The following is a 144179-nucleotide window of genomic DNA, read 5'->3' on the forward strand; positions in this document are numbered from 1 at the left end:
ACGCGTACTGGAAGAAATCTACACTCTAAAAGCAGTTGCACCTATTGGGGTGTATATTTGTCCCACAAACAATAATCGTCATCTATCTTGCCCGCGTTTCCTTTCTTTAACGCTGCGAGCCCGGTACTTCCCAGTCACGAACGGCATGCGCGTTATCAGTGTGACGCAGCATTCTCGACAGGAAAGTAGCGAACGCCGAGTTTTCGAGAAAGGAAACGCAAGCAAGGCAGATGACGATTATTGTTGTGGGACAAATATACACCCCGAAGGGTGCAAACTGTTTTTAGAGTGTAGCCAGCGAGCACCACCACCTCTGCTACCATCAAACCATTCCGGCTGCACTGTCTCTCGGCGCAGTGGAGTAGCCGGGGGGGGGGGGGGGGGAGGGGTTGCTGATCGGGCTCGAAGTCTTTCCGGCCGGCGCGGCCTGCTCCCTTGTATGACTGGCTCGTCGCCTATGAGCAAAGGCGTGTTTATTTTACGTCATTTATTATTTATATCATACACTATCATCATAATGCACACGTTGCTAAGAAGCAAGCATTCCCATGGAACAACAGCCGCATAATGTAATGCCTGCACAAGGTGCCTACGAGTACATCACATGTGCGGATTTGCACTACGTGGAATTGGGATTTTTGTTCAGTTTACAACTGCACCTGGCATTACATAACCATAATAATCAAACCCAAAATCATGGCCTAAGATATTCTTGGAAACCACCGAGTGGGCGTATGCAATCTTAGGCCCCCTACTCTCCCCCCCCCCCCCCCCCCCTGGAAAAAAAATCCTAGCTACGCGTCCGTTTCGACGCTGTTGTTCTATGTGCCGCATGTGCGTTTGCGATAATTGTGTTACCGCATTTACCATGTCTACGGGCGCAGTCACTATGGGCGATGGGATACTCTCCAAGTGCCTACCTAGTAGACATGCCAGCTTCATCTGCTGCTGAAGTGCCCATAGGCTGGGGGCGCCTGTCTCTTTGGGACAGGTACCCCAGCCCAGCCAATCAGAACTTCAGCAGCAGACGAAATGAACGTGTCCACTAAGTTAACGCTTACGGAGTACGCGCCCCCTGTCATCGGCTGCACCAAATACAAAGTTCTAAAACGCGGTAAATGCCTTGAAGACTTTAATTCTACTAATCAGCAGTCGTTACGGCCCTCCGTTTCATCGTTGTACTCTTCTTCTCCCTCTTTGTCGCCTTCGCTATCTGCTAATGCAGTATCGCTACGTTAATATTGTTGCTCAATCTCTCCCGCCCCACGCCTCTTGTCGCACCATGCTTCGGCTAATAGTGTCTTTTTTTTCTTGTTATATTTTATCATACGAACGCAGGCTGGAACCATGGAACTGAAAAACGCAAAACGAGCAAGGACGTCTCCCGGCTCTTGCAGCCAGTGGCGCCAGATGTGGGCACTGAGAGACCACTTCGCGCGGGCACGCGAAGCAGAAGTTGAAGTAAAAGCAGAAGAGGGGGTGGGGGGTGGCAGCAGGTGGGCGGCTTGCCGTTGGCTGAGGAGATCGACCCTCCGACGTGGGGTATACAGTGCATTTTATTCTATGCGCCTTGTCCAGGAGCGAAAGAGAGGGCGGGGGGGGGGGGGGGGGGACGCACGAGATGGGTGCATGATTTTCGCCCTTTTTTTTGTGAGTTCCCGTAAACGGAGAAACCTGCGCGTGCGCGCAACGGGGAGTGCGGGCAATGCGTTTCCCGTGTCTTCTTTCGGGCCGGAAGCCGCGGCTTCCTCCCGAGTCGGGCCGACGCGACGGAGCTGTGCTCCGCTCCCGCGGAGTGACAGTGTACGCGTCACATCGCTGCTAGAATAGAGAGTACAGGGAAAAACAGGGAAGTGATTGAGACAGCAGGAGTCACTGAAGCGAAGGTAAATGGCACAATATAGTGATAGAGGTTTTAAATACACAAGTTAAGATCAAGATCAGATAGGCAAGAAGGCAATATACAGCGATAGATGTAGTAAAACCAGACTAAAAACAAGCAGGCACAGTGGCTAAATGTCCCCGCTCAGTTTCAAAGGGGATGCGAGTAAACTTGATCTTCATCATCATCATCAACAACGAGCTTTAGCTCGTTTGCATACGCATTACTCTACGGTATAATACCGGGTTGCGGTAAATGCAGATGGCGGTAGCGACGCCTTGCGACACTTCGTCCCACTACAACGCATGAAACGTGTTGGTGGTACATGGGTGTTCTCCTAGAAGCAGTATTAAACAAAAGCGAGTGATTCTGTCGCTGCCGACATTTTGCTCCTGCAGATAAGTAGAATATGATCAGTAAGTGCAATAATCTTTACGGAAATACCAGGTTGAAGGAAACGTAATGCTCCCATTCATTTCGGTTGGAAAATTGCGCCTTTCGAACGCCATTAGTCTCTAGCGAGTGGTTCGTCGGCCAGCTCGTTATATTAAAGAGAAAACAAGGGTAGGGATGCCAGGAAAGAAGGAACACGACGCTGTTGCCATCGTCAACGTGCCTGTTTGCTGTCCAAAATCATTTTTCCAAGGATTATCACTGATACGAGCGTTTCACCTCGGTAACTCTTTTAAAAAGTTAATTACGTTAAAGGGAACGCGATGTAAAGAGAAAGACAGAACATTGAAAATCGACGGAGGATCACCGCGTCGTTCTATTCGCTGTCCACTCACTGTGGTTGCTTAGTCGCTATTGTGTTGGGCTGCTAAGCACGAGGTAGCGGGATCAAAACCCGGCCACGGCGGCCGCATTTGATGGGGGCGAAAACGCCCGTGTACTTAGGTTTAAGTGCACGTTAAAGTACTCCAGGTGGTCCAAATAGCCGGAGTCCCCCACTACGGCTTGCCTCATAATCAGATCGTGGTTTTGGCACGTAAAACCCCATAATTTAATTTATTCGCTGTCCATGCCCGATACGTTCGGAGTGTAGGGTAAAGTGCAATGTAGTACATGAAACGCTCTCATTTTAAACGACCAATGCGATGGGCAATTAGACGTGGCTGCTATAGGACTACGACACGCGCAAAAGTGCAGAAACACGCTACAAATAGCGCGGAAAGCAGCCCGTCCATCACATTATCTGCCAGTGAACTACGACTCTCGAAAAGTGTGGGAGTCTTGTCACAGTAATCGCAAATACCTTTTTTTCATTCTTTGTAAGTACTGTTCGTCCCGCCCTCTCCCTCATATTAGCTTTGTTTTTCTCTTTCGGTTTTCCAAAGCCTTTATTGTCCTATGGTATTGTTTTTAAGTTTCCACCAGCAAGCCAACGCTCGTTGTCTTCCCTCTGTGTGTCGTTTTAACGATGTCGTCTAATTCTTGCTTTAACAGTTGGTGCCTCGCTCTCCCTATGTGGTAGTGGACGAGTTGATAAGGAGAAGATAACCAAGAAGAATTATTGCAGACCGGGCTTACGCAAAAAATTTTATAGATTGTCGATTTAGGCAGTACATAAGACTTCCACGCAAGCCCGGCGCGACTGCCGCTCCAGTGCTACCGCTCCTCTTTTTGCCCAGGAAAGGAGGCGCCTGAGGCATCGGTGCGTATGGTTTCGAAGCAGTCAGCTTCTGGGCTGCGACCCTCTGCGGAAAGAAAGCATTCCTTGGGGTAGCGGGGGCAGTAGGGGGTAGCGTAGGGCGTGGTGAGGGGGACGCCTGCTTAAAGGAACAGCACCGGCAGCCCGTTTCTATTCAGCCGCTGCGGCGGGGGGAAGGGCGCTCGACAGCGGACGCAGCTGTTCTCAGTTCGGGGGGCATGGGTCGCGGACCTGTTGGCTCGGCTCTGACTCCTTCCGAGGTGCCGCACTCACCTTGAAACCACGCTGACAACGCGCAGCAGACGACGCCGCAAAACTCGGCAGACGACATCGGCAGCGCCGCGTCAAACTAACCGCGTGTGCCCGCTTCTGGACTCATGCGGAGAGATGAGTTGGTGACAGCGCAATATGTATTGCTCCTAACAGAGGCAAAGGTAGGCGTATTTGTTTGACCTTTGTGTAGTTGTGCATGAGGACGTTATCTCTCTGTGGGAATTATTACATTATGCTCTTATCACGCGCTCTTGCAGCAACGATGTATTGCTCGATTTATTATCAGCGCCGTGCTTCGTTGCGATAGTGTCAGTCACAGAACGTCTGGCTCAAGTAACGGATGTCAGAGACAAGCGTCGACTGGCTGCCAGTGAAGTGGGGGCAACATAACCGGGAAGCACATTCAGCTACTCCCGAAGCTGGTCTACGTCCTGAGGGCTGAGCGAGCTGTGTTATGCGTGACAAACCCACTGATGGTGATACAGCGACATCACGTACCCGGATTTTGTGACAATTGGTGAAATGAAGATATGCGGCGCCACCCCTACATCTCCGGAAAGAGTTCTAAGGTTTCTTCGAAGTGAATCGAAGCTCCTGACTCGGCGAGAAAGTGATACTGTGCCGCAAAATGGCTGCATGAGCGCGTGGAAAAGTGAAAGCAACGAATGAACGTTGACCTCGGACCACAAACGGCGTTCGCGAAATTGTGTTCAAGCGGGCCAAGTGATCGCTCTCTTAGCTGCGCTCAGGAGACAATCAAAACATGCCGCGTTTTATGCGGGCCACTCAGCGCACCCGACTGCTGCTTGTCCTCATCGTTGCGTTCACCGTGCTCTTCATATGCGGGGTTGCCGAAGACAACGACCGACGCTCCGCGGTGCGGTCGACGTCGGCAACGCTCGTCGAGGGTGGTGGTGGTGGCGAGGCGAGCAGCGGCAACCACGCACTCTCCGTCGCAGCCGCTCCGGAGGAATTGCATCGGTCGCAGAGCGTCCGAGAAGTGGTGCACGGCGACTCTCGGTCTGCGTTGGTGCGCGGTGACTCGTCGGCTTCGGTAGCCGCTGTTGGTATGGTGCATCAGGAGAGTGTGGAACAGCGGCAGAGCGCCGCTGTCTGGCAGGGCCAGGCCGTCACCGTGGTCGGCCTACTGGGATTGACCGTTTTCGCGGTCATAGTAGCCGTCGTCGGACGGAAACTGTACCGATCTCGCAGGGAGCGACGCAATGGTGAGTTGATGCTGTCTATTCGCCGTCTTAGCGCTTCTTGTTTCGAGATTCACGATCCGTCCGCATTTGCCGGAGTTGATGTACAGCAGTACGGAGACATCGATTGCATTCCAGAAACCGGGTTATCTCAGGTCATGATGATTGCGGAAATGTATCGGTAAAGAAAAACCCGCACTGCTTATCGGAAGGATATCGTATCTCCCTTGTGTAGATATCTATAGTGCGATTAAAGGTAAGCGAACGAGCGGTCGATGTCGGCGACATTATCGGGACATTACGGTGTGGCACATCCGATATGCGTGAGAGGGTATCAGAAAAAACGGTATCATCTTTCGAAGAGAATTTGTTGAAACGAAGATGTTGTGCTGTGAAAAAAAAAAAGAAAGAAAGAGACGACAGCCACGCCGTAATTAAGTGACGCGAAATGAAGCTGGCACGAGGTCACGTGCTTGAGCAGATTGCATCTAGGCGCATCCCTCCGCTCTCGTTAGCGCGATCCACCGGGTGCCTGCTTACTTTTCGCCTTCCTCGTAAATAATCATGGTGCTGCCGGTGTGTCGAAGCGCGACCTGCTTGTCTCCGATCCTACGGTCATCCGCCCCACCTAGCTGCGCTGAAAAGTTCGCGCACTTACACGTTCTTAGTCACGTTCATGGTTTAGCGAGCGCGGAGGAGATACTTGTACGCAACTGAATATTTTAACAGCGGCGTCGGAAGCCTTTCGAATTCGTGTCATCGTCGCTACGAACGATGGAGCACTTCCCAACAACGACACTAACCCATTCGCCTTCTTGTTGATGGTAATCAGATGTTTATGTTGATTTACGTTAACGGTAAGCTCAGGTAGTTCGATAGTTCCTAGTCGACTGAAGGAAACACGAAAGCACGTCTGTCTCTAGCTCTTTTCATCTTCCGCCGTTCGCACCATAATACGCGCAAAATGATTCCTGAGCTTTCGCAGCGTGGTCAAACGAACTTGAGCTCGGCGTAAAATATTTAAGCGAAACCGCCTTACAAATTTCCAGCTGTTTCCTTCGATCACGGTCGACGATATAAATCACAGAAGAGACACAGTCCGAAGAGAGGCCAGCCTCGAGGCCGCCGTATCAAGGCTGTGAAAACGGTACTCGGTACATATTTCCTCAGCCGCAACAGCAGCGCTCCTTCGTAAATAAGTATACTGACATGAAGTTTTTGAATTCTATGTATTTTGCTTTTTTTTTCGCTAAGTCAAGGGCCAAGCGCTCTTCAAACGCTTCAGAAATTGTTGGCGAGCGTCAGAGCTACCTAAATAATTTACAATACAATCCTTGTTTCTGCGAATCTATTACAGTTTCGTCACATTTCGGCACCGAGTACTTGAATGCGTCATGACGTCAGGACGCTCTGGCTCGCTCCGCTCGGGGTAATCGCGATAAATCGGCAGAATAAGAAGAGCATAGACTCACTCTTCAATGTTTTGCTGGATACGTACTCACTCACGCGCCCTCTGAGCGATCACTGCGTCTGCCACACGCTACCTCGTCCTGATGAGATGCCCGCACCACTCTACTTTATTATTATTATTTACAAGTAACGCCATCACTACCTAGCCTTATCTCTGCGCGACGTAAACAGATTGTGCTCCTTATCGTGACGTCAAGACGATGTCGTTGGCACCACATTCAAGTCCGGCCATTTCGAAACCAATATAACCTACAGTATCAAATCGACTATCAACGTACGTCTTGCGGGAATTTCTCCTCCTGCAATGCCTGCCACGTGGAATCATTTCGTCGAGGAGTGTGCGGGATAGTGTCTGCATCTTACAAAAAACATGTGTCGCAATGCCTTTTAACTTCACGATTGGTGAGAAGTTAGGAGGCTGCCGATCGACCCCGTTGGGGCCGGCACATCTACAGGCTCTCTTTCTGGGAACCGCTCCGCGGCCTGGGGCAGCTCTGCTGCAGCTCCTTCGGCAAAGGGAGATCCGGTTTTGTTCGTTTTGACGTCGTGCCTTGCTGCCCGCGGCGGCGGCTCCGAGCGACCGCGTGCGTTCCTGCCAGCCGTGTGGGAACGGGCCCGACGGCATGGAGTGCGGCGGCCTGCTCGGTTTGAAGCGGGGAGGGGGACCTTCTGCTAAATGGGACGGCTGCACCCCGCTCGCTCCCCTGGAACAATAAACTCGCGTGTCGCGATAACGCCGCGGTCGTCCGCGGCACTGGCAGAGCGGCGGAATATATTGTCGCGAAAAGTGTGTAGCACGGGCCTCTTTGCTTACTTTCGGGGAATTTTGTGGGCTCCTCGACGCGGGGGCAACCTTTGTACCCCAAATAACCGCGACGGCGCCACGGGCAGGTACTGACCGCCCGGCCGCCGCGCCTGACGTCACACGTGCACCTGACGCGCCCTGTTCCCCCCGCTCGGCTGTCAAAAGCCGATTAGTTAGGGTCAGAGTGCTTTTGTGCACGGAGTGTTGACGCGACCATTTCTTGACCCCTTGAACTCTGCCGCTTATTGGGTGATGTCGGCTTGCCTGATTGGTCGGAGTAACGAAGTAACCCATTGGTGGAGAAGCCTGCGCCTCCCGCCGGTCCGCGGGTCCCTTGGATGCTGTGTAAACTTATTTAAGGGGTAGTTCGAGTAGTTTTTTGAGTGAGCAAGTAGACAGCAGCAGACGGCGCATCTTCACCAGGGGAGACCAGGCCGGTCAGGCAGGCCGACGACGACGACGGGTATGACATCGTTCTGTTTGTAAATATTTTATGCAGTGTTAACTTAAAGGAAATCTCAAGTGAATAAACCTAGCTGTTCAAATGCTACTCTCGTCGTCGTACCTTCGAATTCGGACAGACCCCTGCCAGAGCTCATCCCCATTCTTCTTCCGTCTCCCTGGTGAGTTGATTCGTCTGATAACTCACGGCTGCGTCACTTCGCTACAAAGTGGTGGAGTGTGCTGGGTACCGAAGTCCACGCTCTAATATCATGTACCGTGGCAACAAACCCGAAGAACCTAGCTCTAACAGCTCGACTATGACCGAACCCCCTACTGTCCTCGCTACCATGTCCACCCCTCAAGCGGAACCTTTCCTCGGACCGCCAGTATTTAAAGGCACACCAGAAGAGTCAATATCCGAGTGGCTGCTTTGCTACGAATACGTAGCCTCCCTGAACAACTGGGATGAAGGGACGAAAGTAACATTTTTATATTTGGCATTAGAGGGCAACGCAAGAAAGTGGCACACCACGCAAATTTTAACGGGTGCCCCTAATACATGGAAAGAGTGGACGACGCTCTTACAAACGTCTTTCACAAGTCGTCACTCAGTTGAGATCGCATATTTGCGGCTCCAAAACCGAACGCAGCTGCCATCAGAATCTCCCGATGATTATTACTATGACGTTGTGCAGCTGTGCGCCAGAGCCAATCCATCTATGACGGAAGAGGAGCGGATGCGGCACCTCGTGCGCGGATTGCGTCCGGACGTGCTGGAAAAAATTCTTATTGCAAACCCGGACAGCTGCTCTGCTTTCCTCGAAATTTTACGCCGAATTGATTGGGCAGCTTTTTTGATGGTGCGTGCGTCGCAACCAGAAGCGACCGGCACCTATTTCTCTGCCGGCCAGCAGTCGTGCTACCCATACACCTCGGCACCTGCCGCCGGAGTGACACCCGCTGGAGCAACAATGCAGCCGCCTCCGACATGTCTCGCCACCTGCGCTGCGGCAGAGCGTCACTGCACGCGAGAGGCCACCGACCGCGACAGGGACTTGAGGGCGATCGCGGCCTCTATGGCCTCATTATTCGACCGCCTGAAGGCTATTGAAGAAGATGTACGTCGCCCTGCAATGCCCTGCCCAGCGAGAAGTTCCTGTGACGACGACGAGCGACCACGCTGCCAGCTATGCGACCGCATCGGCCACATCGCACCCCAGTGCCGGCAACGGTTCCGCGAAAACGGACCCCAATGGAACGAGCAGCGCGGCGGTCGGGATGAGCAGCCTGGACGACCAAGCCAAGGGGACCCGCCCGGCCGACCATTTGGCAGTTTGGCGAAAAGTCAGCCCCTCGCATCGCCTTTCCGAGAGAATGGGACTGACGCAGAGCTACGGCAGCGCTCTAACTTTGAGCAGAGCAACTTCGGCTTGCTTTCCCGACTTCCCCATGATTCCGCACCAGCAAGCGAAGAAAATCCATTACCGTTGCTCGTGCTGGATCATGTGGACATCGGCGAAAGGCAGAGAGAGGATTCATGGATGCGAGAAGTAATACAGCACCTAGAGCAGCCGAGTACGCCCGTTGCAAGAAAAACGAAAAGAACGGCACGGAGCTTTCGCTTGATCGGCGGTGTGTTGTATAGAAGAGCGAAAGGCTTTCAAGACGGTCGCACGGCACTTGTTGTCCCAGGGTGTTTGAGGTCGGAGGTGTTACGGCACTGTCATGTCGATAGCTCGGCGGGCCACCTCGACGTCAGGCGCACCTGGGGGAAAGTTCGCCGCCGTTACTTCTGGCCCAAGATGTTTGGCCACGTCAACAAGTACGTCCTATCCTGCCCTGACTGTCAGAAACAGCCGCTCGCCCCCAAAAAGCCAGCCAGTATCGCCCCCTTCGTAAGCTCCAAAAATGAGCCTCTACTTCAGGTAGGCCAAGGAACTCAACGCGGAACCCAGAACGCCAAGAAAGTGGCCCACCGAATGGAGCCTCCGCAGATGTTGGTGAACCAAACCGGCAAAAAACGCGACGCTTTTAATGTTGCGCGGTTAGAACCGTGCAACGTCAGACAGTGCTCGGATAATGACGACGCAGACGACGAGTCTGTTGACGGACATCGAGAGGAAGTGTGTCATCCAAGTGATGCTGTGCGCGAGTGCGATATGAATGGTGGTGTGCGCGAGTGCGGTTCGCGTAGTGATCGAGGACGACAAGACAAAAACCCGTACGGGACTGAACTTTACTCCAACTGGAGTACATTTAACTGGAGGACATTTCGTAGGGAGGCTGAGCCTCGAACTATCACTGCTTACGGCACGGACACTGATGTGTATCACAGCGCAAGCGAATAATCTTCATTGTTAATTTTATTGTGTAGCGCGCGAATGAACTTTCATGTTTCTTGTCTTGTGCATTTTGTTTCCATTTTTGTTAAAACTTGTTTGTTGTTTGTTTTGTTTTATGTGATGTTAAATCTTCCTTACGGATATTTCAGTTTTTTATATATGAATCCCTAAATGTACGTCTTTAATTTGTTAATTTAGTTTTGTAGTAATGCTTTGTAACGAGTGGGACACTCTTTTTCGTAGGGGGGAGGTGTCGCGAAAAGTGTGTAGCACGGGCCTCTTTGCTTACTTTCGGGGAATTTTGTGGGCTCCTCGACGCGGGGGCAACCTTTGTACCCCAAATAACCGCGACGGCGCCACGGGCAGGTACTGACCGCCCGGCCGCCGCGCCTGACGTCACACGTGCACCTGACGCGCCCTGTTCCCCCCGCTCGGCTGTCAAAAGCCGATTAGTTAGGGTCAGAGTGCTTTTGTGCACGGAGTGTTGACGCGACCATTTCTTGACCCCTTGAACTCTGCCGCTTATTGGGTGATGTCGGCTTGCCTGATTGGTCGGAGTAACGAAGTAACCCATTGGTGGAGAAGCCTGCGCCTCCCGCCGGTCCGCGGGTACCTTGGATGCTGTGTAAACTTATTTAAGGGGTAGTTCGAGTAGTTTTTTGAGTGAGCAAGTAGACAGCAGCAGACGGCGCATCTTCACCAGGGGAGACCAGGCCGGTCAGGCAGGCCGACGACGACGACGGGTATGACATCGTTCTGTTTGTAAATATTTTATGCAGTGTTAACTTAAAGGAAATCTCAAGTGAATAAACCTAGCTGTTCAAATGCTACTCTCGTCGTCGTACCTTCGAATTCGGACAGACCCCTGCCAGAGCTCATCCCCATTCTTCTTCCGTCTCCCTGGTGAGTTGATTCGTCTGATAACTCACGGCTGCGTCACTTCGCTACAATATCCTTGGCTGGATAAACACGAGCACTGGCTGGGGCGCATTCTCCGAGGCTCGGTTGCTTTGCTCTCTCGCGCGGGGCTTTTTCCATTGGCGGGAGAGAACGACGCCGCCGCCGCCGGCCGGAGAGGCCGCACCGCTGCGCAAACTGCTCGACGGCACATTATTTTCCGGGTTCCGTAGAGAGTTTTAGTCTAGGGCACGCAAGCGGCTTGCGTACACAAGAACTAGGGGCGACGGTTCTGCGCATGCGCAGACCATGACGTAGGTGTCCGCGCATGCGCAGAACCGTCGCCCCTAGTTCTTGCGTACGCAAGCCGCTTGCGTCCCCGAAACTAAAACTCCCTAGTATTTCATTATTCAACCTCCCCCCCCCCCCCCACACACACACACACCACCACCACGTTTATTTCTTTCTTTTTGGGTTTTACCATTTTGGGTTTTGGGCATTTTGGGTTTTGGGTTTTAGCAAGCCCGTGAGGCGGCGTTGAGGCAGGGCCTTGACGTTCCTCCGTGGGAGACCTGAGCCCGGGTCGCGTTAAACCTTGCCGGACGTACAAGAAAGTTGTATCCATCCATCCATCCATTACCATTGAAGGACTCTGGTGGTTTTTACCTCTTTCCGATCCCCGTGCGGTATTTAATCAAAACACATACGAGAAAGTGCGTGTCTGCCTGTCGATTACAGGCGCGACGCGAGTTAGGTTCGCGCGGTTTTTCTCGCCGCCACAAGCGACATCGGCCAGTCTGTGTGCGTGCGAGCGTCGGGCCCCGGTTGCGGCGTGATTTGGCAAATCTTCGGACTAGAAATTTGAACGACCACCGTGAAGTCAGACTACGATACCGCCTGCGTATTATATAGACGTCACATCAAAAGCTCTGCCGGGAGAAAAAGAAAAGTAGATCTTATGTTTCAGAACGTGGGCCGTTTGGTAAACGTATTCAACAAGTCCATTGCCGCGTGCATAAGAAGAGCGTGATATTACGAAATTTCTACGTCGTACGGACGTCGCGTCGTCGCACTGTGTTTTTTCTGCGCCACAGTCGTAACTTGAACGTCGCTTACGTTATGAGGACGCAGAAATTCAAGGAGCCCATAGAACGGCGCCGCGGCTGCGGTTGCACTTCATTTAGTTGCGTGACTTAATTGCGTCTCGGTTGTGCGCCGCGATGCTGGCCTCGCATTCTTCGCGAGAAGCAGCCTGTGGTCCGTCAACTCGCGGCGCTGTTCGCGGAGAGCGGCGGCTGGCTTCTCGCAGCTTCACCTCGCCCGCGACGTCGGCCCTTGCCAAGAACAACATCGACGACCCTTGCCTTGGCCTCGTCATCGTAACGAGGCGCGCTAGCCCTCCAGTTTCGTCACGGTGCGCTCTTCGTGCAATGCCGTGCAGTAGGCCGACGACGAAGATTTAAAGCTGCGGAATGGGCGACCGTACGGCTGGGAAACCTTCACCTTCAGTTCATTTATCCAAACACTTCGCTTGACCTATAGAAGGACGAAAAAAAACAAAAAAAAAAGAGGTGTGCGGTGGGGGAGGCGGTGAGATAACGGCGGAACACATTTTACGCTATATGCCAGCGGACACGCTTACTTAGCGCGGAGCAGGTATGATACCGCAGTCCCGCAGGTCTAACTTTGGCGCCGCGAACGGTCGCTCGGAAACGCATAGACCCGCGCAATTGATAAACTCCACTTGGAGCGCTTATGGACGCTGCTGTCTTCCTCGCCAGGGTTACAAGTTTATAGAACTTGGTTTGGTGCAATACGCACGCGGGCGTAGTGTGTGTGTGTGTGGGTGGGTGGGTGTGTATGAGAGAGATAAAGAGAGGTTTGAAAGTAATCCAGGAGAGGTTTGCCTGTCGGCGTGGCCAGCGTGCTTACCCAATCCAAGTGGATGTGGTGGAATGAAAAGATGTGCACAGGGCACCATACGGACGTGCGACATACACGGAATACACGACAGCAAGCAAAACAGGAACTAAAGTGAGACCGCGCTCTAAGGAAGGGCGCCTCTCTTGGGCGAGGCGCGCACGTATACCGTTAGTCCATTGGCCGAAGTACACGTCGCAGCTCAAGTCGTGACCAGGGAGGTTTAACAAAAATTCTATTTGAAAACCTCCTGGGTCATGATAGTCATTGATGAACATTTCAGTGCGGACGTTAGGGTTGTTCTTTCTAATGGGAATAGCCTGCAAACGCAGATTAAGTGGAATATGTTACCAAACGCATGCGACAACCAACAGTATGCCTAAGGTAGGATGCATAAGGTGCTGTTTATTTTTTTTGTTTTTCGCCTGTTCGTGTAGTTTTTTCTTTTTTTTTTTTTGTTTTAGCTGCTGTTGGTCGTCCGCCGCAAATAATTCCTGTACCTGTTTCCGTCCTGCGAATTTCTCGTGCTGTTTTCGAGACTGTTATGACCGGAGGGCTCCGGGTAAATTTTGAGCACTTGGGGCTCTTTTGCGTGCCCCTAAAATGTAAGCATACGTGAACGTTTCCTTGGAATTCTACACTCCATTGAAATGCTGCCTGGTGTCCAACCTTCGACCTCGTGTTTAGCAGCAGATAGCCGTCGTCACCGAACCATGCATGCACCGCAGCGGTTTGATCCCAAAAAAAGCGCAGTTTGTTTTACAGAGGTCGCGTGTTTATTTCATGTGGCTGGATCCGGGGGGCAAACGGCCCTTCGATAAGCTCTCGCTCGTATCATCACCTCTGTAGCGAAGCCAGTCGCGTCAGTATGCGCGCGCTCTCCGAAGCCGTTATCGTGTAGTCCGCATACGGAGTCATAAGAGTGATAAGGACAGCGACGGATTCTGCCAGTTCCCGCTGTGCGTTGTCCTTCTCCAGTGTCGCCCTTCTCGCTCGTCGTCATCGTCGGAAGGTGACACACGCGTGCGGAACACGGGGCCCTTGCGAGCTGTCAGCCGTCGTCCGTCTCCGCGCGGGAAATATCCCGTTCTCCGACAGAGCGCCGTGACGACGTCATCGGGCGAGTTGGTGACGTCGCACCGACACTCGATCGTCTCCGCCGCGAGGGTGTCGTTTCCGAGTTTGCGACGCTCGTCATCCCCTGGCAGCAGCGTGTTTGTTGAACGGTTGCCGAGTTTCCGTCGAAAAAAGAAAGGGAAAGTTGAGAAAGTGCTTGAGTAGAGTCAACACTATGTAGGCCGTTCACGTGCCCACGCCGACGGAAATAAGCAAAACTCACGCGAGCACGAGAAACGAGAAGAGTGTTTCTGGCATTGCAATCGACGCGGTCCGAACTGACTTCCGAGAACCGCGGCCTTGATGGGAACGCGCGTACCGCAGCCGCAAAACAGCAGCGCGCGGGCAGCGGAATCAACACATGTGACACGCTCCATGCAGAGATGGGTTTTAACACTTTACCCCAATTATTTATCGTTTTTCTTAGCTTCATTTTGCGAGGTGTAATGAACGAAACGCGCTCGCGTTTTCCGAGTCCCTCGTGAAGTGTCGTCGCGCTGCCTGCACTCTTTGTTTCGGATTCCGCATTCATGTTTCCGCAGTTTCTATATCCCTCGTCGCTGGAGGGGGGGGGGATTGCATTCAGCATTCGAACCGAGGTTGACCGCTCTTATTCTTCGTAGCTCGTTTTGCCGACGAAAGGCGGGGCCTGTCGGAGTGAAATACAAGAGAAAGGAAAGAAAATAAAGACAACTGGACGAAAACATAAACATGGCACTCGGTCGTCCGCTTTCCTCTTGTTTTCGCTCTTCAATTTCCTCTCGAGATTTCGGCGGCGAATCGTCGTCCGTCGCTCGCTACGCTCGGCTTCACGCCTCGCCGAGGCTCGAGCGCAGCGAGAAACGCGCGAAGACGTACCACATATAAGCGTTGCCTGCCGCTCAAAAAATGGGAGCGAGCGCTATAGCCGCTGCCGGCCACCGACGAGAAAAGAAACTCGTTCTCGAAAAACGGCTATAGCGCCTTCGGAATCGCCGGCTTCTCTCCCGCCGTGGGCTCCGTGCCGCCGCCGTCCACGCTGCTGGAGCGAGGAGGAGGAGGTGGTGGACGCTTCCAGTGAATGGGCGCAAGGCCGCACTGTGGGCGCTGTCGCTTTGCGCGAAGCGCGCGCGCGCGCTCGGGAAAAAAAAAAAAAAAAAAAAAGACGGCTCTCTTTCGGGCGCGCACTCTTTTTGTGCGCCCGTGCACCGTTTGTAAATGCGGCCGCGCTTCTTTGAGTGCGCGCGTGTCCATTTGCGCTGGGAGGAACTTGTTTTTTTTTTTGGAAATAGCGCGTGCCTAACGAAGTACTAGACACTTTGAAAATAATTTCTGATCCTGAAAAGGGAACATGGGTGTGAATGGATCTATCAATCACATGGTCACGCCCTTCCTTTTTTTTTTTTTACCCTTAAAAGTGAGTAACCGTGTCAGTCGGTGTATAACTCGCACGCTTACACCCAGAAAGGGTTGTAAGGGTGTGAGCTATATACGAGATCACTAGACACCGTTATTCACTTTTAAGGGTGTAACTTACTTTAAAGCGTTAAAGAACGGCCACACTGCTCGTTCCCAGAACCCAGACTAAGTGAGTTCTTGGATACGGATGGGGATCTCAGAAATCGCGCCCTTCGAGTGCGAGATTTCCTGCCATCAGAGGCGGCTGTAACGGAGCGCTTGGAAAATGTTTGCGATCCACGCCAGCAGCACGCGGGCAATCAGGAGGACGTAAACTATATGCACTTATGTTTGGGACGCATATTCACCGTGTCGATCGCTTGAAATAGGCTTAGTTCGTGAGCGACCACGCGTATACAAATACACGCTGGACGAGCTCGTGCCGTGCGTAATGTATGTGCGATCGTTTGCTCCGCATTAAACACGTGTTAATCAAGCAATCATGCGCTAAACAAGTCCTCCTTCATATAGATCGCTCTCGAGCGTTCTCAACTTTCAGGCGAGGCTTTCACCGACGGGGCGCAGCCACCTACGTCACTGGAAGGATGTTCATCCTGTGAATATACAAGTGAATATACTATAGTGGATGAACGCGCACCGAGAAATATATACCTGTGCGTCATTGTTATATATAGCGCGTCGCTCCACGTCGATTTGTTGGTTATCCGAAACGATTACGAGTACGAGAATGTACGATTGGCACGAATGTGCCTGTCTCTCCACTCGGCTGCGCGCGCGGTGATGAATCGGATTAAAATTGTGTATTCATTATTGTGAATGACACTGTATATGTGGCCTTTGGATATGTGGACGCCTGCAGTGTCGGCAAAATTTTGTAGTTCAAGTTGGTTATTAAAAAAAAATGTAATTAAAGAATCGGCGCTGTTTCTTGCCGTTTCAGGGCTAAATATATATGGCTCTCCTTTTGTTGGCATAATTACTCCCGTTTCTGAATATCCATCTCTCTCTCTCTCTCTCTTTCCTTACACAGTACATACCTGAGCTGATTGCGGCCCACGATACCGCCTATATGTACACGGGCGCCGTCAGCGTATTCTGTTGCGAAATGCGGGACTTTTGTTTTGTGCCGGTTTTCAGCGCGTGGGCAAGCTATATAACAACGTGCCTGTTTCTGTGTTGGTGATTAGCCGTATCGTCGCTCTTGCTGGCCGTGCCACTTTGAACTAGATAAAGCGCGCAATTGGGCTGTAGTGCCTCATTGAGCAGCCCGTGGTTGAAGTCAGCCGTGCAGGTCAGTCATATCGGCCATTAATCACTTATGCCAGTGACGCGGCTCGTTTATCTGCACCAGTTCGCTGGCCTTCTACGATGGCCTTTGTTGAAGAAGGTGACGGAACTGTAGCCGTGCAAGGCCTCTAACTTATTAGATTTTTGTTTCATAAGCGGACATGACGGCATCCTATACTGATTGTCCTAAGAGGGGCCGTGAGCATAAATATGTATGTGCAAATCATGCATTGGAACGTAATCACATTTCGTATACACTTTTTTATCCCGACGATGCATCTTACATAGCTACACCGCTGTAGGGAAGATTCTGAATTGTTGTACGTATATATAGCGGCATTCTCATGTTGGATTAGTGAGAAACACGCTGGCAGTATAGCACGTCTATTGCTGATAAAAAAAAAAAAAATCAGTCATGAAGCTTATATTGCGGGTAATAAAGTGTATGGAAGCAAAGCAGCTTCGGTTTTGACAAGTTCCCATCTCAAGTGTGCCGTATTCCTCGTCGCTCTCCCGGCATCCCTCTTCCGCTTCGTGCGCCTCGAGGCACAGTAACGAAGAAAAAAAATGGGAGTAATATTGGCTTCCGTAATCTCTTCGGCCACGTCATCTGTCACTATATACATTTACCACGCGTCCTTATCGGGCAGCGCGGCTTACCCCTTGCCCCGGGAGCGAGCTTATCTCGCTCAGCCCTCTGTGCAGCTCGCTGAAGCGAGAATGCACGTGTGCGTGGCGATCTGTATATGACGCCCCCTTCTTCGTTGAGACGCGTTACCACATAACTCTACCTTCTCCTTTACCTGCAGTTAGTAAACAACAGCAACGTAACCCTATAGCACAGTACCGACCGAGTGCAATTTCTTTTTTTGTTAAGCTCGTTGTTGGCGAGTTTTCGCAGCTGCTGTGCTTCCGCGCCTGCCCACTTATTCGGACTCGTTGCCCGCGCCTTCTCGAACCACGCGAGCACAGCGTGACGCATATTGGCCTGTGCCGATCTTCGCTATCGCCTCTCTGGTGCTGCTGAGCTGTTCGCTTCCTCCGGACCCCTTGGTCTCCTGTGTAGCGCCAACGCACGCACTTCGTCATACGCGGGTTGCGCCACGCCTTGTTTGTCGGGCCGCTTCTGCCCCGCACGCATCTTGGCCTTTCTCGTCTACTTCGGTTCCTTGTTACCGCGGAAACGGGACGCCCGTTATCACGCTTGGAGAAGCGACGCGTCGGCGGTTTCTACGGGTGCGTTTACTATGCGTAAACATGCTGTACGTACTACGTACGCTGTTTATGTCAGCCTCTGCTGGACGAAAAAAACAGGGGTTGGGGGGGGGGGGGGGGGGCGATCTTGTAGCGGTTTGGAAAGCGAACCGCGAGAAGATGGTGCCCAGACGCTTCTGTTTCAAGGTTGCCTCGCGTTGACTGACTTCGCCGGAGTCACTGCATTTATACAGGAACACGTGGCTTTCTCCGGCTTGGCCTTTGCTGGTTGAATACGAAGTGAAAAACGAGGCGAGCTTTGGTGCTCTTCTGGACACTTGAGATCGGAGGTCGTTGTTCGAAACACACGTTCACTTTAGCCTCACGCGAATGGCCTAGACCGCGCCGAGTCGTCAGCCGAGCGCAGCCTAGGCCAATCGCGTGACTCGAAACTGAACGCAAACTGAACGTGCGTTTCCGCTACGTTCCGTGGTGTTTAGAACGAAGGAGAAAGGCCGTAGCAGCCATGGGGAGCGGGGGGGGGGGGGGGGGCGATGAAAAATACCAGGAAGGAGCGTCACGTGATAATTTCGATGTCTGTAGCTATAATGATATAAAGGAAGGGGTCGTGCTATATTGGCCCTCACGACGTGACAGGGAAGCGGTAATCTCCATCCCTGGAGATGCGCGGAAGGCAAATGGGGGAGAGTAGAAAGGAGAGCGCGTGGTGAGAGCCGATCGCGACAAGGGCGTCACTAAAAGCTACCACGAACCAAACAATTCCTCGAGAGGTCTGGTATCCATGGGTGAAAGCCTGATTCCCAAGCGTCAACACACCAATGGACCCCGAAGACGAGCGGCGTCGGAAGAGGTTGACCTACCGAAGCTATAGCTGCCTGACGTCATGCTTCATTCTAGGCTTTCTCCTTCCTCCGTGGTAGCAGGGTCAATCGGAGCTGACAAGATGGCGAATTCGACAATGTCCGCCATAGTACCTCAGAATGCTATTTCTGACACTGTCAAAATCTACATCTTGTCATCTCTGATTGGCTCTCAGGGCGGCTGCGCTGCCGTTGATTGGCTCAAAACGCGAACGCAGAGTATTTTTGACAGTGTCAAGAATAGGACCACTTCTACCCCTGCTCCCGAGACTCCGAACTAGCGTTCTCGCGGTCAAAGGAGTGAAGGACTGACAAACGAGACTGCGGTGTGCATCGTGCGCTATTCCGGATCTCGGCAGCAAGAAACCGCACTGGCTCCGTTTTGTCGTACAGGGCGCGGATGTCGCCCCGGGACATTGAACCGCGTTCCCAAGAAACGCACGTGCGGTTCCAACCAAATGGAGCAGATCTTCCCGGTTCCGCTCTTGTCGTCCGCCTCTAATTTGCGACGCTGCATGCCGAGGTGATGGGGAGAACTGCCGCGACAAAGACGATGGGCATGAAGAAGAAGGACGTGGCACCGCAGCGAAAGTCTCGCGCGATCGCGGTTGGGGGTTAACTCGCCCTACCTCCTCCTCCTCCTCAGTCTCGCGTGGAACAGGAATGGCACGGCGTTGTACTCGGGGTGTTGTTGATACTATTCCTTCTTCACGTGGAAGGCTGAGAGGAAGCGGGGAGGAGTGTATAGACCGGTCTCGGCGGCGGATCCTTCCTCCCCGCCCGGGCCGCAGCTGCTGCGGTGTCGTGCATTCGGCAGCCCGGAGAAAGGGGGAAGGCGGGTGTGCCGCCGCCCGGCCTCGTCGTCCTCGGCATTTCCGGTGGGCGTGTGAAGCGTGGAGAGGAGGACTCCGCCGTCCGAAGAACGAAGACAACGAGCGAGTGCATTCGTTCGTCGGCGGTCATCACTCTCGCTAACTCGGGGCGCTCGCTCTTCTAGCCTGTTTTTGTCTCGGTGTACGCGGCCGCGCCTGTTATAGACGTACGAGCACGACTCGGGATTCCGCTTCGGAAGAGAGAGGAGGAGGAAGATTCCATTGGGGGTGTGGGATGAAGGAACTGGCCGCTGGCGCTCCGTTCCCCCGCTTCGATTAAAGGAAAACGGCTGTGTTACTTTCGTAATTGCGGCAAACGGTGTTTCCTTGTTTTTTTTTTTGTAACGTGCGCGCGATGCTTCTGAAAAAGGAATTCGCGCTGCGTTTTCTCTTTACAGCGAGTGCCGCAGCCTTATACCTTAGCGGGGCTGGTTCGAGCCTTCACAACCGCTTGACATTGAAGGGAGCAGTCGTCTGTCTCTATTTGTCGTCCCGTGCTTTACGCTTTTTCCGTTGTGTATACCATGTGCCAGCTATCCCGGCAGCGAACTGTCTTGAAGCTCGTGCTGCCAGCGCAGTTGATCAGTAGCATAGTGCACGAGTCGAACGTTCCGCTTGAAGGGAACTGAAATGCGCACGATTTCTGTAAAGTGCGCATCTCGCCAGATATGCTTGCTTGTTTTGCAGTGTCATTGTTTTCCGTCGAAATTATTTATTGCTCAGTTGTTGCAGCTTATTGAGCCAACTGAGCGGCCGCATACTGAGCGGCAGTCTGCCTATTTCGAAATCTAGAGGCACAAGGTTAGACCCCCCTGCTCAACAGCTGCTGCGTTTCCATTGCTCATCTCTGCTCCGTCATATGCGCTTCGCTTGTCGCGTGTTCCTTGTTTTCTACTAACTTCGTGCGTCACCGTGCCTGGCACAAAGCTATAGACGACGAAGCTACACCAGCTAGGCGAGAGAAAAAAAAGCACGTGCTACAAAAGCTACACGCAAGCCCTTGTCTAAAACCTGGTTGAGTCTTTCTGACATTCTCGTGCTCGAAAAGTAGTTTTGGTCGAAACGACGGCGTTCCACTCGAAACGAGAGTGTGTCTCAATATCAGGCACGCCATCGTGGGGGCAGTGGGGCCGGACCGGCCGGGTTACGCCGAGTGTTGGGTGCGTCGACGGTCCCTGGCCTAATTGAATTAGCACCGAGCGTGAGTCAGTCCCGTCCTTCACGGGCTTTGTCTACCCGGCGCCAGACTCCGGCACCCCCTGCGGTAATCCGCCGATGACCGCGCGGCGACATATTAGGCGACCCGCTTTTGTTCCCTGCGGCATCAGCGGAACGGAGCGGCAGCGTATATAACACACAGCGCACTCGTGTCGGCATCCGGTCGACCACCCCCTTTGTTGTCGTTGCTGACTCGGGAGCGCTATTGCGGGCTTTGTTCCCGTCGTGAAGTCGCGTGGCTTCAGGAGGAGAACGAACTTTTGTTGCCCCCCTCTCTCCCTCTCTCTCTCCCTCTCTCTCCCCCTCTCTCTCTCTCTCTCTCTCTCTCTCTCTCTCTCTCTCTCTCGTTTTTCGGGTATGACCACTTTCCGGCTGGGCGTGTATTCCTCGACAGAGCAGCATAAGTGTCGCTCGGCCCACCTTATTTCGCGGTGTGCTTGGTATGAGTGACAGCGCTCATTCGCGTTAATAACTGTTTCTCTCTCTTTTTTTCTTTTACGATGCTATTTTCGTGTAAGTAGGTCGCTATGCGGGTGCTGCCTTTTGAGATCGCGTTTCGACGCGTAGCCGAACTTTCCTGCTGTCAACTTTACCGCACTATAAATTGTAGGTCTTACTGACGCAATGTTGCTGCGGAAAAGCATTTAGCGAGCGAGGGAGAAAAAAAAAATAGAACTCTCGAACTTTGGCAAGTGATCCCCCCCTGTTCCCCCTTTCGTAGTGCTTTTCGTAATCGCGATCGCATTATAGGGCGCCTAATGTTCTTCCCAAGAAGCGTCCCTGCACAGTCGTTTCATGCACTAAGATGCACTGTCAAGAAAGAAAATAAATCTTTTGCAGGAGCGCCGAGAGGCGAACACGTTGCAGAAACCTCCGTCTTCCACGCTGATTGTGATTTGCCTTAGTTATTCCACGCAGTGTGTCATTTTCTTTTTTAATTCTCTCTTTCAGCACCTTCGCTTACTTGCTTCATTAGCAAACTTGCGTCGATGTGTGCCCTTGTACACTAAATCGCGTCGTCAGGCACTTCTGAACCGCGAAGCGGACGACGTGCTCTGGGGGGGCAATTAGCCCCGTTTCTTGTTCCGCCGTACAGCGCGCAGCCATCCGTTTAAAAATACACGAAGGCACAGTGTCGACCCCTAATATGTTCCCCGCGGCCGTGCTGTATAGGCCCTCAGGGGACGGAGCGGGAAAAAAATTGGCCTCGCGTTAGGAAGTGTAATTGCGCTACCAGCTCACCATCACCCCCCACCCTCCCCCTCCCCCATATGCTCTCCCGGCATCCTGGCATCTGTGCTGTGCCTCTCCGAGTGAACGGGAAAACGCGCGAGAGCCGCATCCCGGGAAGCGTCTGGATGTTGCGTGCTCGCAGTCTGGCGGCAGCGTACTCCGGGGAGCTAGCCTGACGCCGCTGGAGCCGACGACGCGGGTTCCTCCTGTATACGGGAGGCGGGCTTCTGGTGCGGTGAAAAAAAGTCCTGGCGACGACGCAGTCTATTTTGGGGATCCCCCTGCCTCGCGCGAGATGCGCTATCTGATGGCGGTGCCGATGGGATGCCTCGTTGGTGGGCGACGGCGCACGGCGGTGTGCTTGTGTCTGCTTAGAGATGAAACCCCGTGGGGGGCGGGGGGTATTCAGCGAAAGAGCCGCATTGTTCTTTACTCGCGGCTGCGTTGCCACAAGCCGCGCAATAGCGACGACTGTGAAACGAACGCGGAAATAGATACACTTTAGAAGACGATTTGCTTTTGCGAGTGGGATGGGGAGGGGGGGAGTCTTTGGTGGCGTGTAACACCCGACTTTCGTGTACTGTCCACACGGTGAGGTTCGCGACGCAAGAGCGTGCTATTTTTTACTTCTCTATTCGTGTAGAAAAATTATCGAGCGTCGACGGTAACTGGGTCTTTCTGCGTGTCTAAAAAGCGGGGACGGGCGGAGGTTAATTGGGACGTTGTGGAAGCACAGTGATTAACGGCATCGGGTATCGCATCGTGAAAATAGTTGTCTTTCGCTTCTGTTTCGCAATGTTCAGTTTCGTCTGCTTTTCTTACACAGTGCTGAAATGCGAGTTTGAGAAGTGGCTCGAGCAAACAGATCGGCAAGGCTGTGCCTTGCTCATGCGCGAGACTTCGGCTATGGCTTGCATTTATCTGCGAGGAAGCACGCGAAAACTGAATGCAAAGGCCATACACTGGGGGGAGGGGGGGGGGGGGTACGGTATCGAGTTGCCGCTGTTCTAGTCCGCTGCCATTTGTCGGAGCGGGGCGTCAGTGCACTGTTCGGAAACTGTCTTGAGTCGGTGCTTTTGGGATGTCCGTAATCGGCCACGACGATTCTTGCCATACACGAGCTGTTGCCAATTTAGATGGACGGCAGTGTCCTCTTTGTTGCGGCATCTTATGCAGGAACAATAACGGCGGAACACGTATAGATCGTATGCAAGTTCCTGTTGCAGGATCCTTCGGTCTCGTCCCTCACTGGACAGTTACGTGCGGTTGGCGTCATCGCGATGCCGAGAGCGCTCTCGTAGCGAACGTCGGTCATACCGTCCTGCGATCGCACGAACATTATTCCCGAGAGACTTCACTCAACAGATTGCCGAACAGCGGTTCTTCTTTCTTCTCCAGAGAGATGTTGCAGGCGGGAGGCTACACGAACGAAAGACGGCGCGATGAATCTACGTGTGTAATAATAACCTCGCGGGCTTGCGAACTTCACGCGCGACTTCCCGCCCTCCGGAACCAGAAAAAAAAGAAAAAAAAAACGAGGAGTGCGCGAGACGTAGAGACGCACCTGCGCGTGCAGACGCGTGCAGACGCGTGCGAAGTGACAAGCACGCGGCCGTGACACGCGTCCTGCCTCGCGGTCCGCCCCACGCGGCGTTCACTGCCTCGGTGCCGCTGGATCGGAGCCAGCGGGTCAGCGTGCCAGTGTGCGCGTTACGAGGTGCAACCCCGGCTGCTGCTGCTTGCGCGAGTCCCGTGTCTCGCGTGCCTCGCAGCGAGTCGGTGACCGCCCGCCGCCGCTGGCTTTCGTCACTCGTTGCCAATGTTTTGCCGTCGCGTTGCACTTGGCCCCCCGCCTTGCAGCAGCGGTGGCGGAGATTTCGAGCAGTTTCCGCCTCTGGCCCCGCGTCACTCGCGCGAGCTGTCTTGGAATAGAATATACCGTGCAGTCTGAGTGTGTGTGTGCGTGTCAGCGAGCGGTGACGCTTACTCCGAGCAAGTGCACGGCTCGGAGAGCGAGTGATTTAGAGCGGTGCGATGCCCTCCGGTTGCGGACGCCGAAGTGCTTTAGGCGCGTCGCGCCAGGGAGCACTTGCGAGCTGGTTGACCAAGCCGACGCAACTCCACTACTTTTGGCGATGCAGTCTGCGCGCTCACTCACTCACTCACTCACTCACTCAGGTGCGCAAACAGACTGAAAGACGCATCCTCACGCTCAGCGGCACGGCGTTCGCCGCCTGAGCGGGACCACTTCAGATTCCATTCTCTGACCGCGTTGCGGTAGAGCGAAATGAAAACAGAAAATCCCACGTGGCTATACACACTGGTGGCGGAGCGTGCATTGCTTAAGAACAATATCCGCCTGATATCAACGTTCAACTCCCACGGCCCCGCGACCCTCGTGCGGAGCTCCGCCAGAATCTCTTACGTGTATTTAAGAACCTTGGCCTCTCCCGGTCGCTCGAAAAACACGAAAGAAGGGCGCCGCCCATGTTCCCCGGTGGGAGGGAGGGGGTCAATGTGTCAGCGGGACGAAGCGCCGACGACCGCGGTTGTTTTCGTTTGCCGAAAGCCGCCACTCAAGTCGAGCCACTCCGGCGAGGGTGACGTAACCTGGCGCCGCCGTGTCTTGGGCGTTTTCACCCCTCCGAACGGCATCGATTTCGGAAACCTTGCAAGTGTCGAAAGCCGCGTCATCGCTTCCCGCCTGAGCTTGTTTCGAACGGAGGATAGGCCGCGAGGGCGCGGCATCACAGCGGCGGGGGCTGCCGGTGCGCTTTGGACCGCTCGCGAAGCCTGGGAAAAGAGCTCGCTGCTGACTCGGCCGTGTTTCGCGGCTGTCGATGGCCGGATTCCCGAACCCCGCCGAAAACTCGCTGCGTGATCACCTCGGTCTGACAGAGATAGATGGACGAGGCAGTGGCTCCACGTGTGTATACTTTCTCTGCGGGTTCACTGGCTCTTTTTCTAGCGTCGGTCGCGTGATGTCTCGCACTTCAGCCTGCTGGCGATGCGCTTTCCGTCAAAAATCTCGACCTGTTCGCTAATAAAGCGCGGGAATAAAGTAGAACTATGCAAGTACAAGTGTGAAGTGCTAATTGCCTATATCATTTTCGTCATTGTTCTGTCTGAATCGCGCGGATCTTCCTGTCTCCGAAGGGATCTGGGTGACATCACCGCAGCAAGTTCGGCTCTTTATTGCTGTCGTCGTCGTCGCTGTTTTCTTGTGCGATTATGAATTTGGAGTTTGTTCATATTCCGGCATTAGCGGCGAACAAAACAGCAACAACGAAAGGAGGATGACAGGCGATAGCCGTCGATAAAAACATAATTCTACTGCCCGTGCCGTATTAGGTACGGGTACTTGCACGAATGGATGGTATGGGCATTCCCATTAGGCTGGTAGGAGGTTCGAATAAGCTTGATCGTTCTCTTCTCCTTTCGCGTACGCTTTGTCTTGCTTTGGCCCCTTACACCAGACCTTTTCTTTTTTTACATGTCGTTTAAATGTAGGCATCTTTAATACCCTTTGTGTACCATACGCACGCGACGCCATCACGACGGTATACCCGCCGCGGTGTCCTTGTGGATATATGGTTTGGCGCTGCTAGGCACGATGTCGCAGGATCGACTCCCGGCGGCGGTTGCCACCGCCGCCGGGAGTCGATCCCGCGAGCAGGAACGCAGGAACGCCCGCGTACATTGAGTTCACGCATTGGGTGCTCGGTGAAAATTAATCCGGAGTCCCCCACTATGTCGCGCCTCATAACCAGATCGTGGTTTTCGCACGTAAAACCCCAGAAATTAATTTAATTTTTTAAGCACGACGCTGTTTAATGTAGTCTGGTTTAGCGGGCCACAGAAGGGACTTGCTCGCCTCTGGCCATGGACATTCGGCGTTTCCCTCATCACCGGGATTTTCCTCTTCTTCTTCTTCTTCTTTTCTTTTTGTTCTTGTTGTCTCCCGCTGCAACTTAATTCTCGGTCAACAAATATCCAATATAAGGGACGTGGTCCAAACACAGCGTAAGAAAAAACCGCAGCTGTCTTAACTGAAGTCGCAAACAGGTGGGCGGACGGACGGACAGACGGACGCCACTGGCGGCTTCTGCATGCAGAAGTCTGTCACACAAGCTGTGGCTCGCAAAAAAAGAAAAGAAGAGAGGAAAGATTTTCATGACTTTGACGGTAATTTGCTATGTGCAGCAACCACCCGCGTAACGATCGTCGACATTGCATTGCCACATATGTGTGGTATTATTGCGAAAAAAAGTAATAACGCCCACCAAATTATGTTCTCGCCAAGTGCGTCTTGCAGACGTGTGTCCACCATTATAGGAGGAAGTGCCGCGGTCAGAGGGCCGTCGCGGCTGGCGTAAGCGCTGGCCCGATGCGAAGCCTTCACAAGGATATATGTGTGCGCGTACGAGTTTGTGCTTCGTATGGTTTCACAGGCGATATATAATCGCGCCCTCTGGGATTTTTCTCCATTGAAAGAACTTGTGTGTTCGCATCGGTGCCGCTGTACCCGTGTCTTTCGAATGGACAAAAGAGGACGCATACACAGCGAGCTGTGACTACGCGGTCGAACTGTATTTTTTTTCTCTCTCTCCCCTCTGTTTTTTTTTTTCTCTTAGGTGAGCAGCAATTCTAGCGGTTTCCGTTTCCCGCCGTCGTCAAGGCGGCTATGCGTGTTTACGAGCCGTATGCGCGATAAGTGCGCGACCGCCGAATGCTGGAAGTATGGTTAAATGGGGAGGAGGAGCAGGGAGATAGGGAGGGAGGAGGTACGAGCATTTTGAGTATTTGAAGCGCCTTATATAGCGATACGAACGCAAAGAATGCCGCGATTGTGCCGTCTCCCTTGTCTTCTCATCGCTTCGAAATTGCAGATCGTAAGGTCCGTGGGGATCGGTGCGAAAAAGAAACACAAGAATGATAATGAGCGAGTGTAATTACGACCGGAGACGCGAGGGAAAGAACAAAGTCGCAGCCGCCCTCTCTCTTCTCGTTTCCAACTTCACGCGGGAATGCCGAGACCAACGACATGCTCCTTGCGGGCCTTTCCACTGCTTGTACCTGTTTGTTATACTAGACGCGAAAATAAGTAGCCTGAAGAAAAAAAAAAAGCAGGTGTACACGAACGACGACCTGCGGAGTCGCACACGTGGGACACGTTACAACCACGTGACACGCTGTTACGTGTGCCCATCGAACGTCCTTGTCACTTCACTTCCCTCCCGCTCCACCAGACATCTCAGCCATTACTTACGCTAGACCCGGGTAGCGTTTTCTTTTTATTGTTATTTGCATTAATTATCCACACAGAGCAGCGAAAGCTTAAGCGGGGACAAGCATTTATGTCAAGTTGTTCAATAGCCAGAATTCCCCAGAACGCCGTAAATACGAAGCGAATACAAGCGATAATTTTCCTCTTTTCCTGCCGTTAGCTATAGCATAAGAAGGAAGACGATTTCAAAAGAAGAAGAAGAAAGAAATAGAATGCTCGGAGTGAAGCGTTGTAAAGTAGCAGCAAGAAGTCTGAACGAAATTCGTCAGAAGAAAGAGGATACATGGCATTCCGCGGAGATTCCTCCCCCGAGCCATCGGCCGACGTGCTTCGCGCGTGGCCACGTGATCGACGTTTTCCTGGAACAACAGCGTCTTTACCATGGCGCTCACGCGCGCGAGCTACAAGGTTACAGATTCTTGCGTGCCTTGCATTGCATTGTTTCAGCAGTGCAAAGCACGCTTCCTTCTTTTTTTTATTCCTGTTTATTTGGCGCTCTTATTTTCTTTCTCGGCCCTCTTTTATTGGAATATTAGTTTTTTTTTTTTTTTTTTAATTCCAATGTTCCACATTTTAAGGGGAAACACACTACACATCCCTGTGAAGCAGCTAGCCTTCGTGCGGACCTTGTGTTATTTATATATTAGGTAAGGCTTCGCTGGCTCCGACACGTTCGAGTTTGGCGAACGTCGTATAGTGGTTGTGGTCACTGAAAAAATAATATCGCTCGTATACTCTTTTCCTCAGAAGCCCGTTCTTGGGAATTGTATAAGTGAACACCGTAAACTTTTTTTGTTTGTTTTCGTGAGGCCGTTTTCCTTTGTGTCGGTTTGTTTTCTCGTGTTTCTTTGTGGTTGAGGTTATCGGACAAGGCCATCACGGTTTCTGCGGCTGTCTGGTCGCGCGACTCGCCGTTTCGTATTCGGACAAGTGCTTAACTAAGGGAATCTTAGGTTTGATTGTGCGTATAGATACCGACTCGCCGAACCCCGGGATAGCACCCCGTGAGTGTTGGAAATTCACCTGACAACGAAGCCACCTAGAGAAGCGATTACACGTCGGTACTTTGTTCGTTCCCTGTGGTGTCTTACGACGATTCTCTTTTTTTTCTCCTAGAAATGCTCGTATTTACGGCGTCCATCCCAATTTGGCGTTTTCCATGTCGTAAATGGATGACGAGTGCTTATACATCGACCTGTCGACCTTGACGTCATGCATCTCGTTTACACTCCGCGATGAGGCTCTTGTCCCTTTTTGTTCGTCGCCGTTGAGCGACATATCAACACTTGCGGATCAGGCCCTCATATTCGCGTAGCAGTTCTTACACTATTGATCAGTTTTTTAAGAAGTGCTAACAATGGTGACAGCGAGCGTACTACATATGAGAAGGCGGCCGAGCTATGAGAAGCAGCATCCTACGAACTATAGGCTGTGGGGTAAATAAGGTCATTGTGTACAGCTGCGCTCTGTTTTATGTTCTTATGCTTTCATTCATATACATTTGCGTTGCCTCTCGCCTTTCCCTCCTCATTTGCTTCACCGAAGGCGCCGACAGGTGAGGCATGTGCAGTCACGAAATCCATTCCTTATCCAACAACAGCGACGAGGCCTATAGAGTACATGGGCTCCCTCATAGTACAAGGCACATCGTCATCAGCATCATCGTCCGGGGTGACGTCTCCATAATGAAGGTTGTTGTATAATGTAGTAACGCCACGCACATTTCCTGACCGCTAATAATGTCATGGCAGTGCGCTTAACAGTGACGCGGCAAAGAACGAAGACGAGAAGGACACGTTACCCTGGCGTAGGAAATTTGCGTTATCTTCTGGCGGCCTCCTTGTGTATGGTCGTGCGGAAAAAGCATTGTCACAAACAAGTGTTTTCTACTTCTCCTTCTTCTACTTCTTCCTTGAGTATTATTTAATCTCTCTTGACAACCTGTTGATTTTTTAACTCTCGGCCGTGCTTCACGTTTCACCGGAACGTTGCAGCTGTCTGTCTATACGTTAGCCAGCCCACCGGCAGCCCGAATAGACCTTTTGTTATGCTGGAGCAGCCCGCGTACTTTCTCTCTCTCTCTCTCTCTCTCTCTCTGAGCTTCGTCCGCCTGAGCCATTAGCGAATGAGGCACTCGCTCACAATCGACTGCCGTAGGCTCTTCCGTCACGTTTTAGGACGCAGTGGACGTCTTTTGGCCGAACCATGTGTGAAAGGGTACTTGCGCGGAGCCATTTCTGGATCCGTGGTGCCTCTTGTCGTCCCTTCGTGCATTTATTATCCTGTCGGCGTGCCAGGCGCAGAAAAGAGACTGATTGCGCCTACGAAGGGGAGGGGGGCAGTGCGATAATATAGTCTTCTTCCGAGAATGGCAACGAGAATGTAGGATAATTGCCGGTAGTTTCGTAGTGGCCAGAAACGGAACAAAAAAGCAACAAACTAGATCGTGGAAGGACGCGAGGGCAGACGAGTACGCAGAGGACGTTGTGCGTTCACACCGCACCGTAAGAGATGCTAGGCTTCGCGCGTCAAAAGTGGCGTCTTAAGCGGCGTCTTTAGTAAGAAAAATAAAAGTTTTTGTCGTTGTAAAGAACTCCATCTAGAAATAGCCCCAGCTCTTTCGCGCGGAAGTCGTGCGTGCTTGCTCAACTCGAGGCGGAGGGTGTGCGGCCAAGATAGGTTATCTTTAAACACCGAAGACGCCTCATACTACCGCTAATGCGCGGAGGGGGTACCCTCTCCCCGTTGTGAGAGTGCTAGCAGAGCTCGGGAGGAGGCGAGTGGGAAGAAAAAGGGCTTATTCATGGCGCGTCGCGCATGCGCACTCATCGTGGATTTAAGCCCGTGAATGCGCGCATGCATAATACAGGAGGCGCGACGGAAGGGGGGCCTCCCTTCGCGAGCGAGCGTGACTGCCCCTCGGTTGCCCGCAGGCCAGCTTCCTGTTCCATTCGGAAGGAACGGCCCGAGGGTCTGGAGAACCACTTCCGCTCCCATTACGGCCTTCTCGCCCAGCCGCCTTCTTTGTTTATTGGTCGGCTTAATCTATGCCCAGCGGTCATAACGAGGTGCTCCGGCGCATGGAGAATGACACCTCGAATATATATTGCACGGTAAGCAGATCCGTTAAGCGCGGGGGACGGAAGTCGTTCAAGGCAGTGCGTGCGCGTACTGCCTTGCACGCGAGAAAGAGTCGTTGGCAAAGAAGTTGCGAAACGAGGCTGGAGACACTGGCTAACCTCGTTGCAGTTTGCAGAGGATTGTCGGTGGGGGTGACACGGTGCTTTGCATCACCAGACCACACGGCGGCCACGGTTTGACGCGGCCGCATTATTAAATGACATGCTCCGGACACGCTGGTTGTGGGAACGGCGCACAGCCAAATTAGGCCAAGCCGCAATTTTTCGCTCTCGCGCGTTTCTCTGTCTAGCTAGTGTGCCATTCTGCGCGTACGGAAGAGGCCACGCAGAGGTGCGTAATGTTTCAGCAGCCAGGGAGAAATGTGAATCGCAGGCCTATATACCATTTTATAAATTGTCAGTTCGAAGATCTGGTTCGAGGAGTCGGGCGTAAGCATGTGGTTGGATGACTCCAGGATACAGTGCGTGGAATATGTACTTGATGTGTGCTTTTTATAACAAAGCGCTTGAAGACCAGCTGGACAGACACCACGCCTGCTGGTCAATCGAGGCAACCAAGCGCGACCACTCGTACCGACCGTGTGTGGCCGAGACAATTAAGCGGCGAGCTGCCTATATAGGGCGTGTGCTATAGGCAACTCTGCAACTATATTGAAGGTCCTGCGTTGCGTGCGCAACTGGGGAGGTATTCTGTAAGAGTCCACCCAGTGGACATGTCCATTTCGTCTGCTGCTCAAGTGCTGATTGGCTGTGGCGCCTGGCTGCTGTGCACGCGGAGCTCATCCCAGCCAATCGGCACTTGAGGAGCAGACGAAATGGACATATCCACTGGGTGGACTCTTACAGAATACCTCCCCTGGTCGAACAATGCATTGTCGATGTCGGAAGGTGAAAAGTCGTCAAATGGTGCCAACTCAAAACAGCGTTGTCCAGGAACGAGCCTTTGATGTGCCAGGAGGGCAGATCACGGATTTGCAGTCACGTAGCTCAGATGAGAATGTGTACTTCCGTTTACTTTTACTCAACATTTCTCCCCCTCGGCTTGCGCTTGAAAAAACGTTTCTCTATCTCACTCCTTTTAAATCATGTGACTTCTAGGTTTCTGGCTTAGACTCGAGACTGGCATCGCTTCTATTACACACGATAATGTAGAGCTTCGTAAGCGTACGTGATTAGTTCATAGTTCTTTGGTTACGTCTCAGACTCTAGCGTTAAAGGATCATGCTCGCGCACACTGCTCTCGAGTTCTAAGTCAGTCGTACCCTTGCGCTGCGTTGTGGGAGTGGGGAAAAAAAAAATAACAGCCGGACGCGTTGGCAGTGTGTAGCGGATCGTTGCTGCCGAAGCTTCTCTCTACCAGCACGGCAATGACTATATAGGAGGGTTTGTCGAGGCGTCGCTAATTGTTCTTGTGGCACGATTAAGCGGCCAACGCGAGCGCCGACGGCTGTGTCCGGAATCTTTCGCCGTCGTATGCGCGGCTTGTTGGCGTCGAGCTCCGGCGAGAAACCGTTGGCAAACCGAGGAAAACGGCACGGGACGAAGGGCGAGAAAGGGGGGCGCGGGTGATGGAAGTGAAGGGCCGAGAGGAGGAGAGTGGAAAGCGTAGAAAATATGGGGCAGTCGAAACAAAAGCGAGTGAATGAACAAATGAATGAACGAGCGAAGTGGAGAGCCTCGCGGTATAACAAGAGAAGCGGGTTCCGCGTCCGCTTCGCATGCAGTGCCGGACAATACTGCTGGGCACACCCCGGCGGGCCTGAAAGCGGGAGAAAGGACAAGCTGTGTGCGTTCGGGGCTTTTTAATATGTATGCCTTTTTTTACTTCCTAGACGCGTATAACTTGACGCGCATAAATTTCCGGGCGTGGCCCGCGTTCACTCACGTCGCCCGCCGCTGTCGCGTGAGCCGTGTGCGCGATGCGGAGCGAGGCCGTCCTCGTTTATCAGTTGACGCTGAATTATGAACGCGTCGGACGAAACACGCGATGAAGAATCTATTCAATTACCGTGTTGAACGCGTGGCCACCCTGGGCAAACACTGCGGCCAGCGCCTCGCTGGGCCCGGTGGCTGGAGAAACGTGGTGTCTACCACTGTACAAGAGGCAGCGCGCGACGCCATCGGGGCCATCATGGGTACTGTCTGGCAGTGTATGCGCATGTGTTTTCCTGAGACAAGGGCGCAGCACGACCGTGATTGAGCCTGCGTCATTGGCCCAGAGGGCTGCGACGGCCTCTGCGAGTGGCCCAAATCGCTGACGTGGCAGAGTTTGACAGCTATCGATAAAGCACGTTCGCGCCTCGTGGCGCTGCGTGTTATACGTTATGCGTGATGGCCTGTCAGTCCTCTAAGACACCACCTTGCGCCCCGGCGATGTGCGGAATGGCACCGTATTGCGCTTGTGGGAGTGCTTGGCCGAAGTGCTGCAGCTTGTGAACTATGGTTGAGAAATCGGGAGCTGCATGTGTGTAGGAACTAAGGCTGATCGTCGGACATGTCGCCAGCGCGAGACCGAACAGCATACGCGAAAGGTGGACACTGACACCTCATACGCTGACGTTTGTAGTATCGGTGTCTGCACTTCCTGCACTGCTCCAACTAGCGCTAATAGCATGTTTCAGAGATATTAGGAAGAGCGCAGCCGAATTGGAACGACCTTCAGTATTCGTGCCTGTGCGCGAAAAAAGCGTTACGCGTAGGGAGACTTTGGTTCAATATTGACGGGATCCGATCGAGTGTATATTTATACGTGCCATATGCTGGGGCTTACCTAGCTATATCTTCTCCAAACATGGCTGCACACTGCACTCTACCGCCTCCTTACTTTTCGTCTACCCAGCCACTTTCCCTGTGCCAGGTAACCAACGCATATAACTGCAAATTGTTCTGGCAAATGCACCCCTTTAAGCATAGTATCGCTTTCCGCGTGTACAAAGGTTCCATTCTAAACTCAGTGATAGCATGGGACTCTGAATGAACGTCCTTGTAGCAATGGTTGAGCAAATGTATTCCTGCAACTGCTGGGAAACCTTGATGCTGAATAGATACAGAGAAACGCATGACATCGGCCCGAGTCAAAGTTCTGACCTGCTACTCAGCTTTGTTTTATGGAAGTTGGGGAGTAAAGATAGAAAAGCGTTGGTGATGAGGACGAAAATCGTGGTTTGAACGAACGCGAACAGCGAAGATTTTTCAAAGTTCAAAGTGATGATGAGATGAAGCTTTAGAATCCAGGCCGGTATATGAGTTGATTCTATTCGAATACTATTCATTTTCGCTTTGGGCGCTCGCGCCCACGTTATGTCCGTGATCAGCGCGCTGTAAGATAATTTACACCCTTGAAAGTGAATAAGAGTGTTTATTTTTTTGCGATAATAGGCCGTGAAAGTTAGACGGAAAGAAAGGAATAGAATGGTGAGCGTAGGAATCCTTACATTACATCGCCCCTATAGGTTAGTGAAGAATTAAAATTAAGATACAGTCAGGTCAGGGAAGAACGCACCCACGGCGCACATATGCCAATGCATTTCCTTGTTCCTCGCGTGCGGGCATCCGCGCCTGCTATTCGTCGGCGATAAAGTGTCGCGGCGCGCGGTTCGTCGCAGCTGCCAAACGGTAATCGTAACACCGCGGTGTCCCCGTTGCGACCCGGAAGAGCACGCGCGGGACGAGCGTGTTATGTGACGTGCGCAGAGCTAACCAGGGGCGGCATGCATAACAAACACGGCCGCCGTGGCCGGGGCTGCTTGCTTGCCGCCAGCCAAGCGGGGAAAAAAAAAAAAACTGGGTGGCGCTTGCCCGGTCGTCGCGTCTGCTCGGGAGAGCCTCTGCTTGCACTTCTGGGACGGGGTCGGACGACATTGCCCTGGGAGCCGCACATATAGCGAGTGTCCCAGCCAACGTTAGCCAGGCTATTAAGAGAAGGAAAAATGATAAAAAGAAACCACGGTGCAGGACACGGTTGTAGCACCTACGGTGCTCCGTCGTGAAAGGTGTGACCAGCAAACACCCTATATATGTCTTATAATCGTATCTTGCACCGCGTATCCCAAATCTTTTTTCAAGCGAAGCTTGTATTGGCTCACAAGTTTCGGTCGTGCTGTCGTGGTAACGCAGAAAAAAAGTTGCTTCCAGAGAAGAGCAGCTGCGGGGAAGGGTGTTTGGATGAACTGACAGCTGCGCCGGCGCTGGAGCCCGAGTAAGTAGCAAGGTTTCGAGCTGCATAGGCGCGCGCTCACGCCACGCGCGTAACCTATCAGAGCCGTTTCACTTCCGCTGGGGAGGGAAATGGCAGGAAAGGGTATCGCGCGCTGCGCCGGCTTTGTTTCCGTTTAGTTCATTCTCGGAAAACGAATGGAATGGCCCTGCATTGGTGCGTTCCCCCGAGGAACAGGCAGCCTTCGACAAACGGCGGCGCGAACTCGCCCGTGAAAGGGCTCGCCGTCGGCGCGCCGATCCAGCCGTTAGGGCCGCCCGAGCTTAGGTAATCCGACACCGACGAGAATAAAATCCCGAGCTGAGGGAGCGGGAGGCCCAAGCAATCCGGCACCGTTACCTGTGGGTTACTTAACCGTGACGAAGGACAGGTGCACGCAGGAAAAGCTTCGCTTACCCACTTTTTCCGGTAGGGGAAGGGTTGGTAATTCTCCTTTTCTTTTATCAGCTTGGTTAACGTTAGCTTGGACACCCTATATGTATGTGGCTTTGATGACGTCTCAATACTCCGTGTTTTCGAGTGTGGTGCACACACGCTACCACTATGTGACCGCCTGTAGTGTCGCAAATTTAGGAGGTCAAAACTTAGATGTACCCTGAAGAGCCGCAACACTAGATATAGTTGGGCTGGCGCGGAATTATTTCAAGGTTGTATTTTCCTGCACTGCTCAGTAAACATCGCCTCTCTCAAAAGATACGCGAAATGCGCTAGGTGCAAATAGGTAGCTTTAGCTAGGGTATCAGACGGAGCGTTTCGAAGCACGGGCTATTATGCTAGTGCTGCGTTTCACTATATATGACCTAATGCGCGGTGAGAGGGGAAAATCACTCGAAGTAAAAAAAAAAGATATCGATTAACGTGGAAAAATGAAAAATAGAACCAAATCGTGGATAACGCGATGTCACATTTAAGCGCGAGAGAGAAACGAAAAAAAAAGGAAATCGAATACAAGTGCAGTATTAGTGCTTTGAAGCTACGTTTTAATGGTGCGAACTGAGGTTATTGGTAGCTACTCAAGCGCTTGCCCTACCATAGTGATCCAAAATGGCAGGAAACGTTGAAGTTCTATGTATAGGCAAACGAGCGAGAGGCGTGTCGTGCGGAGAGACGCCAAACGCTCATATCTAACAGACTCACGTCGAAGTGCACACGGGATGAGCTATGGCCGCGCTCTTGTTTTCTCGTTTCGCGAAGCAGTGCATGGACAACGAGTACACGTACCGCGTCGTCCCTGATAAAGCCGTCGGCCGATTCTAGCGAAGAACGCAGGGCGGAGACCTTCTGCGGGCGTCTGTATACGTGCGTGTTGAGCTTGTATCTCGTCGAGACCTTATCCGGACGCCCATGGCCACTTAAACTTTCGACCACACCGCAACCCCCTTTTTTGTTGCGTTGGATTCTGCAATATCGAGCTGACCTTTGGCAGACTTTGACGGCCGAGTCGGCTAAGGTGCCTGCGCACGGTCTTCGAGGGGCTATTGTGCGGTTCATTCATTCATTCATTCATTCATTCATTCATTCATTCAACCGCATCGAGGCGAAGTGTGTTTGCGCCAGAAGAGGCAACTGTGCAGTCGGAGGTAAAAATTTACGGGCAAAATGAATGAATTCCCGTGAAGCCTGTCCACACAGCCTCGAATTCTAAGTTTCAGTGCGTAATAGCCTCCGCATTACATAGTCGTACATTAAATTAGCAGCATTGCGCCGCGATGGAGCGGAAATTCAAATGTTTGTCTTTGAACCCGGGTCCCGTAAAATTGTGTAGCTGACCATACGTACGGGAAAGCTCGCGGGTGCGCGCGCGCGACTGTCCAAGGTCGGAAACACAATGGGTCTGCGAACCCGACTGCGCGTGATATTGTCGCGATACAACAGACGCTTCAGACATGCTGCAAAGTAAGACGAAGACGGGCATCTGGCCTTACTTCATTTATTGTCTGTTTATGTCTCATCTTTGAATATTCATTTATTTCCGTTCTTTTATTACTTATTTTTTATTAACTAATTTATTTCATGTCTCAGTCATACTGCCACCCGGTTCGTGGCCTATTCCACACAATGGGTTTGTGCCGTTAATTGAGGCTTCGTCATCATCAGCAACACGAGCTAGTTTCCATCTTTGTCTGCGGCCGCGTCGCTATTGTAAACACACTGTAATTAGTTCCTTTGTTTGTGTCTTTCCGCACGCGACAGTGTTATTCTATCGAGGATGCGCCGTCAGAAACGACGAGGTCCTTAGCTTGACGGGACGTGGGACACGCTTACCCGTCGCGGCATCCAGCCGCGCTCGTATAGCAGAGCACGAAGCCACAAAACAGGGTGTCCGCGGGCATGTGTCGTTTACACTCGGGTGTACGGGCGACCCGCCACCGCTCGTTTCACGGCCGCGCGTCGTCGCACTCGGCAAGAGGGGTCACGCGCAGGGGTCATTGTGTCGCGCCAACGGCGGGCCCGCCTGTACGCCACTTTAACCGCGACGGCTCTCTTTAACTATTCGTGCGCAGAAAAAGAAAAACGAGCCAGGGGACGAATCGAGAAATACCGCCGCTAAAAGCTCGTTATCGCGCGCACACTTCTCGCAGCAGAGTTGAGGATCTGCGTGCGATTCAGATGAAGAGAGAGATAGAGGGAGAGTTAATGGTACGCAAATAAAGAACCACCGAAAGTGACACGAGGCGAGGAAAGGGCCGGGACAAGTACATATTATTCGCGTCTCCTTCTTCGTGTCTTAAAGTTTTTTTCCTCCTCCTCCTCCTCCTCCTCCTCCATGGTTTCACTTGTGCGCGATGATCGCGCAGCAGCTCTCCTCCTCTCCAGCTTGTTTTGTGGATGTGGGGGAGGGACGCCTGCACCGTCGCAGCGCCACACAGCCTTACCTCTCTCTCTCTCTCTCTCTCTGCCTCGAGAACCCTGCGTGCCACCCGTGCGCTCCGAAGCACGTGCACGCGTGCGGCGCCGTTTTCTCGCGAGGACCGCGGCGAAGGTCGGCGACCCTGAGTCGACCGCCTGGTCGCTGCTGCCGGCGCTTGCGGGGACGCAAGGATTCGTAGCGGGTGCGCGGTCATGCGCTTCGTGCTCTGCCTCGAGCCGCCCTTTTCTCTCTAGAAGCGCACCTCCTCCTCCTCGTCAGTGGGCGCACGCGAGCTCATCTACTCTCACGCGAGCAGCGACGTAGATCTCCCGCCTTTTGTTCTCCCCAGAACAAAAGGATGCGCCTGGTTCCTCGCTGCGTTTCGAGAGCCTCGTGTCTTGCACGCTGCGCGCGCAGCAGCATTCATCGTGTACTTTATTTATTATTATGATTTCTTTTTTGACGGGGTTGAGGGCAGCGGTGTTCCCGAGCTTGCCTAAAGAACTATCTCCCTGGAACAGGTGGTTAGGCGAGACGAAGCCTCGGATTATCGTTTGTTAACTGGAGAGGCCGGATGGTTTTCTGTAAACGTTGAAAAAGAACACTTGTACACGTGGCGGCCTTGGCGGTGTTCGCGTTTAGCGATGTAGCTTTGGGGCGCGCATTGCGGTTCGGTGTGATCGAGGTATCGAGCTGTGTATAGCGTTCGAGAGAGGCCCTTTACCTGACGAGCATCAATAGAAGCCGCGTCAATTGGTACCTTCTGCGGGACGTGATTCGACGGCTGGCACCGGCCAAGGTCTAATGTCAGAGTCAATCAACCGTGGAGCTTCGGATGCATGTGAAGCTGGCGTGTGGAGCCATACTTAGGCTGATGCCCCTTTTCATTCCTCAAGTGTGGCTCGAGCCCTCGTTTACGTGTATTACGCTCTCTCTCCTCTCTAGTCTAGACTATCTCGCTTCATTCGCAGGCGCGTAGACTGGCGGAATCGAACTAGTGCGCTAGCAGCTCTTAGCGCGTATGTCCGCGAGCACTGTCGTAATATCATTTGTCCCGACAGAGGTCGAGCGGCTTTCCTGTCTATGTATAGCGCGGTGCACGGAGCCTTCAGATACAGATTTTCGTGCAGGAAACGAGTGTAGTTGTCGGATATTACCTAGAAGGGTTTGTTAATACCATAACGGGTGCCTCGAGTATATAAGAGCGCAAGCATCGCCGACAGCCTCGCCTACCACCAATTTTATGCACGAGTGTTCAACCCCGCTGCCTTCTCGCACGTTCGAGGAGAACTTGGCGCACCTTCCGCGCAGCGGATATAATTACGCCTGCGCTAACGAGCGCAATAAACGGAATCGCGTCTTAAACATGGCGCTCTGCAGCGTCGTCCGCGCACTCCGCTGCAGAGAGTTCGTCGTGCACCGCGGGTCGTGGCGTGAGCAGCACGGGCGCTCGTACGTAACCGCAAGGTCGCAACCGCGCTCGCAGCTCGCGCACCGCGAGAAGACCGTGCACGGGAGCTCAGCGCGGGCTCCGTACTCGCGGCGCGATATGGGCCAGCGGCGATCGGGCCGCCGGCCACCGGGAGGGCTGGTCAACCGCGCGTGCGATGTGGATTGGGGCCGCGTAACGCCGCGTCGGCATGGCTGCTTGCGCACAGCTACGACTTCGCTCGCGCTTGAAGTATACAGGGGGGGACCCCCCCTCCCCTCGCGGGACGCGGGCGCCTGCGCCCGCGGCGTCGGTCCCGCGGGGGCCTCGAGGCAAGGAGCGTGGGCAGCCTAGCGCATCGAGGCGTGCAGCGCTGCCTCCTCCTCCCCCCTTTTATCCCACCCGCGCCGTCGGCTGTACACATACTGCAGTGGCGAGGTCCTTCGTTTTTCTGCCCCATCATACCGGCTTTCTCTCCGCCGCAGTAGTTGCGGCACATTGGGTGCCTGTTTGTACACACGCCGAGCACGAGGTTGCACAGCGGCGTTCGGGACCCAGAGTGGGTTCTCACCAGTTCACGTGTACATATACATACGCGACTAACCGTTCAATCCAGTGAGCTGGGCTCCGCTGTTTCAGTTTCCGCGGCACCCATGTAGTTGCGTCTGTGGGTGCGTGTTTGTAATGCAAGGTGCAGTCGCCATTCGGCGCCAGTGGCTGCGTCCGTAGCCGAGCGCCGGTTCTCACCGCACGTGGAACCTTTCAACCTAGTAATTGGTGATCCTTTGCCTCAGTTCTTTTTTGCAAATATTATCGGAAGCGTGTGGGTTAAGGTAGATCCACACGACCGGCCGGATCTTTGATACCGTCCGCAGTCGAACGTGACACGTAGAAAACAGGCTGGTCTGCGACATTCTTGTTCGCGGTGTGATTTTGCGGGTGTGAACCGCGCGCGCATTCAATGCGGGCTCGTTCACGGAATTCGGCCCATCGTGTGAACGCAGCTTTAGCTCCCTGCCGATCGCTGTTCGTTTGTCGGTGTATATAGATAGGATTGACGCGTTTCCTTACGTAGGCTCTACGTCTATATGAAAAAAAGAAGAAAAAGCATCGCACCTCGAGCGTCCTGTTTACTTGTTGCTTCGGAGAAGCGCCAGTATTTTCGCTTCCGATGATAGGCGTCGCGCTTTATTTTAGTAACGTCGTTTCGAGCAGGAAGAAAGCTCTCGCCTGTAGCTTTCTCACGAGCCCTTTCGGCGAAACGTTGCCGCAAGAGCGAGCGATGCCGGCTCCCGCGATCTCGTGGAAGTTCGGCGAGAGCCAGCAATCATGCCTGTTAGACGGCGGACAGCATTTGGCGCGGGCGGAATATTCGTTAGTCAGACCGATCGGGAGGAGAGCGTGTGCAGATTCAGCGAGAGATTCGAGAAAGTGGCACGGCTACGCGAAGCCAGTGGCGTATTACGCGGGCACGCGGGGAGGCATAGTAAGTGCTGTAGGCGAGAAGGCGGCGGCGAGGCCTGGCTGAGAGGCCTCCCAGACTTGCCGCGTGCGGATGTTTCGACACGTATGCCCTGGCACGGCGCGGAGAACTAAGTGGTCTAGCGGACGCTCGCTCGCGTGCTTCCTGTTTCGAAATGGCCGCCTATGTTTAACTCCGTTCGCACCCCTCCCCCCCTTTTCGCCGTTCGCGACCTTAATCCGTCCGTGACGAGCCGGACGCGGTCCCCGGGGCAGCACGCCGAGACAGGAAGCTTTTCCGTTTTGTGCAGGTACGCGCTGAACGTTGGATTTCAACGAGGTGCCAAGATCGAAGCAGCAGTGGCGCCGGAGGTTTGGGAGTAGGGCTATTGAGTATGCTTTTACACTAACAAGGTGAAGACGCGCTAAAGCAACGAGCAAGCTGAGAGGCGCCGAGGGCCTTTGCAATTATTTCGACCGGCTGGCGGTTCTCGAAGAGAGAAGGTCTATATTGGAAAGCGGGGATTCTTGCCGGCGACCATATGACCTCTGGCGTGCTATAGCTCTGCATAGGGAGGGAGAAGGGTATTCCAGAAGAGGAGCGGTTCTTGGACGTTGACATAAACCTAGGTGCACAAGCGTTTTTGCATTCCAGTCCCATCGCAAAGCGCCCGCTCTCTCGGGTATCGATGTGGCGGCCTCGTGCTGAGGAGCAGTACGCGGAACGTCCTAGCCATTGAGCCATACGATCTGCGGGTGAATGCACGCAGCTCTAGCAACATACTAAGGTTGCTCTGGAGGGAAATGTGGCTCTGTAATCGTTCAAGCGCCATGGGAACGGTGGGCACGGATTCCTTTCTGTGGTTTGGCACGTCTTCCTCGAGAAATAACGCCGTGGTTCTTTCCATTTTTTTTTTCTTGCGGTTCACCTATGTGGCGTGCCCTGTAGAAGCTGAACGTTTATTTCTAGTGCTTTATTAACCTTTTGTGACATCTCTTCTCGAGTAGCATGCCAAGCCCATCTCGTTCGACTGTAACCTCTGGAATTCACCACGGAACTTTCTGCCCATGGACGTTTATTTTTGATTATTTAAGCTATTTCTTGCGGATAATAATTCCAAAGAAAAATACTACGGTGGCAGAAATTAGAGGTGAAGTGTGACATGCAACGATGACAGACCAGGTTGGGATGACAAATCAGAGGCTTGCTCGAAGCCACCAGCGTGAAATTTAGTCACATCTGTGCTCGACCCATGATTCTCGTGCGGGTGTGAACCGCTGTTGTGGCGGCGCGCGCGGATCACTGGAATTTTAACGCGACATCGTTAAAGGTCCCATGTCGCAGAAATTCCGGCGTCCCGCCTCCATCGTCGACCGTCGCTTCTACAAAACTCATACCGAACCACGCATATTCAACTACACAAGCCCTCCGTGTAGCGCAAAGACGTTACTGAACTAATCGAACTTTCCAAAGTAAAATACGTCAGAAAAATTGTAAAGTACGACTTACACGCAACCTACGGACATGATAGCATCGGATTGTAATTTAAACGTACGAGAAAACATAATTCTGTTACGCGGAAACTCAAGCACAAACCCCTTTTCTAGCGTTTGTACCATGCATAGACCGGCCACGGCGTCCTAGATTTTGCGCGATCGAATCTCGGAGGCCACGGAGTGGCGCGCCCGATTCTTTACAACACCTACAAATGGCGCTCGCCTCCGCCGCATTGCGGCCCACGTAAGAGGCCACATTTTTACCTCAAAGCTCGCCATCGTTCATAGCGTTCGCCGCCAGCGTTTACCGGTAAATATTACGGTTACATAAGCTGCAGTTGCCGGGAAGCGTGAGAAGCAGTCGGGGACCTTTGAATGCTATCGCGTTCCACTCATAAAGGGGAAGCTTAAGCGTCCTCCAAATTTTCGTTGGAGCTCTCGAAACAGCGATGTACTAGAAGCGTGCAACTTATATAAATGTAAACCAAGGGCTGGTGAATTAGCATGTAAAACAGAATGCAGAAGTATCATGTAAAACAGAAGTAGGTCCGGTTGTCTACCCTGCACGATGGAGTGGTGTGGGATGATGAACGAAGGCAAAATGAGAAAGAGTTCACATTCGCAGTAGCAGACACGTGGCTTTCTATAAGCATCACCAATACAATAGATATACAAATAGGTCATATTTGAGTAGTGGCGTATCTGTCCCGTATATATTATGTATCTTGTTGCAGTCCTATCGTCTGCTCTGTTCGCCATGTTAAACCAAAACCGACTGGTGCCAGCTTCGAACACAATGCTGAAGCAGAGCCGACGAATGGACACCAGACACTGCGTCAGACAAACCGGGGCGCGACGTCGCAGGCGGAGCAGTTTTTCGTCCGTCGTTCATGGCGGCTCGCGAGACGTCGGCACTTGGTCACGAGACCAACAAGACGACGGTGCCGCTACAACTGTGAATCCTCTTCCCGTCATCAAGCGCGCTCACGCTGCTCACGAAGCCCAAGGGTTCCTTGGCCGCCTGAGGTGAAAGCGGCAGCGCAGGCGGCAGCAGCATGGCAGTGGTCAGCGCCTGACCCGGATAAACGTCGTATACTCTCGATTGTCGTCGCAGCCTCCTCGTCATCTGCAGTGCTCGCATTGCGTATGTGACCGGACGTCGACTACCGTAAACCCCCGAGGGTAGGGGGGAGGGCCGGTGTGGGAGGAGGGAGAGAGGGAGAACTCGGGCGAGCGCACCCTCGTCTGCGTATGCGGTGACGAAAGCATCGCGTCTCGCTCGCTGCGTGTGTGCGGGGGCATTGTTCTTCGGACAAAAGGCGGCCGTGCGGCTGCGTCCATGTTTCCCACGTTACGATGTGACGCAACGCGCGCTTCGCCGTCTCGCGGTGCAATGGACGGGAAATCGCGTGTTCGTGGGCGGGTAGGATTCCGCGACTGGTGCTTCGAATTCTGATCGTCGCAGATCCTTCCTGGCGTTCCCGTACAATGCGTAAGAGAATGCTAAAGACAAGAGCACCCCCGGAGCACCGTTTACAAACAGTCCGCGTACACCGACGGTATATGACGAAGTCCGACCGCTCGTCTCGCTAAAGTTTGAGCAGACTGCCCGTCGATGTTCCATTGTCTGTTGGCGTTTTTTTTCTTAGTGTTCGGTTTTAAATTACATTTCTTTTTCCCCGGCATCCTATAGTGTTTGACGTGTATGCGACAATGCTCAAGTTGGTGTCTCACACCGCCTTCCGTTAGTGGAAACCACCCGATCCTTGGCCAGTGCCCCATTGTTTGTATGTATGCTTTCGGTTATGGGCTTCCAGTTCAACAACAACAACAGCAACATGTTTCCTCACGCTGGCACAACCCTGCAAGAAGCTCCGCGTAAACAACCTCGAGTGCGTCCAGTGTTGCAGGAAAGCCGCGCGCACGGCACGGTAGTCGAGCTCGCGCAGTCGGTGCGTCGAATTCCCGACGCGCGATGCGTGGCACATATGCACGGATGCAAGACGAAGGAAAGGGCTACGCATTATAATGAACGGAGAGGTCAGCCGCACGGAGCCGGCGGCAGTCTCGGAAGGACGGTACGCGCAGACACGCACGAGGGCGCACTCGGAATATCGCGCTTGACGACATCCTGCGGGTACAAGACCGAACCACGGTGTCGTGACATCTCTTTTGAGTTCGCACGTTTGGTTCCGAACGCCATCCAAATCTTGATTCTTCGGCGTTTATAGTTGTGCCTTCCTGATTCTCCAGCAAGGACTTCTCCGTGTGACATTGCCGCGATTATATATATATATATATATATATATATATATATATATATATATATATATATATATATATATATATATATATATATATATATATTCGCGCTCCTCCTGCGCCTTCCGCGATCGTCCGCATCTTCTCGCAGCTCCGTAAACCTGTCCGGCTACCTCTAAGCGATATTAGCGTTAAGTGGGGAACGTGGCGCCGGCATTATGGAATGGCTTAACCGTCCCTCTGCCCTTCCATCTTCTGCAGTTTTTGTTGGTATAGCTCTCGGGACTTCGGCGTGGCGGACGCTGAGCGGGCGGCCTCAAGCACAAGCTTCGGCCATTACGGATAACCTGTTCCTCGCCCGGTGCGGTAATAGCTAAGACGGCCGGGTCCCCGCATACCCGCTCGACCGCGCGGTATGATCGATACGCCTGCGCGGTCGGCGCGAAGGCTGCCGCCTCGCCGCCGCGTGTAATCGCGAGGTCGTAACATGCATATACTTACACGCAGCGTCGACGCGGAAGAAAGATCCGCACCGTGCGTGCAAAAAACGCGTCTATAGTCCCTGGGCGCCGTGGCCTCAGCTGGCCAACCGACCGACAGGGGAGCCTCGGCCGACCGAACCAGTCTGTGTCGGGCTTGCTCGAGTGAGATCGTCGCAGGCTAGCGGTCCCCACGGGAGACCTGACGGGGTCCTTGAGGAAGCCGCGTTGCTCGTTGTTGTAGTCGACGAGACCAGTGCAGGCTTCACCCTTTCACAGAGGGGCTCGTGACTTATTGATCTATAAGACGTTTGAAGAGTTTGTTCTGCGGCCTCGGGAAAAGACGCGAGAACTTCGTACGCAGATAGACCCGACACACACGCTCTTTGTTTTGCTTTGTTTGTCTGTATACGGTTGCAAGAGAAAATGCGCTTTGTGGTGTCGCTCTGTTTGTCGTCGTGGTTCGCGCGTCTGTTGCCCGTAGAATGTTGGTTTATTTGCGGCGCTACGGTGCTCGTGACTGTGTGTTTCCGGTTGGGTAATGAACCAGGTTAATCCTACGTCCTTTGTATACGTGCACGAACGTATAGTAGCAATTGGCGTGTTCTTCTTACTGCAAGCACCCAGCTTTCGTACACGCGGGATGGGAAGTAAACGAGTACGTCCTGGTATACGTGCGCTCGTCGAAGTGGTCGAATCGTTAAACGTGAGCGGTTCTCCTACTGGGTTGCCGTAACTGCTGCGACTTTTATATTGCGTGACCGCTCCACAATAGTGACGCGGACAGGGAGAACGTTAGTTATGTCGAAAAAAAATAAAAATAAACCAAGCAAGGTGATAGTGAGCTGCACGCTTTTTACTCTCTGTTTTGGTCTCGACAATTTTCTGACCTAGAAATGCACACATATATGGGAGATATTGTCATTGTGGTACGACGGCTCCACCATCTGAGCCCGTATGTTCTATATTGCATTGGCCGCGGGCTCCGAAGGGGGGATGGAGCAGCTTGAGCGCTTTCGCGTTGGCCTTCTCATCGAGTCCGTCTGCGGTCCGCTCGTCCAAAGCATTCGTCCTGTCAGTATCGCTTTTTTTGTTTTGTTTTAAAGAGCTCAACTTAAAGGCCTCAATTCACGCTCCCGCATTCCGTTGCGTCGGCACTTCGCAACGCGCCATCGCAAGACGTCGGCGCGGTACCGACAGTGCGGGCACAGAGAGCGTTCTTGAAGACGCACATTTGCGGTGGAACGATGTGTCTCCCACGAACGAGCTATATATGGAGTGTAAACTGGCGACGTTGGCGTGACCTGGGGTCTAAATCGCCTCTGTGCTACGCATCGAGCGTGTTCTTCTTAATCGCCCGCCGCATCGAATCTCGTCTCGCCCATGCGCCACGCACTGTCGCGCATCTCCAGAGGAATGCCTTCAAGCCTGGCATACATAACATGCGCGTCCCACCGAGCTCGCTTGGTCCGCCAGCTCGAGCAACACTCTACTACGTCGGATAGACTCTATGTGCACACAGACACGCACACACTCCATGCGGCGACTCTCAATCGCGCAGGTAGGGGGGCGTTCCGCGGATGCCCGCGAAGGTACACACATTCAGTATGTATATGTATATAGGAGGATACTGCGTATATGGCTCTGTGCGCGTGTGTACGAACCGACGCAGGTAACGTTGCGCGGCAGCGAGCCGATGAAATGCGGTCGCCGCCGTGTCACGGTGCCCCCCCCCCCCCCCTCGGTCGATCGCGTCGCTGGTCCGTCCGCGTCGCGCGCGGCCGCAGCTTCCGCGTCGGGCTGCACACACGGGCCGTGCAAGACGCGGCTCGCCGCGTAGCGTCACTGCATTCCGATCACCGCCTCTCTCTCTCTCTCTCTCTCTCTCTCTCTCTCTCTCTCTCTCTCTCTCATGTCCGTGGAGTGAGCGCCTATTCTTTTCCTATTCCTTGTTTTACAGACGCGGCGACCATATGGCATGCACGTATCGCGGAACTGTCCTTGCAGCGGCTGCCCGATACGCGCAGCCCTTTGCGCTGAGCGCGCGCACAATCGGGCTGCGCTGTTTATCGCTGGCAGCGTCGCACGCAGCGTGTGCCCGGATTTAGGTCTTTGCGCACTCTTTTTATTTCGCACCCTCTTCGTTCCTCGTATGTATACTGGCACGCTCTGTGCATGTGGCAGTGACGCGCGAAGCGATTCCCGTCGTCCTTGGTGGCTATCCAGCCTCTGCGGCTCGCGCGGCGCCTCTTAATAAAGCGAAGAAGAACCGATATAACGTTGGCTGTCTAAACTAACGACAACCGGCCTTGTGCGAGTTCGCGAAACGTGTCGACTGGCGGTGAGAAGAGCTGCGGTGTGTGCAGCGGGGCACGTCCTTGGAGTGAACGTGTTTGCGGACGTCGCTGATTTAGTGTGTGGATGTCAAAACGCTCGCATAAGCTGCGTTTCGCGGTGGTATTGTGGCAGATCCCATTCACGTGTTATAGTGTTGAATCGTTTCGTTTAAACAATGAAGACAGACCATGTTGCGTATAAATGTACTTTATTTCCAATTGATGATGTACTTGTTTACCCGTGCCACAGTTGTGTGGGAGACACTCTGCTATACGTCTCTGAGACGAGACACCGACGCCAAAGCCGGAGGAAGTGGCAGAGAAGTTGGGTCTGCGTGCTATGCCTTGAGCGACTATAATGTGAGGTATAGCATCATGGGAGCCATTCGCCTTACGAACCACACTTAAGCAAGCGCGTGGATACATGTCGTGCAATGGGCGCGTCAAGATCGGCCCGCAACGCCACCGCCTTACGTTACACAGCCTCCGAGATCGGCCCAGTTCGCTATTACACTGCCCCCGGCGCCGGCCTAGATTACTCGGCGAGAAACCCGGGCATCGGCCAGCCGCTTCAAACCCGGTTGAGGTGTGCAGGCAAAAGAAAGATGCGCTATAAAAGTTCAGCGTCGGAGCCTTAGTGCCATCGTCGTCAACTTCGGTGCGATCGAACGCCGTCGACGTAACCAAGCCGCGCTTTTTCTCATTCGCCATCTTAGGAGCTCAACGCTGCATACCTCCCTATGTACTTGTCTGTATGTATATATGTTTTGCTATCGACTCGCTTCTCTGTGTGTATATCGTCCCACACCAGATGGACGTGGCCGTCCCGGCATTTTCGCCACGGTGCATTCCGGATCGCACTGCGCGCGTTCCTCGGAGCGTCGACCTTCGGAGGCTGTGTAGCGCTTTGTATACGCACTGCCATCAATCACCGCTGTTAACGCGCCCACAACAGAAAAAAAAAAAAAAAAAAGGCGGACGAGCTTGAAGGTGGGGGGGTGACGTCGTTCCGCTCCGTCGCGTCCATTCAGCCGCGGCGGCGGCGACGGCGGTGAAACGCCGAGCGGGAGGAACGCAGCGCGGACTCGGATCTGCGGGCTTTTGTTTTTTGTCTTCCGAACGCACGGTTCTGCGAGACGGCCCGGCCATGTGGGTCAGGGGGCGCTTGTCGCAGAGGTCGTCTTTGCTGACCGGGCGCCAACGCGGGCCGCATCCTTGTCACTCCGACCTCCGCGCGCCCGCCTACACGGAAGGCGAAGCGCAGTAGTATAACCGCGATAGCCGCTGTTTGCTTGCTTTGTGCATCGGTCGACGTGTGCGCGTGTACAGTGTAGTAGCAGTGGTATTCGCCGGCTTGATCTGAGTGCCTGCGCTCTAGCGTATTTTGCGGCCGTCGCACGCAGCGGAGCGCGCACCGCTTCCCTTCAGTTATCTTCGGTGTCTCTGCTTTTCTTCGACTTCTGTGACTCGGAGCTCCCAGAAGTCCTCGTTGCAGCACCAGTCCACCGCGCTGTCGCAACTCTGTACACGCGTGGCACGGTGCCATTTGGCGTTCTGTTGTCCAATCAGGGCCGTTGCGTTCGCCGAGGAGACCGCGTGGCTTAGTCCGCATATAGTGCGTGCTACGGGGAAGGTTGCGTCACAGCTGCCAATCGGTTATTCCCTTTTTATTTCTTTACAACGCAGAAAAGTTAGAGGAAGTAAATGAGATACGTTGACGGGGGTACCGTATATCCATAAAAGGCTACAAGTCGTTCTCCATGGTATAAAAATAAAGAAAAATAAGTAATAAATAAAGGCTGAAATACGCGGAGCGATCGCCGTCATTTTGAGGAGCTTGAGTATTGTGACATGTTAAAATATTGAAAAATTACTATGCGAAACAGGTCTTCAGAAGTCGTTAAAGGGAATAAGAATGTTTTCAGACCGTTGTGCCTTTGCGTTTGAGCATGGGATCTTATCTGCTGTAGGGAATGGAAAATAATAATAATAATAATAATAATAATAATAATAATAATAATAAATGTAGCGTCTAATTTGCGAAGGAAAACGTGCAGGGACCGGAAACGAACGCTCATCCTGCATTTTCACACCTTCATCTCCACCGCATGTGACGGAAGGCAAAACTTGTGCTTGCATGTACGCCATCCCAGAGAAAGCGCTTTTTTTTTTTAAATGTCCTATGGCACATGCTTGTTACCAGTCTTGTTTGCCTAGTGTGCGTTTCTTCTCTCTCTTTTTTTTTCTTTTTTCTTTCTTTTCTTTTTATTCCAGTTGAGAACGATCACAATGCGGACAGACAGAGACTAGGCTGTACATTGGGATACCCGTCAGTCCCTGCGAACTTTGGCGTATCGACACCGCGTTCGCAGCGCCAGCGCGGCAAGAGAGAGAGAGAGAGAGAGAGAGAGAGAGAGAGAGAGAGAGAGAGAGAGAGAGAGGTACATGCTGCGCGAGAAGACGCCAGCGCGTGTTTCCGTTTTGTCAAGGGCCCAGACACGCGAGCGATGCGCCGTGTTCGCCTGTGCGCCTTGTCTGCATGCGTGATTTGCGAGAGAAAAATCTAAGGACTGTGCCTACACCAAGACAGAGCAAGGAACGAGACAGGAAAGAGAGAAAAAAAAATGCGAATTCGCCTTTCCATGCGCATACATCTCCCCAATGCCTCCTTTACTAGATGCCCGCCGCGTTGCTTGCTTTCCCATTTAGCGGCCGTTCCCTTAGTTGAAGTTAGTTTAGCATAAATTCCGTGAGGCGGCGCTCGTTGCCTTTTCAACTTCCGGCAAATGTGGCAGCAGTGGATGTGGCAGCGGCGGCTGAATGCATCCGCCGGCGCGTTATATGCGCGGGCGTCTGTTAGCGAGCGTTATCGCGGGCCTCCGAGACGGTGATAGATGCCGTGTTAATCTCAGAGGCCACAGCACGTGATTACAAGTTGCAGCCGTATGCCATGAGAGGCGCTCGTTGCCTTTTCGCGGAGGAGAGAAAAGGGAGAGGGCCCGGAACCGAGCTACCGGACAACGCGGCAGGCATCCAGTAAGGGCTCATTCACACCGGCGACTGACAGTGGTCGCGCGACCAAGTTGGTCGCAAACGGTCGCTTTTCTCGAAAAGCGACCATTTTGGGCCAGTCGCACTCTGCGCGATTTTTCAGTCGCGCGACCATGGTCGCAAAACTGATAAACCAATCAGCAGCGCACTGGAAGTGATCTTTCATGTGTCTACATCCGGCCTCCTCCCGCTTCGCAGCAAGTTCCGCGTAGATTCCGAGCGTTCTCGCTGAGAACCATAATCTACGGGATTGCGACTTGCGGGTCGCGCTCAGCCGGGCTTGCCGGTGTGAGCATGAGTCGCCTTCGGTCGCTTTTTGATCGCGAGTCGCAAATGGTCGCGCGACCTCCTCAAGTAGCCGGTGTGAATGAGCCATAAAGGAGGCATTGATCTCCCATATTAGTGTTCCTGTATATGCTCCCTATCACGGTGTACGAATGTGTATACTTCTTACACCGTGCTCCCTATATACAGGAACACTATACCATATCAGGGGGTCCTGCCCTCTAGCGGCAAGAATGAAGGGGGCGAAGTTGGCTCCATTGACACCGTGTCGCTGCCGCTGACTGCCGGTGTCTGTTTAAGTGCGCAGTAACAATTATCAGGGCGAACGGTTTCACATTTTTATTTGCCGGTGGCGTTCTTTGTGTTGAATAGCGGTAAGAGACGAGCTGACCTGGATGTTTCGATTGTTCTTCGTTGGGTTTGAAGGTAGCATATATGATAGTAAAATTGGCAGGGGCAGCATATACTTTGAATTTCATCGCTTCATGAGCTATGATAAACATGCATGCTGTAACGCCGCACCTGGCGCCGCAACTATGTCTACTTATTGGTGGATCCTCTAAATTTTACTTCGAGAGATGTGAACCTTAGGCCATCACATTACTTTAGTAAGCCTTCTCCAGGGTAGATGATACCTGCTTAAGGCAGAAAGAAACAGTCACGTATAGAAATTTATCAAAGTTACCGTGTTTAGAGTATACGTCGCTAATAGAACGCCGAGAAACGCAAGTGACGTGTGACAACGTTCCGCACATACATTCCCGCAAGAAAAGCAGGAAAAAACAAACACTTTTCGACGTAGACTAGTCGTCACGATTTACAAAGGTCTGGAGGTTAATACTGTAGTACAATTTCATGCAGTGGTTATTTGTCGCGTTGTTTACATACAGAAAGGTTCTTTTGTGAAGTGGCTGACTTCCAACTGTGCGTATAAGAATGGCATCGCGACAGCGCGTGCTCTAAAAGACCCGTTCGCTGTACGCGCACAAAGCGGCCACTGCCGCCAAGTGACGGTTCCGTATTGAAGAACGAAGAAAGGCCTCCGCGTGTGCTTGCACCATTAGCCGAAGAAGACGTAGCTCGGCGCATTCTCGCCCTCGTAAAGAGCCGGCGGTGAGACCGCTCTTGATAAACGTATGTGTGTGTGTGTGTGTGTTTGCAACGGGGCGTGAACGGGGCCTCTGCGGATGACGGGTTTCTTCGGCCGCCTTTGTCGTCTCTCGAGTGCCGCGGCCGTCATTTGGGGTTTTGAAAGGGCCCGCCTTCGAGAGGAGTCTGCCGCGTTCTTTCGCGGTGCTTACTGGTTTCCTGTCCGCCGTGTGGTTCTCGAGAGACCGTCGCCACACTGTGGGTTCAACTGCAAAGGCTAAATCGAAGATGGCTCGCTTGCGCGTGACGGACGGCATTTTAACGACTGTGTTGTTCGGATTCATGTGCACTTTCACCGGCTCACGATGTTCCTGTCACTTGTGTCTTGAACGTAGCTCATTCATTCATTCATTCATTCATTCTACCGTGAACAAATGTTATTTTCAACTCTCGTTAAAATAAAGGGACCGACTCAACATTCATGCATTCATTTCTCTCTCCGTGGAAGCATAGTGAGCCAATGAAGTTGCATACGCAGCAATATTCCCGGTGGCCCCATTCGACTAGTTGCTTCAGAGTACTTTCTTTGCATGGGAGTGCTACGGAATGTTAATGGCAGATAAACCACTTCGCTACGCAAGTCGCGATAAAAAAGCTTTGAAGCTATATATCACAAGACCGATCGGTAATGTTAGCGATAGTTTAGCTTTACGATGGCTATCTTGAGACCACTTTATTCTAGCGCTAGCGCTTATATATGCGCTGTCTTACACGATCTTTGAAGAGCCAGCTGCCGCAGCGCCCTGAAGCGGCGAGTCGAATTTACCGTATGCGGAGGCAGACCTCAGCCAAGCTCGACGGGAACTTCGGGCGCGAACGACAAATGACATCTGCCGCGCCAAAGAAATTGGTGGCACAGACGCGCGCGTATAGCTGTGCACAACAGCGCGGAACGCGCGGGGCCGACAGACATCGATCCCATTTCCGGGGTCCGAGCCGTGCGATCGCGCCGCTTGGCACATCGGGCGCTTGTATTATGTATGGCGAAGTGAGCGAGGCTGGCAAAGGGAGCGCTGCCCGAGGAACCCGATCACCTTGGCTCGACGCCAGCCGGCTAGCAGCGTGCAAGAGCAGCAGCAGCGGCAGCAGGCTTACGCTGAGGCCAGCCGGCGGCTTCTTCCATCTCTCCCCGTTCGCTGCCTTGACGCGCCCAGCTGGCTGCTAGCAGGGCGTGTGCCTCGGCAGTCGGCCTCGGGAATTGGTGCAGCGCGCCGCGGTGGGGGGCTATCGCCCCCCCCCCTTTTTTTTTTATTCGCTTTCCCACTCGAGTCGCCCGTGGTCTGCTCCCGACCGCAGTGTTACGTATACATACGCGGCCGTTGTTTGCTCTTGTTGGTAGCGGGCGCAGTCGTTCACTTTGCGGCAGAGCTAGGGGAAACGACGGAGCGTGTTCGATTAGGATGTGAAGATATGTGCCTGATGCAGCGCTCGATTCAGTCACCTCCATGGCCTCCTTGAAGCCCTCGGGTTCAGCGAGAGCCGGGGGAAAGTGAACACGTCCGCAGTAGAGATTAGTAGGAGGCGATCGGAAGATTGGTGGAAGTAGGGAAACGACTATCAACGCAGGCGTACAAAAAAACAAAGTTCACAATAGGGGTTCAAAAACTTTGGTTATGGGAATTCATCGTGGTTTTTTTTTTCCTTTTGTTTTTGTTCTTATTTAACATGGGTATGACGTTAAGCAATATAATAACAAGAGCTTGGTGGCGCAACCCACCACCCCGTTACAAAGGGGACGCTCATAGCATCCATCCATCCATCCATGCAGGTCCGCACGGGCATGCGACTTCTGATCCTAGATGAATCAGATGTTTGTTTATAGGAGCAGCTGTCAGCGCATATACGCGTATGCAGTCGGCCGCGAAAGTTTACGTGACATGGGATTTGCTAGAAAGTCGAATTCCCGCGCAGCCCGGGCGTTCAGATCATTTCCGAATGCAGAGTTTCAGCCTTTTTGGTAGTACATTATCTTACTAAGGGGGGGGGGGCTACGTGGGCATTTATTAACTTAGATAGGCAACGTCTTAACAATGACTAAATTCACACTTACCACGGAACCTTATGTACCGCAATTTTTTTGTGGCCGTCTGAACGTTTCCAGCTCCCTGCTTAGTGGCTCGCAGCTTGTGAAGACCGCGCTGACGAAATTTGGCAGCGGTCGTTGCTACAATTTGCAGAACAGTCGTGATAATTTTGGCCGGATCTTCTTAACCTTAAACAAAGTTCAACAAGATGGACAAGCCAACGCGAGCTAAAACCAGTGTGACCGAAACAGGAACTTCAAGGTGGTCAAAAAAGAAAAAGGAAAGAAAGAACGAAAGAAAGGAAAAGAAAAGAAAACGATAACACAAGAACGTGAAATCACTTCAACAGAGCTAATAAAACATCACTGTAGATAATAGGCCTTTCCCGTAGGCTTCTCTCATCAGTGCTCATTGAGCCCAATACTGCTTAGACTTTGTATTGTGATCGGGGCTATAGTGTATGGATGACGATGACGGGGGGAGGCCGATAGCCAATGTGCGCGGTGATGAGCACAGTAGCTGCTGCTTCTCCCTCGAAGAGGAAGACGAGGAGGGGGTGGGCACGCATTGTGACGAGTCCTGCGCGCGATCGTAGAAGGAAACAATAGAGCCCCCCCTCCCCGTTCTCGTATAGCGCGGTCTTGGCCCTAATACGCTCACTCTGACGCTCCCGTATAACCGCCTCATTCTGCGCCGCCTTGTACGAGGGGATCGTGGCTCGCGGTGAAACGACCTCGGCCATGGGTGTCCCGGTGCTGTTCGCATTTGCCTGTGTGTTTTGTTTTCTTTGTTTCTCGTCCCCTCTCGGTATAAGGCCGTCGGCCGGCTAATTGAGCGAGGGGCGTTCAGGAGGGGGCCGTGGGGGGTGGCAGCGAAAGGCTGAAGCGCAATTTCGGACGATGTCCTCGGTGCGCGCTTGAATCGGGACTCGGCGACGTCGGTGGGCTACACACAATAGAACGCCTGATACCTTGGGCTTGACTCTCGTTGCAGGAGATAGATAGATAGATAGATAGATAGATAGATAGATAGATAGATAGATAGATAGATAGATAGATAGATAGATAGATAGACACAGATAGATAGATAGATAGATAGATAGATAGATAGACACAGATAGATAGATAGATAGATAGATAGATAGATAGATAGATAGATAGATAGATAGATAGATAGATAGACACAGATAGGTAGATAGATAGACACAGATAGATAGACAGACACAGACAAGACACAGATAGATAGATAGATAGATAGATAGATAGATAGATAGATAGATAGATAGATAGATAGATAGATAGATAGATAGATAGACACAGATAGATAGACAGACACAGACAAGACACAGATAGATAGACAGACACAGACAAGACACAGATAGATAGACAGACACAGACAAGACACAGATAGATAGACAGACACAGACAAGACACAGACTTCTAAGGGGGGGTAAGCTTCCCCACTCTTTATTGTATATGCCTTCTACTCGGTAGCTTGCGTGGCGGTAAGTTGGGGTGTGGGGTTAAGAAGTTTGACCGTTACATTATGGCCAGCCGGAATGTCGAATACGTACCTCCTCCATTTTGGAGCCCGATTTTATTTTGTACCTATACACCTATCGCGTCAATGTAAGAGCCGAGGGCTTGAGCATTCGTAAAATGAGCTGCAAGTTGTCTCTCCTACGCGCGCGGTCATAAATAAATGCGTGTCTGCGGACCTACATATCGCCCCTATTCGTGCCGGATGTTGTTCCACGTCCTTGGATGTCAGCGGCACTGCAACCCCGCTCGATCGGAACGGAGAAGGGAGCCGGCGGTCACCCAGAGACAAGCTCTATACTGCAGGCTCGTATTTCTTTCGCCGGAGGACGCGCGAGTCGACCGCTCGGGTTTCCCTCGCGACGTCCGCTCGCATAAAACCCCATCCCCCGACGCGTCATCATCTCGAGGTTGCGTCGGGCGAAAGCTGCTTTGCATGGAACACCGCCAGGCCCGCCGTCTTCTTCGCCGCCGCGCACACGTGCGATCCATAAACGGCGGTGCCTTGTGGCAGCCGGCAGCAGCGGCAGCCCGTGCCGTGCAGATCGCCCGCGGTCGTCCTTCGGCGGCGTTTTTATCGCGCGCGCCCTCCGCACTATAGACGCATGCCAACGCGAAGGCGGCGGCCAGGCGCGAAACGGGCCTGGTCTGGCGGGCGGCCCCCGCGTCGTGCGAATTGTAGAGACGGCCAAGGGCGTTGGCCGCCTCTGCATCCGCGCCGCCGCACTCTCCTGGACTGCCGGTACGTGGACCGGCGCCGTGGAAGGCGTCCAGGGAATTCTCGTTCTGTCGGCGCAATAGAAGGGCTTCGCGGCTGTGCTTGTGTCTTTCCTATTCGCCTTGCTTATCGCTGTTTCGAAAGCACTGGGGACAGCGTGACAACTCGTGGCTGTACAGCTTTCGCGGGGGTGCAGCTACGCCTTATTTTCTTTTAAGCGCGAAATTCGGGGGTATTTCGTGCCAAGTTCTGGCAGCCTCTCTTATCCGGTGCAGGCATAGTCTCGCCTGTAATGTTTTGTGGTGGGGGTGGTGATGGGGATTGTGATATTTATTTCTATCAGAGCGTCTCGAAAAAAATCTGTTTGGAGTCGTAGTGTGTAGCCAAGACTGATGGCAAATTTCACCGCCGGTCGCGAAATGCCAAAAAGAAAACAATGAAACACGTTGTTCCTTGCGCAAAGTACGGAGCATGATACAAGGGAACAGGAAAGACACAGCGAAGCGCCGACGTACTGCCAACTGTTTAACAGCGGACCCGGATACAAAACGAAAAAACGGCCTCCACGCACAAGCGCAGTACAGAGTTTGCGTGAAGTATATATAGAAACACCAAGTTGCCCATAGACCAAGTTCCTTTTTTTTTTTTTCAAACAGTCGAACGCCTTAATATCGATGTGCTTGGGGCCCCCGAAGTCATTTGTTATACAGGTCACTGCGTTGTAAAGGTCGCACGCCGTACTGCTCACAACATAACCGGGACAGAATTACCACTTCGTTATACGGGTCATTTCGTTGTATAGGCGTTCGTTGTGGAGGCGTTCGACTGTACTCCAGAGAATGAGCTTAAGCACAAACACAAGCAGTCATCCTTCGATCTACTCTACATCTCTGCCCTATCGGCTATCTTGTGTGAGCGCCCGCACACGTTCGCGCAACCTGTTGCTGCTGTTATTATATTATCGTTCCTCCACTCGACGCTTTCCCTCGACGCAAGAAAGTCGACGCCAGCTCGGCCTCTCGGCGGATGCGCGCGGGTCTATGCGGTTCGACGACACGCCGCGGTGAATTATGGGCGAGAATGTTGCGACTACGCCCATGTCTCAGCGTCTATTTGAATGCATCGGACTTAGGATGTGTTTATCAAGCAACTTCTCATCGTAGAAATTGCGGAAGGATGTTTCTTCTTATTATTTTGAGGAGGAGTGTGTTTCGCAGTCAAGAGGTGCTACTCGGTGGCGGTGGTGTCGAGGCCTTGCGGGTCGAGGTTCGTTTGCGAATGCGCGCGGAGTTTAGCCCCCTGCACGTCGACAGCGGCAACAGCGAGCGTCGACAGCGGGACAGCGGCGCCGATTGTGCGGACAGAGCGTCGCGGTTCGTCGCCGATGGCTGCGAACCACTGTGGCGACATCCCCACTGTTTTCGCACGGCACCTTCTTCAAAGCGGATCGATCGGTCACTGCCAGCAAACACCGCGCAGGTCGGTTTGTGCCGCAGCAGCCCGACACGACGCGACCTCGCTGGGCGTGGCCGTGAGGATAACCCATAGCTGCGAGTATACTTCATTCGGCCAGTCTCATTCGATGAAGCGCGCTCTTGTCACGTTCAAGCGCGAACACCCCTGATGGCGAGGGTTATTTGCGTGCAAGTCTGGTTGTACGCATAGATAAGTGGTGTCCAAATCTACGCCCTGGTGGCGGCGCCCTCTGGATAAAGAAATGTAGGTCTCGAAGGCTATGCTTTTGCTTGTTGCGTGCGGCGGAAGCGATTGCAGGAGCCCGAAACACGTCATAGACGTCGAGTTTTGCACGCCACTTATAGTCGGGGGTATGTGACTTCGCTCGAGAAGAAAGTTTACTCGCCCGTGATCGAGTCCATTGATGCTATTTTTGCCCGTAAGCACGCCTAGAACCATAACGTCTGTTAAGAACAACGACCAAAAGAAATGATACAATAGTGCACAATATGACCAAACGATGTGAATTTAACGAAGCGAAAAAACCGCTCCGGTGTACAATTATCACCGAAGACCAGGATTATTGCTCGCTATATGATTTTCATTGTTCACTGTGTATGCGTAAAGAACCGGTACCGCCGTAGTTTCTCTGGCTGAGCATCTGTACATGCGAATGAATTATTTCTTCAGTTTGCGTGTCGCCCTAATCAAAACGAGAATGGGACTCATTTGGCAAATTGCTCGTGTATAACACGTTTGACTAGCGAGCGATGCTCTTTTTTTCATGCACTACAGGGAATATTAACGCGACGTTCGTATACGGAACGCCTCGTTGTTGTCCTGCTCAACGCTGCAGCAGATAAGCGGGTCGGAATGGCACGCCTCTTCTCACCGTTGTAGCTGCAGGCGAAATAGCGGCGGCTGCGGTGACGTCAGTACGTCGCGCACCCTCTTAACGATCGCCGTGTTCTTGCTTTTTTTTTTTTGTCGTATGCCGGTCATCTGAAACTTGCATGAGAAACCTCGGCTCACAGTAATGCTCTAGGTGAAAAACAAACAAACAAACAAACAAACAAACAAACAAACAAACAAACAAACAAACAGGGAAAGTGATATCAAAAAGAATTAACACGGCCTTCATCCTCGGTGTCGTTTCTATATGGTCGCTCTCCGCCGTCTGCACTTTTCCTCCGACGCAGGAATGTCGATCCAGTCGTTGTGTATACATATACATCCGCGGAAGACAGGTTCGCCGAAGCTGCGTATTTTGCACGAGCAGTGCATATGCGCGCATGCTGGAGATGCGCTCTTCTCACGTCCTGCGCATAACTGAGCAGGATCGAGCGCCTTGCGTAAGCTTAGTTCGCTCACTTAGGTACACATAGGCTGCAGCCGTGACGAACGCCTTCCGGCGTGCTCCCCGTTCTGTTGCATCGGTATACACCATCACTGTACACCAGTAGACACAGCGGCGAAGTAAAGTTAGCAGTTTGCTCGCCTTCGGCTGCTTCACTGTTGGCGGCTGGTTGCGTATTATACCAAGAAACCCGAGAACGCACGTCTGAAGAAAAAGGAATGTGGACAAAGCCATATACTGGGTAAACCTAAAATGCCAGAAGTATGATAATCGTATTATTTGTCGGGTGTCATTAACGTCTTAAAATAATACTGCGGCTATAGCTCTGTAGCGGAGGGCTGCGGATTAACTTTTGAGTTCCGGGGGTTTATTTATTTATTTATTTATTTATTTATTTACTTATTTATTTATTTACTTATTTACTTATTTATTTATTTATCATACATACCTACGTCATCCATCAGGCATTATTATAGGGGAATTTAATTAGAAACTAAAATTGGCGTATCGTAGAAACAGTAATCAAACAAGGAAAAAACAACAAGCAAACGTTCAACGTTCAAATACAATAAAAATGAACGAGCGCTTACAGGCGGAAACTTTGGTTGCATACAGTTTTGCGTACCGCAAGCGACAAATCTAATACGTTAGTCACATGAAAAATTGTAATTAAAAGGCATCTTCAACAATTAGAAAATCCCGTGAAGGAGCAACATAACCCGCATCTTCTTCCTCAGTCTTCGACTGTATTAGAAAAAAAGAAAAGAATATTTAGAGACATTGATTCGGCATTGGCATATATGGCAGTGTTTTTTGTTTTTTTTATTTAGTGTGATCATTTCTCTGTGAAGCGTACTGAGGCAGTCATCGTAAATGTAAGTACACGAGCGTTTCTTTTTTTTTTTTTTCGTTTTCATCCCGTATGGAAATGCGGCTGGCACTCGAACCCACGGCCTCGTGCCCGCGGCAGTAAAACACGGTAGCCACTGAGCAGCCGCTGCGGGTATCGACGGAAATCCCAGTGAGTTGGCTAAGCATTAATGACGTGAAGGATTATAGGCGTGTCAAGGAATCAAGGAATATTGAGTAGCGTTCAGAAGATAGGCACATGTTATATGCGTAGTGATACAACACTTAGCGCGTACTGTCAAAAAAAGAAAGAAAAAAGTCCCTATAGGGTAAGTGCTTAAAGGTGTGCCAGCACACGGACTGGACCAGCCCGCTGACTACAAGAACAGTTCATTATCGATGATTAAGTTCCCCAGGTCACTTATGCAGCTTCTTCGCGAAAGAAAGACAGCCGTCATTTATTTAACCCTGGTACGTCGTTTATGGCAAACCGAGCGATAGAAAAGACCTTCAATAACGCATACACATTCTTATATACAGAGACGTCAGGAAAGCCTGGCGTAAGGTCGAAGGTGGCACGTTAAATGCATGTGACAGTTGGAGAAAAAGAACTGTATGGGAAGCTTACCAGCAAGCATGCGACCGGTGTAGTATAAGCAACACGACAACAAAGAGCGTTAAACGCAGTGTCAGAGAGGCTGATACAATTTCCTGGGTGGCGGCGATGGAAAAGAAACCGACCCTGCGTGACTACCGAAGAGGTAGGAACGGAACCAGCAAGGAAACAATTAACGGTAACTCAGAGGGAAGCTATATAGCGGATAGTTATAAAGCGAGGTACACCAAGGAAGAAGAAGCATCTGCTTGTTGCGCTAAGGTTAGGGAAACGATGGAACATGCTTTATTAGAATGTGAATATAGATATCTATCCAGCTGTCGGTTTAGGCTCCGCAGGCCTCCTTGAAGCGCTTGGGTTCAGGGATAGCAGGGGGAAAGTAAACATGTCCCCAATAGGGGGGGGGGGGGGGAAACTAGTAAGAGGCGATCGGAGATTTCGTGGCAGAAAAGTCGAGAGACCATTAAAAAAAAAGAAAAGAAAGACGGAGGCGTTCGGAAAATTTGATTCTGAGAATTTTTGTCTCTCTATAGAAAGCAAAGAGATAATAAAGACATAGGCAAAATAAGAAAAAGAGCTTGGTGGCGCAGCCCACCATCCCGTTTCAAAAGGGACGTTCATAGCATCCATCCATCCATTCATCCATCCATTAAAAGAAGGCTGAAGTTCACACGGGAAGGTGGAGGTCTGTAAGTTGCTGAACACTGGTCGAAGAAGGAAGTCACTGTGGCGCCAACGTTTCGACAGAGCTGCCTATAGCCCTCGTCTTCGTCAGTCCAGCAACTTCGTCGACGAAGAAAAATTCCCTAGTCGAAACGTTGGTCACAGCGACATTCCTTGTGCGACCTCCTGTGGAGCGCTTAAAGAAGGCTTCTTTTCAAGCGGCGAAAGAGCAGCTGCATGCTCACGCAGCTGTCTACTGAATGAACACATGCTCCTTGTTTTTTTCTTCCGCGTAATCGACGACGACCTGATCGCTCGTGGCAGCCGCCAGCAGCTACAGGGGACGGCGGTGTCGTCGACGTTCGCAAGGTGCGCTCGCTGCATGCATGCGTTGGAAATCAGCGCGCAACTGATTGCGCTTACCGCCCCCATCGTCGAGAATTAGCAGTGTTGCAAGGAACGCATTGCATCAATCGCTGCACGTATGAAACCTATATGTGACATAGGTTATCTTTCATTGTTACAAGCTGCGTTGGGTGGCGCTTCCAACTGACGTGGCAGTGGACCACCCCTTTCCGCAGCCTCTTGATGTTTCGTTGCCTTTACTTACGCAGCATTTTATTCAGTCGCATTGTTCTTCGCAATGTGAAAGCAGCCGCCCAATTCTTGATTACTCTGCGCATACATTTCCGTCTAGCCTTGACGTTATCGGGGACTTCATCGCATGCCGCGCCCTATATACGAGCTTGTATGTTTCTCACGCGTGCAGGCGTTCTTCGAAAGCGACCGGTCGGCCTCTTCCTGCGTTGGAAACGAGATGGAGTTTGGTCCTAGAAGTCCTAGAACACGGGCACGGGAATCACACAATATATACGTGCATATATATAAATCCGCTCCTTCGGGGCTGCTGGTTGGCGAACTGTATATGCGGAGGGAGAGAGAAAGCGAGATGAAAGGCAAGGGAGAAACCTCGTACATGCAGTGTGTAGTATACAGGTGTATTATGCGTTGTAGCGGAAGGATATATAATGTGCAATCGTGGTATTCGAGTAACTGCTTTTGACAAATAGTCGCCAGTGCAAAACATTTGATTTGAGGCAGCCAGCTTGATGCCGCAGTTTGTCTTAGTTCTGACTGCTGTGGGGGGGTTCGTGCGTGATGCGCACTCAAAGTCAGTGCCTTTGCGACTGTCCACAACATCACGTTTGATGCTTGAGTGGGATGAAAGAATAGGTTTAATGAGATTTTTTCGGACACGACAATGTGCGCGCGTACCGATCAATGAGTGGTTCTCGACATGGGATTCGAGTGATCACGTTCCCAGGCCCGAGTTACGTTGGCGAGCGCGCCTCCCTGTGTGTGTGTTCTACAGATACACAGCCGCGTATGCCGAAGTGGGAAACTCTCATCAGCAGTGAACACACGTGCACGCAACTCGGTTTCTAGACTCGCAATTACGTCGAGTTTTCGAGATATTCTCGACGTTTACCTGGAACACGGCCGCCGCGGATAATTGGCTCTGTACACTTGCGTAGCCCGATCAAAGACCAAATAAAAAATACGGAATGAATATATAGGGCGTGGTAAAACAAAGACCAGAGTTGACGGCAGCTCCGACGCAATTAGCTTCTTCCGTCTTGCACATGCCGTTCTTCCCGCGTACGTAATTTTAATCGGCAAAAGTATAATGCTCTTTGTCGACGCCTCTTGTTGGGCTATGTGCCCCCCCCCCCCCCCATTACAAGAATTTCCCGCGAAAAAAAAAATTGCCAAGGAAGTAAGCGAGTGGGCATTCGGCTCTAAATGCAGCACTTTTTGTTGGGCTTCAGTACGATTTGCTGCAATTGCCCCGCTATGTTCTGCCCAAGATAGAGAGCGAGAGAGAGAGAGGGAAACCGGGAGGAAATACAGGGAGGTTAGTAAGTGTAAGTACCGGCTGGCTACCCTGTGTTGGGGAAACGGGTGTGGGGCAGAGCACACAGCCGGCCACACAAGTGCGAAGGAAATTGCGACGCAAATGCGTCAAGTCAAACGAACTGCCTTTAAGAAAGCACCCGCACGCGTTGACTGCATGCACGTCATCTCGTACACGCACAAGATATTCCGCGGCCAAATAGGCGAAGTGTGCTCACTTGCGCTCGTCATTGCCACTATACGGCCACGACGTAGGAGCCCCTCGAGCGGGAACCTCTCTGCGGAAAACGAACGATATTTTCTTTATTATTTTCGCTCGACTAAACCAAGGTTGAGCCGAACGTATTTGCTCGTCGCATGACGCGCGCCGCCGCGAAGTGAGCGGAACGAATCTTCTTTTATTTTTTTTAAATATGATGTGCTGTTGAGTGACGCGCACGCCTAGGATTAACGAAGGCCCGAGTTCTTCGCCGGGCTGTTCTGCAACGGGCGCCGCGGCGCGGGTTCCGCAATGAGCCAAGGCCATCTTCATTCCTGCCGACTCGTGTGCGAGTGTAGATCACGTACGGTTGCGCATGCTTGTACTCGGGGCAACGTAACTGCTTGCCGCGTTCGTGAACGTACGCTACGCGCACTCGAAATATTGTCCTCGAGTTCGGGACAGTCTTTGGCCGGGTATTTCCCAGGTTTCCTCGATTTGATATGTGTGGAACCGTAACGGGTCGAGGGATAAAATGGCGGGACCTTCCTTTAAACGTCGAAGTGTGCGTGCAAGACGCAAGGCAGTATTGCGTTTGCTTAATTTAAGCGTCAACGATCGCGTAATAATAGAACCGCGCCGCGAGGTAACTCAAAGGGAACCTCGCGGTGGCCGCATTTGGGGCAAAACTAAAAAATCGCTCGTGTACGCATAATATTGGAGGCAAGAAAGAACCCCAGATGGTCAATATTAATCCCGATATCTCGACTACGACGGCTTTCATAGCTCCTATGTTGCTTTCTTGCTTCTCTGCATAGTGGCTGTTCTTGTCGAGTCTCGTCTATTTATTTGTCCTAACAGTAACTCGGTCGTTACCCAGGGTTTTGATGCTGACGTCTTCATCCAAGTCACTGCCACCCCTTCTCAGGCCGACCCCGTTCACCCTTGGCACTGGTGTAAATTTCCGGCGCCTTCGTAGCGGATAAAACACCCTTCTAGAATATCAGGCCCTCTGCTTGCGCATAAGGTACAGACAGCCACGTCTCGCTCCGGCTGTGGCCTCTCCTTAATTTCACATTAGTATTCTATATCTCTCTCTCTCATAGCCTGCAAGACGCACCTGTGTACAATGCTGCAGGCGTCCGTGCGATATCTGGGTGGTTGGCGGGACTCCCATCCAATGCATGACCTCGATGCAGCTCCCTTCGCCTTTACGGAGCTCTCACCTTTGTTCGTGCATCGCCTTTCACGGCTGGAAAAAAGGCTGCTTGTTATGCGTGGGGCGACCGCAAGGAGATGGGAGCCGATTTTTTGCACCTGGCAGCGGCCGATTGGCCCAGCTGTTTCCGCCTCCGTGGGTTCGCCCTTCGGGCTTCTTATTTACTCCCGTCGATATTGTTATTCTCCTTCTTCTTGATCGCCGCCCGTGACCGCGTGTTTTCCCCTTCGCTGCGTCAGCCGAATCTCGAGGCGCGGTCGAGCGTGGACCCCGAGATAAGCGCGTTCGCCGTCTCGGGGACCGTGGCTCGGCCGGGACCATGCTCGGGAAACTCCTAGCTGCGTTTCATGGACTTCAGTTGGGGTCGCTAGGACTCGCCACCCTATTTGCGGGAGTGATTACGGTGGCGGATTACGCTCATATGGTTGTGCAGCCAGTTGCTGTATTTCTTTTTTCGTAATTTTTTTTCTGCGAATTCAGCGCGCCTGGTTGGCACAATCAAAACGAAGCATGCCACTTATTATGTGCACTCATAGGAATAACGAGGATAAATTCGTTTTATTCGTAAAGTGAGCCCGCGTCCTTGCTTTCCTATTCTATATATTGACCGTCTACAGCGGAGCTGCCTGTTTGTAATATTCCTGCTCTGGGTATCCATGGTGCACCTAAGGGTTGCCGCCTGAACATTTATTAGCGCATTATGACAGTAATAACTCCGTGTGGTGTTCTAAGACTGTCATTAAAGCTCTCATTGCCCCCTTGGTATTTATAGGTACCGCTTTTAGCATTTCTTCGCCCCCTTTTGAGCAGCGGACGCAGTCGGAATTCGCAGTGAGAAAGCAGTCCTACCAGTCCTACCTCTGGGACGTCCTGCTGTAATACTATTACCATGTAACTCCAACATGACTGTTGCAATAAACTTGACGTTAGCGCAACGCAGCCTTTGAAATCGGTGGTAAATGCTGGACGAGCTCCAAGGCAACGCAATATCAGCGATAGTAGGATGCCGATTTTTGTGGAACCGAACGCGGTTCTCTTTTATAACGAACTGCCAAAAATAAGAGAGAGAGAGAGAGAGAGAGAGAGAGAGAGAGAGAGAGAGAGAGAGAGAGAGAGAGAGAGAGAAAACGTTCCTTCAATTCAGGAAAGTATTGTCAGTAACTTTGTCCGCATGATCGACTCGGAATCGCTTAAACATAAGCAAAGCGCTCCGCTTGACCTGCAACTAAGTTATCACGTGGTAGGAAGAAAATTAGGTCAGTGATCTTCCAGGTAGTATTATTTTGTTCCGTTTGCCTAGTCATTCAAGTGTTATGAGAAATGAAAACCCAGGTATTTGTGTAATATTTTGTACTCCTGCCAAATCCCAGATTAGCGAAGATGCTAGAAAAAAATGGCGAGCAAAATTTACAATCAGACGAATACATCTCGTAAAACGGCAGCATGGCACATAACTGTCCGCAGGAGGGTGTATAACGTTATTTCAAGCTTCTGTCTTTGCTCAAACGCGTTTTCAAGCGATCCACATGCAAATAACATATACATACGGAGATAGCGTACATAACATGGACCACAACAACGGCTTTTTAAACAAACGAGATTACAAAACGAAGGCCTACGTCGTACTCAAAGAAAAAAAAAAAGAAATACTTGCAGAATCAACGACACAGCTTTAGCGTCTGAGTGGATAAAACATTGGAACAAAAATAAATAAATAAATAAATTTGCCATTACTGCTCGTTATAGCGGCAAAGCATCCGTCGTCTCCTGGATTAGGTCCGTTGTCAACCTTTCTTTCACGATAATCACGATAATCCGTGCCGAACATCGGCATAAAGTTCCGGAAACTGCGTTGTAGTCTTTAAGCCGTATGCAGATTTTCCTTTTAGTTATTTCGCGCCTTACACCATTTCGTTTCGTTCTGTATATCACCAACCTCTCTAGATCCTTATTAGTCCTGTTTTTCCACGTCCCGCCCTCTCTACACGCACAGGCATGTGCCACAGAGCGATGTGCAGCTTCTCTCCAGCAGAGCGTTATCGCTCCACCTGCTCTCCTCGCCCCTCTTCTCTGAAATGTTCGAAGATGAGCCGATAGCCTGAATCTGGCGTTTCGCGAAGCTGCTGTTACTCTCGGTTTCGTTACTTTGCTGCTCGACTTTCGATGGCGCCGCGTCCTCTGCATCCTCAACACTGGAACGCCTTTGCTTGCTTGCTTGTTTGCTTGTTCGCTCGTTTCCGCACCGCCTTGGCCGGCACTGGACGCCGCCGTCTGCGTCGAAGAAGGTCGCGGACGAACTCCGAACGCTCTTAGCAGATAGATCCGAGATTGCGTGCGCTCCGATTTGCGCTTCCGCCCGTTTCATTCGCTTCGGCATGAATAATCGATTCGACGCGCGAGCGCTGCAGCCTTCTTAGCGTGTTCGGAGCGCAGACTATACTTCGCGTGACGCGTCCAGGGAAGAGGGGCATGAAGCGGGACAGCGCCACTTAAACGCCGGCCGCTCGTACACAATCACCGACGTGCGCGGGACCCGCTAGGATAACTTCTTGTCCCATCGTGTATATGTTACGGTGATGTCGCGATACCGTTTTCGCCGGTCGCAGGAGTTTGTATCTGCCGGATGCCCTGCCATCGTAATTACCGCAGTTTTACTCTGCTTGCGTCACTACCTACCCGGTATACTGGCGTTATCATGCAGACGCGCCAGTTGCGGTTAAGAAATCAGGTTGTGCAAAGCCGGACGGTGGTCTAGTGACCCGTCCCTCGGACACTGTGTATGCTGACGCAAGATGGCGATCTAAGCGAGTTTGTTTTCTTCTTTTCAAGAATCAAAGCAGCGCGGACGAAAAACAAAGGATAGAATAGGGTAGCGCTATACAGGCCGTGTTCTAGTACTCACCGTAGACTGCAAAGTAGACGGCTAAGTGGACAGCAGCCATCTTAAGTCTCGTTCCAGTTCTCACGAAGACGCCAAACTAGACAGCTTCGCAAAGACAGCGCTAAAGTCAAAAGCGATGCAAGCTACTTTCCTGTCCAAACAAGATGGCGGCTGAGCAGGACGCTTGGACAGACGACAGGAAGGTTGTCTGCGCACAGAAAACGTAGACACGCTTTCCAGCGCCCTTAATGTAAGTCACATCGTGTTTTTCATAGGTTCGCAGGCGTAAATACTTCATATACAGAAATAATGTACGCTTTTCTCAACTTTCTATTGTCGCCGCGAGGCGGCGTCACGTCGCAGAGGCGTCTCCCGTACGCCTTCCGGACGGCTAGAAACGCGTTCCATTACATGGCCTCGAAGCTGTCCCGCCTGTCTCCTTAGCTGTCTACGTAGACTGTCTCCCATGCTGGTCAGAATTGGAACACGCCCACAGTATGCTTTTCTTGTCGCTTTCTCGTTGGGTTGTTTGCACTTTCTTGAAACCTATACGAAAGGACCGTGTAGCGCAGTTTACCCAACCTATTCGTACAAACAAACAAACAAACAAACAAACAAACAAACAAACAAACAAACAAACAAACAAACAAACAAACAAACAAACAAACAAACAAACAAACAAACAAACAAACAAACTCTACAGATGTGTTCAAATCCGAGCAACTCATCGTATACGTCAAGGACAGCGAAGCTGTGTAAAAGATGAAACAGCTCTCGCACACTTTGGAATTCTTGAGTCTATTTTGCCATTGCCTGAAATATACGTGTCCTTGCAGACGCTTCACTGCATCCGAGCTGAGTGCTATCCGCTACATCTGATGCATGTCAATGCGTCAGCCTCTGACGTCCAGGTGCGCGTTCTCGCCATGGATGAAGGAAAAGTTAGGAGAGAACATTGCATCACGCAGCCAGCCTTGGCGAGCGAACGCTCCGTGAAGCCCATACATTTGCTGAATGCTGGCCCACCACGTGACCCACGTTTGTTTGTGGCCTGTCATTCTCGAAATTCCGAGGAGAATAACTCTGTCAAGAATGTAAGGCAAGGTGCGAGCAACTTTATATACTGATAGAATGGTGTGACAATATAACCCGCATATACCGCATCTCATATAGCAAGGCGTGGCATATTTATACATATGCCTAAATATATACGGGAATAATCGCTCACGGCTACGCCGGCGCCGGACGCCGACACCGACGCTGGATTTTCTGCAGACGGAGCCTTTGCGCGTACGCCAAAAAAAAAAAAAAAAAAAAAAAAAAACGTTGCAGCCGACCAACGCGTTCCGGAACAAGCGTTCGCGAGTGGTTAAAAACAGGAAAGCAGCCACAAGTTACTGCGGCAGAAGGGTTGAGGGAGCGGCGCAGAAGAAAGAAATGAAACAGAAAAGAGGATGAAGAAAAAAGCGAGAAATTTGGCCTGAAATACCTAGATCACCGTTCCCCCCGCACACTTCATCGCGCTTTCTTGTTTGCACAACGGCGGCAACAACGACGGCGGCGGAAAATTGCGCCACCGCATGGAAGCGGCGTTTAGAGCGCGCGCTCTCCTCGAATCGGAGCGAACGGTGCGAGCCGACGCGATCTCCACCTAACCGAGCGGAAAAGAAAAGCAGGAATAAATAAATAAATGAATAAAGTAGCCAAGTATACCGAGAATAAAGGGGGAAACTCTAGACGTTGCGGGGAAAGATTGAGGAAAATTGCGGCGTGTACAAGCGAACCGGCGGTGCGATGAACTGTCTCAAAAAAAAAAGAAAAAAAAAGAAGTTGTATATCGCCTCCTTTTTTCTATTCGCCCTGTGCGTCTGAATATGCGCTGGCCCATCGAAAAAGAAAAGTGAAATAAGAAAGGACGTCCCATGCGAAACGTTTGTCGTAAATAGATTACGACGAACACTGTTGCAGCAGAAAAATTTCATCTTTTTTCAGTTACCCATTCGTTCGTATAAATATCTATCTGCGTTCAAACTCCCCGATTCTTGACCCATCTTCCGCTGTGGGTACGTGCCATATCTTGAAAGGTCATCATCATCATCATCATCACCAGAAAGACCGAGACGTCGCCGTATGGCTGGCTGGCAAAGCCATATCGCCGTTTGTTTGTTCAATTCATTTCGCAATCAAAACAACGAGACCGCGCGCATATCGATTATGTCATGCACGTGTACTTGGTAGGCGCCAAGGCTGAGGAAGAAGGCAGAGTGAAATGTGCATGCAACATTTGTGTCGTTTCATTTATTACCACCTTATTAAATCGGCATTAAATTAAGGGGGAAGGGAATGGGAGGAGGCTTGAACACAAGTAGAGTAGCAATGAGTACTACATGCATGGTTTAAATAACAATAGAACTGAAGGAAACGCCGTTATGACTTGAGCGAACCACCATATTATAAAATTGCTACCGTCAGCTAACCACCGCTCGGTTTGGCTTTAACAAAGACTTGTTTTTATGGCCCCTCGCTCATTCTGTTATGATTTAATGCTGGAGTTTTGTTGCTATGACCAACGTTACTAGACTAATTGCACCTATTCTAGTAACGTTGGCTATGGCAACATTACGCATAGCTTAACGTCAGGCACGGTGACTGCTTCCGAGGTTAAGAGTAGCACCCAGGCTCTGTCTCGGTGGCCCTGTGTTTTCTTTTCTTTTTCAATGTAGCTCTATAGAATTCATGCAGCACGCACTTAGTGTTCCCGTGGGTTCGATAGAGCTAACCAACGACGGACGCGTGTGTACACGTTCACTTCCGTTAAAATTACATTCCGGGTCGCATTACGTCGGAGTTGTCTTTGGGTGCCCTTTGGGAATAATATTTCCTGTACCGCGATACTGCTGAAAACACCGGATCATAGTTTGCATTGACGGTGTTATCGGGTTAAGCGGAACGCGCTTGCGCTGGAATTCTTTCTCCTCGTTGCCTATGCTTTACCAGAAATACCGAGTGCTGAAAAAAAAAAAAAAAAGAAAGAAAGAAAAGCTTCTTTTGTCCAGCTAGCCGAAGCAACCATCCAGACTGTGCAAGTTATCAACTTTTGCCGCGGTTAGTTAACCGTCCGCTGCTGCGGTGATGTTTGGTCGACGATCACGTTACGAGTTACTTACTAAAGCTTAATCAAAGCAGGATCACGCGATTGGTCGTAGCTTCTCGAAGCTTCGGTAAATATTAAAGACCTGGCTTAGGGCCAGAAACTTGCCTCGGTGAAACCACGACGAAAATACAAGCTCTTCTTTCTTTAGTATTTCGTTCACTTGACTCCGCGAAGTGAGTTCGGTCGACAAAACAGCGAGTGCCAGCCGTAACATTGTTAGATTAATTGGCTTTATCGGCGATGCACGTAGAGCCCCGAGAGCCCCGGTGTCGACATCTCTCGGGCGGCACGCGTACTAAACTCACGCGCCGCGTCCCTTCCCCGACGTTCTCGTTCACTCGCGCTTACCGATGATCCGCGCAATATCCTGATTAAAACGGGTGCGATCGTGGACGCTGTTTAACTGTACCGAAATGACGCCCACGGCCGCTCGATGGAAACGCAGACCGTGCGAGGCCGTCGATACACAATTGGCGCTATGTGATCGGCGCTTTTGTTGGTCCGGTTTGTCTCTTACGTATACGAGCGTGTCCTCTGCGTATTATTCTGCGCGTGTTTTTTATTACCGCTTTTCGCCTTTAGTGACGAAAGACCACCCGGAAGCGCTGTATATCTCCGCCCTCTCCATCTTTTCGAGTATATCTGTACAGCCTCGGCGACGCCTCGTCCGTATTGCCCCTTACTTCCGAGACGAATAATTATGCCTCTGCGATGTTCTATTTCTTATTCTTCTTTGCTGCACTTCTTCACGGGGCAAGCACGCGGCGAGAACAACGCATACCGGTGCGTCGACGTTTTCTTTTCTTCTTTTTTTCATTTTGTTCTTGTTTTTGACGTTTCCTGGGAGTTGCGTCGTTACGTTTTTTTTATTTTATTTTATTTTTATTTATTTTTTACGTTCGCTCTGATGCTGCGATATGCACGTGTGCCGAGAAGCGCGGCGCGCTGTCCGACTCGCTTCGAGCGTATCGCACCGGAAGCGCGCGACGAGGCGCATTTACGCGCTCGTTTATGCGCGAGGCGTGCGTTCTCCACGGCGCGCGTGCCTGCGTGGCCGCGCGGTAAGAAAGAGAAATAGTAATAATAGTCGCCGTCCCTTCTCTAGCAACAGCTAACCGGACGACAACGCCCCGTCTCAAAACCTCGGTATTTAGTAGGAGCGGGTCACTCCCTGGAAAAGTTAGTGGCGAGAGCAGCTGGGCGTCCTCTTCGTCGGCGGCGGGGCGATACTGTGATATACAGTGCGGCGTGTTTGTTTGTTTGTTATTCAAGGAGTAGCTCTGTACCGCCTGCAAACGAGAGTTTAACGCAGCGAAATGTGGCGCGGAAGCAACACTGAAAGACTGCGTTGAGCTTATCGCGTCAACTTTTTTGAGTTCACCGGAATGGGTTGTAGGGAGGAGGAGAACGGAGCGGTCGACGGACTTGCACTTGCAAGCATGCGCCGCGCGTTGTTAAACTGAATACGTTATGCCCGCCCTGCGAGAAGCCGCTTTGCGTACGTAATGGCGCCCTCGATTCGAAGGCGTCAGTGCGACTCGCCTGTAAAGCGGCCGTATGCACGACAACAAATGTGTAAAGTATACAGACAGCTTTCTGTATTGCAGAGCAAGATGGCGAGGCTCAAGCCTCGATCCTGTTACTTAATATCTTTGGTAGAGACACCATTTTATACTGTTGATACTGTTGCGCTCATTCTACGCATTCAACCGATGCTGCGGATTAAGCTCTTCCATTGTCGCGGGCGAAAACGAGGACGCGAGGTGTGTTCTGGTCCCCCATCCTTGTTTTTTGTGCACGGGCCCCGCTTGCTGTCTCAGTGTAAATAATGTACGTAAACCCCTTGTTCGAACTCCTCCTCGTAACATGTCAGTGCGGTGCTCGTGTCACGAGATTTCTGCGATAACTTTTAGATTCGACGAACAAGCGCTTCGTACTTTCCCATGTGATTGTGTCTTTTCTGCGCTATACCTTCCTGCTACATGTATATCTAACACTCTGAGCCTGGAAAAAAAAAGGAAAAGAAAGATTTATAACCCTTTAGGGTTTTCTTCGAGACCCTCGCGAGTAAAGATGTTTCCGCAATATCTCGCCGAGAATCGCTGGAGATTTCCGCGAGATCGGTGCAGAGAAGCCGGAAACGCTTTTGCGCGGGGTCGTTGAGGAAAACTGTCTGGTTATATAGCACATAAACGGAAACCGTGATTCTTACTCACTTCTATCGAGCTCAGCGCATTATTTGATCAAGATACATGGCACGAAGCGTCGTTTCGGTTTTATATAGCTACTTATATTGCATTTTTGTTTTAGTCTTCCCCGGGATCCTGCCTTACTACATAGATTCGCCTCCCGTTGGCGTGACCGCCGCTTCTGACCTGCGCGTCTTCACAGGCTCTTGTGGAGTTCACGGTGGCTTCCTATAGAGCACGCGCTCTGTATCGGCGGCGTGTCGCGTTTGCGCGGGAAACAAGAGAAAATATAATTCAGGAAGGGAATTTCTTTTTAAAGAGGAATCCTTTCAGAATGCCGTCTATCGCCGGCGGTCCTTCCTGGTGGCACACATACATACCGAGAGCAGCTGTATAGCTATAGAGCTGGCGCGGCGGCCCTTTGACTGTTCCTTCTCCTCGGGCCCGTTCCTGATATATCTATCCGTTCTCGGAGGCTTCCTGAAGATGCAAAACTGCTGCGGCGGCGCGGGCGGGCGTCTTTCTTTCGAACCGCGAAGGTGATCGGTCGGGCGTGTCGGACGAAAAATTCGGCGTTCGCCCGCTCGCTCGCTGTGTGGTATGGGCACACATAGGTGTGCGAGCAGGGGTCTCCAGTCAGCCATGGTGCGTAAGCTCGGAGGTGCGCATTTTCGTGCTTGTGTGTACCAATGAAGATGGTGCGCGCGCGGCCGACCAAAGACGAGCCTAGCCGTGTCGAGCCGAGCCGAGCCTCCTCCTATACAGTTGTTGTCCGTGACCGCCGTATATGCGCGCGTGTCGGCTTCTGGCGCTCGTGTAGCGTGACGACGACCCGGCGTGCGATGTGCCGACGCTGTAGGCGGCGAAAGAAGTACGTACGCACACATACACACACACACACCGCGAAGCAGCTGCAGTGCGGACGGGGAAGACAGAAGCCTAAAAATAAAGCGCGTTCCGCGGCTCGGCGCGCCTTTTGTTCCGAGCAAATTTCGGCGGCGTCGCCTCGGGACACGCCGCGCACTTTTCTTTCCCCCCAATTTGCTCTTTTTTTTTTCTCGTTTTTTATTTCTGCGTGGTCTCGCGGCCACGAGACACCCGGAGGTTCGCTGGCGCACGTAAACTGACGTTTTTGTTCCTAGTGCGGCATGTGTTTGTAAGTGGCCTTGAGTCTTGGAATTTGCTGTTACAATTGGAAGCGAAGCCTTGCAGTGCGGTTACTGTACACGTGTAAAGAGGATACTAATCTGGATGTTGGGATGGCCCCTTTGGGTTGCCCTTGTTAAGCTTCTTGGCGACCAGCGAGAAAAGGCGGCGTATATAAGAAGATTCGCGGTTAATGACTGCTGCCAGCGGGCTTATTGGTTTTGTGACTACGAAATACATCCGGATTCCGGTTGCTCATTGTCTCCGCAAAAGCCTAGCGAAAATACAGATTATTCCTCTGCTCTGTGTACGCCTGTGAGGGTTTCCTGTGGTTTCTGCGGATAGCATATTGTGATGCCACTTCAAAAAAGCAAGAGGGAGGTGGTCAGTAATTTTAACGTGGGGTTTCTTTTTCGATGTCTGTACACTCGTTTCCGTTGCACTGGGTCGTGTTGTTATTGCGTATTTGAGCAGTCTCGAAAGAGACAGAGAGAGGGGGGAGGGAGGGGACGTGATAGTTGACCTTCCATGCAGTGACCTTACGACGACCAGTAATGGGAAGCAACGAATAAATGAGCCATGAGGTTCTTGCCGTCATCTTTTCGCTTTCGTGTTTCTTGCTGGCCATGCTCGCCAGATAGCTTTCAGTATAGACTGCGTAAGGCCGTTCTGAAGGTATAAAAAAAAATGAATTGTCTGCCTGAAATTGCCGGACAGCTTGTTAATATATACAGCAGATATGCCCGAACGTGGTCCCGATCATCCATGCGTTGCTTACAGCCGGATGGGGACTGTTCGTCCTGTCTTCGCCGCAAAAAGTCGCTTCGCAGGCTTCGACCAATTCTTTTATTCTCGACATTTTATTCCGCGCCGGTAACGGTGACAATTATTATACATTTCTTTATGGAACTTAAACGCCACCTTAATTCTATCCCTAATGTCTGTCTAATAAGCGCATTATACCATCCTGCGGCCATGTACTAATCTCCATCCGACGTCACTCTGGTGCTTCTCTACTTATGCACCACCAATCTTCGAAGCGTCTATTTCGAAGATAACTATTGTTCACCGGCCCCGCGAGTGTTTTATCCTATAGTTACAGTATTTAAACCCTATGGTTTCGTGAAGACTGACCTCATATTTATATACTTTTGTATGTATACTCTGACACTCTAACGAGGTATTTGCGCAGTTGTCTTCGCGATATTTTTGAACTCTTAGTGTAGCGCGGCACTCGCCAGCGGTAGCGTCGCCAAGGTAGTCGCTGTTGCTGCCACGTTCTCCGATCTCAGACTGTGTCCGCTCCCTTCTTTTCTCGCTGACGCAGGCGTGAGCGGCGGCCAGCAGGCGTCGCCGTCGTCGTCGACGACCCTGGCGCTGAACGGCGCGTCGCGGTCTCGCCTCTTCTCGCGCGACCGGCTCAACACGACCGACTACATGCACACCCTGGCGACGCTCGACCGTCGGCTGGCCATGGACGAGATCCTGGAGAAGCGGCGACGCGCCGTCTTCCTGCAGCAGATCCGCTGCCACGCCCCGGGAGACGAGGACGACGTCTTCCTCGAGGAGGGACTCTTCTGCCCCGAGCCCGCGGGAGGAGGGGCGCCGGGCAGCAGGCACGCGACGGCGCCGGCCAACGTGGACGACACCGCGTCCGCCAGTCGCATGCAGCACGGCGCGACCGCCCTCCTCTAGGGGGCGCCGCGGCACAAATTGCGCGCTCACGTTCCATGTTGTCGTTTTGTCTCGATTTTTTTTTCTTTCTTTCTAAGAAACCGATGTCGACATTTCGTGAGCATACGCGCTGTACAGTGGATGTGCAGTCAGTCGCAGCCACCCTTAACACGAACGAGGCTGTCAAAGCAAACAACAGGAACAAAGTTCTTGGAGCAGACGTCTGCCGAGCAGATCATGAGCCACGGCAACTGCCGTTCTTGTGTGTAGTGAAGACGGCGGCTGCACCGTGGGTATTGAAGCACCGTTATTCGCAGCACGGGATGTAGGAGTGCCGCAGAAGAGGAGCGTTCGTGTCAAGGCTGAAGGCTGACTGTCGCAGTGGTCCAGAACACAACCTACGCTGAATAGACCGACCGAGAGCGGGTCAGTCCGGGACGCCCGGCAGTCATGTGTTGGTGAATTTCGTTTCCGATTTATATATATAAAAAAAAACCTAAACTTAGCACTCTCGCGTCCTCCTCGTCCCTCCATAATGGGGCCACATTGCCGTTGCGGCTCCTGGTGGCTGTGTGACGGATTATGTGCAGCACGCTTGTCACCAGCTCACAGCGGCACTGCTTGCCAGGTGGCGTCGCGGTCGCCAGTGATCACTGAAAATGATTGTACGCTAGACGTACCGTTTAGCTGTGGCTATGTTACCTGCACTCCGTTGGTGGAAGTGCTCGCCGCCTTTTGACCAGCGTAGAAGTTGTGTTCTGGATCGGCGTAGCAGACATGCTCGAAAACCGCTGGAGATCGGTCTCTTCGATTGTGGCGGACAGTTGGTGGCGGGAGCATCGCAAGCTCCCTGTTTGGGGAGCGTGCGCGGGGGAATAGTCCTGAACCGTGTGAAGAGGCGCTCGTGTGACTTATGTCGAGCGCTGATGAAAGGAGCGTCCGAGACACAGGACTGTAGAGCTCGTGACATGTGCTCCATAAAGCGCTTGGTATTAAGCGGCTAGCCACAGTGGGTGACAGCGTCGTGTGCCACACACCAACGCTCCAAACTGCGATGACCGTAGGAAACTATCATTGCGGAGTCGAAGGGACCGGTCAGAAGCGCTGTAGCGTACAAGGCAGGAGGGGCATTGGAAGACGCATCGAGAGTACAGAGGTCAGCTGGGGACGGTCACATGACCAACTGCGGCGAGTGGCGCTGTTTAGCACGCACGGGTGTTGTCGGGACAAGCCGTCAACGCCGTGTCGTCGAATTCACCAGTCACGTGCCGTCGGTGTGCAAAGCGTCCCGAGCCGATCGTCGTACTTAAAATGCCTTATCCTGTGGCCTGCTGCTCAGTTTCATGTTTTGCACACAGACTTGTACAAACGTCAGAATTGTACAAAACGTCGTGTAGATACGTTGAAAGCAGCCGAATCTCTGCGTAGTGCTGCAGTGTGGTTCTGCAGTACGTTTGTCTTGTATTTTTTTTTTTTCATTTACGTACACGCCCGTTGTGAAATTGGCTCGCTGTCATCGGTTCGAACACCGCCCTAACACCGCTGCATCTCCGTGAACATCGAAGAGTTTCCAAGTTCACCGTTGCTTTCGACCAAATGACCTTGGTCACTGTCGTAGTTAACGTCGCGACCGCGTTAGAAGAAACAAAATATCGCCTTTGTAAAAAGCGGCAATACTGACAATGCAAAAAGTTCGTCCATGCCCGGACCGACAGCTTTTATGTTTTTCTCCCCTATCTGAAATGACCGACAATGCGGGCAAATCTTGGGTGAACACCGGCCGACAGGGTAGAGACGATTCCTTGATGTACGTAACCGGCGCGAGAACTCTAAATTTGATTGCTCGTGTTTTGCATTGTTGGGTGCTTTGTAAATTTTATTTCTCGCAGCGTAGCCCTCGACAGCTCACCGTTCGGAACTGCTGTCTTGCCACGCACTTGTTGGTGCTTTCTAAAGAAAGCCAGGAAGGTTATAAAGTAACCGGAGGGGGCGTGACCCGCTGTTTCACTCGTGAAGACGAAAGCTCGTGAAGTCAAAAAAAAAGAAGTACGATAAAATCCAAGCAACTGGTGCCACTGTGGAAAAGTTTCATTGCGCCCGTACGAAAACTGATATCAGTGCCGACGTCATCGTTTTACTGTCTTCTCGTGGTGATTCGTGTTCAGTTCTGAGCCAACACCAACCCTGCTCCCTCCGTGCCTGCACCACACCTTCGCAGATAAAAAAACGCGCCATTCACGAGGAGTCACCCGACAGGTTGCGCCATCTCGCGGAGAAAAGTTTCAAGTGACGCCGCCTTGTAGTCCTCGCCCGGTATTGTGGCAGGTTGAGCAGCCAGCGCTGTTAAACGAGATTCCCTGTAATCGCATTCTGCTCACTTAAACGTTTTAGGCGACAGCTGTTTAAAAACACCCGCGACACGTACCGGGACGTGTAGCCTGACGGCTGCAGCTGTTTGTCTGATGCCGCGGACGGCCGTTGGCTAACCTGTAAGACGCATCGGTCAGTACACGAGCCTGCCCACCGCTTGGTGCTTTTCTTTCGAGCATGTGCCTCGACCATTGACCCGTGCCCTATAGTGTTGCATCTGAGAACGCATCCGAGTAGACGGGCACGACATGCTGATTACTATCTACGCCGTCCGAACGTTTTGCAGATCGGAGACGCATTTCTGCGTGGAACGCTTTGTAGAATTAGCCGTTTCGTCACGATGCCTCAGCAGAGGCACGCGACCGGCTTCCCATGGTCACACACACACACACACACTCACACACATAATGTATCCCGGTTTGCAATTGAAACCATGTGCTCATTCGGGCCTCGTGCCAAAACCGTCACGGCGGGGCAGGAACCTACAAACGCGACCTGCCTGCCTGTTTGGAGGGGGGTAAGATACCGTTCTAAGTGCCTAATTGTTGACAAGGTGCTTTTCTTTTGGCTTCAGGGAGAAGTGAAAATAGGATTGAGGCGTGTTCGTTTTCGATGTTCACTCGGGAGGTCACCATTTCTGACATGGCTGTGAACTCCAAATTGTGTCTCAATTTTTTTCTTCTTCTTTTCCGTCTAATAGTGATGAGCGCAAACTTAGTTCGAAGCTTGGTAGGGGGTGTTTTTTTTAATTATTAAATTGTACGCGCGAATAAACGTGCTTAGACGTAAACACCCCTGGTTCTGTGGAAACCTTAGACCGCTGTTTAGGGCTGGTCACGAGTTGTATGCTAGTGCACCCGTCACTATGCACTCGTTGAAGACTGTGCAGACCCTCTCTTCTGTAATAACGCGTTCACGTGCGGACCCTAAAGAAATGCTTGCAACGTACTCTGTTCGCGATTCCCATGCACCATAAAGAAGTGTTCACATTTGACCCAGCGGACGATTTTTCTTTTTTTGACGGCAGCTACAGAGAATTCTGTCTTATCCACTGTTTATTGTTATATTATTTTTTTTTCACGGAACTGTACTTGACCACCCCCATAGTTTCTGCAGTTTATCAAGTTTGTAAATCGGCACGTTGAGTGCACCTGTACATTTTTCTTGCTATATGTGGCAAGGCACACTTTTTCCACGCATGAAAGAGAAGAAAGGAAGTGTAACGAAAGTGTCTACTTATTACTTGTCAACGCAAATTCGGAAATGTGTTTGCGTGTCTCGTTTATGAGCGTGGCGCTTCTGGGGCACATGCTTGGCAAATTTTGTTTCTGTATTGTATTCATTGACTCGGAGACACCGCTTGGACGGCAATACTGGAACTGTTATAACTTAATTAAATCGTCGTTGACGCTGTCATGACTGAAACAAAAGAAAATGTGGAAGACATTGACGAATGCTGTGTTTGGGGAACTCTCGCTTCGCTCGGCATTTGTCTACAATCTGCCAATCAGATGAATCTATTTTTGGTAAATAAAAACGAGAAAAGAAAATACCAGAAAATCGGAGTGAGTGTTGTCTTTCTGTGTCTCTCTCTCTGTTCTTGTTTTAAAAAGTGACTGTTGGCGGCAGGATTGCAGTGGTTATCTGCCATGGCAAATAACAGGTTAAGCAGACGACAACACGAAGAACGGGCATTCCACCGACACCTCCTGTGCCGGATCCGTTTACAACTTTCCTAGCCCAAAAATATTCCCTGCGTTCCCGCTCCCTCGCGTGACCTCACAAGATAGGAGTTTTCCTGAGAATAACGCTATCCCAAAGCCCCTGAGGGATTTCAGGATAACCATTGCCCCTGCGGTCACCTGCAAGTGGCATGGCTTCATCGATGACAACACCATCTGCCCCAACTGTACGGCCGTCACAAGACACCGATGTATACCACCTGTTGTGAACTTGACCATGTACACTAGACATACGGGTGCCTTTGCTCAGATGGTCTGGCCGCCGAAGTACTTCAACCGGCATGCTGACTTTCCAAAGTGGAGGGAAGGAGGAGGATGATGAGATTTTAATGAAGAGAAAGGAGGACAGGTCGCGCTTGTAGAGCGTGTCTCTAGCCTGCCATTCCTCACTGGGGAAAGGGGAAGTGGGAAATACAGGGAAAGGTAGGTGGCGGGTCATTATGTTATGGTACAATGAGCTATTATATACACGTCTAATATGCGGATGCGCACTCTAGGCGCAATACACGCAAGAGTAATCTTGTCCACACAAAAAGTTATCGCGCAAACACATTTCTCACTGACTGCACGTCTCACAGGTGCTAGATGCGATCGTCTAAACCAGTCTCGTGTACAAAGTTCAAAAGTGACTTTAAGGCACGTTGGGCACAGTCAACTCTTCTCCACGCGCCCAAAAGCTTTTCTTCCGGAAAGGGGCGGGAGTCCAAGCAGTCAACAATAGATTTGAGTGTTCTTCGTTCGGCCGCATATTGAGGGCACACGCAAAGTACGTGAGCTATTGTCTCGGGAATGTGACAGAAGCTACAGTCATGGTCTCGTGCTTGTCCAGTCTTGTGAAGGTATCGGTGAGTGTATACCACACACATCCATAGTCGATGAATGAGCGTTTCCTGGCGCCTCCGCAACCGAAGTTGAAGTCGGAATCTTAAACCAGCGTCAAGTCCATGGATGCGCTCTTGCTGATGTTCGGGGTTGTCCCAGTGTCGCGCCATAGAAGTTTCGGTGAAGTTATGAAGCAAGACGTTGATTCCTTACCGAAAAAAATGAATTGCTATAATGTTTCCGTCAGTGTGCGCCTTTTTTGCTTCTGCGTTGGCCTGTTCATTTCTAGCTATTCCACAAAGGCTAGGAATCCACTGCAGCACGATGTTATGCCCGGAATGAGACGCCTCAGCAAGCAGAGACATGATGTCATAAACTAGAGGACTGTATGCAGTCCTGTCATTCATATAATTGCTGATGAGTTGCAGTGCTGGTTTTGAGCCACAGAACACTGTTCACTTCGCGAGGCTTTGCTGCAGTATGCGGCGAATTATACTTCTCGAACTCCGGTCAACTCAGCTGCTGTAGACGACGTTCTGTGTCCTATCTTGAACCGTTGTGCGATCTCCGTTCCAGGTACCGTGTAAGCCGCCGCGGAAGAGGTCTGTGTCACAGAACCAGCTGCAAAAACATGTTCGGTATATCCATACATGTAAGCAATGTATGATAACGCGAAATGTTTGAGCCCAGCAAGCGGCATTTTCGACTCCTTCGTTATTCCGGAGATTGAGAGTCTCACCGTTGACTTTGCCATCGTCCAGAGTGGAACTTGGGGTATGTCATGCAGTTCGCAGTCCGACGGCAATAAGTCTTGCGGCGACAACACGGCTTCTGAGTAGGCGGCGACAGGCCGTATGCTTGTGACGTTCGTCAGTGGATGATTCCTGTGTCTGGTGAGTAGCCTTAGATGAACTCGCAATGGTTCACGTTGCAGATCAACTGGAGAGCCGCGTACGCACGGGCCTCTGTAATAGTGACCCAAGTAGACACACATCGTGGTAGCCCTAGGCAAATTCTCAGTGCGCGAGCCTGAGCACTTTCAAATGTGCGTACAGCATTTGTACTAACCCGAGAAAGTACAGGGGCACTGTAGCGGAGGTAGCCAATTAAAAGTGCCTGGTAGAGCTGCAGAAGAGATGATTTGGATGGGCCCAATAATTTTCCAGACATGTCGAATCATTTGAGTAAAGCTGTCCAGCTTTTTTTTCTTAATGCAGAGATGTGCTTCGACCAAGATGAGTCACGGTCGGTGATGACTCCGAGAAACTTTTAGTCGGTTACCGAAGGTATAATCTTCCCATCAATCATAACGGGGTAGCAGGCCATTGACCTCTGTGTAAATGCCATGGTTACAATTTTCGTCGGTGAGAGCTGCAGTCCGCGACTCTTTAGGTATGTTGTCGTTATGGACACCGCGCGCTGCAGCTTCGTTTTAACTTGCAAGCGCGTTAAGCTCGTGGTCCATATACAGATGTCATCTGCGTACACAGAGACCAAGACTTTGCCTGCGTGTTCTTTGACCAGTCCAATGAGAACGACATTAAATAAAGTTGGGCTCAGTACACCTCCTTAAGGCATTCCGCGATAGACGGGATGGTTCGTTGTTTCACCGTCTGGAGTTGTCATGAATATCGTTCTCTCTTGAAGATAGATGGCTATCCACTGATGCATACGGCCACCGATGCCACATTCTTCTAGGACATTTAAAATTGCATCATTTAGAACGTTGTCAAAAGCACTCTTGATATCAAGAAAGACAGCAGCCGTCAATCCACGGCGACGTTTCTGATGTTCAACAGTTGTTACTAGGTCAGTGACGCTGTCGATTTACGACCTACCCTTTAGAAAACCTGTCATTGCGTCTGGATATATATTACGCTTCTCCGAAAACCACTCCAGGCGCGTCAAAACCATGCGTTCCGTGCTTTTACCTATGCAACGGGCAAGCGCCACATGTATGTGAGAAAGCACAGTCTCTTGCCTGGTTTCAATAATGCCACGAGCTTGCTTGTCTTCCAGTGCGCAGGCACAGTTCCCGAGGACCAAGAAAGATTGTATAAAGCCAGAAGCTGTTTAGTCGTTCGAGGGCCTAGATGGCGCAAGGTAGAATAGGTAACGCCATCAGGCCCAGGCGCACTTGAGTGTTTTGAAGAGGAAGTCGCTGCAGCATGAATGGGAGGTCGAGACGATCATCCATTCTTAGAAGAGTGCACCTGAGTAGTGAAGCTACCGCTGTTGTAGATCCGGAGAGGTGCATGCAGAAATCTTCCGCGATTTCCTTCTCACAGCGCGTCTGGATGATAACCAAAGCTCGGAAGGGACGTAGTTGTTGTGGAGATGATGGTAGCGCTCGTACAACATGCCATATTGTGGACAACGGTTTTCTTGGATCCATGCTGGTGAAAAGCAGCCTCCAACGTACGTTGTCTGTCGAGCTTGTCTAAGTATCTTTGAATTTTCTTTTGCACACGGCGTGACATCTTCAAGTCTGATATCAGCTTAGTTCGCCTGTATTTCCTCTCGGCGCGACGTCAGACTGCCCGCATCTGTTCATATATAACGTCAACGGATGTTCTTAAATTTGATGTTTGGTTGATGCGTGTTGTTGCGTGCATTGCTGCTGTAATGCGCTCTTCAATCTGTTTCGGAGAAATTATGCAGTTGCAGGATTCCTCCAGCTTGTTTTGAAAAGCATCCCAGTCAGTGCGTTGCGTTTGAGAACTTGTGAGTCTTGTAAACCATCTCAGTTGTACATAAGTGGGTAGGTGATCACTACCATACGTTTCAGCATCTGTGCACCAGGCAGCAGAAGACGAAAGGCATCCTGAAGCGATAGCCAAGTCGACACAGCTGCTGTACTTTGTGCCACGAAAAAAATTTGGTGAACCATCGTTCAGGATGTCAAGACCATTGCTGCTTGTGAAGTTAAGAGGTTGCCTTCCTCGAATATTTGTGACCCTACTACCCCAAAGATGGCGGTGCGCGTTGAAGCCACCGACAGTGATGAGATCCTTGGCTGAAGTCAAGAACAAGTTTCAGGTGTCCAGAGTCAAATCTTCCCCTGGGACAAATATAGGGGAGAGATGACTCGTCACATTGCCGTATTGAACTTGCTGCTCAATGCAGGGTCACATTCATGTTTTTTTTTTTTTTTTGCTAGCCTCAGGTAACCCTCCTCGGGGAAAAAAAAATATGTATTTTGAACTTCTGCATTTACATGGAAATAATCACCCACAAGTGATCTAGATTTTTATTAGAAAGCTGAAGCTCCCAGCGTTTTTTTGCAGTCCCTGTCTTAGAACGCCTCCAGAATAATAGTTACGTCATTAAGACATAACCTGGAGCTAAACCGTGGTCTTCCATAACATATATGAACCGAGAATGCAAGAGGCGTGGACCACGTACGCGCAGTATAACATAGGGCAATCGAAATTCTGCCACGCTCCACCTGCACTGTTCTCAGCACCCTTTTGACGCCATTTTGGGAGCATTGTAGAGAAGTAAGTGGCATATAGGTTAATGGACCCCTCACTAGGCCCCATAGAAAATTTTGGTTGTACGCTAGAAGTTGTGTGTTTTCTAGGGAACGTTCTGTCGCAAAAATTTTTCAAATCGGCTCATTAATAGCTGAGATATAAATATTTCAGTGCCGCGAAACCATGATTTCAGGTGGCGAGCTTGACTGTCAAGTGAGACACTCTCCATTGGCACCGTCTAACCTCGGCAAGCGAAATTCCTTCCCTGCGTTCCCCCATACCGGACCTCAAGGATCGCTTGACGCATGCATCACGGGCCCCGCCTTCATTTTTTTTTTCGCCTCGCTTCTTTCTTTCTTTTTTTTTTGTGCGGCGCGGCGCACTTCTGCTGACGGCGTCGCGCGCGAGCTGTTGTGATTATCTCGTTTCGCGCAGCGCACGATTTTGCGCGCTGTGCACGAGGACACCCGACTAGCGGTATAAATCAGTGCTACACGAATACTGAGGCAGACACAACTGGATCACAGCATGATCCCGCGCTGGAAGACGGTAGAAAATGACATAATTTCGGTGTCTGCGTGCACAACTGCACAGCGTGAGAACAAGCAGGCGAAACGGAAGTACGTCTCTCTTGCTGCGGTGCGAAGTAAAAAAAAAAGAAACACGCAGACATTCGGTTTGTGTGTTTTATTATTTCTCTAAGCTTTACACACACAGACACACACACACACACACACACACACACACAGGCTCATAGCCTGGATATTTTGCTGGAGAATAGTTGAAACGGCGCGTGATCGCTCCTGCCTGAATCCAACGTCGCCGTCGCTCATACTCGTAGTTTTCACGAAAAAATAATAGAATTATAGGACTATATTACGGCTTTTTTAGTTATGGCAATTAACCACGCAGGAATAACGACGGCCTTCGAACTTTTTTTCGCGGGTTTTGCGCGTCTACCGCCGTACAGCATGCGTTTTTTGTTTTCATTTTTTTTGTGTGACTAAAAATCTCGCGCGATGTCCGCAAGAGGGCGTTGTGTGCCAGGTCGAAACTCATAACATCCATCCATCTATCCAAACTCCAGCGCTAGTTCTCCATTGCGTCGTAGACAATCATATTTTTCTTTTTTGCCGAGTAAATTTCTTGCGGTATAAAACTGAAAAAAAAGAAAAGATACATCGCATGCACATGACCTGCGTACATATATGTGTGCATCTCGAGCGCGCTCCCGTGACTTTTTGACAGGTCATGATGCATGGCGGAAGGAAAACGCTAGGAAGGAGCGTCGCGCAACGCGATTGAAGTCAAACATGGTGGCCCGACACCTGATCGCACGCTAAAGTGCGCAGTTGGTTTTAGGGTTCCTGCTCTGTAGGCCGAGCCACGGCAGGGCAGCTGAACAAGCGCGCACAGAATAAAAATTATTGACATAACTACTGGGAACCAAACGTCTCAGTAAATCTCGATTCTTGCTTCGTGATCTCGACTCAAGAGGTCACGTAGTGGGCCACCACTGAGGCTTCACGGAGCGTTCGCTTGCCAAGGATGGCTCGGCGGTAGAAGCGTGGACAACTCAATAGTCCGCTTCCCGCTCCACCGAGTAAGTGAAGAAACGATAAGAGTAGTGGTATTTCACTGGCGGCCCCGAGGCCCCCCCCCCCCCCCCCCCCTCCCCGAAACGAGGCCGTACCCCGTAACCTCCCACTTAAGCTACACCTCATGTCTCTTCACAGAGTCAGACTAGAGTCAAGCTCAACTGGGCCTTCTTTCCCCGCTGATTTTGCCAAGCCCGTTCCCTTGGCTGTGGTTTCGCTAGATAGTAGGTAGGGACAGAAAATGGTGGTGGGCAAATAAAATTACATAAAAGAAAGAAAGGTATAAGCCCTGCCTGCTGCACCTAATTATCGCAGGCTGCCGAATTAAAGAGAAATGAATAGGACATAAAGTGGATGTCAAATCATAATTTGGAAGAAAAAAAACAAAGGAAAGAAAATGGGGGGAGAGTTCTACCACCAGGGGACCACCTCCAAGGGAACGGGACAGCAATGCGGGATTTATTCATAAAAGCAGGAAATAGATATAAAATGAACATAACATGTCTTCGTCTTGACTAACAATAGTTCTTCTTAGGACAGTGGGAATTTCGTTAATCCATTCATGCGCGCCACTAATTAGATGACGAGGCATTCAGCTACCATGGCAGCGTGACGTAATGCTCTCTCCTTTTTCCTTCCTCCATGTCATGATGCGACAAGTGAATGCTCTTGTTCAAATTGAAATTCGGTGCGCCGTTTTCCTCGGACAAGGAAAGTTGCACACAAACGTATTTCCACATGCGTGGGAGCGCACGCAGGGCAGTCGGAAAATGACAATCGTCGACGTGGTTTCCGAACTTGTGATTTCTTTTTCAGGAGATTAGGTATACATATTTACGCCTAGAGAAGTCCTAGAACATAGAATTTGCCTAAATATCAACATTATACAGTGTAATTATCTGTAATTTTGCGCAAAACAAGCCTATTGTTGTGCGATCGCCTGTGAAGCTCATAGCGCAGTCCTCCAGTGTGCTATAATATTATATTAAATATTGTGTTACATGTGTTTTGCGTTTCTTGGGTGGTTTTAAGAGTATGCATGCTTTCAGTAGTAATTCGCAGGGATTAAGGCGCGAGAAGTATGGCACATAATTTGGTTCGCGGTCATACCGTGTAATTCAGTATATTGTTACGTAAAGAAAACACTTTATACAGAGTGTATTTACTCTGAGATGCAAGGCTCTGAACAAAACGGTGGACAGCTCGCATTCAGAACGACACCGTTTTCTTCGTCGTCTTTGCCCAGAGATGTTTCTTTCCTTTCGCCTTCAGTAGTGTCGTAGCATTACTCCGGCGCTGGAAGCGCCGTCTAGGTGCAGCTAGATATGTTGATCAGAGAGAGGATCGTAAGCCGTGAGCCTGCTTACATGAACTATGTCACCGGGCATGATCGCAGCTGGGGTAGTAGGAGAGACAGGAACGATCTCGTATTGACGTCCGTCACTTGACGCACGACACGATAAGGACCGATGTATACCGGAATAATAGCTTCTCAGGAAAACCTACACGACAGAACAGGCACCACAAGCCAACCAAGAGAACGGGTGAGAAGCGGATGTTTTGATTGCGGCTGTCATACAGGTGCTTCTCGTCGACTTGTGAGGCGGAGAGCGGGCGACCTGCCTGACGTGGTCGGCACGAGCGACGGCATCACGTGTGTACTCGCTGGGCGATGTGACAACAGGGAGGTAGCCAGTGGTAATCTGGGTTCATGGCCAAAAAGCAAGCAGTAGGGCCAAGATCCGGCGTTGTCGTGGCGTGATGAATTGTAGGCAAACGTTACGTAAGGTAATCGCGCAAGATCCAATTCACGGTGTTCCGATGGTAAATACACGGAGAGCATGTCTGTGATGGTGCGATTTAAGCAATCTGTGAGACCAATTGTTTGAGGATGATTGGAAGTGGTCAGCTTGTGCTGCGTTGAGCAGGAGCGCAAGATGTCGTCGATGACTGTGGACAAAAAAGTGTGGCCGTGGTCCGCGAACAACTGGCGTAGGGCCCCGTGATGTACAATGGCGTTTTGCAGCAGAAAATCGGCAACATCAACAGCAGAACTGATGATGGTGGTGATGATGATGATGATTAGCAGAACTGGTGGAGGGTGCTCGAGTGATCGCGTAGCTGGTCGCATGATCAGTCACACGGCGACCCACTTGTTGCGGACGCTGATTCAGGAAAAGGACTGAGAATGTCCAAACAAACGTTAAAGAATGGTTCGGTCGGTATGGTGATTGACTGAAGGGAGCGCGGTCGGTCATTTCCGGCGTTGGCATTTCTCGCAAGCGGCGACGTAACGTCGAACGGAACGGGTGAAACCGCGACAGGAAAAGCGGCGCCGAACATGGTCGTGTGTGCGGGATATACCCAGGCGCCCAGCAGTTGGTTCTTCGTGAAGCTGACGCATAACAGTTGAACGCAGGTGTCTAGGTACGACGAGAAGCAAATCAGGGCCATCGGGCTGGACATTACGGCGATATAATTTGCCATCCAAGAGGGCGAACGTGCGTAGTGAGGAGTCGTTAGGCGAAGTTGTAGGCGGTCGATCAGCGATCGCAAGGATTCATCCCGGCGTTGCCCGCTTCGAATCTGGAGACGTGGAGAGGACAGAAGGGCCAGGACAGACGTCTGAGGCGTGAGGTTGGTCGACAGGACAGCGAGACAAGCAGTCGCCGTCTTGGTGCAGACGGCCATACTTGTACGCAACTGAGTAAGAGTATTCTTGTACGCGCAACGCCCAACGACCAAGGCGTCCCGCGAGATCTTTCAGCGAAGAAAGCCAATAGAGGGCGTGGCGGTCAGTGACGACACGGAAAGGCCGGCTATACAAGTAGGGACAGCGACTTTGCGACCGCCCAGACGAGAGCGAGGAACTGGCAGCCATGGCAGCCGGCGTCCGTGCGCACTTCTGTAGGAGCAGCGGGTACGAAATGGGCGAGGATTGGTGGAGCAGTTAGAACGGCGATTAGTCAAGTAAGTACGTCACCGTGTAGAGGATCCCAACAAAAAGAAATGTTTTGTTTGAGATAGTCTTACGAGGGTATGCGAGGGGGGGTCGCAAAGTCTTTCACGAAAAGACGAAAACAGGAGCACAGCCCGACAAAACTACGGACGTCCTGGGTAGAGCGCTGAACGGGAAAATTCGTGACAACCCGCATTTTCTCCGGGTCTGGTCGCACATCGGAAGCGTTAACAAGATGACCAAGCATTGTAATTTGTCGAAGGGCGAAGCGGCACATTGAGGAATTTCGCCGAGGTCCAACTCGTCGGAAAATAGCCAGAATGGTCGATAGACGCTCAAGATATATATATAGGTCGCGAAAGCGGTCGAAAATACTGACACGTAGTCCAGGTAACACTAACAAATGGACCATATGAATTTTTGAAGCAGCGTGTTCATCATCATTTCAAAAGTTGTTGGCGCATTGCACAGGCCTAACAGAAAGGACCATGAATTGATAAAGGCCGTGCCATCACCAGCAACACGTATGGTCGGCGTCGTAGAGGGCGTTATAGGTTCTTCTTTAGGCAGCGGCGTAAAGTGGCCCTCATGACTGATAAATGAGCTCCAATGTTGACGAGAGCAGTGACCAGTAACACCGTCAACTTGGGCGTCAAGAAGACTGTGGTCTGTGGGTAGCGTCAGTAGAGGGTCTGTGGACGCCGACGACACTGCGGCTTCACCTCCATAAGCTGCACTGTCTAGTTTTCCGGCTACGAGCGTCCAGAAAATGTCGGGGAGGAAGAGCGGCGAGGCACGAGGGGAGCGGGATTGACGGCGCTGAGGTGATGGAGACCTGGAGTAGCGGCTGACAGGGATAGGAGCTTCAGTGGTAAGAGGCTAATGAGAGGCAGAAGAGTGGTAAACAGGAGCAGACGAACCTTGAAGAGTGGTACGGCGCAGATGGGTAGGGAAGGAGGGCTGGGATAAGAAGCTTCAATGGCGGCGGCAATAGCGAGAAATGTGTCCCTCCCGGCGCGAGTAAAAACAGACGGATTGATCGTTAGGCGTTCTCCATTCTGAAGGATTCCGAAAGGGCGAAGAAGGGGTCTTGGTCCGACAAGCGGCAGCCGGAGAGTATGGCCGAGCATTCGGACGAGTTAATGGGCGCACGAATGGGAGGCCGATATTCGCAAACTCTTCTGTAATTACCGCTTGAATCAGGGAAATCGCTGGCATTGATGGGTCGTAGGTGCGCGAAGGAAAAATGGGCTGTTGAAAGGGGGACTGACAGGCAGATTCAAGCTAGCGGTGGACAATGCAAGTGACGTTGTCATAGGTGGGTGGCTGGCAGGGAACATCACATGACGACGTTGCAGTCGTGCTTGGAAGCCGGGTGAACTGTCGTGCTATTCGGCAGCTTTTAGCTTGTTCATACCACCGACATTCTTTAATGATGATATTGACAGTGTAGACGTTCGCGTAAACAAGCAAGTTGAACGCATCGTCTGCAATGCCATTCAACACGTGCGCAACTTTGTCCGACTGATACGTGTGGTAGTCAACCTTGCGGCAAAGAGCCAAGACGTCCTGAATGTAAGCCACGTACGGCCCTGTAGACGCCTGAGCTCGAGTCGCCAGTTCTTCTTTAGCAGCAAGCTTGCGACCAGAGGTTTGTTGCCGATGAGGTCGCGGATATGCTGCTTAAACGTGTCCCCAGATGGTAATATCGGATTCGTGCGTCTAGAACCATACTCGTGGTGTGCCACCGAGATAGAAGAGAACATTGGCGAGCATGAGAGTCGGGTCCTGCCTGTAATTTGTGCTCACACGTTCGTAGAGATCCAGTCATCAAAGTCAACAACATCAGCTTGGCCAGAGAACACGAATGGATCACGGGCACGAGGCAGAAATATACAGGCGGGAGCCACGGGAGGTGTCGTCGGCGGCGAAGACGATGTTCCGTCACTGGAAGACGTGGTCGCAGTAGCGATGGAGCGGCCACTGTGGCGCTTCGCGGTGGTGCACAGGGAACAACGCGTACCTCCACCAAAAATGTTACGTAAAGAATACACTGTCTACATGTTGTTGTTTACACTGGCTTTCAATAAAATGGTGGACAGCTCGCATTCAGAACAACACAGTCCTCTTCATCGTCTTTGCCCAGTGATGACTCTTTCCTTTCGCCTTCAATTGTAGTGTAGCATTATCTTTCCATCCTGTTGACTTCCGCAGGCAGAACACTGCACCGATCCCAAATGTGGTGCCATTTTGCGATACTGGCTATGCACGCACGCGCGGGTGGACAGAGAAAAAGAAAATCGTGTAGTGAACCCTATTCCATCAAGATCTCTTCGCCGTGAAAGCAAATTTTTCACTGCCTTATAGGCACGCAGGCGTGCAACCCTACATTGTCGAAGATAGATGTGCGCGCGACGAAGCACTTTGCGCAAGCCACACACTAAGCCCTGCTCAGCTAAAGTGGCAAAGAAAAAAAAAGGTTCTTCGCCAGTTTCGGGCTCTGCAAAGTGTAAAACACTATATTGTTTAATGCCACCTATATCCTGCATTTTTAAACGCGCGCATGGATCAACTCCAGTTACGAGTGAGCCGTAAGCCAGCCGAAATCAATCGTGCGCCAAGTGCACCACGTTGCTTGGGAGATCCTAAAGGGCGTGCATCGTACCATTGTATTCCCACTAGTGGTTTGAATGCGACGGGAGCTTTTGTCCATTACTATGGGCTCAACCGCAAGGCAACTGAGAATTGAGAGAAAGCCAACACTAGAGCTTGCTCCAAATGCGATGGTCTCTGTATGTAGGCATCACCACGCAGCCGGTTTGTTATGTAGTGCAGCGCGGTGCTACGGTGACGAGAATTCTGTCAGGGGTTCGGACGTCTTCGTAAGGTCGTGCCTCTCAGCTAAGGTGCACTGTTTGAGCATTATATATATATATATATATATATATATATATATATATGCGCGCGCGCGCACGTGTGTGTGTGTATTTATGCATTTATGCACATGAACAGACGAAATTAGCTACAGTCGTTATTTAGTCATTAGATAACGCCCCGCAAAGCCTCGTCTACAAAAAAAAAAAAAAAGAAAGAACCTTCCTAAAGCGAAATTTGAGCGCAGCTCTATGCGTGCACATGTTTTCATTTCACGATATATTGGCTGGCGCGGACAAGCTGCCTCCTGCGGCACGTTCCAAACGGAACGAAGTGTGGCGTGACTACCTGGTTAATCGGGAGATCGCGAGAGACAGCGCGTGGATGACGCGGGGGCGCGATTCACAGCAGCCGCTTCACAGGGCAGACAGACCTGCGCTAATGCAGCACCGTTGTGTCCATACATGGTATTAGTGGCCTCGTCGGTGAAAAGATGGCGTGCGCTACTCTGGCGCCATCTCATAGCCGTAATCGCTGCAGAGCCCGTCTTGCGCGGCACTACGCTTTTCTTCTCAAGCATTTGCTGTACCCTCCTCCACCGCTTTGCGCTTCATGACTCCGCTGCACCCTCCGCCTCCGCTTTCCTCCTTGCGCTATGTTCGCTCTTGCCGTCTTTCATCGACGCCCCCGATCCGCTCCGCGTTCGCTCTCATCTTTCGCTGTGCTCGTTTGCTTGATTACGAGGTATGACGTCGAGGCTCGCCACAGGAACGGGTGCCTAAGAGCTAAGAACGGGCGCCTAAGAAAAGGAAGAACCAAACGAAAGCCTTTTTTTTAGCCCTGAAGTACACAAGGAGAAGAAAAACAAGAAAGCAAAAGCCAGTCATTTGTACATAAAAATATTGTCGTAGCTGAAATTTTGTCAAGTTGCAAATTCTTTTGCTTATATAAATTATTCCAATCGCTTGAAGCTATTCGTGCATGAAGATCTTTTGCTAGCACTTGGAACGCGCGAAAGTCGACGGAGAAAGGAAGTGTAGTTATTTGAATCAACCAATTAAGAAACCAACAGACCACGAGAAATTCATTTCCGTATCTTTTAGCGCCAGCGCAAGTAGCCACGGCAGGCTCGGGAGTGTAGCCGATGAAGCCCTGTCGCCTCACTCCGTCGGAAGCTAAGCTGAAAAGACGTAACGTTCGATGTGCTTGCCGCCAGCGCCCGTTAGCCGTCATCGAAGACAGACGTGCGTTGCATGCGAGGTGGAACTCGTTTAGCGACAAGATTTATGGGCGCTCGCTGTGTCCGGTTGCCTAACGTCGCCCCCCCCCCCCCCCCTCGCGTGAACGTGTAACTGGATTCAATGTGGGTCAGAGCCGACAGCGGCGTGCAAGAAGGCAGTCAGTGTATCATAGGACGCGTACTGCTAGCGCTGCTCCATCCGGGGGTGTAGGTCAGATGGTAGAGCGCTCGCTTAGCATGCGAGAGGTACTGGGATCGATACCCAGCACCTCCAAGGCCCTTTTTTTTTCTCTCCTGCTTCAAATTTTTTTCAGGATATTTTTTTTTGTCTTCTCGGGTTCTCGTACGTTGCGGTGGAGGCAGAATCAAAACCACGAAAGTGAAGAGATAACTCCTGAAACAAAGTTTAACCGCTAGGAGAATAGAAAAGAGAGAATCGTTCTCGTTTCTCCACACCTAACGCATTATCACGCGACGCACCAGACTTACACGGCGGCATGATATATGATATACACTGACAGAAGTCACAAAACTGTTCCACACGCTATAACACCTTTTCCACAGGGTAAACACTATTATACTAGGGTCCCTAGAAAGTATTTCTAGGGACCCTAATTATACGCCGTTTTTTCATGGGCGCCACCATATTGCTACGCAGTGGCGCCATCTATGGGCAGTCGGCATGCTGGCTTGGGCGAGCGCTCCGTTTTGCATGGCAGGTATACGTTAGGCGATAGTTTCTGGTGTTTGTTTTCTTACGAGCGCGAAAACAAACACCAGAAACACGATCACACAGAGAATATGCACGATCACGTGCATCTTCTCTGCGCTAAACGGTTCTGTGAGACGCGCTGAAGGGGTTTAAGTCAGTATGGCCGGACATTCTGCTGGTATTGAGGCGGACGGAGCACGCAGCGCGATGTGTACGCGCATATATTTGATCCTACAATTAGCCTCGGAGATCAATTGTGTATTTTTGAATCTTCCATTCACTAATGCGACCTTATTGCAGTATTATCCTATAGTTCTAAGCTGCGGTTTGGGAGAAGTGAAACATACGCGACAATCGTAACAGCGTGGGTACCGTTATACGATAGGAGCATTGCCGTTATACTTTGACAAACCTTCAAACTGTTCGCTGAAGGTTACATTGCGTGACTACTTGGTTCGATGGATGAGGTTTCCCCCCATGAATAAAATAGTTTTGCCTAGTAATAGCAGCATACCTTACAGTCTGAATGAAGCTTGTCCAGCAAAGCGACCGTTTACGAACTGCGCGAGCGTCCTAAGCAGTGATAGGTGCTGTATTACAGATATCTTTCTTCTATATAGCGCATGGTCCAAGCATACGGCATCAGCGGCCATATATCTATAAACGTTGTGCGGCGTGACTATGCGAGGTCGGAAACGGGCGTTAGGCCCGTTTCCTCTTGCTTTTTCGGAAAAGGGGATGATAACTGAATTTATTTTTTTTCGGTTCTGTTCGTTCCGTTCTCTACGACGTACTCACACGTATCACGAAAATGTTGTCCCCAAAAATAGCCATCGCATTCTTTTTATGCGATCCCTCTCATCTATAATGGCTGTATACAGTCCAAAAAGGCAATGCTGAAGCACACAGCTTATATATGTATCATGCAGGCTCACCAACCGCAGTGCAGCGCACGTCGACTGAGACCATTCGAGGCGCGAGGAAGTTTGCTCTTGCGAACATGACGTGTGGCTTTCCCTCATAACGTTCGTTCGTTTCGCGCGCAAGAGGGCGAGTATTCGCGCGGGAGCAGTGCAAAAGTAAACATTTCCGCAATAGGCATTAGCAAGAGGCGATTGGAGGATTGGTGGACGAAAAGTAGGGAAACGGCAAGAAACGGAGACCTACAAAAGCACAGTTAGCAATAGGGGATCAGAAAATTTGGGTGTGGGAGTATATAGTGTTTATTTTTTATTTTTTAACTTAGGTACGACATTAGGCTGTATAATAGCAAGAGCTTGGTGGCGCAACCCACCGCCCCGCTCCAAAGGGGACGCTCATAACATCCATCCACCCATCCTCCTGCTCCCGTTCAGTATGGTGCGAGTGCCACATGTCGGATTTTATGCACACTTTGTTGCGACCAGTTTGTGCGACTGAAACCAGATGGCGGCACGAGTGTAATTCGCCTTTTCACATCGCCACGAGCGGCCAACATACGTCATCGCACCTAAGGTCGGTTTTCCCACTCATACTTCCGCCACCTTCACCCACATTTCTATAGTTTGCCCGAGTGGCAAAAATACGTCTTCTCATCTTTTCTTTCTTCAATTCATTCATTAGGCGACATATAGGGTGTCCCAGCCGGGGCTGAGCAAATATACTTTGCGATTGTATCATGATAAGAAGCAACGTGCTCTGGCAAAAAGTATTTGAGATACAGATACAAGATATTACCGCATTTATTTTATCCGATACGATACTTTTCATTTGTATATTAAGATACTTCGGTACATTCGCAAATCTCTTATTTTAGAGTTATATAATGTAGCAGCAAACGCATATGCACAAGAATGTTTGCTTGGAAATTTCTTAACTTCGACAAACCTTGTTTTACTGAATGAAATGTCTGTTAGTATCTCAAAATTTTTTACGTGATAGTGTTAGTGACCCCGTGTCGCAGAAAATGTGGCGTTGGTGTCGGCGTCGGCAGAGTTGTCCGTGAGCGAAAATTTCCGTATATCTATTTAAGTATATGTATATGCCACGTCATGCTATATGACTTGTGGTATATGCGGTTATATTGTCACACCATTCTATCACCAAATTTGCTCGTACCTTGTCTTACATTCTTGACAAAGTTATTCCTCTGAATTTTCATAATGAAAGCCCACAAACAAATGCCTCAAAACACCGACAGCGCATGCCTTTTATGTTAAATCTCCTCATACCTAAATTTAAAAGTGCGGTAATAACAGAACCTGAAAATGATGTAAATTTTTTGGCCTGGCTGGGCACTACCTCGGGGATCGGCCCACGCAAGGGGCCGTGTTTCTACCAGAAAGCTCATCTTCGTGCATAGCGCTCGCCGCCAGCGTTTCCCGGAAAGCATTACGGTTGCATAAGCTACAGTTGCCGGGAAGCGTGAGAAGCAGTCAGGCATCTCTGAATGTTATCGCGTTCCACTCTTAAAGGCGAAGCTTAAGCGTCCTCCAAGTTTCTGTCTTACTTGCTCCAAAGTATAATATTTGCATTCAGAAACAATTTCTCGGGAGTTGCTTTAGCTGCTTAACACGAAAGCTCTTGATACGCTGCGCTGTCAGGGGTTCTTGCATGTGGCTTATGTAATTGATGGGAGTCGCTGCTGTGCTTGCTGACGAGCTGGCAGGTCGCCATCCAAGTACAAGAACGTCAGTAAGAAGCCTTTGGACGATGTCGCAAATACCACTGGGAAGCTTTACCTTGTCCGTAAGCGCATTACCGTTTACGCAATACTGGATCATCGGACGGGTGCACAGCCGCAACAACGCTGGTAGCGACATACTTCGTGATGCATCGCATGATGCGGGAAAGGCAGAGCACATAAAGCTGCAATGACCTTTCATATTTTACGTGTATCCTCCTGACCTTACCGCCTGCCCTCGCTGGAGGGTTTCGGCGGAAAGATAAAAGACGTTTCCTTTACTTTCATTCAGTTGGCTTAGTGGCAGCAGCATCAGCTTGAGAAACGCAGTTTAGCCAACGTTTATAGTTTCGCATGGGGATGTTGCGATAGCCAGTATCTTGTATATTAAGATACACGATACATTCTTTCATGCACTGGAAATACGGATACCGATACACGTCTTGCCAAACGTATTATGATGCAGATACAAGATACACAAAGGGCATCTGAGATAGTATCAAGGATACATGTATCTTCGATACTGCCCAGCACTGGTCCAAGCTAACGTTAGGCAAACTGCCCAGCGAAAACAAAAACGGTTTAAAATAACTGTGCAAGATACTATCTTAAGACGTACGGTGTTCGGTCTTCAGACTTCTGAGAACCGAACATCGTAGATTTCATAATTGTATCTTGTACCGGTATTTTTAAAATCTGCTTTTTGTTCTTGTAGAACAGTTTGGCTAACGTTAGCTGGGACACGCGGTATATGTATTGTCCGCAAGGCAGCACAGAAGGCGATAGTTAAGCTCTTGTCTGGCTCCTGACCCCGCAGGACGCGGCAGGAGCTTACAAGCCTCTGACCCCGCAGTCAGAGGCTTGTACTGTGCGTACAAGCCTCTGACTTGTACACACAGTATACAATTCAGAGGCTAAATTCAAAAATTTATATCTCGCCTAAAATATTTTCAAAATGAGGTACATATTGTACTTTGCGTGATATTCTTGCATGCGACCTCCTTGCGCAAATCGGGACTCTATAAGTGGATCAAAACAGACACTTTGGTGTGCCTGTCACTTTTTTTAGACTATACGTATAATTTGTTGGCGCAAGAAATGTTTTACTGTAGAGCACATTCAAGTATTTACGATAAGCAAATTAACAGCAGTTTTGCCAATAAATATGGCCAAGCTGGCAAACTGTGGCCAGAATATGAGACTTTCTAATAGCATTTTTTTTTCCATCCGAAGTTGTCCACAATCACCACTTCATATTGAATACAAGTTTTTTTTTTCGTGTAAAGCAGGTAAGCTGTGCAGCGTAACATACTAAAACGACTTCCTCGGTAATTTTATTGCGGAATTATATTTCTCGTACTTGAGCACATTTTTTGGGCACGTCAAATGACAAGAAAAATTTGACGTGAAACGTCTTCATAATCGGCCATAGGGAGGAGCTTGTTAAAACAGCATGTAACGAATACATGTTGTGCCATTGCTCATAATTTTCAACCGTACTACCCACGCGCATTACTTTTTGTGCAGAAGCCATTACTCGGTCATGCAAGCATGCGTGTCCAGAGGTCGCCGTTGTCGCGCCACGCATGATGCAATCCGAGCTAAATTTAGCCTCTCGATTGGCGTTCAGAGAGGCCTAGCTCGGCAGTATACCTTTGTCGATCCGAGCGGGTGGTGGTCGCGTTTGAGAACGCCCACCTCCACCTAGCGTAGGTGTAATCTAGAGTTACCGTGCAGGTTCCCTTTGGGGAACCAGAGTTGCGCCAAGGTACGCCATCTTGGGCTCCGAAGTTACGCGAGAAAGGCACTCCCCGTACGCATAGGAGCTGCACCCGTGCGCCAACGCCAGGGTTTTTTTTTAATTTTCACTTTCTTTTCATTTTTTAAATTATTTTGGAAGTACAAGTCGATCCGTCGCCTCATTACTACGAGCCTGAATTTTTCACGCTTACGCGCCTTATTATATAATGTGCATGGTGGCAACGTCTGAGAGCCTTCCCAATTTATATGCAAAGCGTCGAATACAAAGATTAGTTATAATTCTTACTAGGCACGCATGTGACCACGGCTCGCGACAGCTGAAAAAAGAAAAAAACGTGAATATGCGTACCCAGAAAACGGCACTGTCACGTTCAACATTCCCTGTGTGTAAAGTAGTAAAGCTAAACGCGATTCAGGTGAGTGACGCGAGGAATTGCATGCACTCATACATTGTTGGGGCTGACCTCTGCAATGTTGATTCTGACGGTGACAGCATATCCTTGTCGTGCTTTACACGTCACGGGCAAATTTTGTCCTGTTATGGGTCTCATATGTAGCAGACACACAAGCTGGCTAAGATAGCAAAAGTTGCGTGCTTATTATACGAGTAAAATTCATGTGAGTAAATTCCAAACTTCTGCAGCGCCGTGCCTAGAAAAAAAAATACTACTTTTGCACACTTCGTCACACTGCAAAAGCTGTCAGTGCGCGTCGTGTGACATTTATTGCAAAATTTAATCGAGATAACACCCGTGAACACGTATCTTCCAACCAGCAGGATATAATAGAAGTGCCGATGTCAATTGCGCTTGTTCGGCCGGTTCCTGTGGGGTGTTGGCTTCGCCTGCGCATTGTTGGCTTCTCCGCCGCGCATTGTAGCCCGTTTTGAGCACGTGATCGCGTTCGGCGAATAGCGGCGCTAGAATCACAGGAGGCGGTGCATGCGAGCGGCCCGCGGGAAACAGTGGCGCAACTCTGGCTCCTACACAGCAAATCTAGTTTAATCCATCAAGCTAAAACCAAGTTCTCGTCAGTAGTTATAAGGCCCACACGCGTGCAGTTTAGTGCGGAAAATGTACTCTTGATTGGTCTTTGCCCACGTTGATTATGCCCGCGTTCGACACGCAGGGACGAGCAATTGCTCGAAGACACTCGGCCAGAAAGACAGAGAGATGCCAATTCTTTGACCACGGCAGGCCTTCTTTGAATAGGGAGCGAGCACGACTGTGAGATCACAGCGTGTACATATGTGTAAGCGTATAAGCTTTCCATATGTAAAAAAAAAAAATGTCATGCGCTTTACTTTAGTATCATTGTGCAGACGAAAGAAGCCATAAATTGCAGCACAAGTGCACACAAGCGTTAGTGATTAATACAAAAATGCGAGGAATTGCTCTTTTTTTTAAACATCAGTTTGCTTGGACTATAAGTATGTGTTATATTGACGTGAGGTTAAACTATGGAAACACGCTGGCACGTACGATTCACCTATTCGTTAGACTTACGTCGTGGGACAACGAGGTTCCCAACGACGATTCTCGGGTGTATGTTGTTACAAATAAGCACGAGGAAAGTCTGGACTGAACGAGCTAAAGAAAAAGAAATAATATCCACCTGAAGAACAACAACTGGCAACAATAGTCCTTAAATGAATACGCCTCTAAATTAATATCCATGAACAGCAAGAAAGGTTCATTACAGAAGAACGAAACATACGCTTTAGTCTTTCTTGCTGTCACAGCGATAAAAATAAGTAGAAAGCAGGCATTTGTTTAAGGAATAATTATGTTAGCACGGGTACATATATGTTAGCGCCCCATATGTTAGCAACGGTAGAATGCAATGATTGTACGCTTTTCTTTTCAACGACAGTGGTAAGCTCCCAGTCAGGATTTGCATTGCCTGCCGTATGCACTGCAACCGGTTTTTTGTATTCTTCTGTATATTTTCTTCTCCTGATTAATGACTACTGTGAGTGATTGACCTAGATAAACGTACTCCTATACAGACTCTAGAGCCTGACTGGCGATCCTGAATTATTGTTTTTGTCCAGAGTAGCTGTGGCACTTACCCACAGTGGGGGATTATCTTTGTCTTCTGCATTAATCTTCTATCCCACTCTTACACTCTCTCGGTTAAGGTTCTCAATCATTAGTTGTAATTCCTGCCCAGCTATACGGCTTATCCACGCCGTAAGTGCTGGTTATATTGCTACACTATATAATGATTAGGTTCCTCATACCAGGTCTTACGTTATTGACTAAATTTTTCGTCAAAGTTTTGATGATGACAGCCCACTACATCGCAATAGGGCATTGTTTGTTGACTTTCTTTTGTTTATTACCATTTGTTTTTAGTGTATTTAATATACTATTACGTCATCCACTGTTATGCTGCCAGCAATTGTACAATTCTGTTGCAGCTTCTAAGCGAGGGTCTCGTTTTCAGTATTAATACCTTGGGGTCCTCGTTTGTATACTAAAATTACGTATTCATGTGTTGTGCATCAATAAACTCGGACTTCTACTTCGACAAACAAATGTCACGAAATATAACATTCACAGCGCATGCATGCCGTTCATCTTAAATCTTCTCAGACTGTTAAATATTAGAAACGTAAAACAATATGAGTGCTCAAATCTGAAAGTGATGTAAGTTGAATGGCGCGGCGTTTCACGGGCAGCATAATGGCGCCTGTGCTATGTCATCAGGGGCCCTACGCGGCGTGGCAAATCTTTTAAGGGGGCCAGAAATATTTGTCGCACCAGCCTACGCAGCGTCGGGTTTTTCGCACCCGCGTCTAGCCAGAACACCATCCGAGGAGCTCAAGCACAACACTAAACCTTGCTATAGCAGTCAGTGCTTCGACCTTTGAACGGAAGTGCCAATATGTATCAAAACATAAGTGGTTGCCGGGTAGAACACTTCCTCTGCTTCACGAATCGCACACGCTTCACTGTTAAACATATTGATTGATGGATACATTGCTTGCATGCTGGCTTGGTTGGTTGCTTGCTCCGTGTACCATGGCGCCTACCCGCAATGGGGGACTGGCCAAGAAGCCTGCGAATAAATGGAAGACGGGAGGTAAAACCTAAACCAGAAAGTGCAAAGCAGGGTCAGGAGGAAGTTGGCCAAAAAACTTTTAGTAGACTAACTCGAAAGATACGCTTCTTTGTTTTCTTTTGCTCCTGCTTCCGCGTTTTCCTCATATTTCTTGTGTTAATTATTATATAAACTTCAGTCGGGCCCGTATTGCTGCTTTAATTGCAAGTATTATTGCTTTTACATATTTATCACTAATATTTTATCCATTGAAAGCAAACCACTCGCACCCATTCATGAACGCAGCTCCAATGTTCACCGCGATCCCTATCGGCGAGCATGCGATACTGCCGTTGAGATCATCATTATCACACAAGGAATATGACGAATGAGAAGAAGAATGAGAAGAAGAGAAGCTCCGCTCACGCGCTGTCGGATCACCTCGCTTGGCCAAGAACGCCGCCGCAGGCTAGCTCTCGCAGAAGGACTTCCAGCGACATGGACGGAAAGAAGCAAGACGCTGACGAGTCCAAATCAACGAGGCACTCCAAGAAGCCAAAGCACTCGACGAAGCAGGGGCAGAAAGGACAAGCGAGTAGAGACCACTCAACAGTGGCCAAAGAAGCGCCCAGGAAGAAAAAGAAGGCAGCCGCTCCCAAGCGTCCCGAAAGCGAAATCATGTCTTCCGCACAGGGGGCCCTGTCAGCTACCGACGCACACCCGCCGGAAACGACCGAACGCTCCGGGACAGGGATCGTCGTCGGCATTAAAGCGCACCGGCACCGAAGTAGGGGACAAAAAGGGAACGAAGCTCGCGATGTGGCGCCCCAGCGAGGGGGCGACCACGATGGCGACGGTGGCCAGCACGGCACGCGAAGCGCTGGCTCCCGGAAACTCCCGCAAGCGATGTCCGCCACCGCGACCTTGGGAAACAGCGTCTCGCCGGGAATCTGGTCGCATCCGAGCAGCCCCGACGATCCCCGTGCCGTCGCACCCGAAGGGCAAAAAGGCCAGCCTCATTCTCCTCCTCCTCCTGCGGAGAGCTGCCGTACCGAAAACGTCGGACCCGACCACGCGACCTCGAAGCGCCGTCCGCTCGCGGAGCTGCGCAAGTCGAGCCTCGCCCTCTCGGCTTCGGAGAAATTCCTGTCCGAGATCATGGGCGAAGCCGAGCTCTCGTCGGAGGCGAAGCCGGTCGTGGTGTCGGTGCTGCCCGCAGCGGAGCCGGCGCACGATCTCGGACCGCGCTTGAGCGAGAGCAGGCCGTCGATCACGAACGAGCGCAGCACGGGCTTGCGCCTGGGGCGCAAGTCGATTCAGTCGGAGCGCAACTTGGACATCACGGCGCGCAGCGCGCACAGGCGGTCGCAGCTGTGGAAGCCGAACGAAGCCGTCGCTGTGCGCGCGGCGATGGACAGGCGTAGTTCGGCCGCTCTGCCGGTACGTATACCTGCTGATCGGTTGGTTAATTAGGCCTAAATGCAACACGGGCGCTATGAGAAAGGTCCCTTCTGTGTGTCTTTCCTTCTTTGCCGTCGATCCTTTTTTTTTTTTTTTTGCGCTGCTACACGGGAGGAAGGTGCTAATGGAGGCCCGTCGACGAATTAGTATTCCCTAAGCACTGATGCACTAAAGTGGGAAGTACGTTGCGTACATGTGCGACCTTCCTGTATCTTTGTTTGGCACCACAATGCAAGTATTGACCGACGGAAGCCTTCCGCGAGCTTGTCGGAGTTAAGGCGGAGCTCGACATAGAAAACCGTCGTCACTGTATTCCGGGAAGGCGAAGGGCAAGCGGGGTGGTGACCGCGGCGCGGCGCCGCAGTGGCTGGAAACCACAAGCCGAATAAGTGTATTCATGCCCGTAGTAAATATGGCAAATCAGTTCTGCGGAAATCGGCCATGTGGAGCAAGGTTGATGAAAGGAAAAAAAGTGTCATCCACTCCACTGTAGCACAAAAGAAAGTTGACAAGGAAACCCGTGCGGAGTTTTATTTGTAGCTTCGTGCTACAGTCGTACGTATGGAGATATATTTCCTCTTTCGCTTCAGCAGTGAATAGACCACCATTCCTCGTAGATCGTTCGCGAGCCCAGTCCGCCAAGATTAGTGGCGGTTACGCATAGTAACACGTGATCGCGATGGTGGGCGACGATGGTGACGTTGGTGACGATGGCTCCTCCGGGTAGAGATGGATCCCAAATGAGATTAACTTGGCGTACGCGCAGGGTGATGGTCAGGCGAAGACCTGAAGCACCCGAATGCAGGCGCACCTGAAGAAAATGATGGACGGCTCTGGTATGTCCGCGTAAGCCAGATGAGCTTCACAATTTCAACGAACTTTGTTCAAATTGTGAGAGAAAGGTGAATTCTGATTGAAAGGTAAATTTTTTCCACAAATTGCTGCCATTAGTAAGTTAAAGAAATGGAAAAAAATTTACTAATCCGCAACTTTGCACTAAAATATTGCAATATTCCCCATTTCTTTTGTAAAAAAATCATGTTAAAAAAAGTAACAACGTGTGCTTACTGTAGTCACTAGATATTGAATTTTCCTTTTAAATAAAACAAGCTTCATACAATTCGATGCAGTGGTTACCCAAAAAGCCGACGTATTCATTCCTTGTAGCATTGCCATTTGTTGGGCGTGTTGGTAAATCGAAAGCATATTTAGCGCCAGCAAACAAGGACGTAAGGGAGACGACAACACAATGCGCCTGTAGCGCATTGTGTTGTCGTCTCCCTTACGTCCTTGTTTGCTGGCGCTAAATATGCTTGCTATTCATTCCTGTGTATTTAAACAGGTCCACCCTGAGATTTCTTGGCGTACTCTCCCAGACCTTGCTGACCGTTGGCTGCTTCTGTTGGGTGGTGCTGATATCTCGCCGAATATCCCGCGCACAATACAGCACTCGCAAAACGAATCGGCTTATATGTGGCCCCACCTGCGCTGCGTTTATAGGTGTGCCGGTTGCCGACCTTCTTCTATACGACATAATTTACGCTGCAAAATAACAAGCGGTAGCTGAATAGGGTCAGTGCAAAAAAAGAACATACACATAGGCTTTCGAACACGTCACTGCTTTATTAAACCGAAGCTTTCTATGCCTTCTTCGCTGACGTTTTTCACGGTTGCTTGGCTTGTTGCTGAGTAAGGTCCCGGAGATTGCGTAAAGGTAAAGTGTGCTGATGCCGGAGGTAAGAGGGGGAGGGAGGGGGTAATGGAAAGAGGGTCGATCCTGGAGACAGTGTAATCCGCAGTCGCGAAGATCACGTGGGCCACGTGGCGGAGGTTTCTGCGTTTCTCCCGATTTACCCGGCAGTTGCCTGTAGTCACTGTGCAGTAAAACACAGCACTGAAGATGAATAGTCGTATACCATTTAAATTAACCGCTTGGCGAAAGCGTCGCTTGACATCGATGCCAAACTGTGCGTTGGATATGCATTTTCATTATTTTAAATTATTGAAACGTTATGCAGAAACCATCGACGACCACTGTCAATGTAAGCGAATAGCCGGAACTAACTAACGAACGAACGAACGAACGAACGAACGAACGAACGAACGAACGAACGAACGACAGTTCGTCCCCCTCCTGTTCCTCCCACCACTGAATTGCCCCCCCCCCCCCTCCTTCCGATCGTTTCGGAACCCTCTCAAGCACGCAACAAAATACGTTTGGCCCGGAAGTAAATATTATTTTTTTTCCATAATTCGTCTTAGGCAACTACTTTGGAAGCGTATAAATATACTGTGAGGGAGCGCAGTATGACCGTAAATGTAAGCAGTCATATTGTTTCGCCCAGCATTGGCGTGCCGTTTTTGTTTAGATCCTTGGCTCAAGTCGCGTGAAAAACCCGGTACATTAGTGAATGCGGTTAAAGGGACGGACAACCATCCGACATGTGTCTTCAAATTACCGTGCCCATGGAAAGACCTTGACTCGCAATGGTGGGAACAAGCATATAATTTTATCCCCTAAATAAGGAATTATATATTGAAATCGGCACTCAAACTCGCGTAAAAAGTGAAGAGCGCGGTGCTCTGCGACGACACTTGTCATTATGAGCCTTTGAAAACCGGGTAAATGTACGGATAGGCCTAAGTACGTTTCAGATGTTATGTTTGCTACCCTGCACAGAGGAGATAAGGATGATAGTAGCCATTCTGAGTCATTTTGAGGCCATCTTCGCTTCGGCAATATAAAGTATACATCGTGTTCCCAGTGTCAGCCCACATTGCTGTCGCACTCGCTTGCCGAAGTCGCCAATGAGCATAACAGCGGGACAACGACCGTACGACGACGACACAGTGCCGAAGATGGAACGACGAAGACAGGGCGAGGACGGTGGTAATGGCAGAGGCGGTACGACGACGGATGGCGTTATGAAAACGAGATGATTCTGAAGTGAGTACCATGGCATAACGAGGAGAGCGTGACGACGCCTACATAAAGGCAATGGGATGACGACGAGTATGCAACGACAACTGCGTGATGACAATGGTATGACGACAAGCGGATGACAAAGCTGGAACGGCGAAGATTGCAGAATCACGACGAAATGACGACAATCGCGCGTCAACGGGTGAATTAGAGCGACTACGATGCAATTACGACGGTGTCACAACGGTAGCATAATTTCGATTAGTGATGACAGCATGATTACGATAGAATGACGGAGGTGGAATGGCGTTCAACAGAACGAAGTAGGCAGTGTATTAAGGACAACTTAGGGACAATCACATCCAGTTTCTAGAGCTTATAAATTGCAGTTCACCGTGCCCACGTTTGTTGAGTCGTATAGACCAAGGTCGAACAAAAGACCTTTACCTTACAAGAGTGCACTTTTGAAATTTCTGAAACGGTGCATCGTCATGTCTAGTTGCCTCTCTGCCTTTCAGAAACCTTGCGCGCACGCAGCATCATCCAGTTTGAAATGCCAGGTAGAGCTCTCTGGTGTCTGCTGGCTACCCACATCACTTAATTTGCAGTACATCCGAGAGCCTGCTTCAAAAACCAAACTCTCAAGAAAGGAAGGAGCAACGCTTGGACCAAGAACGACCTTTTGTCATGCCATGTTTGCATTGTCTATCCCATAACATTAAGAAGGTTACAGAAAGATATGGGATTTGCGTCGTTATTTCAGCGCCTTGCAAACTTAAGAAACTGCCCATTACTGACTAACGCAAGAAAGGAGTACAGCTCATGCAAGAACAACCATCAAAACAAGTTCACTGAGCGCACCTCTAATGTTGCCTACGCGATACCTCTGTCATGCGGCCGGTCCTACATATAGGTCGAACTGGCCGCTCTTTCATTGAGCGTGCGTAGGAACACGAACGATCCATGTGCACCGGCGCGGGCAGTAATCTCCCCTTGCACCGCAAGAGATGCGACAGCAAAAGTTGTTTGCCGCATCTGGAACAGACCGTTCCAGCGTCCTTTCAAAGGCAAAATCAAAAACAGAAAAAGAAGACATCGAGGCATTCCACGTGGCTAAAATGGGTGACAACTGCGTTAACTCAGCTTCTTTATCACTATCAAGGAACGGAAATAGATTTCTTAGATGGGCACGTTAGGACTCTCCTGCGATCTTAATGCACACGTGGCCTTGCTATTTATCTCCACTGCCTCATGCACAATTTCTTGGTGATTGTTCCTTGCTTTTCTATTTTGTAGACCCTCATATATTCACCGCCTTCGCCAAATAAATCCAGTTGGAAGACTGCGCTTTGCGCCGGCGTCTATGTTTCTGTTCATGTCCTGTCTTCCTCGCGCAGTTTAAAATTTTGCCGAAGTAGAATAACGGCAGCATGACGACAATGGGTTGACGTTTCTGAATTGATGAGGATGGTCTAACGACAACGCGACGATGAAGGCATGACGAAGTAAGAATGACGACGATGGAATGAGCACGACAGCATGGCGACTACGGCGTTACAACGAATGCGTGACGATGAAGGCGTGGTGACGACTCGTTGACAAAGGTGGTGTCATTACGATGGCACGAGGAGAGTCGCGTGGCGAAGCTGAAATGACAACTGAACGACCACAAGCGCATCACGGTGACGTCATGACAAAGCGTGGATGAAGCCATTGTGATGACGAAGGCGCGACGATGCCGGCCCGACAAGCGGGAAATTAGGCTGGAATGAGGATGATGGAATGACAGCGACGGCGTCCCGACCATGTGTATGACGACCATGTGTATATCGCCTTCATAACGTTACGACGTTATAACGACGATTGTGCGACGGCAATGGCAGTATGATGCGATTCGGATGGCGAAGCTAGAACGACGACGATGGAAAGACCACAACGACATTTTGAGAACGGTGTGACAACGAATGTGTGACGGCGACGCAATGACAGCGATGGCGTGATGACGATGGCACGACAAAAGTGTGATGACGAGTTTGGAATGACGACGACATAGAATGACCACAACGGCATCGCGATGGCGGTATGAAAGCGAATGCATGACGAATGTGTGCCTTCGACGGCATGACGAGAGCCGGATGACGAAGCTGGAACGAGGAGGGTGTAACGGCTGAGAAGTTTTCACGTCCACGAGCAGGTACTTAGCGACCCAAGCTGTGAGGTAACTGGCCACTTGTTCAGCGTTGTACGCGGCACGACGACGATTGCATGACGAGAATCAGATCACGAATAGAATGACGACGCATCATCGTCGTCAGGACCATGATCGGACCAGATATCCAGACGCCCTAGACGGAGGACAAAATGACAGAAGTCAACTCACGATGGCACGTGTTGGGGCGTTGGAGGATGGATGAATGGATGTATGGTTGGATGGGCTGGCTCAAAACGCCAGAAGTAGTCAACGAATACTAATCGCGTTAAAGATGGTTGCCATTGTTTTTAGGTGACAAGCTCAGTGTCTTATGCAACTGTCCTGCCGTCTAATCTGCATGGGTTTCAAATGGCTATGTTTCTGTCGCTATCTATATTAATGTTGCTGGCGTCCGTGCAGAATAAGTAGAAGAGACTTCGCAGATTGAAAAAAAAAATTATTTTTCAACATTTCTAGACGTCTCTCGCATGAACTGTCGCGCGAGATACTAGATACTAAAGATACACTCTAAGAAAAGTTTACACCCTTTGAGTCGTATCTTGCCATACAACGATAAACGTCACCTGTCTAGTACGCATTTCCTTTCTTCAACGCTGCGAGTCCGGTTCTTCCCAGTAACGAACGGCATGCGCGTTATCGGCATGACAGCATTGCCGACAGGAAAGTAGCTGGCGCCGCGTTTTCAAGAAAGAAAACGCAAGCAAGGCAGATGACGATTATTGCTGTGTGGCAGATATACACCCCAAAGGGTGCAAACGTTTTTTAGAGTGTACACTCTTAGACAAAGGTGTACCCTTTGGGGTGTATATCTGCCACACAACTATAATCGTCACTGCCTAGCTTGCGTTTCCTTTCTTGAAAATGCCGTGCCGGCTACTTCGGAAAGGAAAGAAAGGAAATGCGGACAAGAGAGATGTCGTTTATTGTTGTGCGGCAAGATACAACCCAAAGGGTGTAATTTTGTTTTACAGTGATAGTCGGCTTTCCGTCGTGCCAAGGGGACTGTTTGAAAATCGGTTGTCAGACCCTTTAAGAGGAGGCTTTAGCTCGGGTGCTCCTATCTAAATACATGTAAAAGGAGAATTCGTTTTTCTTGGCAACCACCGCACCAAATTTGGTGAGGTTTAATAAATTTAAAATAAGAACTTAAAATCTAGTGACTGTTGGTTTCGAATTTTTATTTAGGTCGTCAATTTTTTATTAACATTTGGCAAAAATTGCTAATTTTCAGAAAACGAAACTATTAACTTTGCAACTCCGTAACTGAGCAGTGAAAAATGATATCACAATTCTGTGAATTGCATCTAATAGTACATCTAAAACGGACAAAATTGGTATGTTACACATGAATCTCAAAGAATTTAGGAATATGGAAATACAGCTTTTGCAAAACCTTTGTACACAACATAACAAGTTCACGTAAGACAGAAAATGACATATCGAATTCGTCCGCTTTCAATGATCCAATAGATGCCGCTTACAAAATAGAGACATCTGTTCTCGATGCAGAGCTATTAATTTATAAACTTCGCGCGTGTACATTTTTCAGGCTTTCGAATTTTTGAAAACCTTTTTAACAAGATTCAGGCCCTAAATCGAAGTTGTGCTTCCAACAGTTACTAGAATTTAACTTTCTATATCAACTACAACAAATTTCATTAAGATCGGTCCAGTTATAATCTCAGAAAAATGTTTTTGCGTTTTACATGTGTTTGAATAGGCCGCGCCGGAGTTGGGCCCATGCCCCATTTCTTTTTCTTGATTTCAACTAAGATGTCAGTAACTCGCGTTTGTTCCCTCACCCAATCTGCTCTTTTCTTATCCCTTAACGCTACACCTAGCATTCTTCTTTCCATAGCTATATATATATATATATATATATATATATATATATATATATATATATATATATATATATATATATATATATATATATATATATATATATATATATATATATATATATATATGTAACGTTATGGCTTTATGTGAGTATATAAAAGACCTCATGGTAGGAGACCGTTCAATTTCAAAGCTTGAGTCCTCACGGCGGTCTAATCTTCCTTCGTTTAATTGTCGCATACTTGGCTATCACTAATACTGCTTCGCCTTTCCGGCGAAACTGCAGCCTCTCTTTCTTTCTTTTTTTTCTTTTCCTGCGAGTCCGAATATAAGCGCTGCTGTGCATGAGTGCTGTTGATTCTGATTTCGAGTGAATCCGGCTTGGCGTCATTTCGGTTACTGAGTGAATTATACAGTGGTCCCCAACTATCATGCACCAAGACTTTAAAAAAGCAGTTGCGTAACTCGAAGAAAACCTAGTGCATATTGTTTCCAGTACAGTGGAGCAGCCGCCAGTAATCCTTTCGTTACTGAGATTTAATTCGGTAATTGCACTTATCTACCTCAAGAAGTACTGCCCTAATTTTCAATGTGTCAATGAAGCATTTGTAAGCACCCCAAAATGACATCTATCAATGGTGTTTTCAGCGACATACTAATTGCGTGCATTTTTTTCCGACTGGCAAAGAAACCTCACGAAATATGAACACTACCACGTGAGTGAGCTCCCACCGCATGATAAAGCAGCGCACTCAAATAAGCTGATTAAAAGCAACCGCATTGCCTATCGCAAACCCTAAGAGACAGCGCATCGCCTTGATAATATTACGGAAGGAGCACTTATTATCCGTCTCTCAAAGCCGACTGATCACATTGATAACAAAAGCCCCTTGATAACGCGGCCGAAGCGCTGCTCTGACCACGCACGAAATGCGTAAAGCAATGTAATAGGCATAGAATGTTTAGAAATCCTGGCATTGCTCGCACCGCATCGAAAGAGTGCCCGCGAAGCAATCTTTGGCGCCAGAAACTTGTTCCGGACCAAAGCCAAACTAAAGTGACCGTTTTATTTTTTATAAAAGTGTACACGCGCCGCAAAGACAGGCTCGTGTCAAAAAATAGGAAATCAAAAAATTAACCGACACACGCACACGCACGCACGCACGCACGCAACCCGAAAGAAAGAAGTCGAGTGGAGAGAGGCCTGGTGACCTAGTCGGCCAATTTACAGGCCCGTGCCTTCCGATCTATTGCGCATAAAAGTCTCATCCATCTAGATTCGTACTCGGCCGCTGCTGTGTGCCGGTGCCCCATCTTGCTGATACCACAGAAGTGGGAGACGTGACAGCGGGACCTCGCTGAAAAACTCATCCACCACCTAGGCGTTTCTGCGAAAATTGGCTTCATCTGTGCACATATGTTGTTGCTCAAAAGGTCCTGTGAATCATTGGCTTTGGTGAAGACGCAATTCGAGAACTCTAGACGATTCTAAAGGCCCCTCTCTTCCAAGCATTGGTGCTGGTTAAGCTGGTACGGGTGAAAGGCGTCGTTTAAAATCCTCCAAACTGATGACTTGGAAGTTGGTACCTGGGCGGCTACTTCCCGCATGCCAGCATGAGGGTCTGATGCCACAAATGCTAGAACATCCGTGCCTAGGCTACGACTCAAAGAATGGAGTCCCACGCCGCTGTTTCTTGAAGCTGCCGGTTTGTCTCAGGTTTTCATGATTTCTCATGATAGTCGATATGCATTTGGTCTACCGCCAGACTTCCATGACTGATATACATATTTTCGTCCTTCCTCTTGTTGCTATTTGCAGATCGCAAGGCAAGGATCATGTTACCGTTGTGCTCATTAGAGAAGGAAATGTCGACTGGGAATAAACAAAACGCACCTTAAAACCTTCTCACTGATGTTGTCATTTCGCTTTTGCGATAATAGGTACTGTGGCAAAAAAAAAAAAAAAAAAAAAAAAAAAAACATCCGTGCACTTTATCTACGGTAAGACAACAGGAATTACAGCTTGTTTCCAACTAACACCAAACGTGACGTGTTACTTCGGCCGGGGCGCGGCAGATGAGGCACCAGCTTGATCCCGATGTTTTTTTATTTATTTCCTTTATTTCGTTCTGGATAACTCAGAGGCAGCTTGTCCGACGCCGCTCCTTTATGACCCGCATGGGAGCGCAGTCACGTGGTATTCTCCATATTTCGCGGGGTTATCAGTCGAGAAAAAAATTGTACGCAATTAGTATGTGGCTGAAAATACCGCAGTTAAACGTCCCTTGGCTGTGCCGTCAAATGCCTCATTGATACTTTGATAATTAGAATATTACGTCCCGAGTCAAATAATTAACTACAGTTGCCTAATTAAATCTGCATAACGAAAAAATTACTGGAAGCTGCTCTAGTGTACTGTAAACAATATGCACTAGGTTTTCTTGGAATAACGCATTGCTCTTCTTTTAAATTTTGGTGCATGATTGTTAATTGGGACATCCTGTATATATTTATGACTTTGCATGCAACTGACGATGTTTCCATCGTAATAAATGTTGTAAATTATTAGAAATGTTCTTTTCATGATTCTTTAGCTTTGCTTACTGGAAAGAGAAGCAATACCGAGACACACCACATTCACGTGCATTTCACATGTCATTGATAAAACACTCTGCCGAAGGGGTCACTGAAATCTATAGTTTCTTTTTTTCATGGTTAAAAAAAAGCATGCAAAGCAATTTGAAGCGCGGTTAACATGCAGCAACTTATTCATTCTGTCGTCGTCGTCATCATCATCATCATCATCATTATCATCATCAGCAGCCGCAGCAGCCTGGTTACGCACACTGCAGGGCAAAGGCCTCTCCCATACTTCTCCAACTACCCCGGCCATGTACTTATTGTGGCCATGTTGTCCCTGCAAACTTCTTAATCTCATCCGCCCACCTAACTTTCTGCCGTGCCCTGCTACGCTTCCCTTCCCTTGGAATCCATTCCGTAACTCTTAATGACCATCGGTTATCTCCCCTCCTCATTACGTGTCCTGCCCATGCCCATTTCTTTTCTTGATTTCAACTAAGGTACCATTAACTCGCGTTTGTTCCCTCACCCAATCTGCTCTTTTCTTATCCCTTAACGTTGCACCTATCATTCTTCTTTCCATAGCTCGTTACGTCGTCCTCAATTTAAGTAGAACCATTTTTGTAAACCTCCAGGTTTCTGCCCCGTACGTGAGTACTGGTAAGACACAGCTGTTATACACTTTTCTCTTGAGGGATAATGACAACCTGCTGTTCATGATCTGCGAATGCCTGCCAAACGCACCCCAGCCCATTCTTATTCTTCTGATTATTTCACTCTCATGATCTGGATCAGCAGTCACTACCTGTCCTAAGTAGATGTATTCTCTTACCACTTCCAGTGCCTCGCTACCTATCGTAAACTGCTGTTCCCTTCCGAGACTGTTAAACATTACTTTAGTTTTCTGCAGATTCATTTTTAGTCCCACCCTTCTGCTCTGCCTCTCCAGATCAGTGAGCATGCATTGCAGTTGGTCCCCTGAGTTACTAAGCAAGGCAATATCATCAGCGAAGCGCAAGTTACTAAGGTATTCTCCATTTACTCTTATCCCCAATTCTTCCCAATCCAGGTCTCTGAATACCTCCTGTAAACACGCTGTGAATAGCATTGGAGAGATCGTATCTCCCTGCCTGACGCCTTTCTTTATTGGGATTTTGTTGCTTTCTTTATGGAGGACTACAGTGGCTGTGGAGCCGCTATAGATATCTTTCAGTATTTTTTACATACGGCTCGTCTACACCCTGATTCCGTAATGCCTCCATGACTGCTGAGGTTTCGACTGAATCAAACGCTTTCTCGTAATCAATGAAAGCTATATATAAAGGTTGGTTATATTCCGCACATTTCTCTATCACCTGATTGATAGTGTGAATATGGTCTATTGTTGAGTAGCCTTTACGGAATCCTGCCTGGTCCTTTTGTTGACAGAAGTCTAAGGTGCTCCTGATTCTATTTGCGATTACCTTAGTAAATACTTTGTAGGCAACGGACAGTAAGCTGATGGGTCTATAATTTTTCAAGTCCTTGGCGTCCCCTTTCTTATGAATTAGGATTATGCTAACTTTCTTCCAAGATTCTGGTACGCTCGAAGTCATGAGGCATTGCGTATAGAGGGTGACCAGTTTTTATAGAACAATCTGCCCACCATACTTCAACAAATCTGCTGTTACCTGATCCTCCCTAGCTGTCTTCCCCCTTTTCATAGCTCCCAAGGCTTTCTTTACTTCTTCCGGTGTTACTTGTCCATACCTTTAGAAATAACTTTTAATTGGCTGCCTCCTCCTCTTTCAAAAATACAATAAACTTTGTCCTTTGTATATATATCAATATATTGTGCAGGGTGTTTACAGTGGAAATTGAAAACAACGTTGAAGTAAAAAAAAATACGGATGGAGCAGCCGCCGCTAGTGCTTCTAATGCTCGTGTCCTCCTATTGTCAGGATGTACAAAAATAAAGCGAAAGTATGAATTAAAAGCCGTGCACGTCCGCTCCCACAATGATGCAGTAAGCAATTAGCCCCGGTAAAATTTCAAGCGAAACGGTCGTGGAAAGTCAAAAGAAACCGCAAATGATGTGGGTGACAAAGCCCTGATGACTGCACTTCACGTGTGTGTTTGGGAGGGGGGGGAGGAAAGGGGGCTTCGTCATCTTCAAGGACAGGGACTCAGCCCCCCACTCCCGGAAAACTCCGGAGGAGGCGCCTATGCCTTTACGACTTACCTGAAGTCAGTAGTTTCAGGGATATTGTAATACATAATACAATATGTAATTGTAATTGTATGTACAATTGTAATAATACATGTAATACATCCCGGTGGTTCGGGAGAATATTGCTTAACAGCCAACATGTCTTTGCTGCTGCTGGTATATGGTTACTAATAGCAAGCATATGATTTGGTAGGAGATTCCGGATCTCATGGGTAGCGTTCTCACTCTGCTTCGTTAAGTTCACGCTGTTTGTCTTGCCCCAAGAGTTCCACATTCACAGCAAAAATGTACTTATTTCCGCCTTGTTTTTTTTTTTCGCAGAAAACTGAGATGGGGCGGTGGTCGGGAAAGACCAGCATCGCGATATTCTCGGCTATCTGCGCGTGTGCTGCCCTGCTCCTGCTCTTCGCCGTTTACACAGCGCACGAGAAACAAGTGTACAAGACATGCGCGACGTCCGCTTGCGTCGAGTTCTCCAGGAGCCTACGCGAGTCCATGAACGCTTCCGTTAGGCCGTGCGACAACTTCGGGAACTTCGTCTGCGACGGCTGGCGCCGCAGGTACGACATGTCGGTGGCCGATGTCGCTTTCGTGGCGGAGTTGGAGAGAATCGGCCAGACGTTGCTCGATGTTCTGGCATCGGCGAAGCGGGAACAAGACGCGCTAAGGAAGGCGGCCATCCTGTACCGCAGCTGCAATTCGGTGAGACAAGGAACTCGCGATGAGCTGGACAAGGTTCGGGAAGCGCTGCGCAGCGAAGGCATCTTCTGGCCTCACAGGTCACCGAAGCCTAACGTTCTCCGCACCTTGCTGCGCTCGTCCCTTGCGCTTCGCTGGGGCGCCATCTTTGACGTCACACTGGAAGTAAAGAACCGAGCTTTGGTGGTTCACCTGGAGCCTTCCAGAATGTTCGCCTTCCTTCGTGACAAGTTCGTTGGGCTATACGATGGGGCTCCGAAACGCGAAGCCTACTTTGACACCCTGAGGGACAAATTTAAGAACAGCGACGAAAACCTCTTGAATTTCGGCACAGTGGACGACCTGGACACGGCCGCCTTCAGCACGCTACCGCAGAGAGTCGAGCGATCTCGGCACGTGGTGGGCCTCGACGCGAACCTCTCTGCCGACGGCACTGCGCTCTTTGCGGAGGAAGAATGGCGGGAAGTGCTGGAACCTTTCGTGGCCTCGAACGAGACCGATCGCATTGTCGTCTTGACCCACTCGGAGACATTCGTCCGAAAGGTCGGAGAGTTGTGGAGCGCCATCGGTGTAGAGGGAATGCACATCTTCCTGTCGTGGTGCGTGGTTCAGATCGCATCTCTGTACGCCAACCAGCAACTGCAGCTCAACTTCTACGGAAGCGGAAAGAGGACGCAACTGGTGCAAGACACTACGTGCCTCGCTAGGGCCTGCCTGATCGCCGGCACTGAGGTCTTTTCGGGATACAACGATCTAGTTCTGCCAGGTAAGACAAAGGTCGTTGTCCACATGCTAATTCGGTCGGTGTGCAAGGCCTTCCTGCTTCGTCTGCACCAGTGGGAGCATTTTGACGCCGACGTGACGGTGCTGCAAAAGCGGGAGACTGCGGAGCTGCCATGGCACGTCGTCCATGCCTCCTTCGTGGAAGGCGAAGACACAGCGAGTGACATGACCGACTCACTGGTTGACAACTGGCGCAACGCGCCCGTCCCGCACGCGTTCAAAGAGTCCTTGCGCTCGGACGTCTACTCGGCCATCGAAGACGCGCAGCGGTTTGTGTTGCTGGACAGGGACTTCGCACTCATGCCGTACGCTTTAACTTTCCCGCACTTTAGCGGAGGTGCTACTGCGGCGCTCAACTACGCGGGCGTCGGCAGCATCACCGCGCTCGCGCTGGGTAAGCTCTTCGTCGCGGCGTACGGGCCGCCGTCGGTGGAGGGCGTCGCGGCCCTCCTGTCCAGTCAACACGGCACAGAGAGAGAGTCGGCGAACGCCACGGCCAACGACGATGATCAGCTGCTGATGCTGCGCGCGGTTGCGACGAGTACGTCCTTCTACGCGTACGAGCGTGAGTGGAGTTCCCGAGACGCCATGGTGAAGGGCCTCGAGGACCACTCGGGCGCGCAGGTGTTCTTCATGGCGTCCTGCTACGCGCTGTGTTCTGGCAGGGCCGAAGAATACGACAATGGCGAGGCCTGCAACGCCCACTTGCGGCACGTGGACCAGTTTGCGTCTACGTTTAACTGCGCCCCTGGCACGCCGATGAACCCGGAGATGAAGCGAAGCGCCACGCAATAATTTGTTGCGGGAGCTTGTCATTGGCTTCTCTTCGGACAGCTACGATAATCCGAAGTGAGGCATCGGTGCTCTGTTTTCCAAGTTGTGTCATGGAGTCTGACGGCGATGTTGGAGAGACAATTTATGAACTCATAGTTGCTGTTGTGAAACTTTTATGTGCGATTACGCGTGACTGTGTTGATCCTTGCGATCTTTTTTAATGAATTATTTCCTCGTAAGTGATTTTCCCAACCCCGCTATGTAAATGTGTTTTTCATTGTGACTTCTTGTGGCCTTTCTGTGGCCTTTCTGTGGCCTTTCTGTGGCCTTTCTGTGGCATTTCTCATCAGTCGTGTCTTCTTGGCTAATTCCTCCCGTTCTGTAACTTTCTTTTACTTACCTTCTCAGTGCCTTAATCTCGCAGCGTGTTTCAGTGAATATAATATCGATTCTAACGTTATTGTAAACATTACCATGTACAACCCGCACACGTATTCTAGCTTCACCGCTGTGCTGAGCGCTCGCGTCAAATAACTATGCTGGGAATGAAGCAGTGTTCTTGTCGCAGGAACCCTCAGGGAAAGTGCAGCCACTACGATATATTGTGCTCGTTATCGCTAGCTGTCATCCGAAGGCAAACTTGCGTGGTGCTCGGAGTGACTCTCTTTGCTTCGTTTCTATTCGTGCGCTTTGGAATCAAAGTGAATTGCTATTACCATTAGTATTGCACTATTTGCCTTGTCCGCGTCTGCACCTAACTGTGTGTCAGCAGCGCAAATCGTACTACGGCCACACCGTAGCGCAACTACCATGCTGCTACTTGCGTTCTTACGACGAACGCTGGCTTTCAAAAAAAAGTGCAATATTTTCGTGAGAGCGGACGAAATTATTGACTGTGTCACGTATGCACGGTTGACGGACCAATGGACGACCGCGAAGCTGCATGACGTCAGTGCAGAGGCTGCGTGCCGGTAGGCGTTCCCGCCATTGTGTGTTCGTGCCTTTAGTCGTAACGCGCAGAGCTGGCGGGTGGCCGGCAGCAGCTACTGGTTCCGGTACCTAAAGCGCCCTTGCCCTTCCAGGCAGCTGCCCATGTTGGAAACAAAAATGTTGTTCGTAGGCAGCGACGGCGGTGGACACGTTAGACTGGGCACGGTGCCGGGCTGGCAATGGTAAACGGCAGAGTAGTACAGCGAGACGAACGTTATCTCCTGACCACAGCAACGGTTCCCAAAACTGTGCAGGGGACCTGGCAAGTTTCAAAAAGCTTCAAAGGGGCTCGGGGGATGTTCTAAAACAATAGGGTTTGGTGCTGGTAAATGCTGAGAAAGTGAATGGGTGACTTTACATTCTGTTCTTTTCGTCGCCATTGCAAATAAATGGTTAATTTATTAAGAGACTGCGAACACCACCATCGAAACCACCGGTGATGGGACGGAGCGCTCAGCGAAACACGGGCATGAGAAATGATCGCTCGATGTCAGCAGCAGTACTCGACACCTAAACACACGCGCTTATGCGTTAAGCTCGCGTTTCTTTTCGCTAATTATGTTGACAAGAAGGGCAGCAGACTTTTGAGACCTTGAAGAGTAAAATTGTAATTTATGGCCAATTTAGGGCCAATCTGTTCATTTAGAGCAGTTGCATTGCGAAATTCATTTGCCTGTCAGAGAACCACACTGTAAAATATCTCTTTAGTGTGAAACGTTCCCCGCATGTAGAGTTATTGAGCAGTTGCTAAAAAAGTTTTTTTTTTACCTTTTACGTGTGTATTAATAAATTTTAGGAAAAGTAAAAATTTTTGGCCACTTGGTGATGCATATTATGATATGATCGGTTATGCATATGAAGCGCTTGTCCCATCGTCGGGGTCGAGGAGCCTTCGCACGCCTCGTCCCCCAGCTCGCGCGTTGGGCTTCGGTCGATCTCCGGGAGCCGGCGCAGCAGTGACAACACGGCGCACGCGGCTAGCGCCCCGGAGCTAATTTCTCACTCAAGACGGGCTTCTCCCTCCCGGTGTCGACTCACGGCGCGAGCATACGTAACCGAGAGGTGCCCCGATTGGCCTCCCGAATGGCGGCGGCCGGGCGCCCTCTCCATGCGAGCTTTCTTCCGGTGAGCGTTTCCTCCCCCCCGGGACCAGGGTTGCCAGGTTGGGAGACTTCTACCATTAGAGGCTCTTGGCGACCTAATATCGTGGTTAACGACTTGGCTCCCTTTTGGCTACTTTTCGTGGTGGTTGTTCGTATAGGTCTAGTACCCAAATCACACGCTCGCCGACGGCCCTCTCGAAGCAGTAGCCCCAAACGCCAGACCTTGAAGACCATGCTTTATGTCTTGCCAGCTCCGAAAGCAAATTCAGGAGCTGAAAACATATCATAGCCGTCACATAGCCTGTGGGCCTCTTTGACTTGAATCCGCCGTGGTTGCTCAGTGGCTATGGTGTTAGGCTGCTGAGCCCAAGGTCGCGGGATCGAATCCCGGCCACGGCGGCCGCATTTCGATGGGGCGAAATGCGAAAACACCCGTGTACTTAGATTTAGGTGCACGTTAAAGAACCCCAGGTGGTCAAAATTTCCGGAGTCCTCCACTACGGCGTGCCTCATAATCTGAAAGTGGTTTTGGCACGTAAAACCCCATAATTTAATTTTTTTTTCTTCGACTTGTCGTCCTGGACTGTCCAGGACTGCCCGAGATGCTTCATATGCGCCATTCATTGGCTGAAATTAACGCCTCCAGCAGTCCGGGACAGATAATTGGACAGGCCCAAGCAGCTCTATTGGAGAAACAGGAAGTAAGCAGTCTTAAAGGCAATGCTTTAGTGTCATTCGAAGAACGGAAGCAATGGTCCTAATATCACCCCCAGTGACGGTTACCTCTTAGAATATTTCAACAACTATGTTTCTTGGCGCCAGAAGCGACTGCAACAACTGAAAACGCGTCATGGAATCCATGACTTTACAGGTGCCAGTGTCAATGTGACTATGCGACTGCGTACCAGGGAGAGTAGAACGCGTTTGAGGCCATGCAGTTAGCACGGGAACATTTGAAGTCATAGTGGTGGAAGGATGGCCTGCAGACAGCTTATCGTACTGAAACTGGTGACACCGCTTCGTTTATGAGAAAGCGCGCAAGTGTTCGGCAGGAATTAGCAAAGAACTTCAGCTGGTCATTAGGGTAAATTATGATACAATAATATGCAATGACATCTGTTTTGTTCTGTTATTCTCGCTTGCCATCAGTGCAGCAGGAAACTACATGTCTTTCTCGCCTTTTTCTTCTTTACTTTGGCGTCAACAATTGACGACGGTTGGTTTGTCGTACGGTGGCTACGTTTATAGCGATAGGAATTGTATGGACACTCCAGGAGCATCTTGCCTTCGCCGTCGCCGTCGCCGTGAGGTTCCGTATAAAGTCCAAGGGCGATAACACTCCTCGCGCGTCTTTTGCTGCACGTGCGAGTGAAGCACCCGAGGGAAGCCGACCATCGCGGCTGAATAGCTAGGGAGCGAGTGGGGGGGGGGGAGGGATGGCTTCGACTACGCCAACAAACGCGTACTTTGCATGATCGCGCGCGGTCGCACGCGCCTTATCCTGAAAGAGGTCTACAGGCGGCTCATACCTTTGTGCGCGTTGTGTTCTCGCAGCTTTTGCTTTGAAGCGATACAGCGCACTCAGTGCTTCTGGCGCGCTTGCTCGAACCGGCGTTTTGAGAGTGAGTTTCCGCGGTCATCGAGTGTGGTGTGTTCCCGTTTGCTTGTGCGCGCTGACACCGTGCTTGTTAACTCACTTAGTTAGCGAATGTTCCCAAGTTTATACAGCCGATAAAACTACTATCCTTACTTCGTATAGCTGTCTATTAATTTGCTATCGCAATTGAGGCTTCGCTTTTCGGGCGAAACTGCGGCTCTATTTGGAGAGGTGGCTATAAATTGAAAGTTTTGCCGCTGTTGCCGACATTTTAGACCGCAGCTCTTAGGCGCCCGTTCTTGCGGCGAACATTGGCGTCGGCGGTGTAACCGAGCGAACGAGCATAGCGAAAGATGAAAGAGCGAACGCGGAGCGAGAGGCGAAAGACGCGAGCCGCGAACGGCGTATACACTATAATGAGAGTGACGTGCGCGCGGGAAACTGGTGTGATGCGGACCTGCCGATAGCTCGATGCGTACTCGTATCTGGTGTCAGCCGAACTGCTCGTTTCGTAATTTCGTCTGCTCGCATAAGCTCTCGCTCGCGTTTGTTTGGTTTGCTTGGCATGGTCTTGTTCGCGCTTGTTTCGATTGTCATGGTTAGCGATTCTTTCGTAATATGAGGCCCTATGACGTAAAACTATTCCAATATGTTTTTATTCCAATCTCCAGACGTCAAATTTGCGTAACCGCCGACGCAAGCATCGGGCGGTCACTCGCCGGGTTGTCTGATCAGACCAATCAAACACTCTCCTCGTTCATAGGTCACTTTTGTTTCCTTCAAAAACGAATTACATTGCCTTCACTGAGCGGCTTGTCTTATCTAATTGGCTGACAAGAGGCGAGGAGTACGCTCAAGTGGAGAGGGATTTGATGGGGCCGAGCCACTGCACTGAAAATGGATAACCGGATGAAGAGGGTGGTGCCAGCGTCTGCGATTGGTCCGCTTTCCCTTACTTAGCTTGCGGTAGCTGGTCGAAAATCGCGGCGAAATGCAATGGAAGCTGAAGAATGACGCTAAAACGGATCCTCAGCAAGGAAGAGTTGCTAGAATGAGGTCGTAAACGTGCCGAAAGTGCTCGGAAACGTTACACGGCCACGCAAGAAGTTTTATTATACGCAAATAAACCCATGCTCTCCGGCAGCTGCGAGCAGTCAGCGCCTGAGGAAACGGCGGCAGCCATCTTTTATTCCTTTCGGAACGGGGCAGCCGGCGGTTATTCAGAAGAAAATTCAGTTTTGTTCGGCATATTAATGCATGTTTAATGCGTACACGTCACTTTGACGCGGTGAGTTGTTGCGGTTTTGTGACGTCGCGTAAGAGGCAGGTGAAGTGGGTGCAGCCCAAAAACTTTTGACCTATATATAGCCGGGCGCTAATGGCGAAAAGTTGTCAAATCAGAAATAAATATTTCTTTCTTTTTTCGGTCAAATCCTGCAGTATCAGTGTGTACACGTCATATCAGTTGGGAAGCTATCGCGGTTTTCGTGACGTCGCGTGACAGACAGGTGAAGTGGGGATGGTCTAAAAAAGTTTTTGGCCGATTGCGGAGGACTGATTACAGAGTTGGAATAAAAATGTTTGGAATAGTTTTACGTTATAGCGCCCCTGGTTGTATACGCGACACGAAATGTGTAGTGCTTTCTGGGAGCCACGCGGCACCAGCGATTACACTGGAACCTTCGACGAGCCATGTATAAAAGCCGACGAGCTTGACCCGCAGACCAGATTTTGGAAGATTGCCGGCTCTGGTAAATGTCTCTATCAAATTCCTTGCTCAATCTATTGCGAAATGAAAACACGTGTAGAGCTGCGCTCAAATTTCGCATTAGGCGGTATCGTAATCGTCCGGGAATTTTCTTTTGGCTACTTTTCGGCATTTCCGGCTACTTTTTCTTGTGAAGATCTGGCAACCCTGCCCATGGCAGGTACTGCTCACAGGCCCGCAAAGAGTTGGTTACGTGGGACATTTGCTCCCGCGACTGCTCGTTCTCGCGCTTGGTGGACGGCTACTCGGTAAGCCCTGGCGCAGGGGGCGCGCGTACTCGATTAGGCTCGCGGTGAGTCTTTGCCCGTAAGCGCCGGGACTGTCTCACTGTGCAACAAACACGGGTTGACCATGTTTGTTGGCGATCTGACTCCGGAGCCTTCCTCTGCGCCGTGCCGGAGAGTCGAAGAACCTTGGCGTACCGCCTTTGTGCGTTGCGAAGTGGAGGAGCGACATGCCCTTTCGTGACCGTCGCTTGTGCAAACCTATCTTCACATCTTCTGTATCACATTTTTTTTTGGTCCCGTCTATTGCCCCTCACAATAGTCAAATAAGTTTTTCGGCTACGATACTGAAAAAGCCCCGCTGATCACGACAGCAGGGTTGTCGGGATAAGCGGGGTGCCGTGATAAGCGGGATAAGCCAGAAAAGTCGCAAAACGCAAAAGTGGTATGGCGCCGTCATCTTAAGATTCCCGTTCCAACGCGCTTTATCGTCATAAATTTGGTCAGTGTCTGGTCAAGCCAAGTTAACTTAAGGGTGGACTAGATGGTATTCTAAAGGAGCCAGAACAACTTAGCAAGCTTCAAGAATGTTTAAGGCACGCATTACAACGGCCAAAATACAAGCACACACACAAAAAAAAGAATGCTTGATATTTATTACATCGCATTGACTTACCGCTGCGGCGTTTAGGCACGAAATAAAATGCGACATTGAACTTCATTTTCCCCGCGATTAGCTTCATGCAACCGCGAAATTAACGAAAATATAGTTTTGAGCAAGCACTTTATCAGCATAAACTAATTTTGCGCTTTGCTTTAGTGTCATTTTAAGTATTTTAACAAAGGCCGCACTTCAACCGCACACTTTCTACTTCGCATGTACATTAGCGTTAAATTTTCACGGAAGTTTGCGGAATTTGATGTCAGTAAGTGTTATACTTCATCCAGTACAGGTAACTCAAATATACACCATACTTAAAGCATGCTTACAATGCTCTGAAGCGCTTGCCTAAATACATTACGCAATATGCCATAATTGACCCACACACTTCGAACTTTCCCTACACGTCACTCATAATGCGTCCCTTATGTTCGCGAGATATAAACAAAGTGACTTGTTTAGCTCACGGAGGAAGTCGTGGACGCTTCGCATAACGTTTGAAAACAGGGAGATAGCATGGGTTCAGTAATGGTGCGCCTTAAGCCAAGTTCTGCCGCACGTGACACTTGTGCCCTGCATTTTTTTTACCGAATGTTAACTTGATGTGACGTGGAGCTCCCTGGACTCTGACTGAACATTCAAACCACTGACGACACTTTTCCCCCCTCACCGCACGTGAACTCACACCAACCGCTCATTAAATAAACGGAAAAAGAGATCAAAAGCCAATTACAGTTTCAATGACTCAGTACGTGACCCTGGTCACGCAGGCATCGAACCAATTCAGGTATACGCGGCTGCACGCATAGGTCTTTTGTGATGCAGGTCCTCCTATACGCGTTGAATACGGTGCACATATTGCCAGTAGATCCTTTTTTTTTTTTTTTCTGTGCTCAAGCACAAGGACGCACAAAGTCAGACGTGACAGCTTTGCGTCATGTTTCATTCAGTGCGTCAGTGTTCTTGAGTGTTGCACGAGCCAGTTATCCCCGACTAGCCCATACGACGCCTGCAAGAAGTGAGTGAAGGAGTACTGCGAACTTGTACTAAACTGGATTTCACGTGTCAAATCGAAGGGCGCGCTGCCAGCTGAAACGGACGGCATGGCTGAAGATGTACTTCCCATTGTTCGGCTACTAGTGTCTTTCGCTATCTAAGGTTATTTTTGTAACTAAAGACAGCGCATATAGGTCAAGCGTTAAACTTGAATCACGTGTCGTCATGTTAACCACACGTGAAAACACGACGTGGTTGGCCACGCGAAGTTACACTCGGTTCACCACATCACACGCACCACGAAATCAGGAGTGCCGTATTTCAAATCGTTGCAGCGCAAACGGAATTGAAAAACTCCACTGCCTACAGTGGAGTTCCTCAGCTCGGCTCGTTCACTCGCTGGTATATGAACTCAACGGTCACGCTATGCTTACGCTGAATGTAAAAAAACAAGAAAAAACAACAACATTGGCGGCCTTTTATTCGTCGTCCCACCGGCATCACTCTGGCATCGACATTACGCTGTCGTCATGCCGTTACCGTCCCACCATTGTTGCCATACCATCGTCGTCACCTCTTGGTCGTCGTGCCGTAGTCTTCACAACATCGTCGTCTTACCACGGGCATCGCGCTGCCGCCGTTACACAGTCGCCGTCGCACCATCGTTATCATACCGCCTCGCCACGCACTGCATAAATTTGCATGGTCTAACATTTCAGAAATGCTTCTCATGGCATAGATAATCATGAGTGATGGTTTCTGCTCTAAATGTTAACGCGTCAGCATTCCTTGGCGAGTACCCGAGCAAGATCTGTACGCCCCGTGACGCCTTATTATATCTGCAAAATAAATACACCGATGGTCAAGTTAGCACATGCAATTGTTATAATAGTGTAATAGTAGATTATTGGTAGCGTTAGAAAAAAAAAAAACAAGAGAATACTTCTGACCTGGATTCGAACTATGGACCGCACCGTGGTAGACAAATGTCTGTGTGAGCCACATTACCTTCATAAGAGTAAAATTTGCTTTAGCTTCAATTTAAGTCACACCTGGTTCAAGTCAAAAGGACAATAAAGGGCAACGCCGGATATTTTTCAACATCCACTGGCCTTCATAAAATTTTCAATATGTGTTCTGCACTCCGATTTTCTGCGCCACACGATACGACTGCAAGTCATTTAGTTTTCCTGAGAATGTATTTTAAAGATTGGTTGCGTGTTCCGGACTCGTGCCCACGAATGTATGACATTTTCCTGGCTACCCTGGGGTTCGTGACGTCAGAGCCTTCACCGCCACCACGGCCAGAAACGACGAAGCTGGCTCCCTTTTTTTACGAAACGACGACCGACAATCATCGTTCTGACAGACGTACAATAAACCGGTGCTTCTTTTCGTCTTGTCGCAGGTCAAAAGCTAACGGCGATCCTTGAGCGCTCATGTCGTCGCTGAAATCGTCGCTGAAATCACCGCCGTCTAGTTCGAAGGAGCTGAAATAGCTCCACGCGTCGTCAGAAGGCATCGTCAGCTTCGCTTTTTTTTGGCGTTAGCACCACGTGCACTGCGCGCTTAGCACGCGTTCTGCGTGTTTACATTACGGTAGTGTAGGATCTGACGTCATCGACTAATCGTAGACGTCACAAGAATCAGCTTCGCTTTCAGTTTCGGTGCCTTGTTTGTTGGTTATTCAAAATTACTGATGACTTTCTAAACAAGTTGACCCACCCTACCGGTGAGAGGACTGTCAATGCCATTTGAAAATGCCAATATCCTAATATGATTAAAAAAAAAACACTGGAGTGGCCCTTTGAGAGGTTTCTCTCCATCACCTTAGTTTTCTACAGCAGTAATGCGTTAAACATTCTTTGGCGAGCACCCCAGCAAAATCTGTCCGTCCCGTGACGCCCTATGTCTACAAAATAAACGCATAATTGGTCAAGTTAACACGTCTAATCGTTGTAGTAGTACAATAGCAGATTATTGGTCGTGCTAGAAAAAAAAAAGACAAAAACAAATTTGAAACTGATTACTTCGTCGTCGAGACGTGAATGTCATAAAAACAACAACAACAACAAAAGGAAAATAAAGATGTTAACACATGTAATCGTTTCAATACTGTAATATTATATGACCGGTAGCATTAACGAAGACTGGTGACGGCGCCATCGCGACGTCAATGTTGTAACGAAAAAGAAAAAAAAGAGGAAAAAACCTGTGTTGCGGCAAAATAGAAAAAAAAAAAAAACGGATGTTACGGCGTTTCGGCTCAGTTGATACGACGTATCTGCAAAATAAAGGCACAATTGATCAAGTTAACACATGTAATCCTTATAATAGTGTAATAGTAGATGATTGGTGGCGATGGGTAAGCATGCATAAGCTAGCTAAATAAGTAGGCGAAAGTAAAGTAGCAGCCCAGCCAAAGAATGCTTACGCATTCGTAGACAATGCGCAGAATTTCTGTGCCATATTTTTTTTGCATCCTGCTTTATCGTATAGCGCGGCCCAGCATCGCACGCGCAGGCTGTTGTGAAGCGGCATAAAGCGATAGCCAGTGAGAGAACGCGTAGTGCAATGCGTAATTCAGAGGTCAGACTAACTTAAACAAAATTGTTCGACAAGCGATAAAAAAGGAGAAGCAAAAGGAACGCCGCATTAAAATTCGGAAAACAACGAAATTCAAGCGAAACGTGAAGAGTGAATACAAAACAAAGAAGCAAAAGCAACAACAACAACAAAAAAAGAGACTGTTTCTTCTCCTTCATTCAGATTCCCTAATACAGACAAGTCCCATCAACGAACCCTCCAAGCTGAGCGTCGGTTGGTCCGGCTCCCAGAGAACAAGACTGAAGAGCCAAGTACAACAAAGAGTATGGAGGCTGCCGGATGTCCTGCGTAACCCAAGTCCGGATGACTGTAAGACATCGGCGTGGGTGGGAGTGTGCGTGCGGGCGACCACGAAGGGATTGCGTGTACGTGAGCTCACTGTCCGCTGCACCGGCTCGGAGAATGCGCGTGACGCCGGGACGTCGACTTTCGCGATAAAACCGTGCCGACACCAGCCTTGTGTCGCCAGGACAGAAGACTCCGTTGGAAACTACCGAAACCTGGTCGCAGGTATTGTGTCAGCTCGAATTCTTCCTAGGAGACGTGAACCTATTTTTTGAAAGTCTGTCCTCAGGACTTGAATAAAGTTCGTTGCCTGCCTTCCTTCCTGCCTGCCTGCCTGCCCGAGGGTATAGACGTCAATGGACTTCTAATTTATTATGAAGTTCTGTCATATATTAAAAAGAGCTTTTGGCTCTTAAAGTAAGAGATATACGTTTTGATATTCTTTAATGAGCAGGGTTGGCTAATGAATTGGCTAATGAGCCAATTCTTTTAACACGCATGAGCTACAGACAGCAGCTGGATGTATATTATCAAATAATTTCGACCAGAATAACGATTATACTGTTGTAACAAAAATTATGTAACCTGTACATTCGCATATCACGTTTACCGCTTCAAATGCCCTAATACGTGCAGTTTACACAAGTGCGGTATCTGTTTTAGGTGTGGAGGTACTGTTTTGCAAGCTTTGAGCCTTTTTATGAGTTTCCGCGAAGTTTTGTAGAAGCTATGGTGCCCTAAATAAAAAAATTCTGCTTCCTGCAGCCGATGAAATTAAGCTGTCCCTCTTAAACGCAAGAAATTTCATTCACCACTGCGGTTTTCTAGTGGGGAAATTTCTACACATAACATGTACTTGAACAAGGAAATGAAAGTTATTCTTATTATGAAACTTCCTTCTTACGTGACGGGCCAATTTTACGGGCTTTCAATTACTAACAGTGAAAGGGTACTTTCTTCAATCGTCATGCGGGAATTGCCCTTGTTCGAAACATCCCTGCTGCATCAGACCCATACTTTAATTGAAGCAGACAGGAGAAGTGCAATGAAAACTCTTCAACGTCATTCCGAAAGAGGCGACGTCGTTTAAAGCATAAAGTGCCACGTTCATTTGACCTAGAGCAAAATATGATCACGGCCAGCGGTTTGCAGTAAAAAAATCCCTTCTCTGGATGACTAAGAAGTTGTCCGCAAATGCTAGGTAAAGTTTTAAGTTTCAGCATGGATGCCTCGCCATGCGCGAGCGCAATTAACATGACGATAACCTAACGCCCCGGACGACCGGAGTCACAAGTTTTGGTACATTGTCGTTCTTTTTTTCTCGCTCTTTTCCTTCACTTCAGAACTTTGTTTAAAAATGGCAAAAACGTAGGATGTGCCAGTATCGTAGAAAATGTACATTTGACTTCGGTTTGAAATAACATAACATTCGATAGTGCTCGCGGAGCGTACAGTTCTCAAAGGTCTTAAATAAATAAGCGAGATGCAAAGAGCGGATGAGCTTTTCTAGTCTTTGCTCTCTCCTATCTTCTTAAGTCGATGTGCGCTGTGAAATCCTCAATATCAACAGTCGCACACTCGTTCCGGCTTCTCCACGGGCGCGAGTGTGTGCATTACTGATTCTTGTTTTTCTCAGTGTTATTACATTACAGCTTCGCGCATGAAAAGCCTGTTTGGTTACGTTAAGTTTGTCTTGCTTTCTCAATTTCGTGTAGTTAGTAGTTTCGTGCGTTTCTGCATGTGAATGCATTTCATGAGGATGATGACCTAAAGTTAATTCATAGCTATGCCTTGTATAATGGGCCCCAAATTTTCGTATGTTCTCGTTAGTCGGCAGCGATTAAATAACAAGCTATGCGAGAACGCCAACCTTATAGAAAAGGCCCGTACATTTGCAAGATTAAGTTACTTATAACTACAAGGTGTTCTGCAGTTATCAAGCGCTAAGAGAGACCGCCGCCTGCTTTGTGCATTGCCGTATGTCTTACTGTAGGTTCCGTGTAATGATGGCACTGTCATCGTTCCCAATGGCCTTGCTCACCGTGGTGCTTATGGGGGATGCTGTCGTCAGCAATCAGTTCTACTCTGTGTACTACCACATTCGCCTGCTGGAAACCGACCGGGTCTACGGCTGCCTGCAGTGCTTCAAGATGCCCTGTGCACAACGGGAGATACGGGCACGGCCGCTAGAAGGACCATTGCAGTGCTGCCGTGCTTGCACCGTTGTTGGTGGGTACTAACTTAGGGTACGGTTCCCTTCACTTTAAGGCGAATAGCGTTCTTAGCATACAAAGACCACTTTTCTTTCCAGATATTTAGCTACGTCGACAAATCTATGGGCTAATACCGGAGATAATGCAGTCAAAAAATTTGCGGATCCCACGCGCTGTGGTAATCGGTTTAAACGAAGGTTCGATTTTGGTTTGTCAGAAACGCAGTTCCTGCTTAGCGATCCTTTGCAGGTCGGGATTAGACAACCCAGTTCAATACATTTCTTTGGGAACCGCCACGATGAACATAAAGTGGTTGCGCTTGATCATGCACATGTCAAGCATGAGGACGATGGGACCACCACGACGGTATGAAAATGACCGTATGACGACTACGAAACAACGATGATGGAATGAAGATGACTGCATGATAATTGCACGACGACAGCGGAATCACCCCGATAATATCACCACGACGACGCAACAACGATGATGAAATGAGGACGACTGCATGACGACAATTGCACGACGACATTGGAATCACCAGGATAATATAACGACAATGGAACGACCACGACGGCATGAAGACGTTGCAGTGATGACAATGACATGACATCACCATGACGCTCATGGGATGTCGGCGCTAAAGTGAGAACGATGGCAAGGGGGTGACGACGTGACGACACTGCGTCGCTGATTCTGGAGTGATGCCGATAGTATGACGACGGCAGCATGTAGACTGTCTGCCTAAGAGAATGCCGGAGCTGGAATGACGATGCCGTTATGAGGACAACTGGATGACGATGCTAAAATGATTGGAATGGTATGACGACGGAATGTGGACAGTTTGAATCACTACTACTAAATCCATCGTCATGGCGACGTCATGCCATTGTCATCAGTGCAATGTCTTCGTGCCGTGATGCTGATGGTATGCCGACGACGGTTTAAGGAAGGGAATAATGGAGATAGAATGACGACAACACCATGACAATGCTAAAATTATTACACTAGTGTAACGACGAGGACATGACGACAATGGGATGACGAAGGTAGAATGTTGACATCGAAATGATGACATTAAGATGGCAGTGGAACCACTACAAAAAATTGACGACACTAGAACGACTACGACGACATGGCGGCGGCTATGTGACACGAAGCAATGATGACAATGTCATGATGACGATGGAATGACGATGACGGACTGATGACGATGACAGTGTGACGACGACACATCGAAAATGGTGGCATGATCAAGATGATGTGACACAGTGACAGTGACCGAGTGAAGACGACGGAAGGACGACCATGACATGACAGGGGAGGAACGATGGTCATGGCATGAAGGCGATGAACTGACGACATCGCACGACGACGACGGCGTGTAGGTGTGGGAGCTCTCGCCCACGCTCACGTGCATCAGCTTCCACCGCGGCCGCCTTGATTAGCGATAATATATCCGGCGAATTGCACTGTTTCCGGTGCTGGTCATTCGTGCAAGACTGTAGCCAGCAGGCTGCTGGAGTGGCATTGGTACGAGGATAAAGTACTGATGACATAACTTTGAGTATGACCCACGCAATCGACAAGGGCTATTCGGCAGGACAGCAGCCGCCAGCAGCAGCAGCAGCAGTTGAAAAGTTGAATAACGAGGCCAAAACTGAAGATGTGGGCTAATTCCAAAAGTAGTGCAGTCTAAAATGTAGGCCGTTTGGTGGGTATGTGTACTAGGTATGTACCTGTCTTCAATGAACCTGTTTGACATCAACTTGGGTATGTGTCACTGGGGTATGTGCCGCTCTAATACGACCCTCTTTGACGTACTCTTGGGACACTGTGTATGTGCCAGTGAGTATGGACGGACTTCACGACAGCGCCGCCAGAAGTTTAATCATGTCCAGAGAACCAAGCTGTAGCTCTACACGCCCTATACATGACGCGTTTACTCTGTTCGCATGCTTTGATAGTCATCGTAGATGACTTTCGCTCCGAGTTTTTACGCGTTAGCATTCTTTGGGTACTTCACGCACTTTACTTTTTCCCGCCTATTTAGGTCACTGGGTAGTCCGTGGTTAAATGGGTAGCACATCGGGCTGCTGTGCTGAGGTAAGAGGGTTCGAAACCAATAATCGGACCAACTTGGGTTACTGATTACGTGGCAGTGCGTACATACGTGTCACTATTCAACGAACTTCTCTCGCGCCAGCATGGGTCACTGTAGATGCTGGACCGGGTAGGTACCGCTATTCGAAGAAATTTTTTGACGCCAGCTTGGGTATAACTAGGTATGTGCCACTGGGAATATGCCGCTGTACAATGACGAAAAAGATCCTTCAAGTTTATCCGATGCTGAGCGGAATAAAACCCACGTCACAAGGGTTCCGCAAGGACACCAACCCGACGCATTAGCAGGCTGCGCCACAATGCACCTGGTTTATGCCGCTTTCGATGAACACTTTTCACGCAAACACTTTAGCGAGCTTCGCCATGAATGCACTGTGTATGTGTCACTCTTCGATGAACCTCTCGCCAACTTGGGTCACTGAGTATGCGCCACTGAGTGCGTGGCAAGCGAGCGAACAATTCTCAGCGTTCGCAGGCACCGGAGCGCCACGGTTCTCGTCTCGGAGGCCACGCGGGGGCTCCTCGGCAGCGCCACCAGATGGCACAGCGTGTGCAAAAAGGAGAACGAGAGAGGAGCCCGGTTGCCGCACGACGTGTTTTTCAGTGTCCGTACGCACCCGCGGGCCGTGCATTTCGGAGTCCACGCTCAGGCGTCGCAGTGGCGGTGCTAGATGGCGCCGAGTGTTCTCAGGGAAGGACTGTGATAGCATACTGGTTTAGCTCAACCAGGCTAGGTGACTCTTCCGCGTCTTAAAGGGGGTGCCAATAAATCATTATCGTCCTCGAAACAGGAATCCAGTTGCAGTACACGCCTCATACATGGACGGCGGCAGTGAGTTGTGTCGCTATATTGATTCAATGCTATAAGCGCATTACCGTCGACAGACATCGTGGCATGTGTTCTGGCGTACTTTTTCATTTCCTTAATGACCCCTCCTTGGGAGTATTGCATAATTAGCGATGAGGTTCAGACGTGAAATGGCAGACCTTCAGCCACACGCCATCACTTGGCATAATGCGCATTCAAGTACTGGGCGAAGCTCGATGGAGAAACGATTTCCGTAATGCGGTGGGGTAGCCCGTTCCAGTGTGAAAATGATCGGCAATATAAAGAATTGGAGAATGTTGTACTGCGCTTGCGTGGACAGGTTACTAGTAAGGGATGCCCTGTGCGAAGGAAAGGGCGTGGAAGACATGCGATGCGTGGTGACGCGAGCTGCAATAAAACTTGTGAAAAAAAGAATAACTGTAATACTGATAATCTGCACAACTGGTTAATAAAGGAAAAGCACATAGCTATCAAGTTATATAAAACTGCTATGAAATAGAGACTGGAAGTTTCAGAAAAACGGTGGTGCTTGCTACAGATAGGCGGGGCACATCTCTTGCTTCGACGAGAGCAGAGGTCAGCACCTAATATTTCCTGCTGATATGCCCCTAGAGTGGTTACCTGGTTCAATACTGCTAATTTTTGGCGATGTGACTACAACGTGCTCATTCACCGTCACATTTTTTGGAAACACAAACGGCATAGAAGATGGACCACTGGTTTACTCTTGCAACCTACCTCGGCACACGAAAAATCACGAGACAAGCTCTCTGAGATGACCATTTGGGGTGTGCAATTACTACATTTCCTCAATGCTGTTTTCACGGTGTTGTGCTCCGCTTGAATTTCAAGTTTCAGCAGAGAGAACATCGCAGAGCCGATATAATGGTGGATGCAAATTTCGTTCATTTAAATGATTCTCATATATTAGAGCGTTTTAGTTCTCACCTTACCGCTAATTTTGTACCTACCGTTTCCGGTTTACATGGTCACCCGTACACTCTAGTTACCGGAGAGGCATACGGCAGCAAAAACACTAGCAGTGACATCTCGTGTGGCTTCGTCTAACCACAATGCTTTATACGCGTTTTCGTGCTACGTAAATGTTCTTGTCGAAAAAAAATATTTTTTTAGGAGCCAACGTGTACGCGATGGCGCAGCTGCCAAAATTTTACACCAACAGCGGAGTAGACCTCATTGGTTGCTGCAATAACAGCTCTGTGTAAGTCTGGTTGGGCTCTGTGTCACCCGGTGGCGCCACCAACTCGGCACCCCAAACCTTACATCGCCGGTAACCCACTAACCTCGAAAGGTGAGAAGTTTGCGGACAAGCTGAAACTGTCTGATATTGTTGCTGTAGGTAATAAAACACTGTTTAACATGAATCGACCGTTTTTCTTTGTGTACCCCCTTCTTTAATTATATGCATCATGTCTCAAGCAATTGTCACAGAGAATTACTAAAGCTGGGCGGGTTGGCACTGATTCATATTAACTGCGCAATAACACGAGGACTAAGAAAGAACATACGACAAAATGCGTTCTTGTCGCCTGTTCTTTCTTCGTCCCCGTGTTGTAGAATTGATATGAATTCTCACAGACTTAAGGTATTATATCATTAAAAAGACGTACCCGAAAATGTTACCTTTCAGTGCGGCCATTAACGGAAAAAAATAAACGACAAATGAATCGACCTATACTTCATTTGAAGCCCACATCCTCCCTTGATGAACACGCGCCAATCATGCCCAATTCTGCTCGTGGTTACGAGCCATCTTTTGAGACGACGACGATGATGATGACGATAACACAACAACAACAACAGCAGCAACATTATCTCCAAAAGGCTTTTCTGTGAACTGTGACTCAGATGAGAGTCTAACGTGCCGTACCCGAGTTTGTGCGGGCACCGATGACATGTGTTGTGCGATTCGTGCTTGTATGACAGTTGTAACAAGGGTATAGCTTTCGGCTGCAAGGTTTTCGAACGAAAAATCTGCGGATCCGACGCACTGTGGGAGTCGATGTAATCGAAGCTTTGTATGCCGTTTGCTTTGCTTGACGATAATTAAGCGGTGATATTGGCGGCGAATGTGTAATTTCTTCAGCGTTTATAGTCCAATACGAGAGTGGTGAGTTGATTTCAAACGGTACCTTGCGTGCACCACTGCTGTTTGTCTGCGTAGTCCACAGAACACACAGCGAGGAGTGTTTGCTTGAGGCGTTGTCGTGCGTCATTGTTCATAATCTCTGAGAGGGTTGCGCATTATCATTGCGTCGCATGGCACATTGCATTGTGGCAACGGCGGTCTGCACCACGTTTCGCTGCGTAGCGAAGGCGCTCCAGTTCCGCGCTACGCTTCCTTCGGGACTGAGTGTCCTCGCCACTGAGTGCACGCTTTGCAGCCATTTTGCTGGCGCGTATTCATGTGCTCATCCTGAATACGTGGCCAGCACGCTGTTCAGGCGCCAGCTCCAAGGACTCTCTTCAAGCTATGGACGATTGTGATGTTTACACCATCAAAGCCCACCCAGCACGCGACCTCCGCAGCCCGGCACCTGCACTTTTGCCGCATGCGAAAGCAAGCCCACCACGAGCCATACGCACAAACTGTGAAACGCCGCGGCGGCGGCGCAGGTCGGGATGGATGGAAGAATGCTAGATGCTATGAGCGTCCCCTCTGAAACGGGGTGCTGGGTAGCGCCACCATGCAGGCTCTTGTTATATTGCTTAATGTCCTGCTCGTATTTTAAAAAGATAGAAAAACAAACCAATCAACAAACAAAAAGAGACAGGAAATACAGGATTCCCAGCGTCAAGCTTTCTTAACCACTATGGGGAACTCTGTTTGTGTAAGTCTCCGTTCTTTGTGGCCTCCCTACTTTTCTGCCACAAAACTTCCAATCACCTTTTACTAACCCCTATAGCGGACATGTTGACTTTCCCTCTGCTATCGCTGAGCCGAAGGGCTTCCAGAAGGACAGAGGGCCTGAGGATGCGCGGAGCTAGGCGAGCGCCATCTGGTTGTGGTGCAAGATACCCAGCGGCGCGCGCGAGCAAGACCACAGCAGCAGCGCCCGGAAAGTCGGGAGAAGAGGCAAAGGAAGCTTCGCTTTAATATTTATTTAGTACACTAAAAAGAAGTATCAGGATGCATGTGTCTAGTATTGCCTGTCCCTATATGCAGGGTCATTGGCAGTGCAGGCCAAGACACGGATGTGTTAAAACGAAGGAAAAGAATGCAAATTACCCCAGGAGCAAAATTTTTTTAATACCGAAGCCGTGCATGGCTAGGGTTCTGTGCAGTTTTCGTGTGCGTCAACAAAAACTACAATCATCAATGGCTGATGCACCCGTAAGCGAGCAAAAAATGCAATGGCTCACAGCCCCGTAAGGCAGGGGCTACAACCAATCAGCAAAGTGAAGCGAACATTGCTTACATTCTCACTGATCACGCATACAACATAAAGAACAGCATATCCAAAACTGTCATTATCTCATGGTTCATACCCACGCAAGCAGGCAAAAAAATGCAATGGATCATTGGCCCGTAAGGAAGAGGCTACTAGCACTCAGTAAAGTGAAGCGAACATTGCTTACACCCTTTCTAATCACGCATACAGCATATAGAACAGCATGTCGAAAACTGTCATCATCAATGGCTCATACCCCGGAAGCAATTACTCATACCCCCAGAAGTAATGGCTCATAGCCCCAGAAGGTTCATGGCTACTCACTTTGCGTGAGTTAGTTGCGATGACACTACTCCTGTGATCATCGTTGAAGGCTTCAATGTGGACATTTAAAAACCAGACAAGAAATGGTTCACTCACTTTGTGCTAGAAAAGTTTGATTTGAAGTGCCACACCAATCCAAGTCACTCAACTAAAGAACGGGCGTGTATAGATTTAACCTTGACCAAGATTCTGTATAAGGTTGTAACCGAACCAATCATTGTATATTACAATAATAAAGCCATTAGCAAATGATGCAAATAAATACATTTACCCTTAATTGTCTAACACTGTGTGATGACGTGCTATAGCTTGGCTGGTCATCCACCTTCACAGAGCAGAATGGCTCCTCAATTTTTCTTCAATTTACATTCTAACACATTGTCAGTAAGAACATATTTAGAACTGAGATCTTTAAGAAACTGGAGGCTACTGATCATGTTTTTGTTTACGGTTGGGAGAAGCTATATATTTAGGACGTACTAAATCAAACGCTTAAAAATGACTTTCCACTAAATCATTATGGCATAAGATTTCTGAACATTACCAGCGACTACAGAGTATCGTACGGCTCAATAACGCTGACGGACCTGCGCTGTCTATGGAACGCCCGCATGGCGGGATTTCGCTGCGACCCGGGCCCGATACCCGCACCGCTGCTGTTCCGCGAGTGCATGACAGTTTTTGTATAAATGCAAGGTCTGCAAGAGTGTGTTCCTGAGTGGCTGTCGAGGGCAGAGTGCCTGCACAAAGCTCAGGTAATTTCAAACGGCAACAGCGCAGTTGCACTGAGAATTCCAGCATTAAAATTATTTGATGTTGTTTGTTTCGTTTTGTCTTCATGGTTAGCGTTTGACCGTGACCGGCAATAAAAAAAAAATATTGATCATGTCCTAATGGTTAGAGCATCGGTCTGCTGTGCTGGAGGGTCCAAGCTTCGATTCCAGCATAGGGCGCGTAATTCCTTTTTCTTTTTTTTTGTGTGTGTGAGCTATTCGTCAAGACAGCAGCTGCACCCACCCAGCCAGCAAACACGGTCAGGAAAGGCCGAGAGGGTACGCAAAGGAAGCTTCGTTTTAATAGGACTATGTAAACCTTAAACTGCATGGGATCGTCATAACCGCACATTTATTCTTTTGCTTGCAGGTCCCGGAAGAGAGTGCTCCGTTTATCGTGAGCATACAGCGATCGTTTGCGACAAAGCACACGTCTGCGACACCAACACACAAGTTTGCGTGAAAGAGCGAGACCGTTGACTGGATATGCATTGATACAAAATAAAAATCGGCCGACATCAGCCACTTCGACGATTTTTTCAGCTCTGAAGTCACCTGCTGCAATGGCAAAATACTTTATAAGAGTGGTAATCTAGTACCGGAAGAACAGGTCCGCATCTAGTTGATGGTGTTGAGGGAGATAAGAGACCTTTGAATCCGGTGCCGTCGGTACGTGGGTCCTGGTGTAACTAGTTGCCCAGCCTTCACCACCCCATCTTCATTGCGACGGGGGAACAATCCCCCTGAGTCCGGCAAGAGAACAACCACAACAAAACTAGAAAAAAAAGCCTCGCTCGAAAAAAAAAAAAAGTCTCCCAGGTGCTGGGTATCGATCCCAGTACCTCTCGCATGCTAAGCGAGCGCTCTACCATCTGAGCTACACCCCCCCTTTTTTTTTCTTTCTTTCGTGGTATTTATTACAGTAGCAACAAACCGACGTTCACCAGTTTTGCATAGTCAGACAATGGAGTGCACAATGAAAGTCACACAGAAAAGTCATGGTTTATACTGTCGGTAGAAATGTTGGTTTCACTTTAGAAGGGTGGTAAGGATACGCACCTCACCAAAATGGGGTACCAGTCCGGCTGTGTATCGAGTCCATCATAAACCTGCTTTAGGTGTAGTGTCATTTGGATGAAATTTGCCCTTGTAGGTACAACCGTTTCGGCGTTTCGGTCCATCATTCGCGTTTTCCACAAACTGTGCATTCCGATGAGAAAAAACATATCAAAAGGTAAACTGTTATCAGAGGTCGGCAGCAGGTATCGCACACTATGAGCGTTAATCTCAAAGTCATTTTAAAGTCATTGAAGGACATCCCAAAATAGTATGGCGTCGGTGCAGCTAATAAAACAATGTTCAATCGTCTCTGGCACGTCACAAAGGCGGCAGTTAATAGAAGAGACAAAGTACCCTTTTTCTGTAGCCATGTTTTTACCGGTATGGTTTCACTATGAAGTTTATAAAAGAATGTTTTGCAGCAAGGAGATATGTACATTTTACGAACTCGATTTAGTACATCGTGACCTGGCCATTGAATGTATAGTGATCGGTAAAATGGAGGCGCAAATAGCATGGACAATAAATCTTTGTATAACGTTTTACGCGACACAGAGTACAAGTATTCAGTGAAAAACCGAACTGTCAAGAAACGAACCGCTAAGTAAACTTCTTGCATGAACCCCCACAAGCATAAACGCGAAGAAAAATTGGAAGAAACAATTAAATCAGGTGACACATTAACAAGTGTGACTTGCATGAATGACCGAATTATAGGATGCGATGTATCGCGAAAAAAGAAAAAACGAGACACTAGTTGCCGCACATAAAGATGTACTAAACCCAGCCCACCTTCACTAACGGGCCTGAAAATATTGTCTCGCCTCATGGGCTCAAAAGTTGAAGACCATACGAAGGTTGCAAAGATTCGGTGAAAGCGTTGGATGTAGAGCCTGGCACAATGAATAACTTGCAATACATAGTAACTTTTTGTTGCCAAGAACTTATTGCAGGCCTCAGCTTTCCCAAAAATAGAAAGTCGGTGTGGAACCAATGTCTGGGCGTAGCTTTGCAGGGCCGAAACCCGTTCTTTCCAATAGTGTGCGCTTAATTTATATGCGTCCAGCGGCACGCCAAGATACTTTGGCAGGACACCGGTCCAATTAACGCCTGCAAACTGTTCTGGTGTATAGCACCATGAGCCAAATCATAAGCCTAAGCTTTTTGCGGAGTTCATTCGTGCTCCTGATACGCTGCTAAAATCCTATATTGTTGATACGACCTTTTCAACACTGGACTTATCCGTGCAGAAGAACGCTAAATCATCTGCATAAGCTAAGACTTTTACTTCATTACCCAGTATATTGAAGCCATGGATGTAACTCGAGTGAATTACGCTTAAGCATAGCGGTTCCAGATAAAGGGCGAATAATAATGAAGACATCCGGCATCCTTGTTTTACTGAAGAGCAAATGGAAACGGGTTTAGAGAGTTGGCCATTAATAAATAAACGAGTAGTACAACACGTATAGCAAAGCTTAACGCCTTTAAGCACAACGGAGCCAACATTGGCATGCTCCAGAAGAGAAAATAAATAGGAGTGACTGACACGACCAAAAACTTTAGCTAGGTCTACCTGGATCATTGCAAGCTGCTCAGTGGAACCGTAACAGTATTGAAGAAGTGTACGGGCGATATGTATGTTAGTTTGAATGGATCGACCCCTATTTCCACACGTCTGATGGGAACCAATGAGAATTGACATCGCAAATTGCAATCTATTCGATAAAACTGTTGCAAAAATTTTATAATCCACGTTTGACAATGTGATTGGTCGGTAGCTTTCAATAGAACGCAGTTTCTCCTTATCTGAACTTTTGGGAATTAAAACTGCGTGGGTTTTGCAAAAAGATTGCGGAAGGACGTCTATCTCTAAACTTGTAATAAAAATGTCCAATAATATGGGACTGATAATTGATTTGAAAGCTTTGTAATATTCACAGGAAAGTCCATCAGGGCCGGGTGTTTTCGACAGAGGCAGCTGATCAATAGCTAGCTCAATTTCTTGTATCGTAAGGGTATCACTAATGAATGCACAGTCATCATCCTGTAAAGGTTTTACAAGAGGCACAAAACTCTCTAGGACTTTTGCATCGTGATCATCGGGCCGGGCACTAAACAAAACACTGTAGTAAGTTTCGAACTTAGAAATTGTCATTCGTATTTGTTAGAAGAGTACCTTCGGAGTATATTTCTGGAATTACTTTGGAAACAGCATGACGTCGCTCGTCAAGTAAAGTTTGACGTGTTGGCTGCTCAGACTGCACAGCACGCCTATTTCGACAGCGAACTCGCGCACCTCTGTAACGCAGTGCATCATACTTTTGTAAGTCACATTTAAGATTTTCTGTCAACAATGTAAGTGCCTGGCATTTCGCATTCCATCTGATAAAGGTTGCGTGGGCTCTTAAGAAGTACTGTTTCTTCATTCTTTCTATAGAATGCTTTCAGCGATCCAATTTCTATAGCCACTGTACGAACCTCTTGCTTAAAGAGTTCCCAAGCTGCAAATAACGGCAAGTCAGTAGAAATATAATATTTTAGGGCCATGCGCACGCGATTAATAAATTCCTGATCATTTGGGAGCTCAGAGTTAAGCTTCCAGAGTGCCCACTGTGGCCGGAAATTGGCTACAGATTTCTCACCAATCTTTGCAATAACCATGCAATGATCAGATAACGAAACTGGGATAGTAGTACAGGACAGTGCTCAGGAGAGGAGTGATGAAGAAACATAAATCCGATCAAGGCGGGCGTAAGAGCGACCTTGAATTCGTGTGTAAGAGCGAGCTCCCTGTCCCGACACTCCTATATCAAAGAGCCCTGCATTTTATATTACGTTAGACAAAACTTCACCACTCCTGTCCCGCTGAGTGTTAATGCCGCTTCTATCGCTCGGATCACATACACAATTGAAATCTCCCATTAACACAATGCAACGATCACAGTCCATTAGACTACGCACAGTATCGGATAAGAGAATTCGTTTTGCAGCGTCATTAAATGCATAGACGTTGACCAATCGCCATGGCACACCCTGCAAAACAATATCACAACATATATATCGACCTTCAGTGTCTACATGGTAGCTAAATGCTGAACAAAGTAGGCTCTTTTTCAGAAACAGGAAACAACCCGCGGATAAACCAACAGCGTGTGAAACGCAGACATTATATTCAGATAGAAAAGGCCGCAAAGCCCTTTCTGTCTCGCCATCACTCTTAATCTTCGTCTCCTGTACGGCGACGAAGTCGAGGTGCTTCCTAGACAAAAGCCGGTGAAGCTGCGCCTGTTTCTGCAAAGACCTAAGGCCTCGTACGTTCAAAGTTGCGAAGAGAAGTTGCTGGGACAGGGCCATGGTGACTGCTCACTATTTAGACTTAATTCTCTATGCGGTCGGTCCTAGAGGGTAACGGTGAGGCTCCCTCCGAACCCTCACCAGACCCCTGGACCGTGATCGCTGGCACTGTCCTGAGTGTGTCGATGTTTTGGGGCGACCTGCTTTTTTTGTGGTACTGGCCGTCTCGCTGTCCGTGCTTGATTCTGATCTGTTAGTCGCACGGCGCTTCGGGATTGACGTATCCGCGCTACTTCGTCGGTCCTCTGCCAGCATAGCGAACGTGTTAAGATGCTTCGGTGCAGCAGATGAGTCATCATCGGCTGCCTCATTCGCTGGCTGGGCAGCAACTGGCTGCGTGGTAACGGAGGCTTCTTTCTCTTCGCTACTTTCCTTCTCCACGGGCAGTTCTGCGATGCCGTTGTCTTTAACATGTAGAGGGGCCTTACTGGCTCAGCTGGTATCCGCGGAAGAGGGAACGTCTCCAGTCGCGTCGAGAACCTCAGTAATGTCCATTATGTGATCCTGCACGATTTCACCCGGAGGCCTTGTCCTGTGTCGTAACTTGTCGGCGTATGTCACAACACATTCTTCAGCTGTGTGGTCAAAGCGTCGGCAGGCTTCACAACGTGGGGTTCTGCAGTTTCGACGAATGTGCCCAACCTTGTTACAGCGAAGACAAAGCGGGGGCCGGCCTGGAATCAATACAAGGCTCTGCACTCCACAAACATGTAGCAGATGTGGAACGTCTCCCACGCCGACTCCATCGGCAAGAGTCAACACCACGTCACGATTTAGGGTGCGCATTTGTTCCATTTCCGATACTTTCCAGCTTTCTGCTGATATAGACTTCACTTTCCCGTAAGCCTGGAGCGCATCTCGAATGTAATCGTCTTCCAAACGCTCAGAAAGCCATAAAAGCTTCATTTTTACTTCCGTGGGCTCGGGGTCAACAACGATGCAGCATCTACCATTTACGGATAATTCTCCGCACGTGACTAGTTTTGATTTTGTCATTGCTGATTTGCACGTCACCATCCACACGTGCGACATCTGAAATTGACCGATGGAACTTATTTACCTTATTTATTAACTTCGGAACTTAATAACGTTCCGAAGGGCGTCTATGAAGTCTTGGGCACTCAGTTCGCCGTATTCGCTTGAATGGATGCATTGTGCGCAGCTTAGACACCATCGCCTGAAATTTAAGCATCGTATTTTGTGAGGAATCTATTTTTTTGCAATTATATATATATATTTTATCGTCATCACCTAACAAGTCCCCGATCCCTGTGATTGTAAAGGGTGCGGGTTCGCGCGAGCCAGTGGAAAGGGGTCAAGAAAAGAATAAAAAAGTATCATCACAACATCCCCAGGGATGAATTACAATGTGACGTCTCTATCACCTTTGTGCAGTAATTTCGCATATTTCGCAGTAATTTCGCTTTTAGTACATATGGTTTTTCAGCTTGCGCTAGCGTCCCGCGCTTGGAGCGCCCTACTGGCTAGCAAAGCAGATTTCAGAAATACTGCCTAAGGAACAAAATTGATAGAATATTACAACATACATAGATACGCGAAACGACTTTAAATTCGGTCAGCATGGCGAGTCGCTCGCTGAAACCGCACCTAACGAAAACACGTCACAGTAACATCGCTTACGTCTTTGCAACCGTGCTTCCCACGCGCCTTACTTTGGTGTCGTTGCGTATGGAGAAAACAAGCCATTGCTCGATCACGCGTTGGTCGCGCGCGCGGATGGAGCGTGCACTTGATTGCGTTAGGTCAGTGACCCTTCAGCTCGTTTAGCTTTATGAATGGCAGGAGACGACAGGGAACTTTGTGTAGCGTGGTGGTTACCGCCAACTGGCATTGACCACAACACCTATTCCTCTTTGCTTGGCACGGCTCGTCTTGGAGCAGTTTTGGAGCAGTTTTTCTCGTTTGTAGCACGGATGCAACAGTTTTAACGGAATTTAGCAGGCTGGAACGATTGTAGCAGCATTCCCACCACTGGAGCAAGCAGCGCCCTTACACGGGCTTCTTGCGCTCCGCCCCAATAGTAGTATGCGACCCGATTCCGAAATATGATTCGCAATCTCGGGCTCATTTGCGGAAAGCAGGACTTCTGAGCCACTGTATGGCAGTTGTGACTTCGACGTCTTCCCCGCCTCCCTTCCACACACTCACACACGCATATACACTCACATACGAAAAAGAAGAAGAAGAAGAAGACGAAGCCGAAAAAAAAAGCGGCCATGCCATCCCAGGGCAGTTAGCTCTTGCGGCACATGTCGAGCCTTCGAAGTACAGATTTAGGCCCATAATGCAACATTGTACTGCTACTTGCACCTTCTGGCAGCCGTTGGACATGCAGGGTCTGCAGTCACGGGATAGGGGCACGCATGGGTTTCTATTTTACTACACGAGCTAACAAGGGCCTCGGGCATTTCGAAGCAACTCGCAGCTTCCCCTCAAGCAGCTCATCTAGTCAGATGCGAGTTGACTCCATCCGGGGCCTTTCTCACGGTGTCTCGGACCGCTAGGTTGTAACGCGATAAAGTCACACCTGGTAACTGGAAGTTCGAGTGAGAAAAGTGTCGAGGACAGTTCGCTCCTCTCAGGGGTAAACATCCTTTCCACCAGACGAGAAGAGCCACGTGTACGTTCTGCTAACAGTCAACTTGACGACCACGACAGTATAGTGTCGCGGCTTCAAGGGGGGGATTTCTAGGCAGAGAGGCGCATGGCTCTGACATTCCAACAGTTATTCGGGGCGCGGAGTCAACGAAAGTCGTCTTGACAAGCATACGTTGTCTCTTTCTTTTTTCACATGTCATGTTGTCGTGACGGTGAGGAACAAGACATTGACAAAGGCGTGAGTTAGGAAGTTTTTATTCAGCGAACTTGTGCCTACCCCCCTCCCCCCGCCCCCCCCCCCAAAAAAAAAAAGCTTAACAGTCAAAGCACAACGACGGCGACGAGCACGCTCATCGGTCGCAGAAACCTGATCTATGTGTGATGTATTAACTTATGACTCGCCATGAATTACAGCGCAATTGCTGGCGCCCGCGTACGTTCCAGAATGTACACCACTATTGCCGACGTGCGCGCAATCTGATTATACGAAATTCCTCCGCTATTGAATTGGTGACAACATGCGAGAAAGTTTCGATGCACAAAGGTGCGTCTCGCGCCGCGCCATTGTTCTTTTACCACTGTTAGCCGGTGAAAAAATGGTCGCAGGGAAAAAAATAATCCACGTACGCGCGTTGGCGTTACGCAACAGTGGAGATATAAGATCCCCTGCAATTCTTACACTAATTAAAAACATTTTTTTACAGAATTTACGCGGAAATTTACGCAACAGGATTTGAACCTGCAGCGCGTTATAGTATTCGTGGATTTTCTGTCAGGTTCAACGAAGAAAAGTAAAAAAAAAAGAATGAGACAATTGACTCCTCTCACCAAGTGCGGTGAGACAGCGCATTAGTGCGGAAAATGTCTGCAGTGATTAGGAGCGGCTCGCGTGGCAGCATGATATACTGCACGAAAACGAAACAACGTCGCTCTGTATAGACCGTTTTTTCATGGGCGCCACCATATTGGTACGCAGTGGCGCCATCTATGGGCAGTGGGCATGCTGGGATGGGCGAGCGCTCCGTTATGCACGCCTGGCGGTAGTTTCTGGGGTTTGCTTTCGCGCTCGTGCGGTCTATTTAGTACGACGTGGCGTCTTCTACGTGGAAAACGGTTATGTAAAACGTACTGAAGAGGTTTAAGCCGGTATGGCTGGACTTTATGCTATCATTGTGGCGGACAGAGCACGCAGCGCGATGTGCGCGCGCATGTTTGAGCCTACAATCAGCCTCGGAGATCAATTCGGCATTTCTGTATGTTCCATTCACTAATGTGACCTTATTGCAGTACTATCCTCTAGTTCTAAGCTGTGGTTTAGGAGCAATGAAACGTACGCGACGATCGTAACTGCGTGGGCACCGTTCTGCTA

The 144179-nt window shown here is 49.9% G+C and overlaps 1 protein-coding gene and 1 long non-coding RNA gene across 2 annotated transcripts; both read left to right on the forward strand.

The window, feature by feature from the left end:
* The first annotated feature begins 4117 nt into the window (after positions 1-4117).
* On the forward strand, positions 4118-79054 carry LOC126537907 (uncharacterized). The gene is made up of 2 exons (XM_050185014.3): positions 4118-5032; positions 74778-79054. Exons 1-2 carry the CDS (start codon positions 4570-4572, stop codon positions 75143-75145), a joined length of 831 nt encoding a protein of 276 aa, XP_050040971.1. The 5' UTR covers positions 4118-4569; the 3' UTR covers positions 75146-79054.
* Positions 79055-124647: 45593 nt separating this feature from the next.
* On the forward strand, positions 124648-136942 carry LOC126537910 (uncharacterized). The gene is made up of 3 exons (XR_007600858.3): positions 124648-126324; positions 128093-128328; positions 136146-136942. It is a non-coding gene; the product is annotated as an uncharacterized lncRNA (long non-coding RNA).
* The last annotated feature ends 7237 nt before the right edge of the window (positions 136943-144179 follow it).

This window comes from Dermacentor andersoni, chromosome 4 (assembly GCF_023375885.2).
Source record: "Dermacentor andersoni chromosome 4, qqDerAnde1_hic_scaffold, whole genome shotgun sequence".
Taxonomy (NCBI): Eukaryota; Metazoa; Arthropoda; class Arachnida; order Ixodida; family Ixodidae; genus Dermacentor; species Dermacentor andersoni.

Bases quoted from the DNA above. Each gene is read 5' to 3' on its own strand.
- LOC126537907 (XM_050185014.3), top strand. From the start codon at position 4,570: ATGCCGCGTTTTATGCGGGCCACTCAGCGCACCCGACTGCTGCTTGTC. The intron at 5,033-74,777 runs GTGAGTTGATGC...TCGCTGACGCAG, and splicing joins TCGCAGGGAGCGACGCAATG to GCGTGAGCGGCGGCCAGCAG.